Raw genomic sequence first — 144,179 nt, forward strand, 5'->3', positions numbered from 1 at the left:
TAGCTTGGGTTCCAAGCTAGCTTGGCCGGCCCCATTGGATGGGTAAGAAGGTGGGTATGCGGTGGGTATAAATCTCTATATACTAGAGGCTACGATAGGGACCGAGAGGAGGAATTGGTTTTGGTCTCCCGATGAAATTAAGCATCCCGTGTTCGCCCCGAACACACAACTTAATTTCATCAATAATAATTCATTCCACAAGAGAACTATTATTGAACAACCGCACCAATCCCAAATTACATTTTGGGCTCCTTCTTATTATGAGTGTGTTAGTCTCCCTGTGTTTAAGATAACAAATGTCCACTAATTAAGTAAGTTACTGACAACTCACTTAATTAATATCTAGCTCCAAGAGTAGTACCACTCAACTTCATCGTCATGTCGGACTAAGTCCACCTGCAGGGTTTAACATGACAATCCTTATGAGCTCCTCTTGGGGACATTCTCAACCTAGATCACTAGGACACAGTTTCCTTCTATAATCAACAACACACACTATAAGTGATATCATTTCCCAACTTATCGGGCTTATTGATTTATCGAACTAAATCTCACCCATTGATAAATTAAAGAAATAAATATCAAATATATGTGCTTGTTATTATATTAGGATTAAGAGCACACACTTCCATAATAACTGAGGTCTTTGTTCCTTTATAAAGTCAGTATAAAAGGAACGACCTCAAATGGTCCTACTCAATACACTCTAAGTATACTAGTGTAATTATATAGTTAAGATAAACTAATACCTAATTACACTACGACCTTCCAATGGTTTGTTCCTTTCCATCTTGGTCGTGAGCTACTGTTTATAATTTATAAGGAACCGATAACATGATCTTCTGTGTGTGACACCACACACCATGTTATCTACAATATAAATTAATTGAGCAACTACATTTATCATAAATGTAGACATTTGACCAATGTGATTCTTATTTCTAGATAAATGTTTATACCAAAAGCTAGGCTTTTAATATATACTCTAACAATCTCCCACTTATATTAAAAGACTATGTTGTCATACATTCGATTCCCAACCCTTCAACATGCTCATCAAAAGCTCTTGTCTTAAGGACCTTAGTGAAAGGATCTATAGGTCATCACCTGATGCAATCTAGGCGGCAACAACTTCTCGTCGTTTATACGATTTCTCGTATTGGGTGGTACTTGCGCTCTATTGTGTTTACTTGCCTTATAGACTTATGGTTTCTTCAAGTTTGCTACTGCACCAACATTATTACAATAAATTGTAACAATCTTTGGACAAACCGAAATCATATCTAAGTCTATCTTGAGGTTATTGAGTCATTCAGCTTTTATGGCTACCTTGGAGGCTGCCATATACTAAGCTTCATGGTGGAGTCCGAAAAACACCTATGCTTATCACTCTTCCATAGTTATGACTTTACCTCCTAAAGTAAACACAAAAACTCCGATGTTGACTTATTATTATCCCTATCCGATTGGAAGCCAAAATCCATGCAACCCACTAGGACCAAATTAACTGTCTTGTAAGCTAGCATATAATCTCTAGTGCCTCTAAGGTACTTCAATATATGTTTTACTGCAGTCCACTGTTCTTGTCCAGGGTTACTTTGATATCTGCTAACTATGCCCTTGGCAAAACAGATTTCTGATCTCGTGCATAGCATATATTAGGCTTCCGATAGCCGAAGCATAAAGAATTGCCTTTATTTCCTTTATCTCCTTTGATGTCTACAGAGACATATCTTTAGATAAAGTTACTCCATCCTAAAAAAGTAAGAAACCTTTCTTGGAGTTTTGCATGCTTAAAACGAGCAAGGATTTTTCCGATATATGAAGCTTAGAATAAGTAAAATATTCTTTTCTTGCGATCCCTTATTACTTTGATCTCAAGAATATATACATTCTCCCAAGTCCTTTATATCGAATTGTTTGGACAACCATACCCTTACTTCTGACAATATTTTGATATTGTTTCCAACTACCAAAAATGTTATCTACGTATTGTACAAGAAATACCACCATGCTTCCATCACACCTTTTGTATACACAAGACTTATCCAGTTACTAAATGAATCCAAAGGTCTGGATTACTTTGATAAACTGGATGTTCCAAGACCTTGAAGCTTTGTATCAGTCCATAGACTGATTGAGCTTGCACACAAGATGCTCTTAGCCCTTTGCAATGAACCCTTCTGGTTGCTTTATATGGATGCTTTCTTCAAGACTTCCATTAAGGAATGCTGTCTTGACATCCACTTACCAAATAGATAAAAGAATACGGATAGACTTAAGCATGGCTACCAGTGAAAAAGTTTCCTTTTTCATTTAGCCTTGCTTTGAAAGTTTCTACCTTTCTGTCTATCTCTCTTTTCCTATTATAGACCTTTTTACACCCAAAGGCTTTTACACCATTTGGTAGTTCTACAAGCTTCCAGATTTTATTAGAATACATATATTCTAATTCTGTTATTCATTACTCTTTGCCAAGATGTTGCATCTTTATCTTGGAGTGTTTCGTCATATGTCCGGAGATCAGGTTCATGTCCTCCAGGGATCGAGTCAAAAAACTCTCCCAAAACATGAATCTTTTTAAGTTGCCTAACAACCCTCCCACTACGACAAGGCACTTTCTTCAATTGTGTATCATTTGTGATACGTGTTGCAGTTTTCTTATGGTATCTCATCTTGTACAGTTGGTACTAGATTAGACATGTCTTTTATTATTTCCTTAAGAACAAATTTTCTTATGGGCACATGGTTTATTACATAGTCCTTTTCTAAAAATCGGTCATTGATGCTAACAATGACCTTCTGATTTTTAAGACTATAAACCTACTTTCATTTCACTAGGATAACCCACAAACAAGTGAATTCCTGTCCAACTTATCATTGTCTCTCTTCTGCATATGTGCTGGACTACCCGAATCCGAATATGCTTCGAAATAGGCTTACGCCTATTCAGCAATTCTATATGAGTAGAGAGTTCTGACTTTAGAAGGTACTATATTCACTTCCGTTTCCAGAGTATATCCTTAAAATGATTTTGATAATATTCTTAATAACTCATCAATCTACTTATTTCCATAAGAGTCCTATACCTTCCTTTTCCTACACCATTCTGTTGGGGTGTACCAGGTGCAGTTAGTTGGGATTCAATCCCTACTTCTGATAAATGACTCCTAAATTCTCCCAAGAGGTACTTGCCACTACGATCTTACCGTAGTGTGTTGATACTTTTACTTTGTTGTTTCTCCACATCAGCCTCGTACTCTTTGAACTAATCAAAGCACTTAGACTTGCGGCACATCAAGTAAATATATCCGTATCTCAAATAGTTGTCTATAAAATAGATGAAATATTTGAAACAACCTCTTGCTTTGGATCACACAAGAATGAACCAATTCCAATATATCTTTGACTCCATACCCCTTAGACTTAAAAACTTCTTGGTTATTTTTTCCTTCCAAGTAAGACTCGTAGGTTGGAAAGATTTCCACTACTAATGAATCCAACTCAAGTCAATATAACCTAGCCTTAGAAGCCAAAGATATAATTGGTTCATTTTCGAAGGTTACTTTCTCTTAAAGTTAGAAGATGTGTTACTAATTTCCATTTGTTGTATCGTGAGAGTTATTGGATTTATAAATTGCCAACCAACGTACCAGAACAGATAACTTCCCTCTTTTTCTTAATAACAACTTTGTTATTTAAAAGAGGCAGAATATCAAGTTCTTTGAATAGTTTAGAAACGGAAAACTAGTTCTTTCTAAACTTGGTGCGTAAAGACAATTACTCAAAATCCATGTTTTATTCTTATCAAAGATAAACATCTCCCACTGCAACAGCTACCATTTTACAGTAGTGCCCATGTAGACGATGTTTTAATTTTCATTTAGTTGCCGGGTTTCCTGGAACCCTGCAATGAATTGCGACATGATTAATGGCATCTGTATCTACGCTCCAGGTAGATAACACCACTAAACATGTTTCAACTAATGAATTAAATACACCTATATTGTTCTTAGTTTTAAGAAGACAGTCTACCTTAATGTCCAAGTCCTATTTCCAATCATTACAATTGGGATTACTAAGTCTTTCTTATAGTATGACTACTAGAGGATTGACAAATATTTTAAATCCTAAGAATCACAAAAATACTTGGTCAAGATCAACTCCTTAAACATCTCCATGAATTTTGTATGCCACGATAGTGTGGACGTATACAAAATCGAAGAGGAGATTTTATTCATTAATTTTATTATCTCGTCAACTTTACTTTATGACGAATAAAATTAATAGTTGATCTGTCTTTGATCAAATATTTGGTCAAAAACTTTTGAATTTAAAAAATATTGATTCCTCAAACAATATTATTTAAATTCACCAACACCTCAAACACCGTGAATTTTGCATGCCACGTTAGTGTGGACGTATACAAATTCAACATTTGTAAAAGGAGGGTTTTAACCCATTAATTTTATTATCTTGTCAACCTAACTTTTTGACAAATAAAATTAATAGTTGGTATCATTTGGTCACACAAATAATAGCAGTGACTCCGATGGGGAGGATACTATTAGATGTGTCTAAGTGTATACCATTACTTGACACTAAGTCCATTAATAAGATTATGCCCCTTCCGTTGGGGAAGATCACACGCTCTTAATTAACTTCCTATAGTCATCCAAAATGGAAGTCTGTTCTAGTGATCCACAAACAAGCTCATCCGTTATGGAGGAAGGCACTCAGAGCCAACGCGCAAGCTTGTTTGCATCACTTACAAACCAGTAATGGAGACCATGGGATTTACTTAAAAATCCCTCTCCCACTTAGTTATTTATAAATGAGGAATTTTAACTATGCTAGCCTACTAAATATGTAAACTAACATGCACACACAATATAAAAGCAATAAATAGAAAATCTAATTTTTAACTATTATGACTTTTATCTCTTGTTGTCCTCCGTGTGTTGTCATCCCAAGCTGCTGCCATATTTGGCCACCGCCAGTCGCATCCATCTTGCTCCTAGTTCCGCTGCGCCTCTGGTCCTTAGAAGGTTCCACGCTTTGCAAGATTCGATCCACGACATAAATAGAATTTTATATTTTGATCCTATATTCCTCGAAGGAATGTACATGTAAACTAGATCGAACATAAAATAAAATTTACATCCATCGATCCTATATTCCATAAAAGGAATGTTCATGTAACTAGATCAAAATAAAATCCTAATAAAACTAAATACAACTCCTGCTGTATTTTATAATACAATCATGCACACACAATAAAAGGCCCTTGACATGTCCAAGGGTCCAATCACACACATAATAACTATAAGCCATAATAGTTGGATCTTGCATCCACAAAGTTAGCACATCCTACTATTAACCTGCCTTAATTATGTATGACATGTGCATAATTAAACTAATACCAAATACACAGAGGCAAAACCCTAGCTCGATACCAATTGTTGGTTGCTACTCGGAAAATCTAGAGGTTCCACTGTATAAAAATTTTGTACAAAGATCTGAACCTTTTCCAAGCTACCATGTGTTCTTTTAAATTAAATTTTGGATCGCCTTGGAACTTAACACGCTTGATCCAAAACTTAATCTATTCGTTCTTTTAGGTTTTGACTTGGATCTCCTGCGGAACTTAACACGTTCGACCCAAATCACCTTAAGTTATTAATTCCATTAAATATTAATTTCTATAATTGGTTCCCAGTACTGACGTGGCAAGGCACATGGCCTTCTTGGATATGGGAGCAACCACCACCGACTAGACAAAACCTTTTATAGAAATCTAATATTTAATTTCCTAAAATAACTTTAGGTTAACCGAAAAGAACAATCAAATCACAAGGAAAAATAAAACAAAAGAACACAACTTGAAAAACATATTCGAAATACTAAAATCGTAAGCCTCTTGTATTTGGTATTATTTCCATAAATAACTAGCATGATGCGGAAAGAAAATTACTAGTTATACCTTCTAGAAAGACCTCTTGATCTTCTACCGTATTCCTTTTCTAACCTCGGACGTTGTGTAGGCAACAATCTTCCGAGATGAGAAACCACCAAGCACCTTCTTCTCCTCCTAGCTAGGTTCGGCTAACAGAAAGAAGCTTCACCAAGGACGAAGAACAAAACACCAACCAAGCTCCAAGGGATACAAGCTCTCTCTCCTTCTTCTTCTTCTTCTTCTTCTCCAAGTAGTATCCGGCCACCACAAGAGCTCCAAGCCAATACAGAAGGTTCGGCCACAACCAAGAGGAAGAGAGGAAGAGAGGTTGGCCGGCCACAACATCAAGGAAAAGAGGGAGAGAAATAATAGAGGTTGTTCACCATGTAGCCTTCTCTACCCCCTCTTTTATAATCCTTGGTCTTGGTAAATAAGGAAATTTAATTAAAAACTTCCTTAATTCTTTTGCCATGAAAAATAAAATTTTATTTAATTAAAAACAATTTTCCTTTTCTCAATTTACATGGCCGGCCACCATCAAGCTATAAACAAGGAGAGCTTTAATTAATTAAAACTTCCTAATTTGTCTCCAGAAATTTATAAAAAATTTCTCCAATAATTTTCCCTTCATGGTGGTTAATAAAAAGGAAATTTAATAAATTAAAATCTTTCTTTTAAACATGTGGATAAAAAGAAAGTTATCTCTAAAAATTAAAATCTCTCTTAATCTACAAATAAGGAAAGATATCAAATCTTTTCTTAATCTTTTGTAGAAACTAATAAAAGAGAATTTTTAAACTTTCTTTTAAATCATGAACATGGTTAAAAAGGAAAGTTTTCTTAAAATTTAAAATTCTCCTTTGATCAACAAATAAGGAAAGATTTCAAATTTTAAACTCTCTTTTAAACATGTAGATGATTTACAAATAAGGAAAGTTTTTACCAAAAAATTAAAACCATCCTTTTAAACTACAAATAAGGAAAGAGATTAATCTCTTCTCTTAATCTGTTGTAGAAAGCTATAAAAGGAAATTTTTAATTTTTAAACTCTCTTTTAAAATCATGATATCCACATAAGAAATAATTTTAATAAAAATCCTTTTTAATATTCTAGTGGCCGGCCACCTAAGCTTGGGACCCAAGCTTTGGCCGGCCACCTACATGGCTCATCCACTTGGTCTTGGTCGGCCCTAGCTTGGGTTCCAAGCTAGCTTGGCCGGCCCCATTGGATGGGTAAGAAGGTGGGTATGCGGTGGGTATAAATCTCTATATACTAGAGGCTACGATAGGGACCGAGAGGAGGAATTGGTTTTGGTCTCCCGATGAAATTAAGCATCCCGTGTTCGCCCCGAACACACAACTTAATTTCATCAATAATAATTCATTCCACTAAAAAACTATTATTGAACTACCGCACCAATCCCAAATTAAATTTTGGGCTCCTTCTTATTATGAGTGTGTTAGTCTCCCTATGTTTAAGATAACAAATGTCCACTAATTAAGTAAGTTACTGACAACTCGCTTAATTAATATCTAGCTCCAAGAGTAGTACCACTCAACTTCATCGTCATGTCGGACTAAGTCCACCTGTAGGGTTTAACATGACAATCCTTATGAGCTCCTCTTGGGGACATTCTCAACCTAGATCACTAGGACACAGTTTCCTTCTATAATCAACAACACACACTATAAGTGATATCATTTCCCAACTTATCGGGCTTATTGATTTATCGAACTAAATCTCACCCATTGATAAATTAAAGAAATAAATATCAAATATATGTGCTTATTATTATATTAGGATTAAGAGCACACACTTCCATAATAACTGAGGTCTTTGTTCCTTTATAAAGTCAGTATAAAAGGAACGACCTCAAATGGTCCTACTCAATACACTCTAAGTGTACTAGTGTAATTATATAGTTAAGATAAACTAATACCTAATTACAGTACGACCTTCCAATGGTTTGTTCCTTTCCATCTTGGTCGTGAGCTACTGTTTATAATTTATAAGGAACCGATAACATGATCTTCTGTATATGACACCACACACCATGTTATCTACAATATAAATTAATTGAGCAACTACATTTATCATAAATGTAGACATTTGACCAATGTGATTCTTATTTCTAGATAAATGTTTATACCAAAAGCTAGGCTTTTAGTATACACTCTAACAGTTAACTTTCTGGTGTGGGCGCTCAGAACTAAAAATTATCTGGAACTTGACGTGGTGTGTCCCATTGCGATGAGGATAAAAGTTTATCCCCTTCCAAGTGCCTGGACCCCTTCCAAGCACTCCGACCAAGACTATAAATACAGCTCTGGTTCCAGAAGATTAGACAGAACACTTATAATCATTTCTCTTTCGATTTAGCTTTTGATCTAGTGCTTTAATTACTGTAAAGAGTTTTCTCCGTCTGAAGGAGAATTTAGTGAGCTTCAACTTCTTTGGATTAACAACTTCCCCAGTTGTAACCAAGTAAATCATTTGTGCCTCTTCTTTTTAGTTTCTTATTTATTTTATGTAAGTGTTGACTCTTATTAAAGATGTAAAGTTCAAGGAAGGTTCGTTTTATTTTGTAGGGCTATTCACCCCCCTCTAGCCAACCACCAAGGGTGCAATAAGTGGTATCAGAGCAAGGTTCACTTCAGGAGGATTAACCGCTGAACGAATGACACGAGATGGTCGGATCGAGCATCAACCCACCGAAGTTCGGGGGGTAATTTATGAGCTGGAGGAAAAAGATTGAGGTATTTTTTAAACATATTTTGAATTATTAATAATTATGAAATAATATTTTGTAGCTCTGAAAGATAAAGAAGAATATCAATGAACGAAGAAGGAACAAGCCGACTTCGTGGCAAATGGTAAAGCAGAGTTTCATCTGCTTAGCATTTTACTGCCTCAAGAAGTCAACCGTATCAGAGCCTACGAGTCAACCAAGGAGTTCTGAAAGAAATTCCTGAAACTACATGAAGGGACCTTAGAGGCAAAACTAGTGAGACGGGACCTGTTCTGAAACTAGATCAGCAACCTCTGGTTAGAAAAAGGCGAAACCGTCACACACCTCCACACAAGAATAAAGGAACTCATCACCGGACTCACGAATCTCGGGAAAAAGGTAAACAACCGAGATTCACTAAGGTACACCCTTAATATTTTTCCTAGGCCTACTGAATGGGCATTATTAGTAGATGCTTATTATATATCTAAGGATCTAGAGTCAAGTACTTTAGAAGAAATATTTTCAACTTTTGAAGTCCATGAAATGAGATGTGCAGATTTGAAGAATGAGCCAAAGCACAACATTGCATTAAAGGTAAAGATGGACAAACGAGATTCTGAATCTTCTCTCGATGACAAAGAAACGACACTCATGGTAAGTAAATTTAGAAAATTATTTAAAACTAAAAAATTTAATCAAGTGCAGGGTACAAAAAGAAAAGGAAAGTAAAATCCTACCACTACAATAAAGAAGTGCATGTCAAAAGATAACTGCCCAAAATTGAGGGATAAGGGAAAAAATAAGAAACCAACCTAGCCCAAGTATAATCTAAAGGCGATGTGGGACAACACATCATTCGAATCGGAGATAAAAGCCCTCGCCGGACTTGCGCTAGTGGCAAGTCACCAAGAAAACGAAGACGAAGCAAGATCGTTCGAAATGAGCATCAAAAGCATCGATGAAGGGGGAGTGACATCGAAAGAATGCAACACTTCAGGGGGAGCTTCAAACTGCGGGATCGACAAGGTAATCCAAGTATGGTCTCTTCCTCCTGACAAGTCATTTCAGTTTATAAAAATATTATTGAAAAACTATTGTAAGTTAGAAAAAGTAAATAAAGAGTTAAAATTAACCTTAGTTGGTTCTTGTCGATTAGAAGATCTCGACAAAGTAAAAAATAGAAAATAAAAAAATAAAAAAGGAAATAGAAAATTTGAAAAGTCGTGCATGCTCAAATGTTATTCCTTCTAATTTTAGAAATTATTCAAGACTTAACTGGTATCTCAAATAACATAAGGGTTAAATTAGGAAAATATCTTAGAAATATATTCCTAAGAAATTCTTGATTAATTCTATAGGAAGGGATCTATATTGGGTTCCAAAATCATATTTAGATTGATTATTTTTTTATTAAGGGCTTTTAGAGAGAAAATTATATATTTAATTTCTTTAAAAGACTTTAACTAGAAAGTGGTTGTTGTTTCAATAACCAAGAAGGTCTAGTGCCTCGCTACAGCTTGGAAGCAATTATTGAAATAAATGATTAATTGACTTACTATGAAGCATTTAACTAATGCTTTAAATTACTTGTCAAAATTTCTGTTACAAAAAGTTTGATCATTAAAATTTATTTAAGTTATTCTTTAATCTAAACAATTTTTTAATTCTTTTCTGTTAGAAAATTTTCTATAAACTAGTTATAAGAATGCAAATTTTTAAAATTTAACTTTTTGTACAAAATTTTCTGTTCAACCCTTGTTAAATTTTTTAACAATTAAAGGAGTTTTTTTAAAAATATTTTGTTTATAAAACCAAAGTTTATTTTCCCTTAGACTTTAAATTTAGCTTTTTCAAAGTTATTTTAAAAGTACCCCATTTTTACTGTGATCAAAAGGGGGAGTAATAAAGATTAAATTTAGGGGAAGGATAGTATTTTTTTTCTTGAATTTTTTTTACTGTTATTTGTTTACGGTTTACCCTAACTTAACTTGGGTTTTCTCACATCAAAAAGGGAGAGATTATAAGTACCTTAAGGTGGTTTTGATGTGATCAACCAAGTCAAGTTAGATCATGTTGGTATTTGACCCATGTGTCTAAGTGTGTAGGAACTTAGGGGCACAGGAAGTCGAGCGAAAGACGCAGCTAGCAAGAAGGAGGACACAGAAGAGAGTTGACGGGCTCGATGCATCTGAGGGATGAGGTGTTACAAAAGAGTGCGCGGGCGGGCGAGAAGGAGGCGCACAACGTTTCCAATAGACAAGAAGATGAAGCGGAAGATTGCTCGAAGGTCAGAAGTTGGGTTCGGGGTGAGCCCTATTCCGGAAGGCAGAGATCACCCAAGTGAGCGGAGCTGGAGTAGAAGATCCGGACCAATGCAAGCGGGACCGGAGCAGAAGATTCGGACCAAAAAGTCAACTAGAAGTTAACTTTCTGGTCCGGGCGCCCAGAACTAAAAATTATCTGGAACTTGACGTGGCGTGTCCCGTTGCGATGAGAATAAAAGTTTATCCCCTTCTAAGCGCCTGGACCCCTTCCAAGCACTCCGACCAGGACTATAAATACAGCTCTGGTCCCAGAAGCTTAGATAGAACACTTATAATCATTTCTCTTTTGATTTAGCTTCATGATCTAGTGCTTTAATTGTTGTAAAGAGACTTCTCTGCCTGAAGGAGAGTTTAGTGAGCTTCAACTTCCTTGGATTAACAATCTCCCCAATTGTAACCAAGTAAATCATTTGTACCTCTTCTTTTTAGTTTCTTATTTATTTTATGCAAGTGTTGAATCTTATTACAACTGTAAAGTTCGAGGAAGGTTCATTTTATTTTACAAGGCTATTTACCCCCTCTAGCCGGGTCGCCAAGGGTTTAACAGAGAAGAGTCATATGCTAGGGTGGCATATGACTATAGCAAGGAGAGGTTTAGAAATGACAAGGGAAAGTCATTTAAGGACAAGGAGAGATCAACCAAAGACAAGGGAAAGTCTAATGTTTAGAAGAAAAAGAAGGTCAAATGGGTAGATCAATTGTCACCTGAGGTACATCATAGTGGTCTAGCCATTGTAGATGAGTCACCTAAGAAGGTGAAGGTGACTAGGGTTATGAGTTCTATGGGGAGCTTAAAGAGTCAAATTGGGGCATACGGTCAATGGATCTCAAGTAAACCTTACTTGGGATTCTAGATGGGTTATCAAATGTGTCAAAATGATTTAGAGATGGACTTAAGTCTCTAATCAAGTTGGTTGACATAATTGAGTTGAGTTTCATAAATGAAACTATGAAATGGGATTCATATTGCAAGAACATTGATTTTAGATTTATAGATATCATATAAACTAATGCTAGGGATGCATTAATACATTATGGTTTAGTAAGGGCAGATACATTAAGAGGAAGCCAAAACTAGGACTTTAGGTCAAGATTTAATTGAATTATTTAGGTAGTTTTGAGTTTTATATCAATCTTGGGATTTATATTAGATATATTTTTAAATATATTTTTCCTAAGTAGACAAGAGTAAAACAGATCTCTCAACAAAATTTAAAAATTGTTAGAGGTCTGTGAAATTTTTGATATATTTTTGAAATTGGATTCAAAATATATTTTGGGCTGAAATTTATACCAATCAATTGCTATCAGAGACCAATTAACTGGTGACACTGTTCATCGAATACAGAATGGTTCTATGAGTTTATTTCGATGAGGGTAGTCAACTGATATAGTTTGAAACTATTTTTTTGCAACAAGAAATGACCAAAAAGGCGATATACACGTATGTAATCATTTAGGAGATTAATACATGATGATTATGCTCATTAGAGGTCAAAGAGTCCAATAATTGGGATATCGTTAGAGCTCTTTTTGATATATAATAAAGGGGGAGAAATTTATGTTTAAGTGGGAAACCTAAATACTTTTGCGAGAAATCCTAACTCAAGGGGGGAGGTTAGGTGAAGGGGGGACTAAGGATTAGGTTCCATGATACATGTATGAGTATATTGCATATTCTTGTTGCATCTTATTGCTTATTTGTTTTCCTAACTTAAATGGGTTACCAAATATCAAAGATGGGGAGATTGTTGAAACAATTGGCGTGCCCCTTATATTTTGATGTTTGGGTAAAGATTTAAGTTAGGTTATTATTGTATTTGATATGTGTTTGTGAATGTGTAGGATGTAAGTACAATAAGGTGAAGTCCAAGTGTGACTTGACAAGGATGAAGTTTCGGAGCATGGCTCTTGGTGGTGTAAGTTCAAGTGTGTAACCTTATCAATGTAAGTCCAAATTTGACTTGGCAATGAAAGACCAGCTAATAAAGGACAAGGTCGAATGAAGCTCTTGAAGACAAGGCGTGAAGGATGGGGAAGCATCCGAGGGATACGAGGCTAATGGAAGAGCTTATAAGGCAAGGTCGAGGTTGCGCGGAAGAAGACGAGTGCATGAGTAATTGTACTCAGAATGAAAACTCTAGTGTTAAGGTTTACTAGTCGACTAGTCCAAGGCACAGAATGTTTTTATGTCCGACGGTGTGAGACCAGTCGACTGGTAATTAATGTTACCAATCGATTGGTAAAGTGCTATTGAATAGAATCTTGGATCCTGTGGAGGCACATTGGATGTGTTCAATGATAACACTAGTTGATTGGTAGGCAGAAAACTAGTTAGGGATTCCATCCCGTGGCCCATATAACCAAGCCTTTGGAGCTTGGTTATGGTTGACAAAGCAGGAGTGGAAAACCCTTGTTAGTGGTATACCTTGAGCTGTGATAGGAGTGTGGTGTATTGATCAACGTTGTGCAAGTTTTACTCCACTGAGATGGACCTCGACTAGCTAGAAGTTGCCAGACCTTGATCCACCGAAGGATCACAGGAATCATCCACTTTAAGGATACATTATGGAGTAGGAGCATTATCTCCGAACCACGTTAAATAAACATGTAATTGTGGTTTGCTTTCTTTCTTCATTGTTTCTAGATTAGCTTTCATATTTGTACTTGTTATTTGTATTTTTCATTGTACTAACAAGTATAGGTAGTGAACGAATTGAGTGATCAGCTATTCACCCCCTCTAGTCGGTGATCAAGGTCCCAACAGGATTATTACCTGAGACTACATCCTTTAATCTCCTTACACTATAATATTTATACACTATTTTTTTATACTCACTAAGTTGTTGTAGTCACTACCCCTTGTTTCCTTTGACCTTCCAAGTTAGCAGATAGAGGATGTGTGTGTCGCTCAGAGGTCCTGACTATCGGTCCCCCATTCATTTGGATTTCCTTGTTTAGTGCTTGGTTACTTTTTTCATTGTTTGTATTTATGATTTACCTTCCACATCAATTTTGAGTTTTGTTAGAATTGTATGACTTTTATGTCGTTCAGTTAGGTACGTTCACATGTACATGCATATATACACACATTATAAGTATTATAAAAAAATGTTAGTACGATTTGATTTTACATCGATGTTTATTTTGTTTGATCTAAGTTTGATACCGTATTTCTCATATTGTCACTAGTGGGTACCGTCTGGTTTGGCAGATAAGTATACTCTCGAGGTGTGACATCATGCCTCAATGCTAAGTGTCAGGTCACCTGTGGTCCACTTAGACCTTCCATCTAATGCCAAGTGTTTGGTCCTCCATTACCCACTGGAACTTTTCATCTTGTCCTAAGTGTCTGATTCTCCATGACCCACTTGGACTTCCCTCTTGTCAACTCCCTATTGGATTTTCGATCATCAAGCTTCTGGTCAACCATGACTCACTTGAACTTTGTTCTTGCCAACTTTTCGTTGGACTTCCGATTATCAAGTATATGGTTAATCTCATCCACTTAGACTTTTCTCTTTCCAACTTTCCATTGAACTTCCAATCACCAAGTGTCCGGTCAACCGTGACCACTTGGACTGTACTCTTCTCATGTCAACTCCCTATTGGACTTATGATCTCCTAGTGTCCTGTGAATCGTAATCCACATGGATTTCTCATCTTCATGCCAACTTCATGTTGGTCTTTTGATCATTAGGTGCCGGGTCAACTGTGACCCATCTAAACTTTCATTGCCTCATGTCAACACCACGTTAGACTTCCGACTATTGGACAGGTTGGACCAACTAAAGGAGGTGAATAGAGGACTTGAAATAAAAATTTAATTTCTCTTGCATTCTAACTTTAGCAAGGATACATAAATTAAATCAAATAAAATATAAGCATAAAAAATAGGGTAAGAAATAGAATTTACTAGATTATAATATAAATGGTTGTTAATCTAAGATAGTAAAAAGATTACTAAAAAGAACTCTTTATTTGATCAAGATCGGAGGTGGAATAGCCCCTTATAACAGTTAAATGTACAAGAAATGAATATTGAAGTCAAGAATAGGTGTGTGTTTTACAACTGGCTTCATGGCTTTATTTATAGTTCAATAATTAAAGTGATCATTTTCTGATATGACAGTTCGGGGCGCCTCCAAGTGGATAAAATTTTATCCACGCAATGATAAAAAAACTAATATTATGGCATTGGAGGTGCCTCGGTTCACTGGAGGTGCCTCATTTGTTGTTGACATAGTTTCCCGCTTCTTATCCACGTCACAATGGTTTTGAGAATCGAAGGGGCCTCCTATTAATCTGAGGCACTTCAACTACTGTCCATCCAAGGTGCCTCCAGTTAATTGAGGCGCCTCAAGTCTCTTCCATGGTAGCTACTCTGCTGGACATCCGAGGTGTCTCTAGTCTAATCTGAGGTGCCTCTAGTCTAATTTGAGATGCCTCGAGCGTTGCTCATCCTAATCATTAATCTCAACATTGACCATTCTTTTCCTCGTTCTCACTTGGGTGATGATCCGACAGTTCAAAGTTGAGCTCACCTGAACTCAACTTTAATTTTCTCCTCGAGTAAGCTTCCTCCCCGGCTTCTCGTCCCTCGAATGCTCCGTGTGCATTCTTCTAGCTCCACCGGTGTACATTTATACAACACCTCGTCCCTCGAATGCACCGAACCCGTCGACTCACTTTTTGTGCTATCCTTCTCGCTTGCTGTTTCTTCCAATCGACTTCTTATATTCTTAAGTCTCTGCACACTTAGACACAAGATATCAAATATATAGACTCTAACTTAACTTGGTTAATCATATCAAAACTATCCTGGGGTACTTGCAATCTTTTCATTTTTAATGTGCATCAATCTGAGTTAAAGTTAAGGCAAAACAAACAAGAAATATGATTTTTTTTAAGTTAAAGCATTAACTATTGCAATTAAGTTCAAGAAAGAAAATTATAAATTTATAACATTAAATTTTTTTCAATAAAAAAAAAATTCAAACTCCCCCTTAACTTAACCCCTATAATTTCTTCCCCTTTAATCACATCAAAAATAAAGGGAAAAGATTGAAAATTTTTGAAAAATCAAATTTCTAGGATTAAAAACTTTCTTACTATAAAAGTGTTGGAGTGTATACTGAAAGCCTAAGCTTTGTAAACATTCATTATGAATAAAGAATCACATTTGGTCAAATTTTCTACATTTAGTTGTAGTTGTTCAATTAATTTATATTGAAGATAATATAGTATGTGGTGTCACATACAGAAGATGATATTATCAGTACCTTATAAATTATAAACAGTAGCTCACGACCAAAATGGAAAGGAACAAACCATTAGAAGGTCGTAGTGTAATTAGGTATCAGTTTATCTTGACTGTATAATTACACTAGTACACTTAGTGTGTATTGAGTAGGACCATTTGAGGTCGTTTCTTTTATATTGACTTTATAAAGAAACAAAGACCTCGGTTATTATGGAAGTGTGTGCTCTTAATCCTGATATAATAACAAGCACATATATTTGATATTTATTTCTTTAATTTATCAATGGGTGAGGTTTAGTTCGATGAATCAATAAGCCCGATAAGTTGGGAAATGGTATCACTTATAGTGTGTGTTGTTGATTATAGAAGGAAACTGTGTCCTAGAGATACTAGGTTGATAATGTCCCCAAGAGGAGCTCATAAGGATTGTCATGTTAAACCCTGTAGGTGGACTTAGTCCGACATGACGATAAGGTTGAGTGGTACTACTCTTGGACTTAGATATTAATTAAATGAGTTGTCAGTAACTCACTTAATTAGTGGACATTCGATATCTTAAACACAGGGAGACTAACACACTCATAATAAGAAGGAGCCCAAAAATGTAATTTGGGATTGGTGCGATAGTTCAATGATAGTTCTCTAGTGGAATGAATTATCATTGATAAAATTAAGTTGTGTGTTCGGGGCGAACACGGGATGCTTAATTTTATCGGGAGACCAAAACTAATTCCTCCTCTCGGTCCCTATCGTAGCCTCTTATTTATAGAGTTCTATACCCACCTATACCCACCTTCTATACCCACCCAATAGAGCTAGCTTGGGAACAAGCTAGGGCCGGCATTGAGTGGCCGGCCCTAGCTTGAACCCAAGCTAGTGGGGGCCGGCCAAATTAAATTAAAAAAGAAATTTAATTTTAATTTTTATTATGTGGAAGATATAATTTATTAAAGAGAATTAAAATTAAAATATCTCTCTTGTAAAAGATCTACAAAAGATTAAAGAAAGAGATTAGATCTCTTTCCTTATTTGTAGATTGGTAAGATATTTTATTTTCTCTTTAAAAATTATTCACATGTTGTAAAATTAAAATTATAGAAATTTCCTTTTTATCAACCATGAAGAGAATTGAAGAGAAATTTTATTTTTAAAAATTTCCGGAAACAAATTAGGAAGTTTTAATTGTTGATTAAAACTTGTCCAATTTTGTTCTCATTGATATGGCCGGCCACTTGATTTTAATTTGGGAAATTTTATTTTATTTTTCTCAATTAAATCAAGTCAAGGAAATTAAGGAAATTTTATTGTAATTAAATTTCCTAATTTGCCTAGGCCAAGGAATATAAAAGAAGGGGTGAGGGTGCCTTCATGAGACACAACATCTATTATTTCTCTCCCTCTTTTGTTCCTTGGTGTGGCCGGCCATCCTCTCCCTCTCTTCCTCTTGTGGTGGCCGAACCTCTCTCTTCCCCTTGGAGCTCTTGTGGTGGCCGGATACTACTTGGAGAAGAAGAAGAAGAAGGAGAGAAAGCTAGCATCTCTTGGAGCTTGGTTAGTATTTTGATTTTTCTCCTTGGTGAAGTTTTTCCTTTGTGGCCGAACCTTGCTTGGAGGAGAAGAAGGTGGTTGGTGGTTTCTCATCTCGATAGATCATTGCCCACACAACGTCCGAGGTTAGAAGAGGAATACGATAGAAGATCAAGAGGTTTTTCTACAAGGTATAACTAGTAATTTTTATTTCCGCATCATACTAGTTATTTATGGAAATAATACCAAATACAAGAGGCTTACGTTCTAGAATTTCGAATATGTTTTTTCGATGCTGTGTTCTTTTGTTTTTTCTTTTCCTTGTGATTTGATTGTTCTCTTTGGTTAACCTAAAGTTATTTTAGGAAATTAAATATTAGCTTTCTATAAAAGGTTTTGTCTAGTCGGTGGTGGTTGCTCCCATATCCAAGAAGGTCATGTGCCTCGCCACGTCAGTACTGGGAACCAATTATGGAAATTAATATTTAATGGAATTAATAACTTAAGGAGACTTTGGTCGAACGTGTAAAGTTTCGCAGGAGATCCAAGTCAAAACCTAAAAGAACAGATAGATTAAGTTTTGGATCAAACGTGTTAAGTTCCACAGGCGATCCAAAATTTAATTTAAAAGAACACATGGTAGCTAGGAAAAGGTTCAGACCTTTGTACAAAATTTTTGTACAGTGGAACCTATAGGTTTTCCGAGTAGCAACCAACAAAAAGTTTCTTCATCTTTATCAAGAGAAGACTCGGAATCTGGTTTATGTTGGTGCAGAAAGTACCAGACGATCGAACCTAAGTTTTGATTATGGCAAAGAGTTCAAAGTTAAGGTTTCTTATTGTCTAACAAGGTTGACTGAGTTTGCAGGAAAGTCTTAAGTGATGTTAGGCAAAAGAAATTCGTAGTTGATACTAGGTAGATAGAAAGTCCTAGTTGTGATTAGGCAAGTGGAAAGTACTAATTGCGGTTAGGCAACGAAGTCTTGGTCCAAGGGATTGGGCAAAGTCTTGGTGGGTCGAGGACTTTGGGTGAAATCCTAGAGTCGAGGACTCTAGGTGAAAATATTGGGGGTCGTGGATACCATGTGGATGTTAGGATGTATACTAAAAGCCTAGCTTTTGTATGAACATTTATTTTGAAATGAGAATCACATTGGTCAAATATCTACATTTAGTTAAATATAGTTGCCTATTTAATTTATATTATAAATAATATGATGTGTGGTGTCACACAGAAGATAATGTTATCAGTTCCTTATAAATTATAAAAATAGTAGCTCACAACCAAGATGGATTGGGACAACCCATTGGAATGATTGTAGTGTAATTTGGTATTGGTTTATCTTGACTATAAAATTACACTAGTACACTATGTGTGTATTGAGTAGGACCATTTGAGGTTGTTTTTTTTATACTGACTGCATAAAAGAATAAAATCTCTGTTATTATGGATGTGCGTACTCTTAATCCCGATATAATTGTTGGTGCGGGAAGCATCCGACGATCGAACTCGTGTTTTGATAATGGCAAAGGATTCAAAGTTAAGGTGTTTTGTATTCTAACAAGTCTACTTGAGGATTTCAGGAAAGTCCTAGCTGCGGTTAGGCAAAGGGAAAAACCCTAGGGGGTGGTAACCCTAGGTCATAGGGGGTGGTAACCCTATGCGGAAAGTCTTGGCAGGTTGATGACTTCAGGCAAAAGTCCTAGGGGGTGGTAACCCTAGGTGGAAAGTCCTGGTGTCGTGAACCAGGTGAAAGACTGGACTAGCCGGGAAGCGGATGTCCAGCAGAAAGTCCGGAAGCGTCGAGTGCTGAGCAAAAGTCCAGTCGATCTGGAGAATCGACTGGCAACAGGTAAATCTCCTGAGTGGAGTAGGTGAGGACGCATTCCCCGTAGAGGGAACAGTAGCCGTCGGGTCGACCTAGGGTTTCCGGTTGGAAATCCGAAGTCAAACCCGGACAGTCCGGAGACTGTCATAAACATTCTTTATTATTCATACTGTTATTTTGTGCTAACTTTGTGTTACAGGATGTTGTTTGGGACTAACATGTCTTGCAGGTACAAAATAACGAAGATTTGCCTCGGATGAACAGTGTCCGAGGCGCCTCCATGGAGCTTGGAGGGGCCTCGGGTACAAAAGCTGACCTGGCTGCAAAGCTTCAATGGAGGCGCCTTCATGAGGGTATAAGGCGCCTTGGAAGGTGCCTTGAGCAGGGCATAAGGCGCCTTAAAGGGATGAAGTTCGACCAGATCAGATTTGATCCACGCGGAAGACTCGGCAGCATGGAGGCGCCTTGAACAGCCTTCAAGGCGCCTTGAACACCCTTTATAAGGGGGTTTCGACCAGCACTTCATATCATCAACTTCCAGGCTTCCTCTCTTCAACGTGCTACTAACAAGATCATTCCGAGGTGCTGTTGCGACATACCGACGACCTGGAGCATCAGTTTCGATTCTGTTATTGCCGGTATAGTTTACTTTGGTGCTTACAATTGTAAATCTTTTATTGTACTTTTAACGAACTAATAGTTGTTGCCCACCGGAAGCGATCAAGGATCGCGGGCCTTCGAGTAGGAGTCGCCTTAGGCTCCGAACGAAGTAAATTCCTCTGTGTTTGTGTGTTTGCCTTTTTATTCCGCTGCGTTTTAACTCCGATAGTTTTCCGATTCGAAAAACGAAATAGCCACGAGCGCTATTCACCCCCCCCCCCTCTAGCGCATCTCGATTCAACAATAATAACAAATACATATACTTAGTATTTATTTCTTCAATTTATCAAAGGGTAAAATGTATTCAGTTAAATCAATAGGCCGAATAAGTTGAGAAATAATATTATTTATATGGTGTTTTGTTGATTATAAAAGGAAACTATGTCCTAGTAATCTAGATTGATGATGTCCCCTTGAGGAGCTCATAAGGATTATCATGTAAACCCTACAGGTAAACTTAGTCCGACATGATAATAAGGTTGAGTGGTACTACTCTTGGAGCTAGATGTTAATTAAGTGAGTTGTCAGTAACTCATTTAATTAACGGACATACGATATCTTAAACACAGCGAGACTAACGCACTCATGATAAGTAGGAGTCCATATTGTAATATGGGATTAGTGCAGTAGTTCAATAATAACTCTTTAGTGGTATGAGTTATTATTGATGAACTTGAGTTGGGTGTTCGGGTCGAACATAGGAAGCTCAAGTCCATCAGGAGGCCAAAACCAATTCCTCCTCTTGATCCCTGTTGTAGCCTCTATAAAGTCTCGCATTCTCCCATTTTGATTTTGCTTCCTACCCAAGAAAGGGGTCGGCCAAGCCTTCCTTGGTGTCCAAGCAAGGGGTCGGTCAAACCAAAAGAAAAGAAAAAGAAAAGAAAGAAAAAAATGAGAGATTTTTTCTCAACAGAATTAGAGATTTTTCTAAAAAGAATTACGTTGATTCTTTCTTAGAAATTTTCTAAAAAGAATTATATTAATTCTTTCTTAAGAAATTTTTCTAAAAATAATTATGTTAATTCTTTCCTAGAGATTTTTCTAAAAAGAATTATGTTGATTCTTTCTTAGAAATTTTCTAAAAAGAATTATACTAATTCTTTTTTAAGAAATTTTTCTAAAAAGAATTATGTTAATTCTTTTCTAGAGATTTTTTCTAAACAAAAATTTATTACTTTTTCTCCTTTTTTATCTGGGGCAAAGGGTTATAAAAGGAGAGGAGGTTGTGCCACAATTGATAAGTTTCTCTCTTTTCCCTTAAGGTCGGCGCCCCATCCTTTTCTTCTTCCCTTTCTTCCCTCTAGGGCCAACACCCCACTTCCTTTTCTTCTTCCTTTTTCATCCCTCTAGGGTCGGCGCCCCACCTTCTTTTGGTGGCCGGAGCTTGGAGGAAAAGAAAACGAAGAGACGAAGCACCTTGGTGGCCAGCAGTTTGGAGGAGAAGAAGGAGGAGGTGTTCCTTTCTTTGCATCTTTTAGTGGTAGGCGGCTTGGAAACAAAAGGGGTTCAGGTGTTTTTGTCTTGGTAGATCGTCGCCCACACGACGTCCAAGAAGAGGAGAGGAATACGGCAGAAGATCAAGAGGTCTTTGTCTACAAAGAAAGGTACAACTAGTTATTTATTCCGCAGTACAACTAGTTTTGTTTTCTTCGTATGGATCTTGAAATACCAACACAAGAGGCTAGCGATTTCATGTTTTCATTTTTTGTGCTTCGATTTTGTGTTTCGATCTTGTGCTTTGATTGAGGTCTCTGTAGTTAAACCTAAGGTTACCGTGAGAAGTTTAAATATTCAATTTCTTTGAAAGACTTTGTCTAGAAAGTGGTGGATGATCCCATAACCAAGAAGGCCTAGTGCTTCGCCGATGACCTGGAAGTCAATCCTTGAAATAAATATTTAATCAACTTCTATAATATGGTTTAACTTCTGAAGAACACAAGGGTTGAAGTTGGAGTAAAAATGTTAAGTTTCATTTCCAATCCAAGTTTAACTTTAAAGAACGAACTTGGAGTAAAAATGTTAAGTTTCATTTCCAATCCAAGTTTAACTTCTGAAGAGCACATGGGTTGTTAGGAAAAGTTCTGTGCTTGTACAAATTTTTGTACAGGGGAAACAGAACGGTATTCTGAGTAGCACCCAACAGTGGAAGACTGGCAGGTCGAAGAGCGGACGTTCAGCATGAAGTCTTGAAGTTTCAGATGCTGAGCAAAAGTTCAGATGGTCTGGAGGACCAGTCTAGCAAAAAATAATTTCTCCTTAGCGAAGTAAGCGAGGACGCGTTCCCCAAAGAGGGAACAGTAGACGTCGGTCTGACCTAGAATTTCAGTGAAACTCAAAGTCAAGACCAGATAATCCGAAGGCTGTCAAAGTTAATTTTTATATATTGTCTTGTCTTTTATTCTAACTCTATTTTGCAAGAAGACTAACATTTTTTCAGGGGTTAGATTTTTCCTTGTTCAGTCGACCGAACGTCGTGAAAGGTCGACCGAACCCCCAAGCAAAAAGATCAGATTTCAACTCGTGATGAAGTTTTGAAATGGGGATCGGTCGACCAAACAGGGAGGTTCAGTCGACTAACGGTGGATAAACAGCGAGTAAATAAAACCATATAAGTCAGCAAGAATAGCGGGCACAGTCGATCGAATAGTGGAATCGGTCAATCGAACAAAAACTCGTCTGAAGCGACAGAATCTGGATGGAAAGTCGAGCCGATATAGAAGGATCGGTCGACTGATAAATGTCAAGTCATGAACAATGATCCCGAGATTAGTGGATCGAATCAGGTTCAACTTGGCTATAAAAGAAGGCCTCGACTAGCACTTTGATACAACGATTTCCGAACATCTATTGCTCCTGCACGCTTGCTCTAAATACAAGTCTACACAACCCCGATGACTGAAAACACGCTTCTCCGAATTCTAAAGTCGTCAGTATAAGTTTTTATAGTAATTTAATTAATTTATCATTGTACTTCATCTCTGTACTTAAAATTATAGATTAATAGTAAATTACTCAAAGTAAACACTCAACGAGTGTGACCCTTTGAGTAGGAGTCGTCACAAACTCCGAACCAAGTAAAATCAACTTGTGTCGTTGCTTTATTTGTTTCTTTATTTCTGTCGTGCATTTTGTGTTTTGCGTAGAACGTGATAGCCATGAGCGTTATTCACCTCCCCTCTAGCACGTCTTGATCATACAGTTCGTTCTTCTTGGTTTGCAATGCTAGGTTTTGGTTCGGCTCCTTTGCCTTTCTTAGTCCTGCACATTGGGATTCATGAAATTTTAATGTTGAAAACAAATATTCTAAACAACTTACTTTAAGGTCTTTGGATATGGAGTAGAAATTGAGAATTGAAGTCCATTCTTGCATCATTAGGAAAGCATTAAGTGTGTTAGTGTGGTTTGCACTAACAGTCTAACTCGAGTTTTGATGAATGACAAGTAAGTTAAGTTAAGTTTTGTTGTGATCTAACCACTTGATTAAGTGTGCAGAAAAACTAGCTAGGTCAACTGGTCGACCGAATAGCTGATACGAAATCCAGTTAGGTCAACGGGCCGACTAGATAGTTGGTACGAAATCCAGCTAGGTCAACGGGCCGACCGGATAGTTGGTACGAAATCCAGCTAGGTCGATGGGTCGACCAGATAGCTGGTACGAAGTCCGGATAGGCCGACGGACTGATCAGATATCTGGCAAGAAGTCCAGCTAGGTCAACGGGTCGATCGGATAGCTGACATGAAGTCTAGACAGGTCGATGGGCTGACCGGATGTCTAGTAAACTGGTAAGTTAAGGTAAGTCACTAGAGGAAAGTGACCAAGTGAGAACGCACCCCGATTGAAGGGACAATAGGCGTCAGCCCAGTTTAGGTCCATTTGGGATCCCTAAGCTAAGGCCTTGACTAGTTTCTGGTCCTTGAAGGACAGGAACTAATTAGTACTGCTCATTATTATTGTACTAACACTTGTCTTGCAGGTTATTATTTTATTTGGACTAACATTGTTTTGCAGGACAAAAGAAGGAAATTACCTTCGGGTGAACAGTGCCCGAAGGCGCCTTCCATGGCTATGGAAGGCACCTTCGTACTGTTCATAGAAGGTGCCTTCCATGTCCATAGGATGAAGTTTTGACTTCGCAACAGATAAGTGGTGTCAACCATTTTGCATGTCACTTGGCACATCAAATTAATAAAGATTGAAACTCATTGTAATTAAAGCAAACACGTGTAGTAAGGAGTCCCAAGTCATATTTTTCCAAGGTAACTAGCGAGTTGTGTGAGTACTCTAGAATTGAATCACATGAAATTATTATATCAACAAGGTCCGTATGACATTTCCACTTGATTCACATCATAAATTGAATTTATCTAATAAAATCAAGTTTAGAACCAGAGAAGGATTATTCTCTTCTTAACATGATCCAATATCTTCCCATTCATAATTCAATCACAGCATATACAATCACCAATCGAACTTGTAGAATCCAAATTTACATTTCATTCACACTCGTAATCAAAGTCAACAATTAAACTCAATTGCTCATTCATAATACATTGTTCAAAGATAAACAATCAAATCCTCAGGTTAAGCTTTCAACGAATAAACTAAATTACAGCAACAATTAATCTCAAGAGTTCAACCATAGTAATGTTTAACAAAGACACTACTCAAGAGCTCAAGTTTAATATCTAACATACAAGCAAGTTAACCATCATAAGATTAATTGTATTGAACAAGAAATTTCCAAACTAAGTAACCAAACCTACGAACAAACAGCAAAAGTATTAGATCTAAATCAATTCTAATGGATTAGTAAGATCGGGATTTTAAAGCATGAAATCGAAATCGGAAACACAAGATTCAAACAAAAATGAAATCACAATGTAAAGAATCAGATCTGAAGATCTGAACAGATTCAAGACAATTCAAAGATAAAAACATAGAAATCTAAACCCTAATCATTCCACATCCCAAAACCCGTTACCAAAATTCTCCACTCTGCTGTGAAAACAGAGGTGCATCAGAAACCTCCCCTCAACACCCAACGAATAATGTACAAGCTCCAACTATTACCAGGGAACGTTCACAGCTCTTGGAAACCTCCCCTCAAACTCACATCCATCTGATAATCTCACCAGCCGAAAACAGAACTGAATTATGTGAATTCACAAAACTAAGTTGGTTGATCAGATCTACTTAGCTTCGCTGAGGAATGAAGATCGGATGAAGATCAGAAACTTCAAGAAACCTCCCTCAAAGCTCTGGTGGATGCGAAGATCGCCGTTCAAGAAACCTCCCTCAAACAGGAATGTGCGGTGAAGCAGAACCCAAATCGCAGCTGAAGAAACCTCCCTTCTGCCACTTTCTGCCCTCGGAAGATGAACGTCGGCCGCTCAAAATCGCCATCGGAAAAGATGCTTGCTATCGGATCTGGAATCGTGGAACGGGACCTCGGCGTCGTGGAGAAGAAGAAGAAACAGTAGAGTGTCGCGAGGAAATGTCGAGCCCCACTTCACTGTAGCTTCTCACGAGGGTTTTAAACTCCCTCAAATCTGATCCAACGGCTCAGAATCATCGAAGCTTGATCAACAGTGTAAAATAGCCTAAAATCTGATCCAACAGTGTTGATCTTCATCTACAGTCCAGATCTACTCCTCATTAGGACGGATGGACCAGATGCTTGACGGATGGCCCAGATCTTTCCAATCTTCAATGGACGGCCCAAATCAATCCAAGGCTTGATCTCTTCGTTTAGCCCTAGATTTGAGCCCGAGTGCGGCCTGATCTGATCGGGTCTATGACCCTTTTGATGCCTACAAAATAATAATAAAATATTAGCATCAAATACCATGATAATTGGCTAATTTACAATAAAGTCCAAAATCACATACAATTATGAATTATAATGTAAATGTGGATTTAATCTATGAAAAGGATCACTAAAAACATGCATTGTGATTTAAAATAATATAGCAAAATCATGGTTATCAAATCCCCCACACTTATCACTAAAAACATGCATTGCAGATGCTGATTTCTGCAATCTATTATCTATTTAGTTAGTTTTGATGTGTGAGCTCTTCCAAGCAAACAATCTTTAATGGTTCTATGTTAGTAACTTCAGTGAATTAGTTCTTCAAAGCATACAACTTCAAAATACGCTGTATAGAATTTTCATAAACAAAAGTTAGAGTATTCTGAAGAAATAGTTGAAATTTCATATGATTTTGCTGCTGAAAGTGGAGACACAGGAACCACTGTAACACAAGGATTCGAATTAAGCTAATAGAAGCTGGAAATGAATGTATCAACTACAACATAGTGAATTTTCAGGAAAGAGCCGATTCTGAAACTGATACAGTAGTAGAAATGAATTGAAATTATGAACCTTTGTGTCAACTTTATTGTGAATTGGTTTAGGAAATTGTTTCTCCAAATTGTAATCTATGGAGTGCCACTTCTTTGTACAGATTTCAGAACATTTAGAAGCTGGAAGACAGAGCAGAGAAAGAAGATGTAAAAAAAAAAAACCCTGCAAAATGAAAATGAAAAGAAGTAGCTAGAAGAGTATCAAGTCATTGGGAATCATGGTCATGATTTATTGTCCGAGACCCAAAATTTGATGTCGGCCTTTTTGCACGTCACGAGGCGCTCCAAATTAATTATAATTAAAACTCATTAAAATTAAGACAACACGTGTAGTAAGGAGTCCCAAGTCGTATTTTTTTCAAGGATAACTAATAAATGTGTGAGTGTTTAGAATTGATTCAAATGAAGTTATTAGGTCAGCGATGTCTATTAAGCTTTTCCACTTGATTCACAACACAAATTAAATTCTTCTATAATCAAAAATAAGATCAAAGAAGATTCATTGTCATCAAACTAATTTCAGTTAAGTTTCATTGAACACAATCTCACTAAACCCAATCAATCAAACCAAAGGGTTTGTAAATCTTTGAATTGAGCCTAAGCACTAACTTATAAAAATCAAAGTATCATCCAATTCACATTTACAATGAAATGTAACATTTAAACTCAAGAAACTCAATCACAGTACCATTGAGCAGAGGTATACAACCAATAACCTCCAATTAAGCATTCACAAGTTAAACCTCATTACAACAATATTAGATTCAATACAAAGATCGCAAGATTAGCTAATTAAATGACCAAAACTAAACAACTAATGTGAGTCAGAACTCTAATTCAAAACCCAAACTGGTTGGCAAACAAATTAAGAAGTTTAACAAGATTCAACTAAACAATATCAGAATCGGGGTTTCAAGTAAGGAAAACAAAATAGAATTGCATTAGAAAAACTCAAACAAAACAAAATGGCAAAGTAATGAATCAGATCTTAGGATCTGAGCAGAAACATCAGCAATTCAGATACAAAACAAATAAATCTAAACCCTAAGCATTCCACAAACCCAAATCCTTACGCAGCTTCTTCACCCTGCTGTCACTACAGAACCACCGCAGAGAATGCCCTTCTGGTGATCAGCTTTGAATCTTGAGCTTCCAACTAATCCACCGGATGATCACAGCCTCAGAGAACGCCCATACAGCTCCCACCCGAATGGAATTCACAACGCACAATGAAACAGCGTCGTTTTCTGGAATTTGCAGACACCAATCGATTGATCAGATCGATCCCGGAGTCACTGATGGAATGAGGAAACAGGAGTGTCGTCAGAGCCTCAGAGAACGCCCATCCAGCTCCGGTGATGATGGAAATCGCAGATCGGAGAACGCCCCTGCATCTGGATTACGAAAATGGACAGAAACCAACTGCGCGGACTGGAGAACGCCCCTGCCGCTTCTGTGCCCTCGGACGATGATCGCCGGAGCTCAGGGAATCGCTGCTGGTGAAGTATGCTAACATCTGGATCTGGAATTGAGGAATGGGAAGCTCGGCGTCGCGGCGGAGAAGAAGACAGTACTGTAGCAAAAATCGCGACCCGAGACCAACTTCACTGTAGCTTCTCACGCGGGTTTTAAACTCCCTCAAATCTGATCCAACGGCTCAGAATCATCGAAGCTTGATCAACGGTGTAAAATAGCCTAAAATCCGATCCAACAGTGTTGATCTTCATCTACGGTCCAGATCTGCTCCTCATTAGGACGGATGGACCAGATGCTTGACGGATGGCCCAGATCTTTCCAATCTTCAATGGATGACTCAAATCAATCCAAGGCTTGATCGCTTCGTTTAGCCCTAGATTTGAGCCCGAGTGCGGCCCGATCTGATCGGGTCTATGACCCTTTTGATGCCTACAAAATAATAATAAAATATTAGCATCAAATAACATGATAAATAGCTAATTTGTAATAAAGTCCAAAATCACATACAATTATAAATTATGATGTAAATGTGGATTTAATCTATGAAAAGGATCACTAAAAATATGCATTGTGATTCAAAATAATATAGCAAAATCATGGTTATCAATAAGCATCAGGTTGCTTGGGATCTAACTTGTCTCATTGGAGGCGCCTTCCATGGCTATGGAAGGCGCCTTCCATGCCTTATATAAGGTAGTCTCGAGAAGCCTTCAGGAAACAACTCACATACAAGCTTATATGCATCCGATTAAGGTTCCTACTGTCCCGAGCTCCTGCTGTGACTCTGCTAGAAGCTGCTACACCCGACGACTAATCCGAGGACTTCCGATCGCGGCCGACAGACTAACATCTACACAAGCGCTGCCACTCCGATCTTTTAGTGTCGGTATTTTTTTGTAATTAAATTACTGCAAAAGGACAAGTGCAGTGTGTTGCACTTGCTCAACTTTCTTGTACTTGATTTTCTTTTCTGGAGGTACCAAAAAAGATTTTTAGTGGATTACCCATCGATAGGTTCATAGGACTTGGGTCTTGGAGTAGGAGTCGCCGAAGGCTCCGAACTAAATAAATCGACTGTGTCTATTTCTATTTCGCTTAATTGTTTTTCCACTGCATTCAAACATTGATTTGAAAACCAGAAAGAAAGTTTTTTTGAAAACCACGTGATTCGCCCCTCTCTCACATGCGTATCAATCCAACAAAGTGTATATCTTAGTGAGTGTCAATTTGTTACTGTTTCTCCGAGGTTGATGAGTTTAGTGATAAGCTCCTTGAGTTTAGCGTACAGTTGAGCAACGGTTTCTCCCTTTTCAAACTGAATTGGTTTTTGAGTAGATCTCTTTTGGCTAGTTTGCTTCAAAGGTGCTTTCATGTAATTCTAGGAATTTCTTCCAGAGATCCTTGGCGGAGTTGTAGCTACCGATTCGGTTGACTTTTTACGATGGTAGTACACTCAGAAGGTGGAACTCTGTTTTACCGTTTGTCATAAAGCTGGTATACTATTTTTTGTTCCAGAGATGCTCCTTCATTTCTTCATCATCCTTGTTCCTTGATACTTCAAACCAAGTTTTATATGAAGCATAATATTAAAATTATTTTTAAAGAATACCTTCATTTCCTTTTTTCTATATTGTGAATTTGCTCTTGAACTTTGATGGCTAGATGCTTAATTCAACCATCTTCTTGTTGCTTTAGTTGGGGGTTAATCCTTCTGAAATGGTTGGACTCTGATATCACTTATTGGATCAGTTGGATTGGCTAAGAGTGGGGTATGAATAGATGACCTATAATAAAATTTAATTTCTCTTATTTTCTAACTTTAGCAAGGACACAAATTAAATCAAATAAAATATGAGCATAAAAATAGAGTAAGAGACAGAATTTACTTAGTTACAATTTATGTAGTTGTTAATATAAGACAGTAAAAAACTTACTAAAAATAACTTTTCGATCAGATGGAGTAGGCCCTTATAGTAGTTGAGCGTACAAGAAATGAATATTGAAGTTAAGAACATGTGTGTGTTTTATAACTGGCTCTAAGGCTCTATTTATAGCTCGACAATTAAAGTAACTAATTTCCTGATGTGGCAGTTTGGGGCACCTCGAACAGTTGGAGGTGCTTCCAAGTGTATAAAATTTTATCCACACAACGATCAAAAAACTGACCTGGCGGCATTAGAGGCGCCTAGGTTCACCGGTGGTGGTTCGGCTGTTGCTGACATGGTTTCTTGCTTCTTATCCGCGTCACAATAGTTTTGAGTATCGGAGGCGCCTCGTATTGATCCGAGGTGCCTCGACTATTTTTCATCTGAGGCGCCTCTAGTCAATTGAGGAGCTTCAAGTCTCTTCTGCGGCAGCTGCTCTGTTGGACATCTGAGGCGCCTCCAGCGCTGTTCATTTGAATTGTCATCTCAGCATTGACCATTCTTTTCCTCACGTTCACTTGGGGGATGCTCTGGTCATCCAGAGTTCGGCTCTCCCAAACCCAACTCCGACCTTCTACTCGAGCAAGCTTCCTTCCCGACTTTTCATCCCTTAGACACTATACGCACATCCTTCTTACTCTACCGGTGTACTCTTATACGACACCTCGTTCATCTGATCCACCAAGTTCGGCGACTTGTTTCCCGTTCCATCCTTCTCTCTCGCTGCATCTTCCAATTGACTTTTTATATTTCTAAGTCCCTGTACACTCAAACACAAGATATCAAATACACAAGATCTAACTTAACTTAGTTAATCACATCAAAACTATCCCGAGGTATTTATACCAATATCGTCAAGTATTTGATCAATCTTAACCTCCTTGATTTCTCGTGTCAATTCTTTGTTGGACTTATGACATCTTTAAGTATTTGGTCAATTTTGACCTATCTGATATCTTACTAACATATTAATCAAATATCGAAATTCAAACTCGAATGCACAAACAGTAACTATGTCTTCTAAATTGTGGCTCTTGATAAGACCATGATTGTAAAAAAAAAAATGGAATATATCGCCCTAGCAACTCCACACGATAATAATGATGTACCATAATTCCCTCAATAATAATCTCACTCCAAGTCGATACCCTACTCGACTTCTCCCTAATGACATCATATTTTTTAAGATCCCAACCTAAATGGTAAGGGTGGACATAATTTTGTTAAAACCGGAAAAACTTACTGAATCGAAAACTTTCAACTTTTTTTGTTTGATTTTTTCGGTGTTTTGACCGGTTTCAATTTAAGTTTTTTTTTAAATTCGATTATTCAGTTCGGTTTACGATTTTAGCTCCCCAAAAAATCGAGTAAACCGAACCGATCATATTACACTTAAAATATGATTTTTATCGATATTTTGTCATACAAGTGGATTGGGCCTTTAATTATTTGTAATATAATAGCACAATTAAATTATATATTTATATATTTAATTATTAATTTATTGTTGCCCATAACAAAATTTTAATATGACTTTAAATTCATAATTATTTTAATAAATTAATACTTTTTTCTTTATCTCAAAACTAATATCTACATTCGCATAAAATTAATTTAATTCATTATATAAATCGTATATCATCGACCATACAAATTAAACCGTAATACACTAAAAATTAGATCAAACTATAATAAAATAGTTTAACTTTAGATAAAAAATTTTAAAACTGAAATTAAAAAAAAAAACTGAATCGTAATAAAATAAATCGGACCAAACCGGCCGAGGCCCGCTAAAAGATTAGTCTCCCAAGATAGTCGGTCCATATACATTTATATACAAATTTGACTTAGTTATCTTTTCAAACTCTATATTGCTCATCAAGTTCTCCCCTCTTTATATACATGAGTTCCATACTATTAGGGTATCTTCAAGGTCAAAACTTTTTAACGAAAATGTTATATGTAAAAGTACAAAAATTTATTATTCTATAAAAAATTTCTTTATAATTTCTTTATAGGTGGTATATTATTAAATTATATATTTTTATTTCAAATAGTCTCACTTACATTACTAATTAAAAAAAAAGTTTAAAATCTGTTCTTAAATTAGCACCTTCATAATAATTAGAATTTTTTATTCAACTTTTTTTAAATTTAATAAATCTCTCAAAAATGTTGAGGAGATACCTTTAGTATTCTAAATTCTAGATGACCACCCAATTATTGTCCGCCAATAGAGATAGCTCATGTTCGGCGTATGAAGATAACAACTAGGAATGATCAAGTGATTAATATTAACGGAAGTGATTGTGATTAATGAGATTAATGACTGAAATGAATAAACTATTCCTAATTTTTCAAAGTATATTACCATGATCTATATAGGCCTCTTTGAATCTAGCTAGAGGCATAATTACCCAGGTGTATCAATAGGTCATATGATATATGAATTTCTATTTAGAGATTTTCTTTTGCTTATTTCTATTCTCTATCTATCGTTCAATACACTTTAATGTTTTAAACATCCAAGAGTAGACCAAAGTGAGTCAGGTTAGAGTAGGACGATAAACAAGTCAAGCCAAGCCGTGTTAAATTTTATAGTATTCAAATTTATTTGATAAGTTAATCGAGTCAAGTCGAACTAAGTCAAAAATAAATTAAATCATTGAAATCATTGTTCAAGTTTGGTTTAATTTATTTTTTATGAGACTGAACTTTGGTTCAAGTTTGATTTGATCTTGATTCATTTAGATGTTATAACTTTCAATTCAAATTTATTTGATTATTTAAAACTTCTATTTGTTCGATTGATTATTGAGTTTGATAATTCAAATATATTTATTCATTTTTAAAATTTATTTATTTATTTATCATATTAATAAAAATTTTATTAATGAATATTATTTGTGAACGTTAATGGTTGAACATTACTCATAAATATTAACGAACTAAATATATATGTTCAAATTCAGTTATTTAGTTTAACAAATTATCAAATATATTTAGGGGATGTTTGGTTGATGAGTTTGAGAATGAAGGAATGGAATGATAGTAAAAGATAGTGTTTGAATTGTGGGTTTGGGAATGACATTTTGGGAATGATTACTAGATTTATGGGAATCAACCAAACTCATATAACTTGATGAGTTTTATTTTAATTCCTATTCTCATTCCACCCTACTATCAAACTCATACTCATAGCCATTCCCATCATTTAACCAAACATCTCCTTATTTAATTAATTTTATGTATATTAAAAAATAAATTCTTATCAAATTAAATATCCAACCTATTCATAAATATTTAATTCGACTATAACTTCCTTCAACAGTACTTGGCTCGATGGCAAATCCATAGACTTCAACACCAGCAGATTTCTATAGACATTGTACTTTTATTGCCCCTGACAAATTTTCTTCTTTGATTTATGTTAATGATCATTTTCAAAATGTTTATAGTAATTGAAGGATGTGGCATTTTTTTCTTTTTCTCTCTCTGACCTATGATTACCTTTTGATCTTATATGCATGTACTTATATTTAAAATTTTTCTTTATTATCCTTTTTACTACGTTTGCGGAATGTATGGGGATAATGATAATGCTGATGACAGCGAAGAACGACTCTTCTGTCCTTTTTCATCCTGTGTCCCCAATACAATATCCTACGATAGATTAAGTTGATTAGTATGGAATAGAATTATTATTATTTTGTTATAGAATAAGGATTTAAATTTTGATAAAAGTTGAGGGAAAAAAAACTTCTTACTAAACAATCATAATTTTACAATTTACCTTCAAATGGTCGTGAAATCGACTATACAAAATCACTAGGATGACAGATTCATCTTATTACCTTCCCACCAATGCAATGTCTCTATTTTTTGGTCTCCTTTAGATTTTGACTTGGCTTTTAATGGAGCTTCATTTGTCAATTGAGTAGTCATCCAAAGGAATTAAATCCCTTGATACTTTGTATGCTTTTAGAGTTTCTATATAGGGTGTAAACTAGTTGAACCGTGAATTATTTGGGTCTCGATTTTAAAAAAAAATTATTGATTAAGTTAATGAGTCGAGTTCGAAAATATTATCGAGCCGAATTCAAATTTTACAATATTTAACTCATAAACTCACGAATATATTTGTTTAGATGCTCATATATATATATATATATATATATATATATATATATATATATTCGTTAAAGACCACAAGGTTTATGTTTGCAAATTGAGCTTTAGCAATCTTCTTCACATGCGCAGATCCATTAATTAACTCCGCCGGTAGCTAGCAATCTCTGCATGCATTGGAAAATTAGGCCATGCTCACGCAGAGACAGCTCTGGAATTAATGTGACAGGCCTTTGATTGACTGGAAGCTGCTTACTTTTCAACTCCTCAATAATTTGTGATCATGCCACCGTAAGAGCTTTGTTAACAGGGTCGGTTGTCCCGGACGATGATCTAAATAATTATAGTTTAATTCTTAACTACTATCTAAATAAGACTTAGAATTAAAGATATTATACTTTTAAATTATTCATATATATTTCTTGATTTATTCTGATGATAAATGAATTTTTTTTATATAGAATCATATCAGACATGATTATTTTATTAACCAGTAAAAATTTTCTATAGAATTATAGAATTGGACCACCTGCGGCCAACTGAATTTTAAATTTTGATTATTTAAAAAAAATCAATTTTTTTAATAAAAAGTATTAATTATTTGGATTAATTTAATTCAGTTTTGGAGTAGAATGAATTCGTTCGATAAAACAAGTAAAAGTCATTTTACCAAAGCCTTGAGTTTTATTAACAAACTTATCTTGTCCACTGGTCTTCACTAGTTAAAACAAGTTGAACAATTTGGGAAGACTGATATGGTCGGATATGACAAAAAGAATGACCAATTCAATCAACTTGAGCAATTAAATTAGTTTAGTTTAAACATATTGATTAGATCAAGTGATTGAAGTGGACAACTGATCTAAATGATTTAGTCAGACCTCTTGACCTGATTCAATCATATCAAGCAAGCCAAAGGGTTTGAGTGAGTTAATTAGTCGATTTGGCCGAGTTAATCATGTTAGTAGACGAGTTAGCTGGAGTAATGCAATCTATTTAGGTGAGTTTATCAATCTTGGTGAGCCAGCTAGTTTTGATGACTTCGTTGATTTAGGTAGGTTAAACGTGTTGATCAATCTAACATAAGGAGGTTTGGCCATATCAAATTGCCTTATCGATCTATTAGCAATTTCAGTGAAAACCTTCAATGACAAAGTCACCTTCCGGTCACCATCTTGTGGATGGGACATGTGCAGACACTAGGCACTAGGAAACACTAACAACGTAAACTGGGTCTAATGAGCCAAGTGATCAGACTGTTGCGAGGTATTCTAAAACGGATTGTATTGCCTAAGAGTTGACTGATCATATACTTAACCTTTCAAAGTTTGAATCATCGTTCAAGAATTGCCTGCAAAAGTTAAAGCTTTCAACATGCATAGAATGATCTGCCATGTAAATATTAAGCAAATTATATATTTTTATTGTCATATATGGTTTTAGGCCATTATGATCCTCTAGACATGTGCCCTTGGTCTGCTCTTGGACAGAAGTTACTCGATTCCATGAACTCCATTTGGATAATAGGTGGAGTCTATAGCATCCCACTAATAAATAAAATAATTCATCTTTTAAATCGCATTTTAAAATCTAGAGGACCTCAAGGATATTTTTCGAAAAGAAAACTTAAATTGAAAGTAAACTAAAACTAAAGCTGTCCAACTTAGAGATTAGCCAGGAAGCTTGAACATCCGAATAAAACAAACGACAAATTACCAAATCAATAGTTTAAGTTTTTATTTACCCAAATTACATAGATAACTTTGGAAATACTTAAATCGTGTACTACTGATTATGCCTCTCGTTTGCTTTCACTTGCCAAATCAATTGCTACAATATAACAATTGATTCATTATATTTCTCTAGTAAAAAAAATAATCGATTGTTATAAAATGACAATCGAGGGTGTAACAATTAATTAAAAACTTTTATTTTTTTAAAAAAAATTAAAAATCTTTTATGAAAAAAAAAACCATTGCTCTTGATATGATGTATCAAATGTTTGAAGGTATAATTATAATCATGAGAACTAAATGAACATAAAATGTTTGATTTCGTATCATCCCGAACTCTTTAGATTCATCAATCGAGTCTGGTTGAAACCGGTTGATGAACTCAGAGAGCTCAGAAGTCTGGTCGATTTTGACCGAAATTAACTGATAGATTTAGAGAGCTCGAAATGAAAATATGGTGACAAAAGGCGAATACGCTCGCCCTCAGTGCCCGCCCAACCCGCCTCAGGGCCAACACGGAGGAGGTAAATCGTGGGCGACTACTAGCCTTTGGAATAGTAACTAGTACATAAGGGAGACATTTACCTCGGCTTTGCAAAGATTTGACCCCCAGACCTCATGGTGGCAACACCTCATGTGCTAGCCACTAGACCGTCCTGAGGGGACACTCGGAATGAAAACATGCACTATATGTTGGTGCGGGAAGCATCCGACAATCGAACTTGTGTTTTGATTATGTCAAAGGGTCCAAAGTTAAGTTGTCTTATTATCTAACAAAGTTTATTGAGCTTGTAGGATAGTCCTAAGTTGTCTTAGGCAAAAGTCCTAGTGGATTCTAGGCAGGTGGAAAATCCTAGGAGGTGGTAACTCTAGGTTCTAGGGGGTGGTAATCCTACATGGTGAAAAATCCTAGCTGCGGTTAGGCAAGTGAAAAACCTTAGAGGATGGTAACCCTAAATCCTAGGGGATGGTAACCCTAAATCCTAGGGGATGGTAACCCTACGTTGAGGAAAACCCTAGGGGATGGTAATCCTAGGTGAAAAGTTCAGTCGGTCTGGAGGACCGATTTGACAACAGGTAATCTCTCATGAGAGGAGTAGGTCAGGACGCGTACCCCAGTAAGGGAACAGTAGGCGTCGGTTCGACCTAGGATTTTCGGAGGAAATCTGAAGTCAGAATCGGACAGTCCGAAGACTGTCAACTTAATTGTTTAATATAATATTTGCTCTATTTGCCTAACTCTATTTTGCAGGAAACTAATAGTTCAGCAGGATTGAACTCAGCCTTGATTGGTCGACCGAATCCCAGTACACAAAAGATTAGAATCCAACTCTCGGTGAAGAGTTGACCGGAGGGATTGGTTGACCGAACCGAAGATAGACAAGACCTAGTCGAGAGAGTTGATCGGATTAGATGAGACAGAGAACATCGACTGATCGGTCGACCGAACAGAGGAATCGGTCGACCGAACAGAGGAATCGGTCGACCGAACAAAGGGATCGGTCGACCGAACGCAGGCACTATCCAGAGAGGCTGCATTTGGACGGAAGGTCGGGCGAGTTCAGCGGGTTCGGTCGACCGATCCGGGTCGAGTAAAGGCTTGATCCCGAAGATTAGGGGATCTGGATCAGGCTTGAAGCTGCTATAAAAAGGGGTCTCGACCAGCTACTTTGAACAATAATTCTACAAGCAATCTTCGAAGCTACGCTCTATGCTGAAACGACTCAACGACGCTCAGCTGCTGTTCCGACAATTGATGACTACTTCCATCATCATTTGTATTGTCAGTATAATCTTTTAAATTCAATATTTGTATTTACTTATTTGTAAAGATTCTCGAGCTTATAGTGATTGTCCATTGTAAGCGATCAACGATGGCGAGCCTTGAAGTAGGAGTCGACACATGCTCCGAACCAAGTAACCAAAAAGTATTAGTATTGCTTCCAAAAAATTAATTTATATTTAAAAATATATATTCTTAATATGACGTATGAAAATGATATTTGGGAGTAGAGATATAATAAGGAGAACTAAAAAAAAATGCATAAGACTTTGTTTTATGTTATTCTGAGTTCTTTGAGTCTATCAATTAGTTTCGACCAAAATCGGTTGATGAATCTCGAATATTGAAAAGAATATGAAATTGAGTGATATATATTCATCTAATTATTCTTATTGTATTCATGCTCTTAAATATTAATTTTATATCTCATATTGAAAATAATAATTTTTTTTTATAAAAAACTTTTTAATTAGTTTTTATTAATACACTAGAGTAAACAATTAAATGGGCAAACGAGCGGAGGGACAGACTAAATACCAGTAATTTACGTATTTTCAAAATTACTTACTCGATTTGAATAATAGGAAACTTAAACTCAGTAATTTGTCCCAAAAAAAACAAACGACATGCGCTATCGTATGTGTCTCGTTCGGAGACCCGACCCAACTGCAACTGATCCCGGAGCCAGTGAGTCTGCTGTTGCAGGGCAAGGCACGCGGACACACGTCCGCCTGCGTCTGGACCAATCTGCGGCGGCCAAACAGCGTAATAAAAGCTGCTGCTCCACGTGAAACCCCCGGCCCCGCGTCCCACCGCCCACCCTCGTGGCCTCAACCACGTCGCTGCTTCCTCCACCGCGGTCAAGCCACCTTCCCTTGACTCCGCTGCCCCGGCACCAAATTAACCGATTAACCCGCACAAGTTTTACCAGATTTTATCCGTCTTGGACGCGATGGCACGTCCGCCAATGTGGCCTCCACTCCGGTCCGAATCTAAATCTGATCTACAAATCTAAACCCGGAGCATAGATTTTTGTAGGATCTGGACTAGTGCAGTGCGGGCACGTTGAAAGGATAAAGGAGACGCCCACATGCCGCCCGGGGGCCCACACGGTGTGCTTCCCTCGCCCGTGGCCCGCTCGCGTCTCCGAGCTTCCAATGTTCCAAGTGGATGCGTGCGCCTCCTCGCTAATTAACGACTAAATCCCTTATCCAGCCGCTGCATTCGGTTTTTAACAGCCTAAAGCATCGGCCGAACCGATATTCCACAGGCCGAACTAAAAAGCATGGAGGAGGCGGCAGGTGGGATGACGATGCTGCAGCAGCAACAACAACACGGGGCTTCGAGTCCTCTCTTCCCCGACCACCCGCCGCTGCCGCTGCCGCTGCCAACGCCGCCGTCGCAGTTGCACTTGAAGCCCCCCGCCGCGCCTAGATCTCTCGGCGAACCCTTCCACTACCGCTCCCGCTCCCAGCCTGCGGCCTGCTTCTCCTTCGACTCCTCGCCCACCACCTCCCTCTCCGACTCCCTCTCCATGGACGACCACGACATCGCCCAGGTCGCCACCGCCGACAACGACCTTCCGCCTCGCGTGGCCCACCGGCGATCTCAGAGCGACGTGCCCTTCGCCTTTCTGCCTCCTCTGCCCCTGCCACCCGGCGCCGGAGTCAAGATGGAGGTCCAGTGGGACCGCGGGTTCGACGGCGAAGATTTGTTCAGCACCTACATGAACTTGGATGGCTTCGACATGCTCACGGACGGCAGAGAGAACGAGGCGGAGAGCAACTCGTCGGGGGCGGCGCAGCGGGGCGCCGCCGGGGACCCTGCTCTGGTTACGGCGGCTTCCCGGCATTGCAGGAGTCTCTCGATGGACAGCTTCATGAGGAAGTTCAACTTCGAGGAGGAGGAATCAGCAAAGCTGCAGCCGCCTCGCGGATCGCGAGCAAGATCGAGCGCTAAGCTGGTCAATTCTATGGGCACGGAGCCTAGCACCTTCAGCTTGGATTTTGGTAACGGCCAATTTACGCCGCCCGAGATGAAGAAAATCATGGAGAACGAAAAACTCGTGGAGCTGGCAATGGCGGATCCCAAACGTGTTAAAAGGTTAGATCATGAACATCAAAATCGAACCTTTTCGTATCAAAATTGCACGGACGATGATGATGATGAATTCAAATTTGTGTTTTAAGGATACTAGCGAATCGACAGTCAGCTGCGCGATCCAAGGAGCGAAAAATGCGATACATTGCAGAGTTAGAACACAAAGTGCAGCTGTTGCAGACAGAAACCACCGCTATGTCAGCACAGTTCACGTTGTTGCAAGTGAGTTGTTCATCTAATCATCTCTACTGCTGCTGCTACTACTATTATTATTATTTTTAATTGAGTTTCATTTATTTCACTGCAGAGAGACTCAGCTGGACTTGTAAATCAGAACAATGAGCTCAAGTTCCGACTTCAAGCGATGGAGCAACAAGCACAACTTAGAGATGGTAAATTTTATCACTAGAAATACTTTATTCTTGGTGCAGATAGATAATTTATACAATAAGGATGACAACTCAATCGAATCTAGTTGTAGATTGCTTTTTGTCATTATTGTTGTGGTTATTTCTCTTTGCGTTTGACGGAAAATATAGATAAAAGATCAAATTAGGATTAGTAGTTAATAGGAATAGTAAATCTATTCCCAATGAACTCTTGAGGAATAAAGATTCTCATGTTTAGTTGCAAAAATAAAGTTAAATAGCAATTCTCCACGGAATTGTTATTCCCAATTTCTAAGAAATTATGTATTCCTTATCTATTCCGTTGTTCAAGTGCTTGATTGGCCCGCCAATTTGGACATGATGGTCAAGCGAGAGGAACTGGACAATCAATTGGAAAAGACAGGTCGAATATTTATTTTATCTTTTAAATAACAAGTCCAGTTAATTAACTTGATAAGCTCACCATGGCTGGCAATGTGGTCAAGCTAGTCGATTTGGACAAATTGATCAAGTTGGTCAAGAAAGGGAAGCCAAGTAGGCAAATCAAGTCAAATTCGAGTCTAAGTTGGCTAATTAGACTAGGAGAATCAAGTGGACTGATGATCACATTGGCCTAGTTGGACCTAATGGGTTGGGTTAGCTAGTTGGGTCAAGTGAACCTAATAGGTTTAATAGATAAGTCTGACCAAAAACCTAATATCCATCATAACCTTCCTGAAAGAGTTAAACACTTTTGCCATATAATAAAGCCTAATATCCATCATAACCTTCTTTTCAAGTTACCTTTATACTAAAAGACTTCAGCAAAGCATTTATTCCTTCAACTACTCTATTTTTCATTACAGCTTTAAATGAGGCATTGACTGCAGAAGTTCAACGACTGAAACTTGCTGCAAGTGGGCTTGTAGATGCTCATGATTCAACCAACACCAACCAACAAACATCACTTAACGCTCGAACAATGGATTGCAGACAAGATCAATGATCCCATCAAGGTGGAAGGTTGCTATGTACAGGGCTTCATCAGTTACTTAGTTGCGCGTTTCTTCCAATCGATTATCTTGATGTGCTCATTTGTTCAATTTATCAAGATTGACATATTCTTTTAAATGTTGAAAATTTGTATTTTGGATTGTTGTTGATCATATAGACATATCAAAGTTTTCAAACTAGTATGAGATGGTTGGTTTGAGGAATGCATGTGCCATGCAAATTTGACAGTCATTAAGTTGCATTGTGTGTAATTTTTAAGCACATTATATAGTTAGCCAGCATATCAAAGATGAAACTCAGTCACACAAATTTCACAAGTAGAAGTGTTGATATATTTTCCTTTGCTCGATCATGTTCAGTATTTTAGCCGTCTCAATTCTGAATTGTAAGGCTATGAGTGGAAGATTGTTTTTAGAGCCACTTCAACATACCTGCTATAGAATATGGTTCTACGCATCAACTCTCAACTTGATAGCTATACAGAAAGAAGAAGATTCCAAAATAAAACAGGTGAGGTAATGTGTTGAATATATGAACTATATGTAAACGATATCATTGACTGCGTTCGAAGAAGCATAGCAATGGACAACCATGACGGGATTCAAAACTTGAACTATGTTGATGATTGGATCAATTCTAACTTATTTGCTAAGTGTGTGGACACTGATTTCTCAAACTCAACTGCCATTGTTGGCCTTAGATTTCAGACTCAGAGGTGGAGGTTTTCATTTTGATCAAAATTTTGAATGGTCTCCTATGCCTATTGATTCTGTCTGAAAGTGGTGGAGATGACGTGTTGAGCAGATGATTCTATTGTTGACTTGGAGAAGACATTGGGATAGAAAAGAAATGACACCTAGCACTCTTCCGGGACATTCCTTTCTGACCGCATTGCAAAGAGAGCAAAGAAAACGTTAGAGCGAGAACCAGACAAGGGGTCCGCAGACAATCTGACGCTTAAATTAGTACAGTGGTCGAGCGAAAAGTGGAGAAGAAAATAAACAGTAGATGCATGCGCACAATGTAAGGCGTGAGGATGTTTTTCTGTTCCTAGCCAACAGAGATAACCTCTTTTATGCTAATTTTCATAACCTCCGTAATAATGAGGTGACAAAGAATATTTGGTGTCAAAATATGCTTGGTGATAGAAGATGTGCAGTCATCTTCCAAGGAATCTTTCGTTACCGGTATATGAATCACTTTTTATAACTTCTGTCATCAATGAGGCAGTTGAGAGAATATGTTATCAGAATGTCGGGTGATGGAAGATGTATAACCACCCTTTGAGGAAGGTTCTATCGCACATATATGTTATAGTAGCAAAATATTCTCTGATAAGTAGCTATTATTCGTTAACAGGTTGTTGCGATTCCCTTATAATGTTGTCAACTGGAGGTAGTCCGACTGACGACCTAATAGCCAACTGGATGTATGATGGGAGACTGACAATAAAAATAGCGAACTAAGTCCCTTAAGTCCGATCAGCTCTTAGATCGACCGATCGTATGTTGAGAGCTACCTTAATGCTGAGAGATAGGGAGTTATGTCTTGTAAGCCCGATCGTTGTGGGAGATGACCAGGTTTATTCTGTGTATATTAATACTGAGGTATGGAGTGCTGAGGCTCTTAAATCTGACCGGCTATAAAGCCGACCAACTCCGTACTGAACTCCTTAGCGTTGAGGAGTGTGATGCTTAGTCTTGGTGAGAGCGACTTCGCCATCAACCTATACTCTTATCCTGATTGTCATCTCATCCTGATTTTGACTACCACTTCACCTTTACTTAACTTCCACCTCACTACTGATCCACTTATAAAATACCATATCATCTATCTTGGATGCACTTTTTATGATGTCACATTTCTACACTTAATTGATTTTCAAGGCATCCCAACCCTTTTACCCTTTCATTGATTATGCATTTTGGGTTGTTTGATCATAGTGGTTTTTGTATAGCCATAGGTTTTAAGGATGTGTCTATGTAAGCCATTTATCCCTAGGGCGGTAGACAAGTTAAGCCAAGTCAAGTTTTGTGGTGTTAAAAGTTATTTAATAAGGTAGCAAAGTCGAGCCAAGTCGAACCTAAAATGAACTAAACTATTAAAATGATTGTTGAAGCTTTGTTTGGTTTCTTTTTTATGAGCTTGACCTTGATTTAAGTTTCGTTTAGATGTTATCGAGCTCTCAATTCAAAGTTATTTGATTGTTTGAAACTTTTACATTTTAAATTTATTTGGTTGATTATTGAGTTTGATAATATAAACTTATTTGTTCATTTAAATTTTTTTATCCATTTATTTTGCATGTTAATAAAAAATTTTATTGATAAATGTGGTTCACAAATATTGTTCACAAATGCTGTTCACAAATATTGTTCACGAACAACGAGCTAAACATATATGTAGGCCTGGATCGGTACGGTATACCGTATCCAAAATCGAATACCGTATACCGTACCGAAAAAATCAGTATTCTAAGAAATGATACCGATACCGTACCGACATTTCGGTATACCGAAATGTCGGTACGGTATCGGTAAAATACCGTCATACCGAAGTTATATATATATATTACATATAATATATAAAAAATAATTCTCTTGTAATGAAGGCAGTGATCATATAAGAACAAGAGTTAGAATTTCTGACCCAAATATGCAAGATTGAAGATTAAACCAGTAGCTAGTGGTCCCAGGGTGGTGGTTCGCCGGAGATTTGTCGAAATCTTGCCAGAAATAACTAAATACTAGCTGGAAAAATAGGGGAAGCATATAGGCTTCAATCCCTATTAAAAATATCATAAATCCACCAAAGAAACAAAAGCTAAAATTCACCGAAAAATCAGACAAGAACTTGCGCAAGCATAACTCTCATAACAGAGCTCGGTGATTAGATTTCTTCAGATTCAATGAAGAGAAAAAAATATTAGGGCTGGAGAAGAAGTTTCTAAGTTGTTGTGCATCTTCTCCGGCGATTACGTGCGGTGGTCGACTGTGGAAGGAAAGAATCACGAGTCGCGACGTGTGCACCGACGGCGTAAGGAGAACATGGTTTGGGACCGTTTATGGTTTGGTATAGGCTTTAGGGGAATCTAAATTAATCATTTAATCTATAGTTACTCGGTATTTCGGTATACCGAAATATTTTAAATCGTTACCGTTATCGTTACCGACAAATTCGGTACGGTATGATGCCGTACCGAATTTTTCGGTATACCGAAAATTTCGATATATACGGTATTTTTTCGGTATTTTGATATTTTTTTCCAGCCCTACATATATGCGTTCAAATTTATTTATTTAATTTAACGAATTGATTAAATTTATTCATTTAATTGATTTTATCTGTATTGGATAATAAACATAAATAAGCTCCGCATTCAGTTCATTTACAATTTTATTTATCCCAATGTCACTTTTCTCTCCATTTGAAGCTTCCCTTTCACTTGATCTCTCTTGTTGTTTTTTGTTTGTTGAGACCACAATGCTCGATGAGGGAATTAAATTTTTCTTCTTGTTGACTAGTGGTGAATAAATTGAATTGTATAGAAAATTGGTACCGAGAATGTATGGAAATATTTCATGTTGAATTGATCTTCGTTCAACCGCCTTTATAAAAAAAGGTTTGATTCTACATTCTTCCTATTGTAGCAATGCGTTACTTAATAACTTACAGGTGTTGCAGTAATGTATTCGACTGCATGAACATAAAATGTGAAGAATACTATGAAAATTTGGATAGTTGAACCAGTGATAAAGAACATGCATGAAAGTGGAAGACTTAACTTGATTCTAGCTTCACCTTTGCAAGAACATGAACATGTAGATAATTCACCGGTTCCTTTGAAGTCTATATACTCTTGAAAATTTGTGAAGAATATCGTCCATTTCAGTTAACAAGGGTGGGGAAGGAAGATGGTCTGCCCCAATTTTTCATTCTGCGACATTAGAACGGACAGGTAGCTCAAGGATTAGCTTCATAGGAGTCAGGACCATCCCTTGTCACACTGCTTCCTAGAGGATCGAAATTAATGTGCCATTTAATAGTTAATAAATGCTTATTATTGACGGCCGCACTAGTTTAAAGCTGAGGAGGATCTGCTGAGAATGTGCCACTCAAGGCCATGGCTCTGCTTTCTGTATTCTCGCATGGGACAAAAAAGTCATGTTCTTTACATTCAGACTTCTAACATTCCAGGGCACAAAACCTTGTTGCAAGATGAATATCAAGCCAAGTCGTGCTAGTACAAATTCAGAGCCTCCTCTTTCTCCTTGCCAACTGATCTTATCTGAAAATCGATGAGATAAAAAATTAAGATGTAGAGATTTTGCTGATTATTCATAGACTCCGTTTCGTCCTGTAAAATAGATGACATCAGTGCTGAGTTAGGGAAGGGGTCCCCGACGTTAGCCCTCCGACGCTCAAGTCAGTCACCGACGATGATGCAGAAAGCGGAGCAACAAGAATGAACACTATAGCCCAAACAGTGTATATCACATACCTCCATTGATACTTGAACTCTCTTTTATATAGAGTTTCTGTAATGTGCGTGCACACTTTCCCAGACGAGTACGCTTCTCGAAGTTTCCCCTGAACAGACTTGTCAGTAAAGTGTCCCTGACACAATACTTTAACAAGCTAAGTATATCCCTGATGTACAGTGGAAGGTTCTGTTGTACGATTTTCTTGTCAACTATGCCTGGTGTCAGCAACACTAACTCCCAAAAGGATGTTGAGAGATAACACAGTGAGTCCATTGCTAGGCCGAGCAGGTTAGCCACTCGACCAGAACTTCGTTGCACCTATGCCTCATCCACTCGGTCGAAAGTCCGCTGTGTCTGTGTCGAGTCATGTTGCTAGGCCGAGCGGAGTAGCTGCTCAGCCAGGATTCTACATATTGACTCTTCCTTTTGGCATCCAACACCCTGTGCCTTGTCCGCTCGGCCGGAACTCCGCTGTGTCTGCGCTAAGTCTTGTTGCTGGGCCGAGCGAGATAGCTGCTCGACCAGAATTTTACATATCGTCTCCTCCTTTTGGCATACAATAACAACCCATTGAATGTCGACTGTTTGACACACCTCCCCGAGTCAAAGGTGGGGTTAAACCGGAATCTTCTCCTCCCGATCGGGAGGCCTGATCGTCTGACTGGCCAATATGATTATCATCCGTTTGACCATATGATACCTGAACGTTAACTACCCTAACTTTGATCTCTATCGTGACAACTAACTCTTGCAGAGTGAGTCATTCCTCATCACCACATCACCAACCAAACACAAAGATTGTGTGTGTGCCACTTTAAGTATCTGAAGAACAAAATGATGCAGTGCAAGCCTAATTTGGCGAGTTCCTTCCATCTGCTAAATCTGAATACACAACCAAGGAAGAAGAAAATGCTCTGATCAGACATTTTTCTAAAACTTTTGTTCAGTTAATACTGTACACGGGAATTTGAGGAAATACTGATCATTGGTGTTCAGGCACACCTTGACCATGTTATTTGAGCAGACTTAAACATACTTCTAAAGCCATCATAGCTCAAAGAACATACACACACACAATGGACATCTTATCAGAGCCTTTCATTCTTTTAGAATAACACTGCACTGGAAGCATATACGTTGCCTTGTAGTAACATCTACATAATTGGATGCTTCTAGCTTTTCGTTTCATATACCGAAAGAAACAGCCTTGTGCAGGAATGCGTAGTTGATTCATTAACTATGTTCTATTGTATTATCTTATATCTTAATCAACACAAAAGTGGGTCTGGCTGCATCAATAGCTGCCATCATTCATAGTTATTCTTTTCCCAACGGCATGGCCGGGGAATCATTTTGTCACACTCATATCAAGCTTATAGCAATAAAACAAACAATTTATTAAAAATAAATTCTAAAAAAATAAAAATAAAAATGTCTCTGCTCACGAAATCTCTATGTGATTGGGCCAAGTGTTCCACGTGGCCGCGCTAGAAAACAGGCACGTCTCCTCCTTCTCACCACTTTATCGGCAGCGTCAAACACGTACCCCGACCGCTGTTTTGCTAAAACCGCGCTCCTCTTCGTTTCCGGTTGCCGGGCCTTAACGTGTGTTCCAATGTTTCCCGGCTCGCCGATTGCACGGCCGCACGACCAACTCCTTAACAGCCCGCCAAAGGGAACTCCTCAGTCGACTCCGCTGCACTCCGCCTCCGCCTCCCCGCAGCACCCCATCAAGTTCCCTTCCGCGTACTCTTTCCCCTTCTGCAACCGTCCCGCCCTCGTCCTATCCCTCCTGGCTCTGCAGCTCATCCTCCTCCTCTCCGCTCGGTTACTCCCTGCGCCCCGCCTCCCCCGACCCAACCTTCACCGCTTCGGCTACGGCTCGTGCTCCTCCTCCGGATATATCTACGTCTACGATCTTCCTCCTGTGTTTAATTCGGATATCCTCGCCGAATGCCACCACCTCAATCCATGGCACTCCCGATGCGCCGCGCTTTCCAATTCCGGGTTTGGCCCTCGCGCCGACGACCTCGCCGGTGTGGTTCCGTCCACCTTGCTCCCGTCGTGGTACTCCACCGACCAATTCACCGCCGAGGTCATTTTCCACCGCCGAATCCTCGGTCACCGCTGCCGCACGACCGATCCATCCGTCGCGACTGCCTTCTACGTCCCCTTCTACGCCGGACTCGCCATCGCCAAGCACCTGTGGTCCCCCGGCTCCAGCTCGCAAGACAGAGACAACGACGGTGCCCTCCTCCTCCGGTGGATCAAGGACCAACTTCCGTGGCAGCGATCTGGCGGCTGGGATCACTTCATCGTGCTGGGACGGATCACGTGGGACTTCCGGCGGTCAAGGGAGGGCGACTGGGGCGGCAGCTTCCTCTACATGCCCGGGATGGAGAACGTCACCCGACTCCTCATCGAGCGCAACCCGTGGGACAGCAAGGACGTCGGAATCCCCTACCCCACCCGCTTCCACCCCCGGACCGCCGGCGACGTCCGCGAGTGGCAGCGGTTCGTGCTGAGCCGGAATCGGTCGACTCTGTTCGGGTTCGCGGGGGCGTTGCGGGCTGCGATCAAGGACGACTTCCGGGGTCTGCTTATGCGCGAGTGCACGCGCGCGGGAAGCGGGCAGTGCCGCCACGTGGACTGCGGGAGCGGCCGGTGCGGCAACCGCAGCGCCGAGACCATGGGCCTCTTCCTAGACTCCGTCTTCTGCCTGCAGCCACGCGGCGACAGCTTCACGCGGCGATCGATGTTCGACTGCATGTTGGCGGGCGCCGTGCCGGTGCTCTTTTGGCGGCGCAGCGCCTATGTGCAGTACGGGTGGTACCTCCCGCCGGAGGGGGAGTGGTCGGTGTTCATCGACCGGAGGGAAGTGAGGAGCGGAGCGGCGCGGGTGAGGGAGGTGTTGGAGGGGATAGGAGAGGAGCGAGCGCGCCGGATGAGGGAGAGGGTGGTGGAGATGATACCGAGGCTGGTCTATGCGGCGGCTGAGGAGGGGCTGGGGGACGGCATGCAGGACGCTTTCGACGTGGCCGTCGATGGCGTGCTCCGGGGGTTCCGGGAGCAGCGGCGCTGCCGCCGGCTGGGGAGGGAGGAGGATGGGGGAGTGTAGATACAAAATCGATAATACGAATTATTAACTACAGACGGCAACATGCTCCATTGATTGAGGTTTGGATCAAGATTTGCACCTTCAATTTTATGAGATCGACCAAGAAACCTGGGGTTCAATACCAACATCAGCGAAGAAGAACCGTTTATGGTTAATTTGTTGAATAATAATTTGTTGTAAAATGGCATACGAATTTTCAGCATATGGCTTCAGTTGCCGAGTATAGTCCTATTATCATTGTTATTATTTATTTTATTCGTCGAGTTTATTGGTTTTAAAGATAGACAATATTGTTGCACTGTTCTCACGGGCACAGTTGGTATTTCAATGGTAGATAAATGGATACACAAATTAAAAAAAAAATTAATCGGTACGAATAGTAAATACTTGAATAACATGAAATCATAAAATGCAATGAGAACATGCCTTCTGATCAACATATGGGATTGTTTTTTCACACCAGATTGACTTGTTAATAAGAAAACCAAAATACGTGATGTTCTATGCTGACTAACATGCCTTCTGATCAACAGAGTGAATCTGCCCACCCGCATTAGATATACCACCACCAACAATAATAACCAAACTTTTTCCTATTAGATGGAATCGGCTGTACCCGCATTAGATATACCAGGAAATTAAAATGCAACATCCAATCAGGAAGACGTTCTCTAAGTTTCATATGCAACCTCATGAACAAATCACTGCAAACAAAAGTCCCAACGTCAGGCAAGCAAGTAATTCATTCTACCGTATATATTATTTACATTGTAATCTCACAATCCCTGTAATATATGTAATTGAACTATGCCACGGCCAAATGCCCGGCGATTTCATGTTTTCAAGAGCCTAATTATCACACAAAATCAACAAGGGCAAAAAATTATAAAAAAAGTTTATGGGTAAATACAATGCACATAAAAATAGATCAAAATTGTTTTGCAGAACCTGCTGCAATGATACATTCTACAATTGCCATCATGGCCTACCTCAAACATTTACCAGTTTGGGACGTCCAGTTTTCTCATCTATTACCACACGCAGACCAATACCATCAATCTCAGGTGTGTTCACAGGCTGCTGTAACTGAAACTCGGATAATTCATTCTGGTTTTCCAAATTTCCTTCTAGCAAGTTCCTTATAGCCCACAATCCCCATTCTCTTACCAAGGGATTGTCCTCGTCAACAACACATTGTTGCAACAGCAAAGGAATAGCTTTAAGCTGTCTGATCTCATCTTGAACCTTTTTCCTGCCATGTAGACAATTGGCAATAACAGAAACTAGATCTCTCCGATATCCTCTATAAGGGCAGACCTTTCTAGCGGCTGCTGATGGTCCTGACTGGTCCCTAGTGTTCTTCATGGATTTTCTAATAATTGCTGGTGGCTCAAGCTCACCTAATAAACACAAAAGATGTTGTAGAAGGCCTGCAGATAACAATGAATCAACATAGGAGTCTCCAGCATGTGAAACAGAATTCTCCCAAGCACATATATGCCTCAAAATAACAAGTGAATAGCCTAGGACATCAACTGCAGAGCAACCAGTTGGAAGATCAGAATTTCCGAGAGAAGTAAATTCAACAAGTGATGATGCTTTTTTGAGGACTTCCAGAACTTCAAGTGCAAAAAGATTGGAAATTATGGAAACATCCTTAGGTCGATCTCTCAAGTATTCTATCAAAACTTCAAGAAGGAATGTCTGATCTATAGTAAAGTGCACAGACCCACACTTTATCGAGTTATCCAAAGTACCAAGTAGGTCTAATCCCATAAACACACACGGGAAGTATGGTTCTTCAATGCAAACTTTGCAAAGGAGCCAATATAGCCAATCGCCCTTGTATGCCACTGCAGTAGAAAGCAGAAACACAATCAATGAATGCCCAAGAGCAGTAATGCAATTTTGGAGAGTACATGAGATTAATAAGCCAAAGAATAAGCAAGTGAGTCAGCAAAAAAAAAAACCTAGCGCAGTGTTAAGAAACATGAGAAATCTAAAATTGAATTGAAAATGTCATGTTATTAACAAACTTCGCAAGGAAGCCAATATAAACAATTCTCTTACAACCAAATGCATAGAAAAACACAACAAATTTCTTGAAAGCATTTATGCAACCTTAGGAGTGAGTGAATAAAATAATAACCAGACAGAAAAAGGCAAGTTCTTTCGTCAACTATATGCAGTGTTAAAAAATTCAAGAAATTGAAACTAATTGAAATATGTTGTTTGTTAAATAAAATTACAATAGTGAAAACTATATAGATTATGCATCCAAGTAAATTCAATCTCGAACACATTCTTAGTGGCAAATCAATTAGTAACATCTTTTGTGTGTATGTGGTTTTAGAAGATCCAAATGTATAAAAGATAAGGCATAAAACAACCTGCACGAGCTGTGGTTATGACCTCCAAAAGAATTGGCAATCCGGTCTCAGTGTTGCAAAGCTCTGCCAGCCTCTGACGCCCTCCCCCGGAAGAACAGCACGTGTCCAAAACCATGCACAGAGGATCACAGATAGCCGGCTCATGGTACCGAGCCACCTGAAGTAACAAAGTTGGAAAGAACCTGGCCCACACGGCCGACCGATGCGCCTCCCCGGCAGCTGCAGCGTTCCCCAACGCCTGAAGCGCGGCGCGCACGACGTCGGCCGGCGCCGGCGGATCTCTCAGGAGAATGGATGCAATTTGATCGGGGCCACCGAGCTCAACGAAGGCGTCCTGGTTGGTGGCGTCCCCAGCGCAGAGATTGCGGACGAGCCGGAGGAGAGGGAGGATGGCGGGCGCAGGGTCGTGGGTGAGGCAGTGGAGGGCCGCACCAAGGGCTCCGCTGGAGGCGAGGCGAGCGCGGCCCTGGGGGGTTCTGGAAGCTTCCACGAGGCGTTCTAGGGTTTCCTCTCCTGCGCCCGCCGCGAGGGGATCGCCTTGATCGGCCATTAGGAAAATAATTGCGTCGAGGAGGGGTAAAAATTGCTCGGCAACTCACCATATCACTTAAAACACGCAAAACGCCTACAATGAACACTTATTTACTAAAATACCCTTCCGAAAATGAAATTTCCAAATTATCGTGCTCAGAAACTTGGGCAACTACTCAGCAATGCAGAAGCAGACGAGAGAGACGGTAAAGCTGAATTAAATCTACATACTATACTAGAAAGGTCTATGAGCTTAGCACACAACTTGAAGTATGTTAACCACGATCAGTGACTATTGAATTTATGCTTCAAGCTACAAATGAAAAAGAGATGGCATTAGAGGATGCTATGAATTCAGCTACCGAAGGAAAAAGGTTTTTTGAAAACTTGTCTAAGACTCAGGAGAAATAACTTCATGAATCTAAGAATCAAATTCAAATTTTGCAAAAAGAGCTCAAGTACTCAAGAGACGAAGCAAAAGTGTTCAAGAACAAATAGCAGTATGTATCGAGTGATCGAGAGAAGGAAGTACTTGAGAAGCTAAAAAATAAGCTGAAGACAAAGTGGAATAGGGTCGGCTTTGAGGCATGTCATCAGGGGCGACGGCCAAGGGCTCTTAATTTTTAGGGATCCTCAAATTTGATACGCATATATAATATATATTATATATACTTAGATTGTTTTAATAAAAACCTAAAAAATATATTTGATTGGATTATTTTAATAAAGTCCAAATATATATATTGTTGAATTGTTTTAATAAAGACCAAAAAATATATATTTTCTATTAAAATTTAAGAACAAAATCTAAACAAAGAAAATAAAGAAGAAAAGTAAATTATCTTTTTTTTCTCTTTCCAAGATTTTATTTATTGTATAATTCTTGCTTCGTTAATTTGATTACATAAGTCATAAGACTCTAAAGAGTAAAGTATGAATCTTGAACGCTAATTTTCTTCTTTCTTCTCCTTTGAATCTCTTCTAATTAAATTAAAATTTTTTATTAATTTTAGTTTCATCAACATCATCATTTATCAACATATAAACTTACAACATAAATTACATACTTATTTATATTTTTTTTCTTATTATCAATATTCAATATTGATTTTTAATATTGTATCGGAGTCAATATTTTATAATTTTTCTTATATATTTGAATAAGTTAAATAAATCATCTCAATTTTAATCATCATAGAATAAGTTATATCGATTGCTTCAAGCACAAACTAAACTTTATTGTTCTTTGACTATTATTTTCACTGTTTGTGTTTATTTTATTGTTAGCTTTGTTGATAGTTTTGTGTGTTTTATTTTTACACTTGAAATTTGTAATACAAGCATATTTAAAAAAAATATCAATCTTGGAGCTAGAAAAGAAACAAAAGAAAAATAGTGGAACAAATTATTAAAACTCATAAAGGGGTTCTTCGTAAATTTTTTAAAGCTAACTCTTTAATTGAAAATTCAGTTGATGAATTGCAAGAAGAAAGTTAAGAATAACTAAATGATCATGTAACAAATGAGCAACAATCGAGTAATCAAGAAGAATTAAATAATCATGCAATCAATAAGCGGGAAAAATTGAGAGAAAATGATGATCATAATCATGCAACGAATGAACAGGAAGAATTGAGAGAAAATGATGATAATGATTTGAATGTAAATGTCTTGACAATTTAATGTATCGAAAATGAGGTGTTGGAAAAACTTAATTTTGAAGACTTTATTGATGATTTTACTTCTCAAAATGATAAAATATATAGATTTTTTCAATGATTATTTCATACTTATTTTTTTATTTGTAGGTATTACACTTTTTGAAGAAACTTAAGGAACATATTTTGTATGATGTTGTACTTGTTGAAGAACCTTGAGAAATAAATTTTATATGGAGTTTACGATATTTTAAATGAAATATATTAATTTTTAAGTTTTTCTATTAAGCTATATTCAAATTATAAATTAGTAATTTTTTTTCTTATAGAGGTCACTTTTCTATTTTCGCTCAAGGACCCCCAAAAGTCAGGGTCAGCCCTGCATACATAAAGGCTGTGGAGAAACTTACAACAATGAATTTGTAATTGAATTCGTTAAATGAATCTTAAATGAATTGGATTCAGAGTTGAAACTCCAGAGAGAAGCAGCAAGATTCAATCAAAAGCAGTACGACGCAAGAGAATTGATTGACAAGTTGAAAGCTACTGAAGAGGAATTGGCGTTTTCTAAACAATAGTTTGCTGAAGTAACTGAATATGCCAAATCACTTAATGCAGAGTTAAGTATGAAAGCAATGTAAATCAATTCTCTTGAACACAATGTCGAGGAATTTATGCATGAAGCATCACAATCTCACATACCCCGGTTGTAGTTTCCCTCACCAAAATCTTCCACCTCGTCTTCTTCTTCTGCATCAAACCCTAAGGATGCCTTTGTTGTGGCACTGCAGTCTTGCGGATGTCTTCCTAGCGTCTCCTCTACTACTCAATATAGCCTCTCATGGATAGATTTTAATTCGGTTCTCATCATACGTCACATCTCTCTTATCAATGCTTGCAATTGAAGATTAGGAAGTGGTCTAACCTCCTCGACTGCACCATCATCCTGGATGTTGGACATTTCTAGAAAGATGAAAGAAACCTCATAAGTCATAAGCACTCAATCGCGTTTGCTCACGGTTAGACTCTAGTCAATGATATCTCTTTAGTACTTAATCAAACTCACATAACAATTCAAAGTTTACGATAGCAAAATTTAAGAAAAAATGAAAGAGTAGAAGATTGAGAGTAAGAGAAAACAAAAATGAATTGTTAAAGTTACTTTATGAAACTTTGACTTGCACAAGCAACTTCTTTTCCTTTTTTTCACTACACATTTTTTTTTTATAGATTTTTTTAGTCATGCTTTTTTTTTTTTGCAAAACAGTAATTAAAGATAGACTTAGGGGGTGTTTGATTCTCTCCTAGGAATCAGAATGGGAATGGATATCATAGTATTATGGAATGAGTATGAGCTTAGGTATCATTCTTAAAAATGATGTTTACTTAATTAAATATTTTCAATCGGAATTAACCTAAATTTCCTTTTTTACCCTTACAGGAAAATAGGAGAAAAAATTAGATGGGAGAGAAAGTTGAATGTAAGAGAAACATATGATGAGAGAAAATGATGAGAGAGAAAGTGTGAAAAAACGAAGAGAGAAAATGAGGAGAGAGTGCATGATAGGAGATATTGAGAAGAGAGAAAGTATGATGAGAGAGAAAGTGTGATGAGAGAGAAAGAGTGATGGGAAAAAATGAAGAGAGAGAAAGTATTATGAGAGAAAATGAAAGAGTGAGAAGAGAGAAAGTACGAAGAGAGAACGAGTGATGGGAAAAAATGAAGAGAGAGAAAGTGTGATGAGAGAAAATGAGAGACTGAGGAGAGAGAAAGTATGCTGAGAGAGAAAAAGTGATGAAAAAAATGAAGAGAGAGAAAGTATTATGAGAGAAAATGAAAAGTGAGGAGAGAGAAAGAGTGATGTGAAAATGAAGAGAGAGAAAGTGTGATGAGAGGAAATAAGAGACTGGGGAGAGAGAATGTATGATGAGAGAGAAAGTGTGATGAGAGAAAATGAGAGACTGGGTAGAGAGAAAGTATAATGAGAGAGAAAGTGTGCTGAGAGAGAAAGTATGATTAAAGAAAATAAAGGGAGAGAGTGTGATGAGAGAAAATGAAGAAAGAGAAAGTATGATGAAAGAAATTGAGGAGAGAGAGTATGCTAAAATAGATTGAGGAGAGAGAAAGTTCGATGAGAGAAACGTATGATGAAAAAATAAGGAGAAAATGTGTAATGGGAGAGAAAGTGTGATGGAAGAGAATGAAGAGAGAGAAAATAAGAAGAGAGAGTGTAGGATGGGAGAGAATATAGAGAGAAAATGGTAGAGAATATGTGATGAGAGAGAATGAGGAGAGAGAAAGTATGTTGAGAGAGAAGGTGAGATGATAAAATAAGGAGAGAGAAAATATGATGAGAGAGAATAAGGAAAGAGTGTGAAATTTAAAAAAAATTGAACAAATATACTAAGTGTATTTTTGTCTAAAACTTAATTCACATTCCTATTCCATTAAAACCCAAGGGAGGGGTGGGTTTCGTTCATACCCAAGTTTTTGGGTTTCATTCTAAAATCTTGATTTCATTCCCATAAACCAAACACAAGGTTTGGGAATGAATCTATTCCCTCATTCCCAAACCCATAAACCAAGCGCCACTTTAGCACTTGTCTTTGAACAAACTCTTATACCAGGCAACATGAATCCTACCAACAATCTTGATGGAACTAGGAATAAACGTTGAATAGAACCCCAAGAACTGGAAGACAAGAGTTTAAACCTTGACCTATAACCAAGAGCTAAACTAAACAAGACTAGGAAGGAAAGAAACGCCACACCGTAAAGGTGACAAGTTTCGATGACCTGAAGCTGCGAAGTTTCAATTCATTGTCGTCGGTATAGCTTTTTCAGTACAATTTTGTAATAATCTCTTGTAACCTTTTGCGCGATTATAGTTGTTACCCAAAGTAAACGTTCAACGAGCGTGGGCCTTGGAGTAGGAGTCGCCACAGGCTCTGAACCAAGTAAATCTCTATGTTTGCTTGTGTCTCTGTGTTTTAATTTTCGCTGCGTTATTCTAAGATTTCTGAAACGAAAAGTGAAAGTCACGAGCGTTATTCACCCCCCTCCCCCCTCTAGCGCTTTTCGATCCAACAATAACCTCATATCTTCAAATAAAATAAATGAGATTTTCCTAAACGTTCATTTATCAAATGGAGCAGTAAAGACTACCTTACTTGAGACTCTGTTTAGTAAGTAAACAATGGTCTCTAGTGCGTAACCCCAAAAATTTTTGGAAAGACTAGCATGATTCATCATTAACCTAACCATATCTAACAGAATTTGGTTTTACCTTTTAGACACACCATTATATTGTGGCATATAAGGTGGAGTTCATTTGGACAATATCACATTATCTCTCTACACTTAAGTATTCACCATCTTGATCCTATCAAAGTATTTTAATACCTTTACCAAAATATTTTTTCTATTTCATGTTTAAATTCTTTAAACTTTTCAAATGCCTTAGACTTGTATTTCAATAATTACACATATCCAAATTATGAGTTGTTGGATTGAGATCGCACTAGAAGGGGGGGGTGAATAACGCTCGTGGTTTCACGCATTTCGGATTCGAAAAACTCGACGAGTAAGCAACGGAATGAAATAACAACCACACACAAAGACACCAAGGGTTTACTTGGTTCGGAGCCTAGGGCGACTCATACTCCAAGGCCCGTGATCGTTGATCGCTTTTCGATGAACAACAACTATAAAATCGATAAGAGTACAACAAGTGTTTACAATTAAATGTACTGAAATGAAAACTTATACCGACAATTAGAGATGAAGAAAACGAAGCTTCGGGTTGTCGGGTACTTGCAACAGGACTTCTGGGTCGTCTTGTTAACAGCATACGAGAGAAGGTCACTTTAGAATTGATTATCTTAAGTTGCTGCTCGAACACCCCTTTTATACACTGCTGGAGGTGCCTCAAACCTCATCCAAGGCGCCTCCAAGCCTCCCGAGTCAGCTGCGTGGATCAGCGCAGAAACCTTCGTCGCTTATCATGCTTGAGGCGCCTCCATGGCCAGTCCAAGACGCCTCCAAGCCCTGCTCCAAGGCGCCTCCAGCTCCATCCGAGGCGCCTCTAGCTCCTCTTCGCAACCAACTTCTATTTTGCACCTGAGGCGCCTCCAAGCTCCATGGAGATGCCTCGGACATTGTTCAACTGAGACTTAACTTGTTCCTTTTGTACCTGCAAGACACGTTAGTCTCAAAACAACAACATACTCTGCAAGACAAAGTTAGAATAGATATAAACATGATAAATCAAGTGATCGACAATCATCGGACTGTCCGGGTCTGACTTCGGATTTCCGACCAGAAACCCTAGGTCGACCTGACGCCTACTATTCCCTCTGCGGGGAACACATCCTCACCTACTCCCCTCAGGAGAGATTACCTGATGTCAGTTCGGTCCTCCAGACTGACTAAACTTTCTGCCTAGGGTTACCACCCCCTAGGACCTAGGGTTACCACCCCTAGGATTTTTCTCCACCTAGGGTTACCTCCCCCTAGGACCTAAGGTTACCCCCCCTTAGGATTTTCACCACCTAGGGTTACCACTCCCTAAGATTTAAGGTTGCCGCCCCTTAGGGTTTTCCTCCACCTAGGGTTACCACCCCCTAGGGCCTAAAATTACCACCCCTTAGGATTTTCACCTTGCCTAACCGCAGCTAGGACTTTTGCCTAAGAACACTTAGGACTTTCCTGCAATCTCCATCAGACATGTTAGACCACAAATAAGCTTAACTTTGATTCCTTTGCCATTATCAAAATTTGAGTTCGATCGTCGGATGCTTCCCGCACCAACATGAATGATCTCAATGAAGGTAATGAAGTAGCTATAAGCTCCTTGTGCATCGGTTGACATAGGTCCACACACATCGATATGGATGAGGGTTAATACATCATTCTTTTATTCACATTCTCTTATAAAATGCAACTAAGTCATCTTGCCTTTTAAGTATGAAGTGCATGTATCAAATGAATCTAATTCAAATGATTCCAGAATTCCATACTTATGTAATTTGGGCATACATTTCTTACTTATATGGCCAAGGCGATAACGCCATGAGTAAGAGATTAATTGATAATCTATTCATCTACTATTCTTTAAATCACTTATGTCATTACATATATGTGAGACGTACCTAATATCCAATACCAAATATTTAAAGAAATAGTATTCAATTTCGAAGATATTTGAAGGAGATAGGGCATCAGATACCTCTCTTCTTCATGAACCCAAGATAAATTTTATCATTTATTCTCCAATATCCCATCTTACCACAATGATAATATGAATCCTTTGGAACTAGTTCTTATTTCTTAGTCTTGAGAATAATTCTCAAGTTGTGAAAGCAATCCAAGAAGTTCGACATGATCGGTTTGTTTGTGTCCAACAATGAGTGCAAGTTTAAAGATGTAATGTGTTATTTATTTACTTAGAAATGCACAATCGAGCAAATATGAGAGAGATGATTTTGCAATATATTTGTAAACAATTTACATAAATTTTAGAGTCTCATTCATTTATAGAATTCAAGAAGGCCCCTTACTTTAAATTCAGGAGATTGTAGGTTTTCTCCAAGTGGGTTATCCACTATAGATAAGAATAACCTTGGTGTTAGTGCAACAAGTTATTCTTAGCTCTAGTGGTAGATATGAAGTATACCAATTATGTATCACTTATACATAACTATCATATTATACTATCAACTAATTAAATATTTGTATAAACATCAGGTTGTTAACACATTAACAAATACACATTAAATGTATATCACCCAACTTCACCTCTATCCACGTTGACTTTGGTGTTGGTCTAACAAATCAACACTTTAAGTTAAAACCAAATCATTAATTATGATGTCATATCTCAATGGTTCAAACATATTAAATTTTAGGTTGAACTTGGTTAGTTCAACAACTCAAATAAAAAATCAAACTCTAGTTCTTACCATATTTGTAACGACCCACCTCCTACTAACTAAGCCGTGAGGTCGATCGTCACATTATGCTGTGCTAAACTATTCTCCACCATCATTGAATCTAATTGCGGGTTGTACTATTTAAAATTTGTTAAGCTACTATCATTCTTGGTCCTGTAGGTACCGAGGGACGTAATCTAAGGTATACATGGCATATCCTACGTCCCTGATGGTCAAAGAGCTGAACTAAAGGCTTCCCAGCAAATCTCAGGCCTCCCAATCGATCCACAGATCGATTGGAATGGTTGAATCGATCCAGTGATCGATTTTGCCGGCTACTGTATGCGGGACCTGGGTTGGATCGATCCAGTGATCGATCCAGCACGCTACTGTGCTCGGGGCAATATTCTGGATCGATCGGCTGATCGATGCAGCGATCAATCCCGGAGCTCTTTGTTCGCGACAGAAATTGCTGGATCGATCGGCTGATCGATCCAGAAGCCTACTGTTCGCGGAACAAATTGCCCAATCAATCAGCTGATCGATTGGGAACCCCCAATCGATCCACTGATCGATTGGGAACCCCCAATCGATCCACTGATCAATTGGGGTTTCTGATTTTGCAGCTAAGCTCTGATTTCAACACTGTTTCGTGCCTCAATCACATTACTGTTGGTGCAACATCCCTCAGGTCAAGGTTGACCTGGTTGACCAAGCTTGAGTCTTGGTTTGGGTTTCGATGTTTAACAATGCAAGGTTGATTGAAGAAGAGTCAAGTAGGTCAAGGATGACCGGATACTTGACTGGGAAGTCCTAGTGAGTGAAGTTAGGCAGAAGGAAAGACCTAGTGAGTGAAGCTAGGCAGGAGGAAAGTCCTGGTGAGTGAAGCCAGGTGAAAGACCTAGTGAGTGAAGATAGGCAATTGGGAAAGTCCTGGTGAGTGAAGCCAGGCAAGAGAAATCCAGATGGGTCAAGGTTGACCAGACATCTGGTGAGAGTCCAAGTAGGTCAAAGGGATTGACCGGATACTTGGCACGAGGAAGAAAAGTCCAAGTAGGTCTTAGGGAGTGACCGGATACTTGGCACAAAGAGAAAAGTCCAAGTGGGTCAAAGGGATTGACCGGATACTTGGTGGGGAGTCTTGGCAGGTCAAGGGAGTGACCAGATGCTAGGCATGATATACCAACAGGTCAAGGTTGACCGAATGTTGGTTTGAGAGGCTTGAGACTTGGTTTTGGGCAAAACTAGAGCCGGATCGATCGATGGATCGATTCAGAGAACCTCGATCGATCGCCGGATCGATCGGTGGATCGATCCAGCCTTTCCGTCGCAACCTGCCTCGATCGATGGATCGATCAGAGGTCCCAATCGATCACCGATCGATTGGGACGCCGTTCGTTGATAGCTACCGGATCGATCCGTGGATCGATCCGTGCATTTTCCCAGAGAGAGGCGCTCGATCGATCCGTGATCGATCCAGCCTCCCGATCGATGGGAGTTTTCGAATCGATCGGATCCGACCGCTGGCGCCGGAGCGTGCGATGGCTGCAGAGCTCTTCACCGATTCATCTCGGATCTTCACCAGCCTTCTCCACAACTCTTCTCAAGCTCGAGATCGCCAGTTCTTGAAGGCTCTTGGAGGTTCTTCCAAGTCAAGAGGCGGATCAAAGCAAGAAGAAGAAACTAGGGTTAGGGTTTTTGCTCTCATTGTAAGCTTGTAAGCTTGTATTTCATTACCTTTCCCTTTCTTCTTGTATTGAGTCTTGTAGGGCTTCTCCGCCCTTGGTAGTTACCATAAAGGAGAGTTTTATTAGTGGAGGGTGTGTGTGTAGGTGTGGATCCTTGGACTAGTCACCTCTTGTGAGGTGGATACCAAGTAAACCAACCTTGTTAGCGTTGTATGCTTTTGTTTCTTATATTTCCGCTGCATACTATCAAAGAAACGAGCAACGCCAACGACGAGCACGCGACGAGCTATTCACCCCCCCCCCCTCTAGCTACTTTTCGGTCCCAACAATTACAAGTTCTAAAATGACCAGAAGACATTCTAATAACAATCAACTAGCATTCTAAATAGGTTTACTAACAATCTAAGCAGAGTTTCTATTACTCCATGCATGCAACCACTTAAATGAGTAAAAGTAGCGTAATAAGAAATGCTAAGTTCATAAATGTCCAAAACAAGGTTCACTGCGATTCTCTAAGATCTTTGTTCCAAGTTCCATCCACACACATCTTCATCGCATTGTCCTCCAGCCTCCACTAGTCCATTTTTCCTTTACCTCTATCTGCAGTATAAGGAAAAAGTATCTGTAAGCTTTCGCTTAGTAAGAAACCATCTACCTCACAAAAACATGCATTCGATGCAATATGCCTTTAAAACATGCTATTTGAAATGTGTACTATTTAGACTAAAACATGGCATGCTATCATACATAGAAATCAAAGCTAGTCATGGCATACTATCATCTAAAGCATGTGTAATAAAAACTGAACATAGAGCTATCATACATAATCATAAAGAGCTGAACTGAAGCATGAACTGAGCTAATTCTAGCAAATGCTAAAGCTATACTGATTTCACCCAACTATTTTATGAGAGTTTAAAAATACATATATAATAGATGAAAATACTAATCATGCTGCTGATGGGCCCGGCATCTGTACGTGCTATGCGCGCATCCCTAACTAGACCCGGGTTTGCAAGTCCCGAATTTAGTAGGGTTACTAGGTTATCTGAACCTAGGGACGACTGTGGGAGCCCAACCCAATGGATATCTAATCCAGTACAGTTCCACTGAGAAAGTAAAATACTGAACATAAGCTAATAAGTTCTCGTCTTGCTTTTACTAGGTTGTCTAAACCTAGAACTAGGTTATCTAAACTTAGAGGCGACTGTGGGAGCCCACCCATTGGACATCTAGTCCTGTAAAAACTGGAGCAAGACTCAATAAGCTATGAAATGCTTCTATTGCATTTATCTAAGCCACTAAAATGCCTAGGTTGCATTTTTCTGTGCTAAACAATTTAAATCGAACACTTGGTATGCGCTAATTCACATCCTCTGTGTCGGTAGTCTACATATTACTAAACTAATACATGAAATTCACACGAGAGCTACTTATACTGCAGGTGAGGGGTTTCTTACCTCCTGTTCAGATTTTCTTACAGTTCTAATCGCTAGATCTCCGGAGGAGACAATCCTTTCGATGATCTTCTCGCGCCTATGCGTTCTTCTCGCGGAGAGAAGCGTCCTCGTGCTTTTGTGTTGCCGGAAGGTGCTCCTAGCCTAGGGGACGGAACCCTAGCCTTGGCTTGTGGTTGGCGCCGAGAGAAGAAGAGGAAGGGAGAGGGGTCGGCGGAAACTAGGGTGAGGAGGAGAAAAGTCACGTTAAAAGAAAATAACTCTTCACTTAATTCCTCCCTATTTATATTAAGTGGTAATCTCGGCCCAACTTGAATATAAATTTAATTATTTCCCTTTCCTTTCAGCACGGCCCTGCTGGGTTCACTTGGTTACCATGGTTCACCATAAGTCATAGGACCCAATAGGTCTCGGGTTCAATTCCCGCGTAAGCTATTTTCGTTTTCTATTTATTTTTGCTACTTCCGCTATTCTAAAAACTACATAAAAATATCCTAAAATTCCAGAAAAATCATAAAATATTTCTAAAATAGTTTTGAGAATTTTTGGGCATTACAATATTAATGGAAGTTGTAAACTTTAATATTTTACATAAGGGATTTAGGTATTATCTGTTGGTGTAGTGGGGTCGGTAAGAGAGGGTGAATTACTTGTCAAATAAAAACAACCCCTTTCTTTTTCTTTTGACTTAGATTAGTAGCACAAGTTAATTAATCAAAAAATGATTGACATAAAGAAATAACAACTTAAAAGAGTAGGTAAAATACCAAGATTTACTTGGTTACAATTTAGATGGTTGTTAATCCAAGGCAGATGAAAGTTCATTAAAATTCTCTTTCATTGAAGGTGGAGAAGCCTTTAACACACGTTGACAGCTCAGAAATGACTAGGAAAGTTAATACAGAAATTGTCGTTCAGTTTATGTTTATTTCCTAGCTCCAAGGGCCTTTTTTAGTCCCTAGAAAATCTTATCTGAGGGTAGAAGACACCTTTAAAAGGGTTCAAGGTGCCTTCAATCGGTTAAGTTTTATCGCCAAAGATAAAACTTTTTCTTCGGCTTAACGGCTAGGGAAGGCGTCTTCAAGGGATGGAAGGTGCCTTTGCACTATTCATTGAAGGTACCTTCCAAATCATGGAAGGCGTCTTCCACAAGACACAAGGCAGATTAGCTCCCATACGCTGATCTCTTCTTGCCTGGGTGATGCTCTGGCTACCTGGAGTTGAGCTTACCTGAACCTAACTCCGACCTTTTCCTCGAGTAGACTTCCTCCCCGGCTTCTCATCCCTCGGACGTCACGCACGTCCTTCTCTTCCACCGGTGTACTCTTCTGCAGCACCTCATTCTTCAGATGCACCGAGCTCGTCGACTCCCTTTTCTTGTCATCCTTCTTGCTATAGCTATGTTTTCCGCTCGACTTCTTATGTTCCTAAGCTCTTGTACACTTAGACACAAGGATCAAACACAATAGGACCTAACTAAACTTAGTTCACCACATCAAAACTACCACAGGATACTTACATTATCTACTTTTCATGCAAATGTAGTAATATATTATCTACATGACATTAGACGCATGACATAAATAATGATATATCACATCACATGCATGTATATAATGCATACATCTATGATATTACATAAATAATGTCATAGTTGTCATAATTTTATTTAAAAATAATATATGATTAAGAATCTGATTAAGATTCCTTCAATTAAATTGAAAAATAAATTTTAAAATTTTAATTACATAGAAATAATTCTCAATAAGAAAATTTAATTAATTAGGAAATGATTCTCTAATTTTAAATCTCCTAACTAATTATAATATATATATAAAATTAGAATTTCTTAATTTAATTTAGAATCTTTCAAATTTAGAATTTTTTGAAATTATTTTAAAAACTTTCTAAAATTAGAATTCCCTAACAAATTAAGAAACTTTTTAAGATAGAATTTCTTAATAAATTTAGAATCTTTCCAAATGGAAAATTTCTAAATTATTTATAGAATATTTTTAAATTGAAATTTTCTAAATTATTTGAGAAACTTTTTAAAATTAAAATTTCCAAACTAATTAGGAAACTTTCTAAAAATAGAATTTTTGAATGAAATAAGAAAATTTCCAAAATTAAATATATGACCAATTACGACTCATAAAATAATTTTACGATTACGTCGAAACACGGTCAGGCTCTGATACCATTATTGGGGAACCCGATGCGATGCGTGCTTTAGATGTTTCACAAAATGTGAACAGTAGAAGACAATAATTCTAAATTATTACATACACACATCACATGCCTCTAGGAAACACGCAGGTGTCAAACATAATCGTAATATATAATTTTATGACAACTAAATTATAGTGTGATAGAAGGAGCTATTTAAACTCTTTTCTTTATATGTCTAAACTGATATTAAGAAAGGTAAGGTAATCTCCACCAGGGCATGCGACTAGACTGACCGCCCGGTCCGCCCGACTGACCAGCCAGAACCGGTCAACGGTTTGCCCGTCACGTTCGCCGGTCGACTGAAGGCAGGGCCCAAGAAGTCGCCGCCGGCGCTCATTAGATGTAAACCGCATCCGGCTAACCGGCTGTTCATAATGAACCGCCTTTGCCAACCTATGGTCGTAGTGGAGGGTTTTTAGGTATTTTTTCAACAGTGCTCGCATTGACCGTTTTTGATCAATGGTTATGATTTAGTGTCCGTTACCATCAAAACTATAAATAGAGAGCTCATTTCATCATTTTCACACACATCTTCTACTCTTAATCTCATTTTTAATTCTTCATTTACAGCTTTCAATTACAATGGAAGGAGGCCAGGAGGTGCATCATCTCGAGCTTAAGGGAAAGCAACAATGAATCCATGGAGGAGGACCCCAACATTCAATCTACCATGATGAGATCGAGCATCTTCCGAATCCGACACCAAACACAAGGAAGTACTGCAATTACTTCTAAGGTTCGAGAACTTCCTCCTCTAAAGTCTTGTATTTTACTAAACATTTGATAATGTCACTCTTCCCGGAGAAATGCGCAAAATGTAAGCACTGCAACGCTTCTACAATTCCAAGGCGGTGGCCATGGGTCGTTGAAAGACATGTAGAAACGAAGCACCCGACGAATATGGACTCGACTGCTCTCAAACGCAATTATCAAGATTTTCTTCAACTAGCGGTGGTACTGATTCCGGTTTATTTTTATATTCGGATAATAAATTAAGAGAATCATTAGCTAAATTTGTTTCAGAACATCTTTCTTTAATTTTGATCTAAATGCACATTTGAAGATTTTGTAAAGAATCTCTTAATCCAAATTCCTAGGACTACATTTAGTAATCAAAAAATTAGTAAAACAAGGAAAAAAATTTAATTAATGAATTTAATAAATTAGATAATAATTTTTTTATGTTCCGATATTTGAGGATCATTGGCAAACACATTCATATATGGGTGTGACTTGCCATTAGATCGCCAACTCTTGAACTCCAAAAAGATTATTAGCTTATAGATTTTGATGAATCACATAATGCTCATAATATCGCATAATTATTATGTTTAATTTTAGAAGAATATGGTTTAACTCATAAAATATTTTCAATATTATTAGATAATGCTAGTTCTAATACCGCTTGTATAGATGATCTAAAATTTGTTTGTCAACCTATTATTAGAGGTTTATTTTTTCATAGTGGTTGTGTATGCCATGTTTTAAATTTATGTGTTCAAGATGGTTTAAAATTTTAGAAAGTTATACTAACCCAATTAAAATTGCAAATGCTTAATTATGGTCTCATCCATCTATAATTAAACAATGGGGTAGGTTTTGTAAAATTAATGGAACGAGACCTAAAAAAGTTCCACGTGATGTACCAACAAAATAGAATCCAACATACCAATTATTACAAGATTCATTTCAATATAAAGAATTATTATGTTCATTTTTGCACAAAACACTAATACTAATATATATTTATTTTCACAACAATGAATTTGTAGTAGTATTTCTGAAATTTAAAAGTATTAATGATCAACCTAACAACTTTCCGGTGTTTATTATCCTATTAATTAGTTTTAGAAAATTTTTCTAATATAGTATTAGTTTTGAAACCTTATCTCCTGATCTTAACACAAAACCAAACGGAAAACATTTTTATTTAATCTCCAAATTATTTAATCAGATTCGCTTTGTATCCCCATCTAAATCTCTTGAAGAGGCGCATGAGGGTGAGGGTGAAGAGGGCTGTGAATAAGGAGAGGGAGGAGATCTGACGACATTAGAGATGAGGTGGTCATGCAATGGTGACGGGATCATGCTATGCGATGTGCTAGTGGAGGTGATGAGCTTTATTGTCCCTATAAATTTCGTTGTTCTAGAAATGGAGGAAGACTCAAAGGTTCCCATTATTTTGGTAATGACTTTCCTCGCCACAGCCAGAGCTGTGTTAGATGTGAAGAATCACAAGCTCTAGCTCCTTAATAGTTGGCGAGGAGAAAATTGAATTCAATTTATCCAAGGCATTTTTGTTTCAATTTCTCCTTGGTAGTACCTAGTCCGCTAAATCAAGAATCAAAGCTCAAAGAAAAGAAAGATAGATACATCATCCTAGCACGAGTCTGGATGAGGGAAGGGCCAGAGGTAACTTGCCACATTGGAGGCGAACACCACCTGTTCAAAGTAAAGGGTCCAAGTTGATTCGGATTAGGGGTCGAGCTCATGATCTTAAACGAAGAAGAATTGGCGATACTAATTGTAAAGAATTGGTCCCTATTTTAAGGTAATATTTTAGAAATTTGATTAAAGGGATATTCTCTATTACTAAGGGTCTGTCAGTCATACAATCTAAAGCAACTCCCCTCATAATGATAATCCTATATATCCATTCAATTAAACAACACATACATGAACTCATTCACCACACACACATTTACTCGAACAAGAACAAGAAATGAACATATCATTGAATAATAGAGTGACCAAATACATAGTTCACACATCAATATCACATCACAATTACTTCTACATCCTATAATTCGAAAGTCTACTCCGTAGCAAAGGAATTATAATTAAAGGACAAAGAAAGTAGCAATCTACAACTAAATATACAAGATAAAGAGAAGAAAATGTTTATTAATGCGTTGCAGGTCTTCTTGGATGAAATCTGTTGTGACCGAAGGATGCCCACAATTCTCTACAATGACATGATATTATCCACTTTGGGATTAGACCCTCATGACTTTGCTCTTGGGCTCTACCCAAAAGACCTCATGCCAATGGAGATATCTTACATTCTTTAAAACTCATGATCTTTACCAAATCTTTCCAATGTGGGACTTTGATTGAACCCCAACAATCCTCCCCTCAAACGAAGGATCACAATTACTTTCATGATCTGGACCTCCCCAAAAGCATCCGGTCACTCTGACATGCTTTGGACCTCCCCGCGAACATCTGCATCCGGTCACCCTGACCTGCTCTGGGCCTCCCCACGAGCATCCGGTCACTCATGATTAGCTCCGGGTCTACCCTCAACTTCGTTCAAGGTCACCCCACATGATATCTAATATGGACCATACCTCTGATGCCATTTATTGTGCCCAAAGGATGCCCTCATATCTCTAAAGTGGACAATATCATACTTTTGTGGAAATATGTAGACATGATCTTCTGTGTGTGACATCACACACCATGTTATGTACAATATAAATTAATTGAACAACTATACTTGACAAATAAATGTAGGTATTTGACCATTGTGATTCTTTATTTCTAAATAAATGTTTATACAAAAGCTAGGCTTTTAGTATACACTCTAACACAATCAAAGTCCCACATTAGAAAGATTGGGAAAGATCATGGGGTTAAAAAGATGTAGGATATCTTCATTGGCATGAGGTTTTTTGGGGAGAGCCTAAGAGCAAAGTCATTAGGGCCTAGGCCCAAAGTGTATAATATCATGTCATTGTGGAGATATGTAGGCATCCTTTGGGCACAACAAATGGTATCAGAGCTATGGTCCAGACCAGATACAATGTGGGGTGACCTTGAATGAAGTTAGGGGTAGGTCTGGAGCTGGTCATGAGTGACTGAATGCTTGTAGGGAGGCTTGGAGCAGGTCAGGGTGACCATATACTTGTAGGGAGGTGAGTATGTTAGGGTGACCGGATGCTCACGGGGAGGCCCGGAGTAGGCCAAGAGTGACCGGATACGGATGCTCGCGGAGAGGCCTAGAGCAGGTCAGGGTGACTGGATGCTCGCGGGGAGGTCCAGATTATGAGAGTAATTGTGGTCCTTCGTTTGAGGGGAGGATTGTTAGGATTCAATCAAAGTCCCACATTGGAAAGATTTGGGAAAGATCATGGGGTTAAAAGGATGTAGGATATCTCTATTGGCATGAGACCCTTTGCGGAGAGTCCAAGAGCAAAGTCATGAGGGCCTAGGCCCAAAGTGGACAATATCATGTCATTGTGAAGATATGTGAGCATCCTTTGGGTACAACAAAATCTTTGCTCTGGAGGTGGACAAATCATTGGAATGAATGAAGATGATTGTTTTAAAGTTTCTCTTTTTCCAAGAGGGAAAACCCCTCTCCCTTGGAAGGGGATAGAGCCCCCGATCCAAGATCCATTAAAAGGGGATAAAACCCCCCTTTTTATAATAGAGCACACAACCCTGCCACATGCCACATGGCCATGTCAAAAAATATGGGCATGACATAAAGTGTGCTGGAAATAGGGCACGACCTTCCGCTACCTCTATCGTATTATAAGCAAGACTATTTTTTGTCATGATGAAAATGATGGTATGGTGCATAAAATAGAGTTTTACTATTGTTAGGACATGTTAAATGAGGTCGTGTTAGATTCGAGGTTAAATTTTATTCATAATCTAGTAAGATATGATAAGATCTCTTCATGTCCCATTGTGTTGTTTAACCATGAATATGATTTGTTAGGAGGAGGTACGAATTTAGGAGCACAAAACATCATGTGTTAAATTAAATTAATAGAAAATTATCTTTTTATCCATACGGTAAAAGTAGTGTTGTTTTATATAAAGTAGCTTTAAAATGATATTATTTTAGACAAAAGAATTCTAAAAGGAATGTAAAAAAAAAAGTATTTTAAAAATTAAATCGTGGAGTATTATTTTGATAATTAAAAAAAAAATCCTTACTTTTAAGGATATTTTAAAAGCAAATTTTTATGTATTCTCTTTTATTTTTTTTGCAAGGTCTATATTGCAAAAATAAGAGGGGTGTATTCAATGTTGGACTTTTAATTACTTTGAATGATTTTTGTGGATTTTAAAAGTCTAGTTGTATTCAATCTAGATTTTTATAAACTCTATAGAAATCTAATGGTATCCAAATTGGATTTTTATAGAGTTTTAAAAAATCATGTGGTATTCAAACTCGACTTTTAAAAACTCTATGAAAATCTTTTGGTATCCAAAATTTTAATAGATTTTCATGGATTCTTTTAGAATTCCTTGGATATAAATTTTAACCAATGAGAGCTCTCCAAAATACTTGGTACAAGTTTAAATATAAAATAAAAAATCTTCTCCTCACCCTTGAGATTTCTATAAACTTCAAATCATTTTAAATTTTTACGAATAAGTCCTTTCTCTTTCCGCTCCTCGATTTTGATTATTTCTTTGAGTCTCGTCCAGAGCCTACCAATACAATAGTATACAGTCCAACTTTACGCATATTCAACAAAGAATCTTCACCACCTTGATCAAATTTAACACTGTTCTCGATGTTATTCCTTCACCACCTTGATCACGTCGACGGTCTACTATAGAGATTATTTTAAGGGTGTGTTATCCTCTGTTACAAAACTTAATTATACATGTTTTTTTTACTTTATTATTATTATTTTTTTTGAATTTTATGCTTTTCTCTATTTTTTTGTTTTTAAAGTTTACGTTTTTTTTTTTGAAATTTATGTTTTTTTTTAAGTTTTGACTTTACGTCTTGTTTTTTTAAGTTTCTTTTTAAAGTTTATGTTTTTTTCTTTACAATTTTTTTTTTTTTTTTTGTAAGTTTACGATTTTTTTAGTTTACCTTTTTTTTTAGTTTATATTTTTTTATTAGTTTACCGTTTTTTATTTATTTTTTATTTTTTTAAAGTTTACGGTCTTTTTTTAAATAAAATTTTTATTATAAAAAGTTTGGTTTGTGCTGGATTGTATAATTTTCTTCGCAAGGAGTGTCGTTCTGATGAATTTCTAGTTGAACTAGATAATGAAGCTTCATCATCCGTACCAGAACAAGTTCATGGTGTCGATTGCTTTGATCAATTATCTGATACTCAAGAACAACAAGCAAATGTCAATGCATGGAGAGATACAATAGCAAATCAAATGTGGAGCGATGTTTATCATATTGGCAATAACGAAACGAATTTTTCTTTCTCATAAATCCACAAATTTCCATGAAAAGATTTATAAATATCTGTAAAAGTCTTGCAAAAAAAGTCTATAGAACTCCATAAAATTCTTTTCACAACTACGCGAGATTCTATACAAGTCAATAAAAATCAATCAACTCCATAAAAGTCTATCATTAAAAAAAATCAATGAAAGTCATTCAATCTCTTGATTGAATACACCCCCTAATACTCAATGCATAACAACGGAATTCAAGAATCTCAAAATAGAACCAAATGTATTAACGCATCCCGGTCGTGGGGAACTAGTCCAAATGAACAAATAAACGAGACGGTAAAATCTGGGTCTTAACGACAACGTAACAGAATTATTCCCCCTATTACTAGTGGCTCAGAGATTAAAAAAGGGCCACGAGTTCGCTCGTGGGCTTTAACAAGATTACGAGTTGCTGTCCACTCAACTCTATACCAATCCCTCAGAGCCAGGAAAAGCAAGCGGGACCCATTGACGTGCCCAGCAATTGACATCCGGTGGACTCCGGGAAACGCGGAGAGACGGTGTGATAAAAGACGGTGAGCACGGGCATTCGCCAGGCCCCAAATCTGTTCCGCTCGTTTTCTTCCCTCCTCCTTCGCCTCCCCTACTCCGTGCTCGAGCGGCGGTTCTCCGGAGCGGGATCTGTTGATTCGCCAGGCGCTTCGACGACGCCTAGTTATGGTTCTCGATCTCGCTCGTCGAATAGAAGTCGGTGGAATCTGCTATTAGCGTTTCGATAATGGGTCGCGCTTGGATTTTGGTGTTGTTTTCGTTCGTGTACATCTCTAGCGCTGCTAATGCCAGCGACGGCGACGGCGATCCGCTCTACAGGTGGGCTTGCTTCCTTTGGTAACTACTTTTCTTTTGTGGTCCCTCTATCTGGCCTCTCCGTTTGCAAAGTTATCATTTAATTTGTAACCGTATCTGGGATTTTGTTAAACGACTTTCTTTTTGTTCAAAGAAATTGGAGTTCCGTATTTTGTTTGGACCACTGCGGTTTATTTTTTGTTATATGTTTACTGGATGATTGGATGTTGCTGCGTTAATGATTTAGAACGACGTGTACCTTCCATTTACCAATCTTGTCGAAGAATCTTCAATTAACTAAAGATTTGGTTTAGTAGCCTTGAAAGGTGAAGGTGGTACTCAGAAAGATTTTTAAAATTGGATTTCGAAGACATAATTCTGGAGATAAGTCTTTGTTGCTAGGCCATACATTGCTCCAATCTTTACTGAATGAATTCCACAGTGTGCCCTATATTGAACACATTAACGAAGGTAATTTTTGTTCATGCGTTATTATTGATGTTCGGCATACTGCTACCTTGCTTTCTATCTTAGAGGCGACCTAGGTAGCATAGATGAATAATCTGAGGCATCCATTTACCGTAAAGAAATCAAGAATGTGCATGGACTTAGAAGGTGTTAAGTTTCTGCCCAGGTGTTCTATTCTGGAACAATGTCCCTACCTGTTGATGGCTCTCATTTGCTCACGTATTTGCTGTAAACGATGAAGAAGTGTCTAATGGACTATTGCAATACTGAATTTGAATTTTCAAATAATTTTGTTTAATTTTAGTATATTTCTTCAAATAGGCTGCTCTTTCTGATTTGTTTTTTTTAATAGCAAGAACAAGATTGGAGTCACACAAGCTTCTTTGTTTTCTGCATTTTTTAGTAATCTGCCAAAGGTTCTATGTAGTAGTACCAGACACTAATATTAGATTAAAATCTAAATCCATATTGTATGGTAGATGTTATTAGTAACATTTTATAAGAATGATTAATCTTCCAAAGGTTCTATGTATTAGTACCAGATGATATAGCAAGTTGTTAAACAAAGCCCGCATGCATTTTTTTAATCATGTCTTAACTTAATGCTCTATCCTACAGGCTTGATTGAAGCCCCAAGATGCAACAGGGAATGCTCCTCCCATTTGCACAACTAGAAAAGAATGAAAAAACTCCTCCAACATCTTGAGACTAGTAATATTAAAATACGGAGTAGATTTTGATTTAAAAAAATGAGAGTTGTTTCCTTTAACATTGAATAGAGAAGAGGATTGGACTTTTATGGCGTTGAAGCACCTCATCTAGGCACCTTAATAGTTATTTAATTAACCAATCAAAACTTCTAAAACTTTTAAAAATTAATTTAATAATCATTTTTGTTAAATATTAACCCAATTAAAAAATAAAAATGGTTTGTGTTAAATTGTGCTATATCATGTTGTACTCCCTTGAAGAGAAAACACAACTTGATGACTGACTATAGAAGTAGAAAAGGCTAACACAAGGTTCATGTATACGCCCCCTTCAAATTGCCTGATAGGCTAAGATAGGATACAATGCATATGGGATGAAAGTGTTTGCATTTTCTCCTATATGGCATGTAAATAAATAGGAGAGTTGGGTTGGCCACTTGAAATTTCAACTCATTTGTCTTACCATGGCGAGTTTTGGGACACCCTTTTGACGAGTGATATAGGGCTAAACTGAATGTATTAGTTGGCACAAGACTTTGTATTGTATTGTGCATATTGCCTCCTGATGTATAGACATGTTTCAGTACTGACCTTTCTTGTTCTCCCATTTCTGAAGTACTTCAGTACTTTTTATTCAGCTATGTAAGTTGTTTAAACACTTGTTATACATAAATACCTCTTGATTAGTATTTCCTCCCATAGAAATCTTTTCACATGTAGATGGTTAATTCATTTTTTTCGTCCATTTTTGGGAGTTTATATAATGTAATTAGTGTAGAACTGACACAAACGCGAACCTGTACGAGTAGAATCTCATGCAGAAAAAGGAAATAGACTCTTATTAATCAGAAGTTAACTTTTCCATGAGATACAGGGACACTTTTATAGATTTGATCATCATTAAAGTACCATAATCATCATTAATTGACTAGTACAAAGATGAATTACCAAATAACTTAAATTTTAAAATTCAAATATTATTTCCTGACTTCAGTAATAATTTATGGAACATTTATGAGGACAAAGAGATGTTGGCAATCTGATGTAACAGTTTACAATGCATTGGCACGAGCCATTCTATTATGATGATGTTACACACCTATAGTGTCAACTACCATTTCATCACTCATTTTGGTATAAGTAGGGGTTATCTATAAGCTATTCATACAGGCTCCTATCTAAAGGATTAGCACTTCTATACTTGAATTTTTGTCTCATGTCATTTAAATTTCAATTAATTTTGTTCTAATTTACATTTTTTTAAAAAAAAAAATTGAAACAAGTCTTCTTTAAATAAATGGGTGGAGTTCAGCTCAGTGATTGGCTCATGTGGTTTCTAAGTTTTGGTTGAAAGCGAGAAATTGCACTTGTTTAGCTTGGACTGATTTGGCAACGCATAGAGATTTAAAACTTTGTTATGTTGTTCCAACCTTTTTGTCCATTCTTCATCTCCAATAGTTGGACTCATCATCTATTCCCTTAATACTCTTGAGTCATGCCCGACATTGGCGCTTTAATATTTACAAAAATTCTAATTTCCAAAAATAAATAATAAATTAAAGGGGAAAAAAAATCAAATTGGCTATCTGGGATTTTTTTTCGCTCTCATTAAAAATAAAACATTAGACCCTTCCCTGTGACCCTGCATTGGTGAGAGCTTCATGCACTAGACTCTCATTTTTTATTAATGATGAATCTTTTCTAGAACAATGGGAAAAAAACTGACTTGTAGTTTGTTTTGATTGCACCTGTTTTCTAGATTTTTTTTTTTAGGGATTGCAAAGGTAGCCAAGTAAATTTATATAGAAACTAGAATGGTAGGAGAATAACATCCCTCCTCCTTCTTCAGGATATAAAAGTCCTTCATGCTCATGCCGCCGGCCTCCCCCTCTCCCTGTCTCTTTATTTTTGGTGTAGCTTATAGATCATAGCAATTTTGATGCTATGTGGGTTGTTGGAGTTGCTCATACTTGCTAACTGTTTATGCCCCATAGAAATTCAAAAAGCAATAATGTCCTCGGTCAGTCAGTACTTCAGTACCTTTTTGTTATCTAGAGGCTTTGAAATCTCTTGACTTTTTTTGCACAGTGACAGATATGAAAGCTCAAAATTACTAGATGGAAGAGTAAAAAAGTTTAGAAGTTGTTTATTATATCACTTTCTTATTTAAGATACTGATGATCTGCCTTCAAAGTGAAACTCTGTTTGGTTTGTAACTTTATGTTTCTTCATGTCAGGGTATGTATAGAACAATGTGGAAAGACAGGAACTGTTGGAGTCAGCTCAATCCAACACTGTCAGTTTTCAGCTGAAGGTGTACTTGCTGATGGTCCATGGTACATGCAAGAACCCTTATATGTTCAGTGGAAGCAATGGAATTGTAGGAGTGACTGTCAATACTTTTGTATGATGCAACGGGAGAAAGAAAGGGAAGAACTTGGTCTCAGACCTGTTAAGTATCATGGTAAATGGCCTTTTAAGCGATGGTCTGTGCTTCAGGTAAATCATTCCATTAAATCAGTCTCATGCTATGCATCAAAATAGAATGCATTCAGTAATTGGTAAACTACTGACTGTTTTTGTAGCTGCCTTACACTTTTTTTTATGTTCTTTTATTTCAGGAGCCTGTTTCAGCTATTCTCTCTGCATTAACTCTCATCATTCAGTTCAATGGGTGGTTATCTTTTTTTCTCTTATCATCTTATAAACTACCTCTTATGCCTGAGAGTGGGAGGACATTTTATGAATTCACTTGCTTGTGGCATTTTTTTGGGCTGTTATCACTGAATGCCTGGTTTTGGGATGCTATATTTCACACACAGTATGTGTGATATCTTTTCCTTCTCTGTCATGAATCAACCAGAAGACTAAGACACCATTTTACATTTTTTTTTTACTTTGCAATCTTGGTTTTTTCTACAGAAGTTTTGATTTGACAGAAAAGTTCGACTATTCATCATCTGTGGCTCTACTTGGGTACTCCCTCATTCTAGCTATACTGAGAACTTTTAATGTGAAGACTGAGGCTTCAAGGGTAATGGTTGCAGCCCCCTTGGTGGCTTTTCTGACGACACACATCCTGTATCTTAACTTCTATGAATTAGATTATGGTTAGTGCTCATATGCTGGCAAACTTCTTGAATAGTCATTAATTATCAATTAGAAATTGCACCTCTGGATTTTCTAAGTTATCTCGTTGAATTTTCAAAAACAACTGATGTAGGCCAAACTTCTAATTTGATAATAAATCTAACAAATCGTTTAACCTCTATTAGCCAGACTATTAGATTGCTTTGTTGGTGATGCTTTGCAGATAAATTTCACTAGTCAATAGCCTACATAGATTTTATTCCATATACTTGTTTATTGTGAGGGAAGTTGAATTTAGAAGGTGATGTTTGCAAGATAGGATTTGATAAATGTAGTCAGGAACTAATTATATGCTTACTGGCATTTGACTAAATTGTAAGTATTATTTATAAGGTGCTGTGCTAGGAAAACAAATTAAGATTGAACTGACTATTTAGTAGGCTAGCATTTCTTGAAAAATTGGAAGTTTGCTTTAGATAAGTTTTTTTTTTTAAAGTCTTGATTAACTCCTTTTGAAAAGAAATGATGATTTTACAATAACTGCTTCCTTGGAACAACTACATTAGATTGTTTTAGAACAACAGTCAAAGTGATTTGTCAGAGATCTAAGAAAGATTTCCTCTGTGGAGCTCTAAGAAAGATTTCCTCTCAATGGTGATGTAGAATCCTAAAAGGAGCTGCCACATGCATAGACGCTTTCTATTTTCATTTTCACGATTTAGTTCCCAAACTCATGAACCAGTAATAGTGGAACAAACAAGTTAGAAAAAGGAAAATTAGCTGTGCGTTTGATTTTGGTCCTAAATTGCAGGGCTTAATACGAAGGTGTGCTTGGTGATGGGCATTGCTCAGGTTCTACTTTGGGCAATCTGGGCAGGAGTAACTCGACATCCTTCACGTTGCAAGCTCTGGGTGGTGGTTGTCGGTGGTGCTATGGCTACTCTTCTTGCATTGTTGTATGACTTTCCACCTTACAAAGGTTATGTTGATTCCCATGCACTCTGGCATGCCACCAGCATCCCTCTTGCATATCTTTGGTGGAGTTTTGTTTCTGAAGATGCTGAGTTCCGAACATCAGCTATCATGAAAAAAAACAAGTAAGAAGCAGGATAGAGCGCTGAAGTTCTACTGCTCTTTATAGACTGATTGAGCTGTAATTCTGGTCCGGTGTATTTGTCCTCCTTTCTCTTCTAGTTTCTAGTTTTTTTTCCCCCACTCCACTTGGTTTCTACTGCCATTGCTCTTGTTCTTGAATTGATAGAGGAATTAGTTCACGACCCAACGTGGCATTGTACTTCATTTGCCCTTTCTCTTGTGGCACATAGTTGTGTTTTGCTTGTAAAATTGACATATCCTTTCTCTGCAAGGTCATCGGTGCTTTTTTTTCCCATGCAAGGAGTGTTGACCTTGGCTAGTTCTGATGTCTATTTTTTCAGTCTTAATGTGAATTATTTATTTTTATTGTTGTTATTCACTGAAGCTTGATAGTTTCTCATATATAAATATAAATATGAATTTTCATGGGTATTATCAAAATTATTTTCCATTAAATATGGTTATTCATGTGTTAAATTGATTGTTCATGAACAAGACATTCCTTTATTACACTAGTATAGATGTAAATGGATACAATCAATTAAAATTCCACTTTGATAGCCTTCGGTATTGTCTCAAAATCCTTCCAAACTCACAAGTACCACTATAAATCCAACTGGGAATGCTCAGCTTACAGTCCTACTTCAAGGATATGATATGATAGGTTATATTGATGAATCATATCAACCCTAGCGAAGATAGCAAAAGACAACATGCTACAAAATATCTAAGAGATAACAAGCTAAGGCATTAATATACGAGTCAAATTCACGAAGCCTATTGAAGGGAGTGCTTCATAAACGAAGGATTAATTTAGCTAAAGAAATAGATACAACATAGAGCTAGGACATGTAATCAATACTATCTATCAGCCCTGGAAGGAGAAATAAAAGTGAGGGAAGGAGTAATCATGCATGTGCTTTTTTGCAGGAATATCTCTAGCTTGTCCAGGATCGATATTATTTATCATCTTCAGTTCCACTAGAAGATGATAAAAGGGAAAAGAGATGGAGGAAGATTAATAAAGAGTAGAAGAAATTGCCACAAGTACGCAGAAGGGAAGACATAGCCGACTCTCACCATGCTATCCAAGGTTCTCAAGTAGCTAGCTAGCGTAGCAGCACCACATGATAAATTTATAGAAATAGCATAGCAGCATTACATGGAACTCGTGGATCGTTCAATGCACTTTCCCATGCATGGACGTCTATAAAAGATGCTTTCCAAGCCTCTGGAATTATGGTATAGCGGTTAAGTTTTCCAAACTGTTAATTAAACATCTAATATTCGAATTTCAACTACGACGTGTGATAAGATTTTCTTTGAATGAGACAACAAATCTAAGAACGTTGATCGTTTGGATAAACATCTGCGAGCACTTCTCAATTTTTCCTAAGAATTTACGGGAAACTTCTATGGGATCGGACTACTTATCTCGAGATTAACTTGTTCAAAGAGCTGGATATGTAAATTATCAAAAAAAAACAAAAAAAAAAACTTAATTTGATGTACTTGTTCTCATTCATATACATGTCAATATTGCCATCCGAGTACTTATTTCTAAATAAACTTTGATTGGCTTGTCTTATTTAGGTATCCTAAAATATCATACAAGTCAGATTGGGTCATGCTGGGCCAAACTTAGTGTATCGTAATGCATCCTTTGACCTCGCAACTAGCTCACACAGTCCAACACAAATGGGCTGCTAACACTTAATTAATTACAATAACATATTAATTATACACTAATCTAGCTAGTTATATTAGCAAATTAAACAAAGGGTTCCAAGAAGAAGATTTAGAGGAATAGATATATATATCCCACAATGTCACTTAATTAAAAACAATTTCTTTAATTTTTCCACAGACAAAATACAAAAACAATGTCAGCAAATATTAATTTAACGATCATAAATTATATATAGTCAAAACTCAGGAGGCGCGCCGAGCACGTTGATATTCTATATATGTGCTGGGCGGTTCTCTGCATTGTGGTGTGAGCCTGCAGATTTCCTTAACTAATTTTTACAAGTGCTGACTTTTTAAACTTATCTAATCGTTTTGACTCCTCAAGGAATGGAAAGTCCAAGGGTTGACTTGCAGCAGCCCTGGGATATCAGCACGCGTATGGATAGGGGAGTAAACTTACGTGACATAGAACATCACACTAGCTGATGCATAAAGCATTAATTGCCACCTTGCTCCTATGCAGTCTGTGATCACATTTTTTAATCGTTTCACGCTGAAGTGAAAATTACATGGGAACTAATTAAACCTCGAAAGGCAGTTTATTGACTTGATCCAAGCTTAATTAGGCAGCTAGCAACATATGATAAAGGTGTCTGCATGCACAGGGATGAGGGAACCATATCACCAACCAATATTTTTCAATTTGACTTTGTAAGTTTTAATTTATTTTTATAAAGTCAAACACAGTTTAAGGCTTTAGTTAATATCATAATTAAGCAAGAGATGAAGAGAAATTTTTTATCCTCATTGCTTCAATTCAGGAACCTGTCATATATATTTCTTTATGGAGTTTTAAATGTGAAATGTTCTAAGAACAAGTGAAGTTTATATGGATTTAGTTGGTTGCAATGTTCCATCTCTAGACTCTGATATAAAAAGCTCATCTGGAAATATTGTAATATTAAAATAAAATGAAAAACATTAAAAATGAATGATAAGTACAAAGAGAAGATTAACATATTGAAAGATTCCAAAGTATGAAATATGTGAATACTGCAAAATTAATAGCATTTATTAATTAACATGATTAATTATAATATATTAAAGTTAGAAGGAGCAAATTGCATGAAGTGTGAACAATAATATAAAATTTCATACAAGATGAATTGTAATGTCATCTTCCCTTTAATTTAGGTCCAACCAATTTCTCATCCTGTGCGAGTTACTAGGTGTCGTCAAGTCTTAAGTGATTCTCGAATGGATATGAGAGAAGCTACATGCTAACCCAATTTCTCATTTCGTATCTCAAAGTCCCATGTACTTCTGATCATATCGATATTAGAGCTACGGCTAGAGAGGGTCAGGGGTGAATAAGAGTGTATTTGAGGTTCAAACATATTTTGGATATGCAAATATAAGATCGACTTAAAATATTTGTGTTAATTAGGAATAAAAATAAGAACAGTCAAATGAGCTTAGAGGTAAAGAACTTAAGCTCTAAAATAAAAGATAACAATAAACTGGATAAGATTCTTTAAAACATATTATTTTCAAATTCAATTGAAAATCCAATCAACTCAATCCCTAATAGTCAATTGAAATTCATTTTAGCCAACCCAATTAGAAAGAGAATTTTCCTTTTTGCGGGAAAAGTGTTTCAATTCAACTGATTTCAATCAATTGAATTCATATTCAATCGATTCAACTAGCTAAAAGGTGAACAAATCTAATACTAACTCCCAGAGTCAATTGAATCATCATCTACAGATGATCCTAAAATACCTATTTCTTGATCGAATCCATGTTCTAGCTAGTCAAAATCAAAGATTACAAGCCATTTGAAATCGTGTTTCCTCTGGCAAGAACCTTCACTTCTAGATCTTTGCCTCTTCGCCTCGTTTGTCAAGAGGCTTCAACTCCAGCTCTTCCAGCTCCCAAGAAACACTAATGCAATAACAAATATTATACTTATGCTGGTCATGTTGTTAGCTATTTATCTATTCAGTAGAGGTGGTTGTCACCGACGCCAAGAGTGCATTGGAATCAATCAAAATATTTTGTTATTATCCCTCTCCATTAAGCATCAACTCTCTCTTTAACATTGACATTTTCAACCTCCAATCTCAAGTTTTAGGAATTTTCCTCTTACATATTATGGATGCTTATAGATTGTAACTATCGTTTAATTTTATGCATTTGATATATTATGCAACAATATAATTTGTCGTGATAAATATTTTTGCCACGGCACTTTATGCAACAATTTGTCGTGATGGCTTTTTTGCTCACTTCTTTAATGTGTTTTTGTTTTTGTCGCGATGAGTTACTTCTCTCAACAGTTGTCAACTTAATTAATGGCAAGAATAACATTAATTTAGCACATTAAAGATAACTTGGCCCCTTTCCTTGAGATCAAACAAGTGGCCAACTTAAACCTAATTAATAATGTCAAGTCAATATAGTAGCGAACTTGAGGCTAACCTAATTAATAACAACTCCAAGGAGTCTCAAACCAACCAAGCACATGAGCAAACAACAAAAGCTAATTCATTCAAATTTTAGGATTTAAGATTTAGGATTTTAAATGTATTCTTACTCTTGCATTGAAGACCTTTTAGGCCATCGAATTGAAAATGTACGGAAGCTTTGTTTATGTTTGTGTGGGTGTCTGTGAAGGAATAACATATAACAAAGGGGGAATTAAATTGCAATAAAAAAAAAGTCTCCATTTTTCTTTGTTACAAACATTTTTTTAAAATAAAACAAAATTATTTATATCTATATATATAAAAGTAAAATATCATAATTCATTGCTTAATCTTTACAGTGACCAACAAGCAGTTGGTCTCATCCACTTCCGTGTCGTTGACGGCTTTTGGCGCCGTCTTGTTCTCGGCCTCGTCGTCTTTGGCGGCGGAAGCTCCGGTGAGATGCTGGGATCGCTCGGCCTGCGCGGTCCAGTCTGTCCTATTGACGACGACGAGCATCAGCGCGACGCAGGTGGCCTGCGCCGCGAGCAGCCCAAGCCAGAGTCCCCTGAAATCGAGTGGCGTCCAAAGCGCGAGGCCGACGGCCACAGGCATGCCGACGGCGTAGAAGGAGCTTAGGTTTATGTTGGCCCCAAGCTTGGGCCTCGCGCTGCCCCTCAGCACCCCGCACCCGGTCGTCTGCGGGCAGTTCCCGAACTCGCAGAGGCCGAGGATCGGCAGCACCGCCGCGGTGAGCTCCAGGATGGCCGCGTCGCCGGTAAACATCCTGGCCCATACGTTCCGTACTGCGGTGGCGAAACTGAACGCGGTGAGGCCGAGCGCGGCGCTGCACCAGATCCCCACCGCCGCGGCGCGACGGGCGTGGTCGGGTCGGTTCGCGCCCAGTTCGTTGCCGACGCGCGTCGACACGCTGAAGCTGAGCGAGGAGGGGAAAATGTAGATGAGCGAGGTGGTTTGTATCAGAATTCCCATCGACGCTACGGTGGCCTGCGGGTTTAGAAGAAGACCGCTGAGGATGACCATGATCTCGTACCACCACCACTCCAAGCACACGGAGATGCAGCTGGGGAGGGCCAAGTCGAGGAGCGACCGCCAGTCCCTCAAGCATTCTTTTCCCAAGCTTAGTCCGCCGGTGTCGCGGTGGACGCCAGAGAAGTAGATATAGACTATGAGGAACAGGACGACGTTGAAGTTGAACCAAACGGAGGCCCAAGCGACCCCGCCGATGCCGAGGCGGAGGACGGAGACCAAGAGGTAGTTAATCGGGAGGTGGAGCGCGACGGCAAGCCCCGCGCACGCGGTGAGCGGGAGAGTGATGGATTGGGCGCGAAGGTAGATGCGGAGAGGATGAAGGAATGACTGGAGGACCAGGTCCGGGAGAGAGGCGTGGAGGTAAGAGGCGGCCACCGCGGCGAGGTCCGCGTCCTGCCCGAGGAGGAGGAGGAGAGGGCGGATGTAGTACCAGAGAAGCGCGATGGGGAGGGAGGAGGAAAGGAGAAGCAGGACGGTGCGGTGGAGGGAGAGCCCGAGGAGGTGGTAGCGGCGGGCGCCGAAAGCCTGGCCACAGATGGGTTCCATGCCCATGGCGAGTCCGGAAAGAACAGAGTACCCTGTGATGTTGGCGAAGCCGATGGCCAGCGAGCCGCCGGCGAGCGCCAGGTCACCGAGCCGGCCGAGGAAGAGCATGGAGACTATGGAACGGCAATACAGGAGGAGGCCGGTCAAAACCATCGGCAGCGAGAGGCCAAGTATGGCCTTCACCTCAACGAAGGCTAAGCCTTTCTCCGAGCCAAGCGGCTTTGCCGGGAGGACCGGATGCGCCCCCGGCGACGGCACCTCGACGACCACAAAAGGATGAGTTAGGAGGCCTGTGGGATCATCGTGGTGGTCGCATTTGCACGGGGAAGCCTTGCACATCTTGTTCCAATTTCCAAAGACAAGGAAGGAAGGAAGAAGAGGAGGAAAACAGGGTTTTGTGAAGGTTTCAAATAAAAAAATGACGGTCTGTGAATTGTCTGTTTCTGTTTCCCAGGCATCAAACAACAACCAACAGCACTAGAATTGAATGAGGAGAATTGAGCATGGCTATCAGGGATTTTATACATGGCCACCGAAGACTTTTTCTCTACATTAATCAATAAATCATCCATCTCTAAAGATTGCAGACGCTTAAAGTTGACATGACATAAAGTCAACTACTAAAGAACGGCAAAATTAAGGTGATGTTTGATTTTCGATTTAGAAGTTTGGAAATAAGGGAATAGATACATTTCTAATTTTTATATTTGGTTGATAAAAATGAAATTAAGATTTTAGAATAAAATTTAAAAATTTGAGTATGGATAAAATTCACCCTCTCTCTTAGGTTTTGATGGAATGGAAATTAATCATGTTCGAAATCTGAGTCGGATGAAGGCCGGATAAGATATAGCGGGTGTTGACGAGGAGGAGACTATGATACTGCGATCGCATGAGTTTCAACGAATGGACCCCCATGTGCCCCTCAAGGACTGCTGGGCCTGAGCTGGCGATACTAGAACTCTGCGCACACTCAAACAAGCACACGTAACGTTAGAGGCCGAGAACCAAGGAAAAAGTTCTCGGAACAGACTCTCCGACGCTCAAATTAGGCACTTTTTCCCTAGATGAACAGTGTACGAAAAAGGAAAGTAGAAGACAAGTGTGTGAGTGAGCGTACCTACGCAAGGGAGAAGATGACTCTTTTTATATGACAGTGAGCACCTTTTGGAGACTGACCCTTATCAGAGGGTGTCAGGTGTCAGGACTTGTCGAGTGGTGAGGGACACGTGGTCTTCTCCTATAGACTGGAGGAAGGTTCTCCTTGCAGATGACCTCAACCGCTGGAATATTCCTTGACATGCAGCAGATATTCTCTGACAGGTGGTTACGATTCCCTGACCTGTTGTCGCATAGTGCCTACTATCCTGTCCGGGTGTGATCGAGGCAACCCAGGTCGGTCTATTGAGTGTTGATCAACATACTGGATGGGTGGATGGGTGCGATCGGAGTCCCTCTCTTCCGGCTTTTATGATTTAGACTAGACCAAGAATGACAAACCTGTTTATGCAGGCTAGCTTGAGAAAATCCGACCGATAAGGCCAAGGCGAGCTTCGCCCTGATCACGCATCCTGTCGCAGACCTGGTTTCCTGACCTGCGGACCCGCCCTGGCTTTGTACGTTGGATAGCCCTGGGTGGTCCCCCTCCATGTATTGACTGTCACGCCCCTTTGACTTCTGACTGCTATGTCTCCTTGACTTCTGACTGTCATGTCCCCTTGACTTCTGACTACCATGTCTCCTTGACTTTTGACTGTCACGCCCCCTTGACTTCTGACTGTCACGTCTTCTTGACTTTTAACTGTCACGTCTCCTTGACTTCTGATTACCACATCTTCTTGACTCCTGACTGCTGGACCCTACTATTATGCACCGTATCAGGAATTAAAATTAAGTTTTGGACAAAAATACCCTTAGTATATTTGTTCAATTTTTCTTTCATTTCACTCTCTCTCTCTCATTTTTCTCTTTCATCATACTTTCTCTCCTCATTCTATCATCACACTTTCTCTCTTAACATACTTTCTCTCTCCTCATTCGCTCTCATCCCACATTTTTTACCATTTTCTCTCAATATTCTCTCTTATCGTACACCCTCTCTCCTCATTTTCTCTCTCTTTATTCTTTCATCATTTTTTTCATTATACTTTCTCTCTCCTAAATCTTTTTTTACTGTACTCTCTCTCCACATTTTCTCTTTCTTTATCAACTTCCATCATACTCTCTCTCCTCATTTTCTCTTATCACACTTTCACTCCCTTTATTTTTTCTCATCATACACTCTTTTTCATCACCATTTCTCATCATATTTTCTCTCTCTTCAATCTCTTATCTTCTCTCAATCACACTTTCTCTCTTTTCATTTTTTCCTCATCATTCTCATACTTTTTCTCTTTTCAATCTCTCCTATCACGCTCTCTCTCTTCATTTTCTCTCATCATTATTTCCCTTTCTTCATTTATTCCCATCACACTTTCTCTCTCATCATATGTTTCTCTCACATTTAACTTTCTCTCCTATATAATTTTTTCTCTTATTTTCCTCTAAGAGTAAAAAAGTAAATTTAGGTTCATTTCGATTGAAAATATTTAACTAACTAAACATTATTTTTAAGAATGATACTCAAGCTCATATTCATTCTCATTCTACAATATTATGATATCTATTTTCATTCTAATTTTTAAGAAAGAACCAAACGCCACCTAAATTAAGTGCAGCATGAATGCAACACACTAGCACTTGTTTACACATTTCCCCTTCTCCAATATGAACAGGTTTTATCTATACAACTTTCTGTTCGTGTCAAGCCATTTTTCACACGATCTTGGTAGGCGATTACATAGAACTCTCCGCATCACTATTTTTTTGACTTTTCCATTGCAATATTATTAAGCTCGATGACTTTTATTTGCCCTGGACCTTTTCTTTTTCCTAATTCTCGATCATATTAGTACACACGGCCACGTTAGATCATATCTGACAGCTTATCGAGTTCTAAAATATGTGTTTGTTTTTTCTCGTCGAGTTATGGTTTATCATTCGGTACAAAGTAATTAAGTCTAATAAAAAAACTCTGGCCCGATTAAGTTCATTGTATTAAAATTTAAAAGACAGTGTGAAGATGGCCTGAAAAATGTGTAATGGTTTGGTGGAAAGGAGAAGCAGTTTCCTGACGGATTCATGCAGTAATTTTAAAAACTAGCAAAGTCAAAATGAGCCAACTGAATTATCAAAGCCTGATTGGATACTGTAAGTTGGATCTTGGCATGCAGACAGAGGGATGCACATTATTTTTTTAACATGGAGGCGGCATGATGTTGGTCAAGCGGCTGCATTAACTGGTGTGGCAAGACTCAGGAGAAGGTCCAACAAGTTGGGAACGCATTAGTTTCTGCAACGCCTCTTCTTCATCGAAGAATTGTTTGTGGGAGGCATGCAGAGAGGCAATCACAAGTATTATTCTTGCATGTCTTGTAGCTAGCCTCTTGTGTTTGTTAGAACCAGGCATTGAGACTGCTAATCTCAAAGAATCTCATGTCCTGGGATGTTCTTGCAGACAGGCAGCCTTTTCCTTCCCCAATATGCTTTAAATTGAGGACTTAGCTTTGGGTCAGTGATTCTGAACCCGGGCCTGTTCACTGGAATAGTTATCCCGGTCAGGTTCGAAAGGCGCATAAAAAGAACTCCTACTTCAGTCTCGTCGAGTGGTTCGAGCGGAAAACCGACCGGTTGAGTCAAAAACATGGCTTTGGGGTCACTCAGTGACAAGCCATTTAACAGTTACTAATGTCTCCCTCCCCTTCCATCCCCAAAAGCAAAAGGGGAAGCTCAGATATAGAGAATTGGGTTGGCCAATTAAAACACAAAGGTTGATTGTTCTGAAAAAAAAAACTGAAGGTAGATGACTTTTGGCCGAGTTAGGTTTTTACCAATTCAATAAGTGATGATCTTGTTCATCTTCCAGCTGGTTGCTGGTTGCAAAGACCTGATTGTCTAATACAGAAAATGTTGCCTTGATCTTGAATCATTCAATGAAAAACAGCATATACAGTGTTCGATCAAAATTAATTGTCATAGGTAGTACTCAATCTAAAAGTGGTGCTCTGGTACATCCTTAGGGCATTTTCAATGCAAAGTTTTTTAAGAGGTTCAAGATTTTTATTTGAACAACCCTGGTGAAATTTCAAAACTATTTTTTTTCTCGAAATTGAGATTGTAGGCGGGGATAAAAAAAATATATTAAATGAAAATTATATATAACAATATTAAATAAAAAAATAATAAATAAAAATATATAATTTCATAATATAGGACCCATACAAAAATTATAGGGATGTTTTTATAACAAAGCGAGAAAATAATAAAATTTTGTATTTTCCATGTGACATTGGTGACCACAAAAAAAAACTTATAACTTTAAGATTGAAAATGTGTAAAAATAAAATGCATCGAGGGTCATCTGACCCATGTAAAGAGTTATTATATGTTGGATGAAATTTTCATAATTTACCTACCTTCCAAATCACATGAAACAATTTTAGAGGGGCCTCGGAGTGAATATTATCACCTACGATAAGATAACATATGTAATTGTCTTAGGTCATAGGTTGTTTTCTTCCGACTTAAAAAATGAGACAAGTCATAATTTTTAATTCAAGCGGGTCTAATTTCAAGGAGATTTAGATATTTATTTGACTAAGTAGATTATATTAGTTTATTTTGGGTAGGCGTGATGTTTTTATAGGCATTCATATTCATATGTATTTAAAGATATCGTCGACAATATTTAAATTTTTATATTATTTTAAAATTGAATGAAATAAAAATAATAGCTGTTAAATTAGAGTCTCTTAATTGGAATTAATTAAGAAGTTATTTAAATGTTAATGCATTTTAGTTAATATTACTAAAAAAATTAAATAGTTTAATTATATAAATATTCTCAATTTCAAAACTAGGAGGTCTTTTTTATATATAAAAAAAGTTTAGCATTCTATAAATAAAGAGGTAGAGTTGGAATAGTCATTACCTTATGTTTTTCCTTAAATTAATTAGTACCATCTTTAAAATTTAACAAAATTACTAACTAAGCATATTGCAAGATAATTCTTACTCGACATTCATCCACTTTGTGTTAATTTATCAGATCTACCATAGCTAGTATAAGTTCCACTAACTCTAGCTTAGCGAATATAAGTTTATAAAATCTAGCACATTGTCGAAGTTATTAAGGTGAGAAAGTGAAAATTAAGAAGAGTTATTGTTTTAGATACGCAAGTTAGTTCATAAAATCTAGTACATCCATTTATGGATAACACAAGCTTAATTTTAGATATGTGATATGGTGGAGTTGCTTTGTATTGGTGCTTTTGCCGAAGAACAAATAGATGTATAGATGTTTATTATTATACAAATGAAAATGATGAGATATAAAATTTAAATTAAAAAATGTTTATAAAGAATATCTTTATTTTAAGGGCATTTAAAAAGTGTGCCAAGATAATTCTTCACAACATTAATTGTTGATAGAAGACCTAATGCCAAAATTGTTATCAAAATTAAAAATAATAGAGATATAAATAAGTCAGTTACTATATAGAAAATGATGTAGAGACTATATATATAAAAGACATTTCTTATCAATCAAATCAGATTGTAGAAATCGACTTTTCAACCTAGCCCATCGCTCAAGTTGTTTTATAATAATCAAATATTAAAAGAATCTCAAATGAGAAATATTCTCGTTATGGTACTTGCCAATTATATTCTTATTTTAGTAATTTTAAATTTTTATATTTATGATGAATAGACACAAATTCTATTTGTATAATAATTTACATGTTATTAGTGTGTTACTGAACTTATGCCTTCTTTTGATTATGGATTTCTCAAATTACTTGTTGTTGTAGTAAAAGATTATTATGTTCATCTTAAATGTCTTTACCTCTGAGTTATATAATTGGGCTACTCATGCGGTCTCAACTAGATGCTTACCTTTATCAATGCTTATCAATATCGATACATCACTTCAAAAACATGGACAAAGTGAACATTTCTTATAGTGTTTATACATATTTAAACCTTTTCCCAATAGCAAATTAAATGTCAATAACATAAATATCCCTCTGAATAGTTAGTCTCTCGATCGATACTTCTAGTAATCATGTCCCTTTTCAATATAATGCTTTCTTACGCAACAAATTGAAGCTTCCACGATTCACCCATGAACTCAGACTATTCGAAGTTGTCTAACCTCGAGACTTTGATTCGCAAGAAAATCTACAAAAACTACTTAATTTAATTCATTAGAATTCCAAGACAAACTGTTGGTGTGCATTAATATATAGCTACCTAGCTAGCATGTCTTAAATCCTAGCTACTAAGTCTAGTTCTACATTCAACTTTGACTTGGTGCCTCTCTGTTGACCGCATTGTTTACTATCGATATAGATAGATAGATATAGATAGATCTTTCACACAAGCAAGGATCTCGAGAATGCTACAGCTTCAACAAACAATTAATGGTCTTAAATCTTTGTTAATTAATCACAACCGGCCTGGTCTACCAGAAGTCATTGAACTGTGTGAACTGTGGGCGATTGAAGGCCTGCCGTGTATGAAATTTTCAACTACTGTTCCCATGAATCTTGTTCCACATTTGAATCTCCAGAAGTTTTAATTAGTTCGGAGACCGGGTTGAAGTGGACGGGTTCAATTTAAATTTATGATGCCTTGATGAAGTCATAGTTGTTTGTTTTAGAACAAGTTTCTCTGTAGAGAACACAGCTGCAGTTTCACAGATAGATTAGATGAAATTGTTCTTTTACTTCGATCTGCTGCGAGCTAGAGACGTGTATTACTTTACTTTAGTCGTTGACATTGGCAATCGTGGAGAAACACAAACTGTACTTTAGCCAGAGAATTAGTATTTTTCATGCACGTTTGATTTATGTAATTTTTGCAGTAAACGGAGTTGAATTGGTGGATTAGTTACACTGAAAGTTAGAAGGGAAATGCGTGTGCTCACGTTTTTTATTTTCTTCGATGAAAATTATAAACTAATCGTAATGGCAATGATTGGAGGATGTACTATGGTTTAGTGGTATCATCTACAATAGTCTCGTGATAGATTTTATAACTGTTATAATGATTTCGATGTTATGGTCTTCCCTCGTAAGTTGATGTATCTAAATAGATTCCTCTCATACAAGTTGTCATTCATGATATATGTGGTTGATTATCATACTCAATGATATCATATGCTTGCAAGCCACTAATGCTTAACTGATTTGTGTTCTATGGTGTAGAAATTAATGTCACAATGAGTAGTACTGAAATTCTTAGCACAATTTTGATAAAAACTCGACTTAATTTACATAAATAATCCACTCACATAATTGTAGTTGTGTAGTTGGGACACTTGAGGTTGTTAACTTATATAAAAATAGATTTGTGATACAGGTTTAGCATTTAAACAATTGATAAAGGTCGACCCGTGCTGTGGCTTTTCCCCTCTGTTTTTGTTGTTTTTTGTTTTTTTACTTCTTTTCTGGCGGAGTTCTGCACCCCAAATTCCATCACCAGCCAGCAGCAAAGGCAATGGGTGAGGCGACAGGATGATGTTTCAGTGCACAGAGGGAGAGGGAGGTGGAAACCAACGAGAGGTCGTCACGTTGCAAGTGAAGGACTACGACGTGATCTACTAGGGATACTGACAATCAGATTAACGCGACAGTAGCATCTGGTGCGGATTGGTGATACGATTGATATGACACGAGTATGAATGATTAGGAGCAGCCTGACCATTTATTCCTTTTCAGGCTTTTGAGGGCTCCAAGATCACAAGGAAGTTTATCTCACACACTAATCCTCAATTTAGATGGGATGGAAAACAATTTATCTTTAAGCTGTGTTTGATAGGGGTGATAAAATTATGATTATATTTTTAAAAAGTTATTAATATGTCGTTTGGTATGATTGATTAGGGATAATATTAGGATTGATTAAGAGTGAGCTTCACAATCTCTAAGCATGAGGAGGGATTAATAATCCTACCCCCAATCTCATCGTAACAACCCAATTTTAATCCTATTATCCCTATCAAACGGAGCCTTATTTGAGGAGGGGATAAGGGGAGGGAGGAGAATTTTTATCATCTTTTATCCCTAAGTAAATTATTTTTTTATACACACAGAGAGATATATATGTATTTGACGATATTTGACATGGACGATTTAACGTAGTCTGATCAGACGAATAAGGTAAGACCTCTGAAGTGGAGGTTAAAATTAAGAAAATTTACTGATGTGACGGTCAAAGTTTAAAAAGGATTAATAATCAAGGCTAGCACGGGCGCAGAGCTTGACCAAGCACTTCGGTCGATCAGACCTTTTGTCCAATCAGATTCCAAGTCCTCCTTACTCAGATTGAAGCCCGAGTCCCCTCAGCTCGATTGGAACCCGAATCCTCTTGGTCCAATTGAATCTTCTAGACATACTGTCTGATTGGATGTCGAGTTCTCAAAGTACCTAACCTTCCATAGCCGATCAGACTTGTTCAAGAGCGATGTCAGATCGGACAACAAATAGGACTCAACCAGCCACCACTGAAGTGTTATAATTAATGGCCCCCTCAACCTAAGAGTTCGATGTAAGTATCCCATGGTGATTTTAATATGATCAACCAAGTCAAATTAAATCTTGTATATGTTTGATGTCTTGTGTCTAAGTGTACAGGAACTTAGGAGCACAGAAAGTCAAGCGAAAAACGCAGCTAGCGAGAAAGATGACACGGGAGAGAGTCGACGGGTTCGGTGCACCCAAAGGATGAGGTGCTGCGAAAGAGTACGTTGGCAGACGAGAAGGAAACACACAACATTTTCGAGGGATGAGAAGCTAGAGCGGAAGCTTGTTTGAGGAGAATGCCAAAAAATAGGTTCGGATGAGCCCTATTCTGGATGACTGAAATTACCCAAATGAACGGAGTTAGAATGGAGGAGAATCCGGATAGTCAACTTGCTGTTAATTGTCTGAGTGCCAGGACCAAGTCCGGGCGCCCGGACCCCCGGGGCAGTCCAGGGGCACCTCCTTGACTCGCAGATGTTCGAAGCTGCGTCAACAAGATCCGAGCACCCGGAGTGGTTCAGGCACCCAGACAAGATAAGATTTATCTTGTGCGAACCGTTGCTATGTGAATAAAGTTTTATCCACACCCAAGCGTCCATAGCTATCATGTCAGCAAACGGTCAGATTCAACCAGCAGGCTATAATAGAGTCTTGATCTCATTAGTTAAGAACAACACTTGTAAACGAATTCTGTACTTCAACTTCTAGTTCTATTCTTTCCTTTTCTAAGTTTTCAACGTTGTAAGAGGTTACTTCACCTTTGAGAGAAGGAGATTTTAGTAAGTTACATTTGCTTTGGATTAGCAATCTACTTATTGCGAACCAAGTAAATATTCTTGTCTCTTTCTTTATTTTTATGCATTTAACTTTCTGTTTTTTAACCAGTGTTTGTCTAACTTAGTCCAAAGATCGAGAAAGGGTATTTTTTTAATTTCAGGCAATTCACTCCCCTCTTGCCGGTCGCCCGGGGATCTATACTTGATATTTTTTTTGGCCATTTGCATAATTGTTGTCAGAGGATCAAGGGAATTTCAAGCAATTCTTCCACCATGCAAACTTAGAGGTGATGAGTCCAATTTATGAAAAACTACAAAGCGCCAGAATAGTTGGTCATATTTTAATAATGCATCGATATTCGTATAGAGAGTAAAAATAGCACTATATAAGGGGTCTTCTCCTAAAGGCGCAGATACGCTATGCAACGTTACACTACTCTCTTAGAATTTACAGTTCTCCATTTTCCTCACCGCTCATCTAACTTGAGTGTTGAAGTGCCTAAGTTGAGGACCCCTCCTTAGCTCGGTCACTGACGTTTCAATTCTCCTTTGTTCTTCTTTCATACGCAGACTTGCTCGTGGCACCAGGTTCCTCCTTCTCGGTGTCTTTCCGTGTGGTCAACCTCGAAGCTACCTAGCCAACATGCCAACTTCCCTAATTTCAAACAAGATCACAGTCAAAATATATATATTTTTAATCTCTCTTATCTGCATGTAACAACTCTTTTCTCTTTCATTTGATTACATGTAAGATGGTGCTGATTTCTACATTGTTGGTTTGTATAAACCAACACCAAGTGGTGGTGCTGGTTTCTACAAACCAGTGCCAAGGTATGATGTTGGTTTGTACAAACCAACACTAAGTGATGGTGCTGGTTTCTACAAACCAGCGCCAAGGTATGATGTTGGTTTATGAATCAAGTGTTGGTGTTGGTCTTTACAAATCAACACCATTTTGGTACTAATTTGTAGAAATCAATATCAAGGTAGTACTGTTTTTTATAAACTAGTACTAAGGTGAATGATGTTGGTTTTGTGGTGCCAACACCATCAACATCACCTTAGTATTGATTTATAGAAATCAACACCACCTTATATGTAATCAAAGGAGAGAGAATAAAGTTATTACATGCAAATGAGAGATTAAAAATTTTAAATTTTGTATATATATATATATATATATAAATTTTGGTTTAAAAAATTAATTAAAATATTCTTTTAACTCTTTACCCCTAGGATTTAAGCTTCCTAATTGTGTTATAGTATTCAAGTTAATTTTTTTTATATTTTACCTCTAGAGTTTGCGCTTTCCAATTGGTTTATAGTGACATAGTGTTCAGTTTAAAAAAAATAAAAACGAAAAAAATTTAAGCATTTACGGTGTATAATAATGTGGTTACGAGGTATATTAATATATTTGGGATTTATATAAGGAATTTATTATTATTTTTAATTCAAATATATATATATAATTTTTTATACTGTACACTCTTATCTTTCATACTCCTGGGTGTCCTCATTATAAATCCGAGAACCCCGATGCCGTCCCGGGCGGCCAGATGGCCACCCGAGCGACCGAATGCCCCCCCTCGACGCCCGGATGCCTACCCGAGTGCCTCGATTCTCAAAAGTGAATCGAAGTGTCCGGGTGGGCATCCGAGCATTTGGACTTGTGAGGGTCATCCAAGAATGTGCAGGATAAATATGTACATGTATCATTTCTCTCTTTATATATTATTTTTCATTTTACTGTGTATAATATCAAAATCATTATAATAATTGAGAGTAGTACATTTTTAAATATGTTAAAGTTAAGTTTTGATAAAATTTGTCATTCATTAAAGGACGGATTAATATGAAAATATTAATATTTAAGTTAGAGTTTGAAAAATATATGAGATATACAAATTCTATTTGAAGCTTGAAAAAACCAGCTAACTTTATCTGGAGCTTTGTTTGAAATAAAATTTGAACTCGAGTTTAGTTCGAAGGTTAATTCGAGCAACATTGAATTATAATTTGAAATGAATTAAATGTTGAAAATATTGATATTTAAGTTAGAGTTTGAAAAATATATGAGATATATAATTCTATTTGAAGCTTGAAAAAACCAGCTAACTTTATCTCGAGCTTTGTTTGAAATAAAATTTGAGCTCGAGTTCAGTTCGAAGGTTAATTCGAGCAAAATTGAATTATAATTTGAAATGAATTAAATGTTGAAAATATTGATATTTAAGTTAGAGTTGAAAAATATAGGAGATATCCAAATTCTATTTGAAGCTTGAAAAAATCAGCTAACTTTATCTCGAGCTTTGTTTGAAATAAAATTTGAGCTCGAGTTCGGTTCGAAGGTTAATTCAAGCAAAATTGAATTATAATTTGAAATGAATTAAATGTTAGTTTAGTAAGAATTATTCTAACCTTAATTTGTGCATACTTAAATCAAAATTACATAAAAAATAATCAAAGTTCAATTCGAGTTCCGTGCGACTAGTGAATAATTGAACAAAATATTATAAGTTCAAATTCGATTTAAAAAATTTATCAAAAATGTTCGAGTTCAGCTCCAATTTAATAATTTTGAATACGAATCAAATACTTTTATAATCGGATAAAAAAGCTCACGAACATGTTCAGTTCGTTTGCACTCTTATTATAAGGTTGATGACACTGATACTTATTAATTAATACATCAATAAGATTTTAGGACTCAAACTTTTGAATTTTGAAATTCTCTCCATCCATCAGTTAATTTCGGACGAAACTAATTGTTAAATCTAGGAAACTCTGAATCGCTTTAAACTAAATCCAATATATTCCTAAAAACTTTATTAATATACCTATACCCTTAGATTTGAATTCACCAACTCAAATTGAGAGTAAACAATTTTTAAATGGAAAAGAAGGGTGATATAATGAGAATATAAAGTATGTTTTTGGTATTATGAAAGTTAGTTAAGTAAAATGAGAAATTTCGAAATCTACCTACCTAGTTCTAAAATGCAATTTTTTTTTTCTAAAACGGGTTAGATGAGTAAGTTATTTATCTTTTTATTTTTCCTCCTTAAGAGTAAATTAAAAAATTAATTAAATAGTATGTATTTATCTATTTGTTAACCCTTGAGTTTTTTTATCTTCTCTAGTAAACTAGCCCTAATGTACAAATCACAATGAAGCCTCCTATCTTAAAAATCATCCTTTTTTATTATTAAAGAGAGCTTCAATAATTTTAATATGCTTATCTAAAGTGAACAACTTTAATCATTTCTTTGTATTTATTAATCCGAGATTTTTTTTAAAATCATCACTGAATATTCAATAGTTGTGCAGAATATTTGTATTTTTTTAAGCCAAATAATTTTAATTATAATTGACAAAAGTGAACTATTTTTTTATATATTTTTTATTATTTGAATAAGGACGAAAGTACGTAAAATAACACGTTCAGTGGAGGGGATAGTGATAGATATTAATTTCAAGTGGAACCTATCTTTTATGATAATGTAATGGTAATAGTTAATATATAAATTTACAAAACCTTTTTAAAAATCTAATATTCCCCACTACGGCATGCACAATCATATAATACTAAACTTCGAACCGTCCGTCATAAATATTTCCTTATTTATTCTAACCGATCTCATCATCCCAAATTTAATATTAGCTGGTTCTTCCTGTTTGAGAATCATGCTTATTTTTTCACTATCACTGCCACTTGGCAGCTTCCCCATGCTCCACTACTCTAGCACGCAATTGAGATAATTAATAAAACGTGTGCGATCTGGTCCAGCGAAAAGACTTCGTTGAAATTGAACAGATTACAGACAGATCGCTATGCTACCTAGCTATCCAGTTGTTCAACGTCATGTATCCGTGTCCTATATTATATATAATAGTTCACGCATCGATTGCGGTATCTTCTACGCCATGGCTTCTGGATTTGCCGTCGGCACGGAAGTTGCAGGGCTAATGGCGAATGCCGACGCTCCGAATCTATCCATGTGGTGTGGACTCTGTGCGTGCGCACCGTGCAGCGGGACGTTAATTTTGACGCTTGCTGTGTCGGCTTCTCGGCGGGCGTGTCGGCCAAGCGTCAGCAACGACCGCGGCGTGTTTCATATGGTCGCCCTCGTCGAGGAACAGGCTAGCTGATTGCTGCTGCGGCGCGTGCTGGGCACCGTGGCCGCAGCCTCACGTCACGCGCGACGAGACTTTTTCTACTTGCATCGGTCGGTCAGACTCGGTCGACAAACTCGACGGCTCTGAGTTGTTTTTTTCCCACGCACGGCTGCGCGGCAGTCGCGTGCCCCTTTGGGTTTGACAACGAAACGGGGAGGTGTCCATTTGCCGATTTTTAAGCTGGGCTTACCGAATGGGCTCGGCCCAGGCCTACCTCATCCCCATGACTCCCTTTGGACGGGAGACCTATATCCATGGAGTTGGCACTTATGTTAATAACACCCGATCCGACATAAAATGATTCTCAGACACGTGCATTGCATGCTCATTTCAGTCGGTGTGTGAGCGGCTACAGATATCTCTATCCGTCGCTTGGTTTTGTTCCCGTTCCCGTTCCCGTTCCCGTTCGATCGACGAATCACATCCCTCCTGGCACGGCGATGGGTCACGCCAACCTCCCACCGGGGCGACGGGGGCTGGCGGCGGGAGCGGGGTCGAACTGTTCCTTCTTCGACATCGTTTCCGTCGTCTTCCTCGCCTCTGTTATTGTCTTCATCGTGCTCATCTATACCGCCCTCGACACCTCCAGCCAACGCGTCATTGCCCCCTCCATCGTCGATCCTCGCCAGCGCGAACGAATTCTCTCCATCTTCGATTCCGCATCTGCGGTGTCCTCATCCTCCTCCTCGATGCTCGACGCTTGCCCGGCCAAGGAGGTCGATAATATGCCGTGCGAGGACCCACGCCGCAGCAGCCAACTCAGCAGAGAGATGAACTTCTACCGCGAGCGGCATTGCCCTCTGCCAGAGGAGATGCCTCTTTGCCTCGTTCCTCCACCAAAAGGGTACCGAGTTCCGATTCCCTGGCCCGAGAGCCTTCACAAGGTAAATAATCCAATTCCTTTTGTTTTCTTCATTTTGTTTCTTTCTCGTGTTTAGAAGTCATTCATGTATTGATTTCTTGATATGGCAAATCACAAAATCTATTGAGAATTTACTTCCAATGTAGCAATGCTAATTATCTTGAAACGATTGAATATATATTCCATTGTTTATGTGTTAATCTTTAGAAAAATCTTCTTGATAGGACAAATAATTCACAGTATTTTGCAGCTTTTGTTCATTTTCCTCTTCTTCCCTTGGCGTCCTATTCATCCACCAAGTGAACGAAATAAACATTTATAAGGGGAGAAGAGTACCCTATTGAAGGGAACTAAGTCATTTTCTTCTTCTTTTTCCTGTTCTTTGTTAATGCCTCATCCTCCAACGGCTTTCATTTTTTTCTTTGGCCCTGTTTGTGAATGCTACACTCATAGTCTCTCTGCTTGTAGTATTTATCTTCCAATAGTCACCTATTAAAACAACAGTCTTCAAACAAATCTAATTGTTGCCATGGTTTATGGTATTAAATTTTCTAGTTGCTAATGAAGGTAAGGAATCATAATTGGACTCAAATTATTGTTAGTTGCTGGATAAGTAGTTTGGTTTTGTATCATAAATATGTTTATTCAGGATGAATAAATTTTATCTTTCTACTATTCCATACAGATATGGCATGATAACATGCCATACAATAAAATCTCAGAGAGGAAAGGCCATCAAGGCTGGATGAGAGAGGAGGGTCCATACTTCATTTTTCCTGGTGGTGGCACTATGTTCCCAGATGGGGCTGTGCAGTATATTGCTAAACTTGGACAATTTATCTCCCTAAACGATGGCCATATAAGGACAGCTCTAGACATGGGATGTGGGGTAAGAATTTCATCACTCTTAAAGTTATGAATCTTCTTTTTGGTAATTTGTTCTGAAATATATGACACTCATTAAAGGTTGCAAGCTTTGGGGGTTTTCTGCTCAAGGAAAATATCATGACACTTTCATTTGCTCCAAGGGATTCACACAAGTCTCAGATACAGTTTGCATTAGAAAGGGGAATACCTGCATTTGTTGCTATGCTTGGCACTCGGAGGCTTCCATTTCCTGCATATTCATTTGATTTTGTTCATTGTTCCCGGTGTTTGATTCCCTTTACAGCCTATAGTGAGCTTTCTTTGTGTTTGTTCTGTTCATGAAATTTCTTGGATCCACATTTTGGCGATCTTCATCTTTTCTAATTCCATCAATGGGATGCAGATGGAACTTATCTCATTGAAGTGGATCGTTTGCTTCGACCAGAAGGTTATCTTGTCATATCTGGTCCACCTGTTAAATGGAATAAGATGGAAGAAGAGTGGCTCGATCTACAAGCTATGGCTGATGCTTTATGTTACAAGCTTATTGTTGTAGATGGTAATACTGCAATCTGGAAGAAACCCTCTGGTGACTCTTGTCTTCCTAACTTGCACAATTTTAGGCTCGATAAATGCAGTGACACAGATGACCCAAATGAAGCATGGTAAACTCCATAAAAAATGTTATTTCTTAATTGTAGTAAAACTATATGCAAGTAGATAACTGCTTTTGATCACTTCTCATTAACAATCGAATATTACTTGTTGACAGTTAAGCTCTTTTTATAGGTATTTCAAATTGAGGAAGTGTGTGCCTACAGTCCCCCTCTCTAAAGACTTATCTATCAGCTCTCTTCCTAAATGGCCAGAGAGGCTGTTAAAACCTCCTTCAAGGATCTCACTGATAAAAATTGGTTTTGATACATTCAAGGATGACACACAAAACTGGGCTAAACGAGTTGCATACTATAAGAACACACTTGGTTTGAAAATTGGGACTTCACATATCCGCAATGTTATGGACATGAATGCTTTTATTGGAGGTTTTGCAGCTGCACTAAGCCCTGACCCAGTCTGGGTCATGAATGTCATACCCGCTCACAAGCAATTAACTCTTAATATTATTTATGACAGAGGACTTATTGGCGTATATCATGATTGGTAAGCTTCAAGCTCTCTGAGCATTATCATGCTTGTCATGGATTCTCTAATGGACATCTTCTAAATCTAATTATTGGTATAGTCATCCTATGATAACATGCTTTTGCCCATTTGGCTCCATAAGAATTTATGTCTCAATAGTTGTCTTAAATGGATTAGTGTGGTTGGAGGAGAAGAGTGGTGCTTTTTTGAGTTTTTAATCAAGAATCTCTGCACCACTCCTAGATTTCTGTAATTTGTTTTTTCCCTTGCATATCCTCTTCTGTACTATCACAATACATAGATTAGGACAAATAACAATGTTTTATTTGTTATAATAGGTGTGAGGCTTTCTCAACTTACCCAAGAACCTATGATCTTATTCATGTGGTGGGAATTAACTCTTTGATAGAAGATGCAACTTCGACCAAGGACAGGTATGTGGTCATTATCTAATAGTTCAGTTTTATTATTTAATTGATGGACAAAAATTTATGAGAGCCACCAAAATACGAAAGTGGTGTTTGTAAGTCAAACATATCTTAGAAGTGGTGTTTGGTCACAATTCAATTAGTCCTCTTGATTTAAGTCTTCTTACCACTCAAAATTTTAGTGGTTATGTCGAAGAACAAATAAACAACATCAAGAAATTAGATAAGTTTGTGAGTGCATGATTCGCAAAATGAAAAATATAATGAAAAATATAGTTTTTTCAACAATCACCACTCGACTACTATTTTTATAAAAGGAAAGCTAATTTGGATTCATCTTTACAAAGAATTCTTTCTGCAAGTTCATTATGATAAACTCAAGCTTTGAGCATATGGACTAATTTATAAAGGCCTTTGAAGAATCAATAAAATCGGATTCAAGATTGAACTTATAGGTGAATATGGTGTTGTAACCATCTCATTGTGCCTTATTTTAGAGAAAATGGGAATACAAAGTTTATTTGACTTTTTTAAGCAGAAGGAGAACGATGCAAAGGCTAATGTGATTTCTTGATTTTTTGAAGTGCTTGATTCTTCGATCTATTTGATCATAGGAATGAACAAGATAAGTGGAGTAATCCCTTGGATAGAGTGGCCAAGCTACTTCACGAGAAAGTCATTATGGAAAATACGTTACTCTTTATATTTGAAACTGTCACCTTAGCGACATACATTACTCTTTATATCTTCTTTAGTAAGGTGGATTTAGTGTCACTCCTTGGAAGGTAGATTCTTTTATGGTTCCCTTTCTTATTAATGGTTTCCTTGTTGAAAGAAATTTTTTCCATTGGTATATTTGGGCTAGTATAGGATCGACTAGTGTCTTGCTGACTGTTTTCCTACAACTTATGGTGTCAAGAATTGGGATGCGATGAGGAATAAGATGGCTTCTGAAACAGAATTCGAGTGAAGAAATGAGCAGATCAGCTGAGAAGAAATCAAAGGAAGAACCGTTGCTCTTTGATGAGAGATTTATTGGAGGGCTGCTGAGCACAAGTTGAATGCTCCATGCATTCCTAAGTTTTTGGATAGGATGTATGCAGATGAAGAGGATCGCAAGATAAACTCAATGAAGAAATCCAGAGTGATGAAGAAATCTTGCCTCTCAAATTGTTGAAGTGCTACTCTTTTTTCCGTCAAATTAGGGAGGAAAGCAAAATCTCTTGCTTCTCATTTTTTCTCAGAATAGAAGACCAGGGAGTCTCCAGACCTGGAGCAGAACCTGTAGGAATCTCCTGCAGTACAGTGGAAGTCTTTGCAGAAAGTTGTAGAAACGAAGTCTCCCGATCTAGAAGAAGAATCTGCTGTGTCAGTAATCTTATGCAATCTTGGAAATGAACAGTGAAACTGAAAGAAACAGGCGAAAGATCTTTGGCTATGTGAGAGAACAAATCAGACATTCTGCTTGGTAAGCTAGCCAATGGAGCAGGCTAACAGTGGAGGCGACCTTTATTCCATTTCAAGATGGTGACAAACTGATTTGCAAAACTTGCTTGTAGTGTGATCCCTGCCAAAGTGGCCTGGGTTTGGGAGGAAGTTTGCACGCATAAGATGTATGCGCAAAGTTGGAAGCAGCCCTTTTGAGAAGTAGCCGTGTCAATAAGGAAGAAGACACAAGTTGCTGAGGAGGCTCGAGTTTGAAGCATGCCTTGCAACAGTGCTGCACTGGGACAACAGCAGTGCTGGACAAGAGGGATAAAACATAGATGAGTAGCCTTTGATACCAAGTTAGGTTTGGAGAAAGAGAATATTCGATCGTGTTGTCATATTTGTACAAGACATCACATGGTATTTGCAAAATCAACCTAAACACCCTAAACCTAAACATAACATGCGTGGGAGTATAGTCTGACTTTTCAATTAGCCTTCTCTTTCGGTGCTTTTCGGGCATCTCCGCACCACCCGGATGTAGATGAAGATGGAATGAGTAGGAAGCTTCATCACTCATTAGAACAGATAGGAGAGAAGTTTGTCATGGAGAAATCCAACAAGGCTAGCCTAACCTGCCATCATAACCTATAATTTTAACAGTTCCTATCCTATGGATGTCTGCACTTCAACAAGTTGAAAACACATAAAGCAATGATCCTTTGGCATTCCATTTCTATAATATTTTTCCTTTTCTTGCATAAAAGTACTAGCTAACCCATCTAGCAGGATAAGGCTTGTTGTTGTTGTTGTTGTTGTTGTTGTTGTTGTTGTTGTTGTTGTTGCATAAAACTACAGTGACATGTTAATTCAATGATTTAGATGATGATGTCAACAAGTATTATATATCTTTTATTGATGTCATGTTATTAATGCCTACATAAAATTGAAGAATAGGTCAGAGTTGATTGGCCCTTTACTGATAAGTAAATTATATATGATTTTTTTTAATTCCCTTACAAATCTATACAAAGGACATAAAACTATCTGTGATTGATTTTCTCAAATGCAAGCTAACGTAACCAACTACACTAATCTGTTTTTAAACTGACCATGGCAGGTGTAGCTTGGTTGATTTGTTGGTGGAGATGGATCGCATATTACGTCCGCAAGGAATTGTTGTGGTGCGAGACTCAGCAGAAGTCATTAACAAGGTTACACGGATAGCTCGTGCCATCCGGTGGACTGCCGAGGTGCATGATAGCGAGCCTGGATCTGATGGCAGTGAGAAAATTCTCACGGCAACAAAAAAATTTTGGAAATTAGTTGCAAACTCCCAGTGACATTGTAAATTCATCAGTTCTTTTCTCCATTTATTTACCTTAGGCATCAAGCCCAGAACTCTCCATAGCTAGCTGTTAGAAATGCCATCAAATTATTTATATGCATAGCATACTCATAGTTAACACTCCTAAAGCTCTAAATCTTGAACATTCTTGGATAAGGCATCAGAAATAGGAGTCTGTTTGTCTTTTCCATTTAGAACATGATTCGTGGTGTTACATATCATACTGAGGTACTCTGAATTAATATATATATCCTTTGCATGTTCTGAGTAAATTTATCGTGTTTTTTTGGCTGATGAAAAATCTAAAAAGTTATTGGGGAGTTCACTGCAAGCCTAGGAGTTGTCTGTTATTGAGGTTCGTTGGTTGTGTTTTTAGTTGAATCGGCCAGTTAGATTCGGTTTGATAATTATGGCTGGTGAAGGATCGAAACGGACGAGTCTCTTTGTAAATCTTTTCTTTTTGAATTTTACATCTTTTCAGAAAACTAATATGCATTGGAAAAACAAAATAATAATAATACTGTAAAAGTAAGAATACTTTTATTTCTTACCTGATTCATAGTCTCGCAATTATTATTTAAGATTTACTATCCCTTAGATTGTTTCGATTGGATAATCTATTTAATTTTTGCCTAAACAATCTTTGAAAAGAGAGGTCGGATATAAGAATGAGGTCGGATATAAGAATGAAGAAAGTGTAATACATTACATTATTATATAAGTATAATAAAAATTAAACATATTGTTATAATGACAAGAATCGTAGTTTGAATTGAAGCTTGATGTTGGTGTTGTTCTTGCTGCATAAGTTCGATTGGGCGTAAACTCGGTGTAGCACAATAGTTGCAAGATGAAAGCGCAATAGAATCGAGTAGAAACTTATATCAGAATCAGTGATAGAGTTGTGGCTGAATACTTCTTTTATAGGGCATTAGGGGCGCCTCCATACATACTGATATAATTTGAAACTTCAGCCTTTATTCTCTTCAAGGCGCCTATAATGGATATGAGATGCCTCCATTACCTCGAAGCTCCTCCTTCATGCCTATCACTTTCGGGGTACCTCTAATAATATGAGACACCTCTAGTCATCCGAGCCCCCTCCAATGAATTTTCCTTCATACGTTAGTTGAAACACAATATAAAGTAGTTTTAAAAATATATCGTTTTCGAAATCAATACGCAATGAAAGAGATAGAAATACAAATGAAAAAAGAACAAATACAATAATTTAAGGAGTTACTTGGTTCGGAGTCTTCGACGACTCCTACTCCAAGACTCATAATCCCTCGGACCGTATCGACGAGCAATCCACTATAATCCTCTTCCAAAACCACAGGAAGATCGGATCGAGCTCAGTGTTGGATAGCTTCTCAGCAGTAGTCAAGCATAGCAGCGTTGCAACACAGCAGGAGGACAAAGTCGAAGCAGCTACAAGCTCGAAAGTTTGCTTGTAGAAGATGTAATTGAGTTGTGTTGAGAGTTTAGGTGAGCCTTTCTTTTATAGGCTGTTGAGGGTGCCTCCACTCCTTGTCCGAGGCACCTCCAACAACAAATTAGATTGTCTTATCTTTACAAACAATAACCTCCCCAACCTTCGATTTTTATCCTCTAGAGGCACATTTAAACGGTCCAGGGTACCTCTACACCTTGCTCCAGGGCGCCTCTAATCGCACAATAGGTGTCTTAGTGCCTTTCTGCATAAACCTGTGATTGAAACCTTCGAGATGCCTCCGCGCCACTATCCAAGGTGCCTCCGTGCGTATTCGGGGCCTTGAGCACTATTTACCAAGGCTGAATTTGCTTTTTAACTCATGCAAAAGATACTTAAATATGACATATACTAAAATATGACAGATAAATTGCAACAAACTAAATAGAAAACCTCTCCCTAAACTTAATATCTTGTGATTCACCTTTTTTGATCATATCAAAATTTAAAATTTAAGAGAAAAATAAAAATAATAGTAGAAAAATATGAGAAAATTTTTGGGGCCTGATTGCATAATATCTAAATTTATGTATTTTTACCAAAATAATTTTTAATAAAAAATAATTTTTAAGATATATTCCTTATTTTTACCGCAAATAATTTAGAAATTATTTTTAAGTCTTGAAAATTCTTAAAAATATTTTCAATATTAAACAGAAGCGTTCAAACCAGAGCAAATATTTTCATGAAAAATATATAATTATTTGGATTAAAATAAATATTTTCCAGCAGAAACAATCATTTTTAAAATCAAAGCTCAAAATGGATTTTTTTTTATATAAAATTATTGATATTTTTTTAGCATATAAAATATAATATTTATCCAAAAAATTATTTTTATAAAAAATAAATTTTTAAGAATTTTTAATTATAAATTATTATTTTTGGAAAAAATTTATAATATTTCATATAATGGTTGAAAAATGTTGAAAATATTTCTGACGTCAGAAAACATAATGTTTTATTATAAAAAATTAAGTTTTTTTAAAAATCAATTTCCAAAATATATTTAATTTTAAAATTTATTTTTTTAATAAAAATGTATACTAATAGATAATCCATTTGTGCATCACAGACAAAAAAAATTCAATAGAAAACATAGATAGTAGATTTAAGAAATAATTAATTTTACTACCAAAATAAATTAAATTAGCATGCAAATAATATCAATTTAATAATTTATAATAGATTTAGAAACCTAAAATAAGTTTCTATATATATTAAATTTATCAAAAAATTTCATGAAATACAATTTCTAGTAATTTTTATAATTTGGCCCCTATGGTTCCCTAAATACCAATTAAATCCTTTGTAATTTCTAAAATATGAAATTGGTAAAAAAATTGGAGCATGTATATTTCTTATTCAATAAGTCTATTTGTTCTTTTAATTTTAAATTTTTAATTAAATTTTATCAAAATATTCTAATGGACATGCATTAGTTAAGTTTATTTTTAACTTATTATTTTTTTTTTTCCAGATTTATACAATTAGTTTATAGTTTATATAAAGATCTAGATAGCATTTGTACGATTTCATATAATTGATTAGAGGGGAAGTTACGTACCTTACTTACATGGGCAAATGTAAGGGGTGACAGACTTGGGTTGTAGCCATGCCTGCTTTGGTCCATTCTCTACTAAGTAGCATAGTAAAAAAAATATTATGCCCAATGTACAAATTCAATTTAGCCCAACCCAAAACCCAATTCTAATTTCCCTCATTCCTGCCAAACATTAAAAGCAATTGAATCATTTATTTCATTTCATATGAGTCACAACTCATGAGAGATACATAAGGAGCCAAAGGATTTTGAGAAGTTGGAGTCGGGAGGCAAGGACATAGCTTGAGAAAACTTTTTCTTGAGGTGATAAAATATGAATTATTGAGTTTAATTCAAATAGAACTAAAAAATGGTTTATAATTCTCGTTTTTTTTTTCAAGCATGTTAGCTTAGAGTAGGGGCTGAGGCGCAGAGCTTGAGCCTTGAGAGAACTTTATCTTAAGATAATAAAATATAGGTTTAATTCAAATAGAACTAGAAATTAGTTATAATTCTCGATTATTTTTTTCAATGATTGTTTGTGAGAAATATTTTTTTGTTCTACCTTTTGTTGGTTTACAAAGATAGAGATTATTTTGTATATATGGCTAATACAAATTTATAGATTATATTTAATTATTTATCTTAATTAGATGAATATTTATAGAATTTAGAATTAATGATGTATGACTATTATTTACAGAATTATCAAAATTTTTAGTTGAAGCTTCATTTTTCTTAAAATTATATCAGTTATTTTTAGTTTTGTTTGAGCTTATGTAACTATTAATAATATAATTATTTATTTAATAGGGATTTTTTTTGCAGATTGAAAATGAAAAATCATCAACTTGTTATTGTTGGTCCCTAGGAGGTCGGCAAGAGGGGGTGAATTTCCCTGCACAAAAAATGAACACCCTTCTCGATCTTTACAATTTGATTAAAACTAATACTTGCATAAACAGAATTTAAACAACGAATTAAAGATAAAAAAAGGCACCGAGGTTTACTTAGTTTACAATTAAGAGATTGCTAATCCAAGACATTGAAAGCTCACTGAGTCTCCTTCGGGCGGAGGAGTTTCTTATAGCAGTTGACGCACTGAATTACAAAGCTAAACTCAAATAGAATTGATTACAAGTGTTGTCTTTAGCTTATGGGATCAGACTTATATCGATAGTCCTAATCGGGGCGCCTGGAAGGGTTCCAGGTGTCCAAACATGGATAGAATTTTATTCGCGTTGCACCGGATCGTGACAGTGCGCGTTTCGATAAGTTTTATGGTCTGGGAACCTGGATCGGGCTGAACTAGCCTGTAACCTTGGGCTCACACCCTGGGTGCCCTAGCTATCTTGGGTGATCCGGGAGCCTGAACCAAGGTCAACTCAGAGTTGACTTCCTATCCGAGTCTTCCTCTCTAGCTTCGCCCTAAGTGATTTCGACCATCTGGAATAGGGCTCATCTGAACCCATTGTCTAGCCTTCTCGAGCAACCTTTCGCTCCGACTTCTCATCTCTCGGAACCGCCGCATGCTTCCTTCTCGTCCGCCAGCGTACACTTCTACAGTGCCTCGTCCCTAGGACACACCAAACCTATTGACTTTTTCTCATGCCGTTCTTCTCGCTAACTGCGTCTTTTGCTCGACTTCCTGTGCTCCTAAGCTCCTGCACACTTAGACATAATGATCAAATCACAATAGGGTCGAACTTGACTTGATTGATTATATTAAAACTACAACATGATATCTACAATCTCCTCCTTTTTGATGTGAGCAATCCCAAATTAAGTTAGGATAAATAAAAAATAAATAATAATAAAAATGGTAAGTATATATATTGCATTTAAGAAAAATATGCAAAAAAATATACTCTCCCCCTAGACTTAACCTCTAGTTCTCCCCCTTTGATCACATTAAAAATAGGGTATTCCATGAAAATAACTTGAAAAAGTGTAAAAATGAGTCTAAGAGATAAAAATAAGATGACTAATGATCCTGTCCGAACCAGGAGTCAACGGACGCTGGGGATGTGGCGCTCCCTGCTGGATCCTCGAGTGCTCCTGCGAACCTGCAACAAAACCGAGCCGGGAGGGGTGTCCCGGCGACGGCCCTCCGACGCTCAAGTCAGGCGAGGAATAACAAAGAGGTGACTTCAGAGATCCAGACCAACGTACCTCCGGTGAAGAAATGGAGACCTTATATAGACCTCTCGAAGGAGCCTGGGCGCGCCAATCAAAGCAATCACCTGCTTTCGACCATGCCCAGGTATGGGTCTGTCAGAAGGGCATCCATGCCCAGGTATGGGTCTGTCAGAAGAGCACCCATAAGGCCATACCGCTACTGTATCAACCTCTCCATAATGTGACGACAAGACCCTCTATCGTGAAATCTTGTGTACGACATAATCATCCGACATGCCTTTGCTGACATCCCATATCCCGAGCCGAACGGATAGGCCGCTCGGCTAACCTTCGTATCCTCGCCCTTATCCTGGCCGAACGGACCACCCGCTCGGCCCTTCAGTTCCAGCCAGGCAGACACCCGCTCGGCCATTCAGTCCTTCCTTTGTATCCTCGCCCTTATCCTGGCCGAACGGACCACCCGCTCGGGCAGACACCCGCTCGGCCATTCAGTCCTCCCGCCTTGGCGTCGGAAACCCAAGCCTATGGCTGGGTTATCTCTGGCTCCGCTCGGACCTGCTCAACTGCTTGACGCGGCCATTACCCGCTTAGTCAGCCCTCCATCCGTCCGGGACCCCATTGTGGGTCCCCCATTCTTACTGCCGGATCACTTGCCTCCCCTTCAAGTCTAGTCGAAGGAGGCAGTGAGTCCGACTGACTGGACTATGTGTCCGAGCGGGCGGTCGTCGCCTTACCGTCGCTTATAATATTCCTTGAGCCGTTCGGCCTTTATGTCAAATTCAGCCGCTCGGCTCTTCGTTTTGGATGTCTTGGCGCTCAACGTGGATGTTTGCTTGTCTAAATCTTCTCGAAAATCACGCAAATCCTTTTCATTAAGTCGAAGCATGCGCGGTATGGGCGCATTAATTGCGCCTGGTGACAGAGTGCCACGTGGCTCTTCTCGCGTGGCGGTGATGATCCGTACGATGAGACGCCGATTGTTTTGAAATGGACGGTTAGATGATGACCTCGTCTCTCGTGACCTGCATCCGACGGACGAGGCCGACCAGCCTCGTTCGCATAAAGCCTTCGTCTTCGCCCTTACGCCGCATTCCCTGTCTCATTACGCGTTCTCCGTCGAAGGTGCCCGCGGCTGCATCGTTCCGGCTGTCCTAGTTCTTGCCTCTTGGTGGTTTTCGGCTTTCTGGTGATCCTTTCCGTTCATCTTCCCTCAGTAAGCTTCTCCCTTCCTTTCGTTCGGCCTTTCCCTTTCGCGGGGAACTCCTTTCGTCCCCTTGCTTGCGAACTTTTATCTGTCCTCTATTTTCGAGTTTCTTTCGGCTTCCTTCTTTCTTTTTCTTGGTACTTTAGTCATGGCGAGCACTTCCGTACCTGCTGTTGATGTTCATGGTCCCTGGTATATGACCATGGAGAGTAAATTTGACGAGGAGGGCGCTCGGCGTCTTGTTCGGACGTACGGGATCCCGGATGACCATGAAATAGTCGTAGCCGACCCGACCGACCGGCCCCATAACCCGCCGATCGGTACTATTTGTTTTTTTCTGGACCAATTTCAGGGCGGCCTTAGATTTCCTACCCATCCATTTATTTTGGAAGTTTGTAATTATTTTCACATTCCGCTCGGCCAACTTGTGCCGAATTCCTTTAGGCTGCTGAGCGGGGTGGTCGTCCTCTTTAAGCTGCACAGTATCCCACTCGACCCCAAAATATTCCACTACTTCTTCTACCCCAAACAATCCGAGTTGGGTACTTTTATTTTCCAAAGTAGAATAGGCTTCAAATTTTTTGAGAATATGCCAACCTCAACAAGCCTTGGAAGGAGTTCTTTTCTATATCGACTTCCGACATTCGAACCAAATGGCGGACATTTGCCACCAGTAGGAGCTCGGCAAATTGAAGCAATCCGACCTACCTTCATGCGGCGAACTGGTGGTACAAAATCGACCAGTTGCTTCTCAAGGGGTGTTGTACATTTTGGATTATCTCCCGTTCGGGCCAATCTTCCCTACCGCATGAGTAAGGACTCTTTACTCACTTCGCCTTTTGTCTAAGCGATTTTAATTTTTTCTACTATAGCTGAAGTCATGTGGCGCTCCAAGGCTGCGAAATTGAAAGCCGTGGAAATTGAGGTGGCTACCAAAAAGAACTCGCCGAGCGGGTCTAATCCCTAGCCGCGGCTACGGAGAGGGGCGCATCACAAGCAGTTACCCACATCGCCACGGAGGTTGAGGCGGATCTGTTCCTCTGCTCCAGTGAGAGTCCCAGGCAGGGATCCACCATTGAAGTTCGGCGGAAGCGTCGAAGGACTCGGCCTTCCCAGGAGCGAACCACGGCGCCGTCGAGATCGCTTCTCCGGATCGCACGCCGTCGCAGATCAGGACCCCGTGGCCTCGCCCACCGCACAGCCCTCTGGCTCTCCTCCACGGACTCATCGTCGCTTACGACGGATGGGCGAGACTTCAACCATAGGAGAGTCCTCGGGCCAGGCGACTGGGCTCACCCGACCATCAAGACTACCCTTGATTCCCATCGGAGGAATATTTATTGTCTGCCGATCGGCCATCAAGCCCGTTCATGAAATAACCTTGACGGGTCCGCTGAAACTTTTCGAGGGCGCTTGATTGGGTGGCCTAATGGCCTAAGCACTCGGCGATAACCATATCGACAAGCCACTGGGTAGGTTCGTTTTCTTCTGCCATACTCTGTTCAGTTCGATTTTGTTATTTCCCTTACAGATTGGGCAGAGCAAATCGCCACTAGCCATCGGTGGCCGGAGGATCTCATGGAAAAACTCCAAGTCTCGGGGTCCATCGGCCGGCGGGAGAAACAAGCCCGCGGGGCCGACCTGGCTACAGAGGTGGCTCGACTTGAAGGCCTGGTGAAGAAACGCGACGAAGACGTGAAGCGCGCCAGTAGCCGGAAGAAGCGGGCGATCGCTGATCTGGACAAGATGAAAGTCAAAGTCCGAGCCCTAGATCAGCAATCTAAGAACCTGGAAGCCCAATTAACCGCCGAACGGGATGGGCGCTCAGCTGAACGCACTAAAGCGGAGGTGGACCAAAAAGTTCTCCAGGATTCACTAATTTCCTCCCGAGCGGCGCTCAGAAAGTACAAGGAGGGAGAGCTGAGTTGCCTAGCAGCAGCGCGCCAAGAATACCTCCGCTCGGAGCGGTTTGGTGCAAAATTTGGTGGTAACATCTCCTCAACTTTCGCCGAGGCGGTCAAGGTCACCACGGCATACTGGAAGAAGGGAGGGCACCTTCCTGCTGACCTGAGCATTCCCTCTTCAGATCTGGCGGCTATGATTGACGAAATCCCGGACGCCTTTTTTAATTTTGAGGACCCGGAGTGAGGCGAGTTCTTCCAAGTACTTTCTGTATTTCTTCAGCTTTGCGGATGTAAAATTTTTGTACGTGCCACTCGGCCTAGTTGTGTTCCTTTGCTTGTATTTTTGTTTGCCCTTCATTGCCCTTCTTTTGTCTGTTTGGTGCTTATCCGTAGAGTCAGTTAAGCTCCACGTGTTCCCCACTAGACGACCGATCAGGTTAATCAGTTGACTTGTTTTCCTCGAAATCGTTTAGCGCTTGGCTATGCTGTTTGCGTTCAGTGAATGCTCGTCGGCCTTCTGCTGGGGGATTTATAGATGCCGGCTCGTCTCCCGGTTTCCCGGCCGGAGGGTTTATAGACGCCGGACCGTCTCGATCTTTAACGACGGAGCTCGTCGGCGCGGATATTTATAGCCGGTCGGCGCGGCTCTCGATCTTTAACGACGGAGCTCGTCGGCGCGGATATTTATAGCCGGTCGGCGCGGCTCTCGATCTTTAACGACGGAGCTCGTCGGTGCGGATATTTATAGGCGGTCGGCGCGGCTCTCGATCTTTAACGACGGTGCTCGTCGGCGCGGATATTTATAGCCGGTCGGCGCGGCTCTCGATCTTTAACGACGGAGCTCGTCGGCGCAGATATTTATAGCCGGTCGGCGCGGCTCTCGATCTTTAACGACGGAGCTCGTCGGCGCGGGGATATTTATAGTCGGTCGGCGCGGCTCTCGATCTTTAACAACGAGCTCGTCGGCGCGGATATTTATAGCCGGTCGGCGCGGCTCTCAATCTTTAACGACGGAGCTCGTCGGCGCGCGGATATTTATAGCCGGTCGGCGCGGCTCTCGATCTTTAACGACGGAGCTCGTCGGCGCGGATATTTATAGCCGGTCGGCGCGGCTCTCGATCTTTAACGACGGAGTTCGTCGGCGCGGGGATATTTATAGCCAGTCGGCGCGGCTCTCGATCTTTAACGACGGAGCTCGCCGGCGTGGATATTTATAGTCGGTCGGCGCGGCTCTCGATCTTTAACGACGGTGCTCGTCGGCATGGATATTTATAGCCGGTCGGCGCGGCTCTCGATCTTTAACGACGGAGCTCGTCGGCGCGGATATTTATAGCCGGTCGGTAGCCTCGATCTTCAACGACGGTGCTCGTCGGCGCGGATATTTATAGCCGGTCGGCGCGGCTCTCGATCTTTAACGGCGGAGCTCGTCGGCGCGGATATTTATAGCCGGTCGGCGCGGCTCTCGATCTTTAACGACGGAGCTCGTCGGCGCGGATATTTATAGCCGGTCGGCGCGGCTCTCGATCTTTAACGACGGAGCTCGTCGGCGCGGATATTTATAGCCGGTCGGCGCGGCTCTCGATCTTTAACGACGGAGCTCGTCGGTCTTCCGCTCGGAGGGTTTATAGACGCCTGCTCGTCTCTCGATCTTTAACGACGGAGCTCGTCGGCGCGGATATTTATAGTCGGTCGGCGCGGCTCTCGATCTTTAACGACGGAGCTCGTCGGCGCGGATATTTATAGCCGGTCGGCGCGGCTCTCGATCTTTAACGACGGAGCTCGTCGGCGCGGATATTTATACGCGGTCGGCGCGGCTCTCGATCTTTAACGACGGAGCTCGTCGGGCTTTTAAGCCTAATTTGGATAACGTTTACCCGGCCGAACGGCACAGGGTTTTCGGAATCGAGCCTTTGGCTCGTACAATATACCTCCGGCTGAGCAGCTCGGGGCTTTCGGAATCGAGCCTTTGGCTCGTACAATATACATCCGGCTGAGCAGCTCGGGGCCTTCATCGTCGAGCGCTCGGCTCCAATAATTTACCTCCGGCCGAGCGGCACGGGGCCTTCGGAATCGAGCCTTTGGCTCGTACAATATACCTCCGGCTGAGCAGCTCGGGGCCTTCGTCGTCGAGCGCTTGGCTCCGATAATTTACCTCCCAGCCGGTCGGCTTGGGGGCCTTCGCTCTCGAGCTCCCAGCTCGGATATAAACCTCTCAGCCGGTCGGCTCGGGGGCCTTTGCTCTCGAGCTCCCAGCTCGGATATAAACCTCTCAGCCGATCGGCTCAGGGGCCTTCGCTCTTCGAGCGCCTGGCTCGGCTAATTTATATGCCCCTGCCAAATCGGCAAGGGGTCTTCACGTAGTAAGCCGTTCGGCGGAGAATGCTCAATGTGTTTTCATCTTTTTGCTTCCTGCATTACAAGTATATAGGCGACCGAAATGTATATAAATTTACATTTAGCGCACCTTTCACCCAGCTCGGATAACGTACTCCCGGCCGAACGGCTCGGGGTCTGCTTCGTCGAGCACTTGGCTCGGATATTATACCTTTGGCCGAACGGCTCGGGGCCTTCTTTATTGAGTCGGTGGCTCGGATCTTCATCCACTCGACGGCCCGTCCACCCATCTTCCTCCTATGTAGTCAATTCATCGCTGGACATCAAACTCCCGCTCTTGAGGTTCCAGAAGAGGGGCTTGCTATAAGTTGAATTCGGGAGACGAAGCATCTGCTTTTGAGGGAAATGTCTGGGGCAGTCGATGCTTCCGCTCGGCCGCTACCTCTTGGACGGCATGGGTTCCCTTCCGTCGGGCAGCCTCCGCCTCTTCCACGTTTATATACTCATTCGCCCCGTGTAGCATGTGGTCGTAATCTCTGGGCGGTTTGCGAATGAGCGCGCGGAAGAAGTCCCCTTCCGCGAGGCCTTGCGTGAATGCGTTTACCATTGTCTCCGAGGTGGCTGTGGGGACATCCACCGCTACCTGATTAAATCTCTGTATATACGCCCGGAGAGATTCTCTTGGTTCTTGTTTGATGGTGAACAGGCTGACGCTTGTCCTTTGATAACGTCGGCTGCTCGCAAAGTGATGAAGAAATGCCGTTCGGAACTCCTGGAAACTAGTGATAGAGCCGTCCGGCAACCTCCGAAACCACCTATGTGCAGATTCCGATAGAGTGGTGAGAAATACCCGGCACTTTACGCCATCGGAGTACTGATGCAAGGTGGCGATGCTGTCGAACTTCCCCAAATGATCGTCGGGGTCGGTCGTCCCATTGTAAGCTCCGATCGGCGGTGGTGTGTAGTATTTTGGTAACGGATCCCGATGTATGGCTTCAGAGAACTGTCGGTGAACCTGCTCGGGCGGTGCATTCGCTTGGGGAGCTTTGCCCTTCCTATGATCCCGAACGGGAGGCTCATCAGATGAAGATCCTTGTTCCCCGTGAGCGGGCGCGATTTCTGGGGGAGTACGGAAGAGTGCCTGAACCCTCTGCTTGCGCCGCCCGGCCTGCTGAAGCCGAGGTTTGCTGTTGCGCTCGCTCAGCCTGTGCTTTCTCCTTTTGCTGCGCCACTATCTTGGCTGCCCTCGCCTCGACTATAGCGTCCAACTCTTCTTGTGAGAGTGCCACGGTATGTATTCTTCCAGCCTCGTCCATTGCCTCTGCTCGGATGCAGGTGCGTTCCCACAGACGGCGCCAAATTGATCCTGTCCGAACCAGGAGTCAACGGACGATGGGGATGTGGCGCTCCCTGCTGGATCCTCGAGTGCTCCGGCGAACCTGCAACAAAACCGAGCCGGGAGGGGTGTCCCGGCGACGGCCCTCTGACGCTCAAGTCAGGCGAGGAATAACAAAGAGGTGGCTTCAGAGATCCAGACCAACGTACCTCCGGTGAAGAAATGGAGACCTTATATAGACCTCTCGAAGGAGCCTGGGCGCGCCAATCAAAACAATCACCTGCTTTCGACCATGCCCAGGTATGAGTCTGTCAGAAGGGCATCCATGCCCAGGTATGGGTCTGTCAGAAGAGCACCCATAAGGCCATACCGATACTGTATCAACCTCTCCATGATGTGACGACAAGACCCTCTATCGTGAAATCTTGTGTACGGCATAATCATCCGACATGCCTTTGCTGACATCCCATATCCCGAGCCGAACGGATAGGCCGCTCGGCTAACCTTCGTATCCTCGCCCTTATCCTGGCCGAACGGACCACCCGCTCGGCCCTTCGGTTCCAGCCAGGCAGACACCCGCTCGGCCATTCAGTCCTTCCTTTGTATCCTCGCCCTTATCCTGGCCGAACGGACCACCCGCTCGGGCAGACACCCGCTCGGCCATTCAGTCCTCTCGCCTTGGCGTCGGAAACCCAAGCCTATGGCTGGGTTATCTCTGGCTCCGCTCGGACCTGCTCAACTGCTTGACGCGGCCATTACCCGCTTAGTCAGCCCTCCATCCGTCCTCAGGCTGGGACCCTTCAGGAAGTGGGTCCCCCATTCTTACTGCCGGATCAACTAACATAAAAAAAAAAAAGGCTGTAATAAAATCTTCATGAAACTATGAATTTGATTTAAGCAGTAATAAATTTTCTTCTACACAAGTTAAATTTTTAGAAGAAATTCTTAAAAATAGTTTTAAGTTTGAAATATTTTCTAATTATGTATTATAGCAAGTAGCTTTGCAAAGAAAATAACTTTTCAAGCTTTTTTAATGCTAAAAATTTATATTTGGATAAACAATTCATAGAAAATTCACCAATGGTTAAATTTTTTTTAAAAAATTTCATAGATAGAGAAAATGATAATGTTTTACAGAAAGATAAATTTTACAGAAATTAACTAGATAAAATATTTTTAAATAAAAAATAGGAATTTTGTTGAAAAATTCATAGAGAAATAATACATCTGTTAAAAAATTTAAAAAATTTTCTATAAATGAGTAATAAAATCTTATATCTTAGAAAAATTTGGATCAAATTAATTTTAAACAGAAATTATACAAAAAAAATTATTTAGTCAATTCTAAGCAAGAAAAAAAATATTCAATCAATTTAAATGTAAGACATGCATAAAAATTTAATCCAAGCATGATTTTGAAACTTAAAATAGGTTTTTTCCTACTAGATTAATTAAAAGTTTTTAGGGATCTATTTTGGTAACAACTTTCTAACTTGGCCCTTATGATATCTAAAATACCAATTAGTCTTGAATTATTTCTAAAATTTGAAGGAATAAAAGTTGAACATGCAAAATTTTATAAATTTTGTATTTGTTCTTTTAAATTTTTATTTCTATTTTAGTTTGTTGAAATCCTCCAATTAGTAAGATGTTGCTATGGTTCCTTTTAAATCATTATTTTCTTTTAATAATTTTTTATTCTTTATTTCTAATTTGCAAAAACTTTTTGACCCCATTTTTATAAATTCAAACAATTTATCTAGAGGTAGAGATCATACCTACCTTACCTTGTCAATCTCAGAATCTAATGCTCCCCCTGAGAAGCTGGTTTCCTCTGACGTTGCTCTCCCTTCATCGATACTCTCGATGCTCATTTCTGATGAGCTTGCTTCATCATCTTCTTCGTGACTTGCCAGTCCGGTGTAGGCTTCGATTTCTAATGTTGATGAAGTTTCGTCCCATGTCGCCTTTTTATCTTTTTCCTTATCCTTGTTCTTGTTCTTCAATTTTGGGTAGTTGTCCTTGACGTGCCCTTGTTCATTGCAGTAGTAGCATCTTACCTTTATTTTCCTTCTATTACCTTACATTTGATTAAACTTATTAGTTTTAATAATTTTTTAAATTTTCTTACCATAAAGACTGTTTCATCATCATCAAGAGTCATTTCGGATTCTGATTCAACCATTTTTACCTTTAAAACAATGTTGTGTTTGGGCTCCTTCTTCAGATTTGCACATCTAGTTTCATGCACTTCAAGTGTAGAAAATAATTCTTCTAATGTACTTATTTCTAGATCCTTAGAGATGTAATAAGCATCTACTAAGGTTAACCATTTAGGATTCCTAGGAAATACGTTAACCGCATACCTTAGCGAATTTGGGTTGTTTACTTTTTCTCCAAGATTTGTGAGTCCAGTGATGAGTTCCTTGATCCTTGAATAAAGGTGTGTGATGGTTTCGCCTTCTTCTAGCCGAAGGTTGCTGATCTGGTTCTGAAGTAGGTCCCGTCTCGTGACTTTGGCTTCGGACATGCCTTCATGTAGCTCCAGGAATTTCTCCCAAAGCTCCTTTGCTGATTCATAGGCACCAGTTCTATTGACTTCTTGCGGAAGTAGCACGCTCAGTAAATGGAATTTGGCTCATTCATTTACTACGAAATCTGCTTGCTCCTTCTTGGTCCATTGATATTCTTCTTTGTCTTTTGGAGCTACAAAACTATATTTTAATATTAGTAATAAATCAAAATCTATTTTGAATAATACCTCCATATTTCTTTTCCAAATCGTGAACTTCTGTGGGTAGATACTTAGTTCGGTCATCTCTTATGCTTCGGTAGGCGGTTAGTCCTTCTGAAGTGCCCTCGCTCTGATACCACTTGTTGGTCCCTTGGAGGTCGGAAAGAGGGGGTGAATTACCCTGTACAAAAAATGAACACCCTTCTCGTTCTTTATAGCTTGATTAAAACTAACGCTTGCATAAATAGAATTTAAATAACTAATTAAAGAGAGAAAGAGACACTGAGGTTACTTGGTTTGCAATCAGGAGATTGCTATCCAAGACATTGAAAGTTCACTAAAGTCTCCTTCAGATAGAGGAGCCTCTTATAGCAGTTAACCCACTGAATTACAAAGCCAAACTCAAATAGAATTGATTTTAAGTGTTGTCTTTAGTTTTTGGGATCAATGTTATATTTATAGCCCTTATTGGGGTGCTTGGAAGGGTTCCAGATGCCAAGATGTGGATAGAATTTTATCCACATTGCACCAGATCGTGACAATATGCGTTTCGATAAGTTTTCTGGTCTGGGCGACCGGACCGGGCTAAACCGGCCCGCGACCATGGGCTCACACCTGGGGCGCCTTGACTGCCTCGGGTGATCCGGGCGCTCGAACTAGGTTCAACTTGGAGTTGACTTCCTATTCAGGTCTTCCGTTCTAGCTTTGCTTTAGGTGATTTCAGCCATCCAGAATAGGGCTCATCCGAACCTATTTTCTGTCCTTCTCAAACAACCTTCCGCTCCGACTTCTCGTTCCTCAGAATCGCCGCATGCTTCCTTCTTGTCCGCTAGCATACTCTTCCGTAGCGCCTCATCCCTCGGACGCACTGAGCCCATCGACTCTCTCTCATGCCGTCTTTCTCTCTAGCTGTGTCTTTTGCTTGAATTCCTGTGCTCCTAAGCTCCTGCACACTTAGACATAAGGATCAAACCACAACAGGACCTAACTTGACTTGGTTGATCACATTAAAATTACCACGGGGTACTTATAACTATAAAAAGGGAGAAAACTATATATATATTTTTAAAAAGTCCAATCTGAAGGTCCATCAATTCCTAATGATGCCCCCCCTTCGGCAGACACATCTTCTAAATTCATAGTCTTCACCTTCTAATCTTATCATAGAACTATCTGATTCTATTGAACTTGATATGGGAAAGAGGAAACAAATATGTGAATATCCAGTAAATGAACGAGACCAAGTTCGACGAGCTTACCTAAATGCTAGACCATATCAACCGAAACTTTTAACATATCAACGAACACAATTTGGTAAGCAAACACGTATATTTCAAGAATATTGGTATAATAAGTTTTGGTGGTTGGAATACTCTTCTTCAACAGATAAGGCATATTACTTTTATTACTTTTTCTTATCGATCCTACTCAACTAAATCTTTCATCATTGGTTGTCGATGGATTTAACAATTGGAAGAGGGTATGTAATGAGATAAATGTGCATTTCTCACTCATGTTGGTACCTCATCTTTGTCACATCATAATACATATTTGAAAAAGGTTAAAGGTTTAATGAAACCATCTCAGCATATTGACAAAGTAATGCTTGTTGTATCAAGTGAGGAAGTTTAGAAAAATTATCTGTCTTAAAACCACAATTACAAGTGTTCAATGGCCTGCACTTCAAGGTTGTTCTTTCAGGAGGCATAATGAATCATCTAAGTCATTGAATTGAGGGAATTTTCTTGAATTATTGGATGCTTTTGGATGGCTTAATAAAGAAGTTTGGGATGTATTGAGTAGTGTTGTGAGAAATAATACATAAACTTGTCCAAAAGTACAAAAAGAGGTTTTGAATATTATAACCAATAGAGTACGACGGAGAATTCGAAGTAAATTAGGGATGCAAGCTTTTGAATTCTTGTTGATGAAGCACAGATGAATTTAAATGTGAGCAAATGGCTCTTATCTTGAGGTTCATGAATAGCAACAGTATTATGATAGAATGAATTTTTGCAATCAAAAGTGTTAGTGATACTACCTCATTGACTCTCAAAAACATTGTCAATGATATTCTTGTTCATTACAACCTTCAAGCTCAGAACATGAGATGCTAAGGGTACGATGGGGCCAGTAATATGCGAGGTGCTTGGAATGGACTACAGGCTTCATTTTGCAAAGATTATCCATATGCATATTACGTATATTATTTTGCACACAGATTATGTTGGTGCAGGTTACACCAGAATTAAACCTAAGTTTTGATGTTGTCAAAGGTTCAAGTTAAGTCAGACAGTTTACTCAACCGGGAAAGACCTAGTTGGAGGCTAGGCAGAAGAAGTCTTAGCAGATCGTTGAACCCAGGTGAAAAGAGCAAGTGGGTCGAGAGTGTTAGGACCTTTGGATGCGGCTAGAGAGGGGGGTGTGAATAGCCGACCCCAAATTCACGTTTCTTCCTACAATTTAAGTTAGCGCAGCGGAAATAAAAGATAGAAACGAAACAGGAGAAAATCAAACCTCAAACGCGATGATATAACGAGGTTCGGAGATGATACTCCTACTTCTCGGCGTGTCCGTAAGGTGGACGAATCCTATCAATCCGTCGGTGGATGAGACCCCGGAAAATCGGCTAATAAAAACTCCTCTTCTGGGTGGAGAAACCTCGCCACAATCTCTCTTGCAACAGCAAGATCAGAGTACAAGAAATACAGCAAGAAGTTAAGAACAATATGAATGTAAAACACTAGTTTGCTTGCCTTCTCGTCGACTGTTGATGAAGCAGCAACTTCACGGATGCCAACCACAACAGCTATTGTTCAGTTGGAAACCCAGCCGAGGGAAGCTCACACGAAGCTTCAGCAGTGAAGAGCTCAACAAAGCTCAGATCGCAGGAGCAAGAAGAGTAGTATTAAGCAGCACTGTTGATGTAGAGGCCCTTTATATCCTGAACCTGTGAAGAAGACAAAGAAGAAGCAGAAATCTAGCCGTTGTGACTCAACGGCTAGGCCTGGACCGATCAGGCCCTAGGCTGATCGATCCCCAGACCGATCCCAACTCTCACAGAGAGTTGGTTTAGGGCCCTGATCGGTCTGTGGACTGATCAGGCAGAGCCCTGATCGGTCTGTGGACCGATCAGGCCATAGGTGGATCAGTCCACAGACCGATCCCCCTATTGTTTTCTGAATTCCATCGCTTCTTACTGATCGGTCACCAGACCGATCAGATAACCCACAGAAAGCTACTGTGTGGTTACTGATCGGTCACGAGACCGATCAGATAACTAAGGTATCACTGGATCGGTCGACAGACCGATCCAGACAGCCAAAGTATCACTGGATCGGTCAACAGACCGATCCAATGCCTCTGTTGGTTTTAGAGCTTCCCAGCCCTAAACCTTAGAGCCTTTCTAGTCTAGAGAACGAGCTACCGAGCCCTCTCCGACTTCGTCCGGTCCAGAGAACGAGCTACCGAGCCCTCTCTGACCTAGTCCGGAGAACGAGCTACCGAGCCCTCTCCGACTTCGTCCGGTCCAGAGAACGAGCTACCGAGCCCTCTCTGACCTAGTCCGGAGAACGAGCTACCGAGCCCTCTCTGACTTCGTTCGGTCCAGAGAACGAGCTACCGAGCCCTCTCTGACCTAGTCCGGAGAACGAGCTGCCGAGCCCTCTCTGACTTTGTTCGGTCCAGAGAACGAACTACCGAGCCCTCTCTGACCTAGTCAGGAGAACGAGCTACCGAGCCCTCTCCGACCTCCCATGGCAAGCTTCCATACTTGGACTTTTCCCCGTGCCAAGCTCCCTGCTTGGACTTTTCCCGTGCCAATCTCCCTGCTTGGACTTTTCCGTGCCAAGTCTCCATACTTGGACTTTTCCCGTGCCAAGCTCCCTGCTTGGACCTTTCCGTGCCAAGTCTCCATACTTGGACTTTTCCCGAATCAGGTCAACTCAAGTCGGGTCAACCAGGTCAACCTTGACCAAAGATTGCACCTACAATCCCCCAAGTTCATATTCTTGTCAAACATCAAAATACAACTTCTCTATTCTTGTCAAACATCAAAATATACCTCGAGTCAGGTCAACTCGAGTCGGGTCACCCAGGTCAACCTTGACCTAAGGTTGCACCAACAATCTCCCCCTTTTTGATGTTTGACAAAAACCATAATCAAGTTAGGTTAACCCGATAACCTAACTTAGGTTTTCCAATAGTTCTCCAATGTTCTTCCTTGAACATTCTCTGAACATTCTCCCCAAACTCCAATGTTCTTCCTTGAACATTCTCTGGGCATTCTCCCCATTTTTGACACACATCAAAAAGAGTGAATCAAGGTTAAGAGTTTCTTCCTAATGAAAGTCTCATACCTTTCATTGAAACCCTTAATTTCCCCCTTGATACTAAAATCAACAATCAACTTAGTGATAATCACTTAAAAAAAATTGACGAGCAAAAATTCCCCCTAAAAGTCAACTCCCCCTTGACCATTAGGTAAAACTCCCCCTAAAGGTCAACTCCTCCTTGACCATTGCACCAACAATGTCTTGGAGAGTTTCAACCCTTTAGAAATCTAAAACACCACTTCCATAGCTGAAATTTCAGACAACAGTCGAAAATCAGCATTTTGGCACGCTCTGATCGGTCACTAGACCGATCAGGATTCCACTGGATCGGTCACTAGACCGATCCACACTGCCCTGGATCGGTCTAGTGACCGATCCAGACTTCCCTGGACCGATCAGGGTCTTCTCTGATCGGTCCACAACTCTCTGATAAGAATTTCTGATTTTTCTTCTGAAATTCAGAAACCCCTAAAAAATTACAGAAAATTCCAAAAATTATAAAATTTTGAGGATACATTCCTCATGACATATATTATGAAAAATAGTTTTCTATGAAAATAACTCCCATTTTTAAATCTTGATACAAAGTTCGAAAAACTTTGAAATAGCTCAAGGTTAATCCATCTTTGTATCAACTTGCTCAATGATGAATGCTATCACTAAAAAAGCTTCATCAAGGTTTTTCAAATCAATTTTGAAATGATTTTAAACCATTCAATTTAGGACCACAATCTTAGGGCTAAATGTACATGACTTGTACACAAGTTTTCCCTATGATCCTCAAAATCGAATTAGGCTCATCTAGGTACAAGAACTATGCACCTTGATCCTAACTCATAATCCTAATATCTCACACACATCTAAGGTGTATCAAACACATTCAAGTCAATTTTGATGTGAGATATGGGTTTAGGTCATCTTAAGCTAAGTTCTCATACATTTTCTAAACAACAATTTGATCTCCATATCAAATTGTGTTTTTATCCTTAAATCAATTTAATTGATCATAAATGCAAGAGATGATGACATGACATACAATAATATCATAAGTGAATGATGTCATGGCATAAAGTACGAAACTTAAATAAGACATGACATATAACTAACCTAAGCATTATCATGACATTTCAAATGATAATAAAATAAATATGATGTCATGACATGACATATGACAAACAATGTATGACAAATAACATATAAAGGTATAGAAAATACCTAATTCTAGCCTTAGTTGCCATTTTTGATAATTTTGATCATTTTACCATAAATTCTATATTCCTAAGTGTAATAGACCTAAAATCATATACTAAAGATTTTTAGATCACTATGTGCCAATTAGATTGACCCTAGAAAACTCCTCAAATGTGGTTGGCACACCCTAATCACCTTAGGAATAATTTTTAATTTGATTTTCAAGGCTTGATTACACCTTGAAAATTCCTAAAATGTCACCTTTTACCATGAGTAGGTTAACTACCTATCCAATTAAGGTTGGCACACCCTAAACCATCTAGCGTGAAGGAATCACGCTCCTAGGAACCCAATACCTATTTGAGCTCATTGGGTTCACTAAATATTCACTAGGGATGACTTCCCTAGCAACCCTCCTAATGACCCTCCTAGGCTTTAAAGCCTTGGTCATTTGGGACTCATCAAGATCAACTCTAGGGGTGACTTCCCTTGTGACCTTGGTGATTGTCTTCTTAGCCCTAGGTCTTGTTCCATAATCGAAAGGAACATTATGATAAGCGGGCTTGACCACTTGAGACTTAGGTTTGTGACCCAAACCTCTCATGTCCTTGGGCTTTGATTTTTGACCCTTAGACCCTAGAGTTGACTTCTCCAAATTCTTAAGAGCATTTTCTAAAGTGTCAAGTCTTGACCTCAAGACTTGATTTTCCTTCTTTAATACCTCAAGCTTTAATTTTCCATTTTTCTTTGAGGTATTCATAGGCATATGTCTAGTTGTTTTGGGATTCCTATCTAGGTTTTCCTTAACCTTAGATGAGTTAACTCTAGGGTTGGCATTTCTAGCATTGTCCTTATCTAGGCTAACATGTTTGGCACCTAAGCACATGTATCGGTTTCTATGGTTATCATGCTTATCATTATTGACAATTGCAATAAAATTACTAGCATGTGTCTTATTAGAATTGCAAGAATGTGCCTTAAAGGATACCTTAGGGTTTGCATTAGCTCCCCCTATAGATGTGCTTGGTCTCTTGTCCTTGTGAGGTTGCCTCCCCCTTGGACATTGACTCCTATAATGTCCCCTTTGCTTGCATTGGAAGCACACCACGTGCTCCTTGCCCTTGCGTATCGGGACTCCGGCTTCCTTAACTTTTGGTGCCGGTGGAGTCTTCCTAATCCTCTTTGGACATTTACTTTTGTAATGCCCATATTCCCTACACTCAAAAGCACATTATATATAATTTACTTGAAATTAAGTTGCTTGAGTTACCTAGGGTTGAGAATGGATATAAGCTCTCTCCTTCATCCCTTCCGGAGGTAGAGGCTTCTTCTTCTTGCTCCAGTCTTGAAGAAGAACTCTCCTCCTCTTCTTCCTTAGATGTTGAGTAGCCCTCAACTTCTAATTTCATACCTCCATGATGTGAGCTACTTAGCTCACTTGACTCCTCTTCATGACTTGAATTGGAGCTCTCCTCATGGAACTTAGCCAAGTTGTTCCACAACTCCTTAGCATTGTTGTATCCACCTATCTTACACAAGATATCATTAGGTAATGAAAATTCAAATATTTTTGTTACCTCGTCGTTGATTATGGATTGGTGGATTTGTTCCTTCGTCCACTTCTTCTTCTTGAGAGGTTCTCCTTCTTTATCCACCGGAGGAATAAAACCTACTTGTACACAATTTCAATTTACTAGGTTAGTCATAAGAAAATACTTCATTCTTACCTTCCAAAACGTGAAGTCGTCGCGATCGTAGAAGGGTGGAATCGTGACATCTTCTCCAAGTTGATCCATTCTCTAGCTCGTGCTCCCCCGGGTGTTAATCCGACGAAGAGCGACCTCGCTCTGATACCACTTGTTAGGACCTTCGGATGCGGCTAGAGAGGGGGGGGTGTGAATAGCCGACCCCAAATTCACGTTTCTTCCTACAATTTAAGTTAGCGCAGCGGAAATAAAAGATAGAAACGAAACAGGAGAATATCAAACCTCAAACGCGATGATATAATGAGGTTCGGAGATGATACTCCTACTCCTCGGCGTGTCCGTAAGGTGGACGAATCCTATCAATCCGTCGGTGGATGAGACCCCGGAAAACCGGCTAATAAAATCTCCTTCTGGGTGGAGAAACCTCGCCACATCTCTCTTGCAACAGCAAGATCAGAGTACAAGAAATACAGCAAGAAGTCAAGAACAATATGAATGTAAAACACTAGTTTGCTTGCCTTCTCGTTGACTGTTGATGAAGCAGCAACTTCAGGGATGCCAACCACAGCAGCTATTGTTCAGTTGGAAACCCAGCCGAGGGAAGCTCACACGAAGCTTCAGCAGTGAAGAGCTCAACAAAGCTCAGATCGCAGGAGCAAGAAGAGTAGTATTAAGAAGCACTGTTGATGTAGAGGCCCTTTATATCCTGAACCTGTGAAGAAGACAAAGAAGAAGCAGAAATCTAGCCGTTGTGACTCACGACTAGGCCTGGACCGATCAGGCTATGGCCTGATCGGTCCAGGAAATCCCTGATCGGTCTGGGGACCGATCAGGCCCTAGGCTGATCGGTCCCTAGACCGATCCCAACTCTCACAGAGAGTTGGTTTAGGGCCCTGATCGGTCTGTGGACCGATCAGGCCATAGGTGGATCGGTCCACAGACCGATCCCCCTATTGTTTCCTATCCCATCGCTTCTTACTGATCGGTCACCAGACCGATCAGATAACCACTGTTTGGTTACCGATCGGTCACGAGACCGATCGGATAACACAGATGTATCTGGATGGTCACTGATCGGTCACAACAACTGTGGATCGGTCAGCGGACCGATCAATGCCTGTTGGTTTTAGAGCTTCCACCCTAAACCTTAGAGCCTTTCTAGTCTAGAGCGAGCTACCAAGCCCTCTCGACTTCGCGAGCCAAGTCTCCAACTTCGACTTTCGTCCGGAGAGCGAGCTACCGAGCCCTCTCGGCCACCGTCCGGAGAGCGAGCCACCGAGCCCTCTCCGACTTCGTCCGAGAGCGAGCTCAGAGCTCTCTCCGACTCCCACGTCCGGTCGGAGAACGAGCTCTGAGCCCTCTCGGACCTAGTCCGGAGAACGAGCTACCGAGCCCTCTCCGACTTCCATGTCCGGTCGGAGAGCGAGCTCACAGGCCCTCTCGGCCTGAGTCCAGGAGAGCAGTGCGAGCCCTCTCGACTTCGTCGGTCCGAGCGAGCTCAGAGCCCTCTCTAACCTAGTCCGGAGAACGAGCTACCGAGCTCTCTCCGACCTCCCATGCCAAGCTTCCATACTTGGACTTTTTCCCGTGCCAAGCTCCCTGCTTGGACTTTTCCAGTGCCAATCTCCCTGCTTGGACTTTTCCGTGCCAAGTCTCCATACTTGGACTTTTCCCGTGCCAAGCTCCCTGCTTGGACCTTTCCGTGCCAAGTCTCCATACTTGGACTTTTCCCGAATCAGGTCAACTCAAGTCGGGTCAACCAGGTCAACCTTGGCCAAAGGTTGCACCTACAATCCCCCAAGTTCCTATTCTTGTCAAACATCAAAATACAACTTCTCTATTCTTGTCAAACATCAAAATATACCTCGAGTCAAGTCAACTCGAGTCGGGTCACCCAGGTCAACCTTGACCTAAGGTTGCACCAACAGAGAGGACCCGATACTTGGCAGTGAGATCGAGAGGTCTGGAGGACCGAAAATCGAGAGAAAGTCCTGGCGAGCCGATCAAGGCTAAGTGAAAAGTCCAAACAGATCCAGAGGATCAAAGTTTGACAGGTAGATTGAGGTAAACAACTGGAGGAACGATAGTGAGGACATGTTCCTAAAAGGAACAACCTAAGGTCGCTGATCTAACTGAAGAAATCGGAAAGGTTTCTAAGTTGAGATTAAGACAGTTGAACTGTCTATTATTATTACTCATGTATTTTATATATTACTGTGCTAATCTTTATTTTGCAGGAATGTACTGTTTAACTCTGTTTTGCAAGTTCGGCCTGATTGGTCGACCGAACAGGAGGATCGATTGACCGAACAAGGCTAACTCAGAACAGTCACCAGTTCAAATCAAAGCAGAGCGAAATCCGATCAAAGCATGATCAATCGACCGAACCCTGATGATGAGGCATAGATCAATTCGGTCAGAAGCAGAGAAGGAAACTAAGCTGATCGTGTTGGTTGGTCCTAGGAAGATCGTGCCGGTTCCACTGTACAAAAATTTTGTACAAGTGTCGAACCTTTCATAAACAACCTATTGTGTTCTTTAAAAATTAAATTAGGAATCGCAAACAGAACTTAACATTATTGATTCCAAATTTAACTTATCTATTCTTAATGGTTTAGATTTGGATCGCAAACGATGCTTAACATTATTGATCCAAATCCACCTATGTTATAAATTCAATTAAATATTAATTTTCAAAATTGACTTCCAGGATTGCATGGCGAGGCACTAGTCCTTCTTGAGTATGGGATCATCCACCACTGCCTAGACAAAGCCTTTTAAGAAAAGCTAATATTTAATTTCCTTATATAACTCTAGGTTTAACCAAAAAGAACAATCGAATTACAAATTCGAAAAATAAAAAAAAACAAACTTGAATCACAAATTCGAAACTCTAGAATCATATGCCTCTTGTGTTTGGAATTCATACAAAGAAAAACTAGCATGATGTGGAAAACAATTACTAGTTATACCTTTTCTTTGTATGCTAATAACCTCGAGATCTTCTGCCGTATTCCTCGCCTCCTCTTGGACGTCGTGTGGGTGACGATCCTCCAAGATGAACACCACCCAAAAGCTCCTTCCTCCTTCTCTAAAATCCGGCCACCACATCCACAAAGAAATAAAAGAGAGCAAGGGGAAAGGCAAGGGGAGAGGGTCGGCCACAAGAGGGAGCACAAGCAAGAGAATAAGAATTGATACATCATGAGGCCTCTCTTCCCCTTCTTTTATAATACTTGCCAAAGACATGCAAGGAAAGATTTTTACAAAAAATTAAAATCTTCCTTTTGTTTTTCCTTTCCTCCTTTTTAATTTCTTTTTCTCCTCTTTGATTGATTCAATTGATTGACCGGCCCCTTGCTTGGGCACCAAGCAAGGGTGGCCGGCCCTAAGAGGAAGGGAATAAAAATCTTGTAAAAATTTTATAGGCAAAGAAGAAAATCTCTTATAAAATTTTACAAGCTCTCTTTTAATCTCCTAATGTAGATGTTTAAAAAAGAAAAGTTTTCTTTATTTTAAAACAAGTTTTAAAATTTTTCATTTTTCATTTAAAATTTTCTTTTTTAACATGGTGACAAAAAAGAAAAGTTTCAAATTTAAAACTCCCTTTTTAAAAACCATGAGGATGATTAAAAAAGAAAAGTTTTAAAACTTTTAAACTTTCTTTTAAAGCATGTGACCTAATTCAAATAAGGAAAGTTTTATAATTTAAAATCTCTCTTTTAAAACTTGTAGATATCTACAAAGAGAAGATTTTAAAAATTCAAAACACCCCTCATAATTTGAATTATGTGGTCGGCCCCCTTTGCAAAACTTATAGCCAGCCCCTTTAGAGAAGATAGTGGCCAGCCTTGGCTTAGTCACCAAGCCTTGGGCCGGCCCCCTCTTGGACACCAAGATGGGCTTTTCATGGGTGGATATGAGCTATTAATGAGGCTACGATAGGGACCTAGAGGAGAAATTGGTTTTGGCCTCTCGACGAGCTTGAGTATCCCGTGTTCGCCCCGAACACACAACTCAAGTTCATCAATAACAACTCATTCCACTAGAGAGTTATTATTGCACTACCGCACCAATTCCAAATTACATTATGGGCTCCTTCTTATCATGAGTGTGTTAATCTCCCTGTGTTTAAGATATCGAATGACCACTAATTAATTGAGTTACTGATAACTCATTTTAATTAATATCTTAGTCAAAGAGTAGTACCACTCAACCTCATCGTCATGTCGGACTAAGTCCACCTGCAGAGTTTAAAATGACAATCTTTATGAGCTTCTCTTGGGGACATTCTTAACCTAGATTACTAAGACACAGTTTCCTCCTATAATCAACAATACACACTATAAGTAATATCATTTCCCAACTTATCGAGCCTTTTGATTTATCGAGCTAAATCTCACCTTTTGATAAGTTAAAGAAATAAATACTAAATATATGTGCTTGTTATTATATTAGGATTAAGAGCACACACTTCTATAATAACTAAGGTGTTGTTCTTTTATTAAGTCAGTATAAAAGGAACTTACCTTAAATGGTCATACTCAATACACTTAGAGTGTACTAATTAATTTATTAGTCAAGATAAACTAATACCTAATTACACAACGACTATTTCAACGGTTTGTTCCTTTCCATCTTAGTCGTGAGCATCTGTTTATAATTTATAAAGAACTGATAACATGATCTTCTGTGTGTGACACCACACACCATGTTATCTATAATATAAATTAATTGAACAACTACAAATGTAGATATTTTTGACCAATGTGATTCTTTATTTCAAAATAAATGTTTACAAAAGCTAAGCTTTTAGTATACACACTAACAATCTCCCACTTATACTAAAAGACTAAGTTGGCATATCTGCTGCCATACATCTGATTTCCATCCCCTCCACATGCCGATCAAAAGCTTTCGCCAGAAGGGCCTTAGTGAAAGGATCTGTCAGGTTATCTGCTGATGCAATCTTGGCGACGACAACTTCTCCTCTCTTCACGATGTCTCGTATCAGGTGGTACTTGTGCTCTATATGTTTACTCGCCTTATGGGGCCGTGGTTCCTTCGAGTTTGCAACTGCACCGCTATTATCACAATAAATTGTGATGATTTTGGGTAAACCAGGAATCACATCTAAGTCAATTAGGAAGTTTCAAAGCTATACAACTTCTTTGGCTGCCTTAGAGGCTGCCACATACTCAGCTTCCATGGTTGAGTCTGAAACTCATTTCTGCTTAACACTTATCCATGCAATGACTCCACCTCCTAAAGTAAACACATAGTCTGATGTAGACTTACTATTGTCCCTGTCTGATTGGAAGTCTAAATCCGTGTAATCCACAGGGAGCAAATCATCTGCTTGGTAAACTAACATATAATCTCTAGTCCTTCTCAGGTACTTCAATATATGCTTTATAACAGTCCAATATCCTTGTCCAGGGTTACTTTGATATCTGCTAACCATGCCCACGGTAAAATAGATATCCGGTCTCGTACACAGCATTGCATACATTACGCTTCCCACAACCAAAGCATAAGGAACCGCCTTCATGTCCTTTATCTCCTTTGATGTCTTCTGAGACATCTCTTTAGATAAAGCTACTCCATGCCGAAAAGGTAAGAAACCTTTCTTGGAGTTGTGCATGCTAAAACGAGCAAGGATTGTATCTATATATGAAGCTTGAGATAAGCACAACATCCTTTTCTTACGATCCCTTATGACTTTGATCCCAAGAATGTGTGCACATTCTCCTAAGTCCTTCATATCGAATTGTTTAGACAACCATACTCTTACGTCTGATAATACTTTGACATTGTTGTCAATTAACAAAATGTCATCTACGTATAGTACAAGAAATACCACCACATTTCTGTTACACTTCTTGTATACACAAGACTCATCCGGACACTGAATAAATCTATATGACTGGATTACTTTATTAAACTAGATGTTCCAAGATCTTGAAGCTTGCTTCAGTCCATAAATGGACCGATTGAGCTTGCACACTAAATGCTCTTTGCCTTTTTCAATGAACCCCTCTGGTTGCTTCATATGGATGTTTTATTCAAGACTTCCATTAAGGAAAGCTGTCTTGACATCTATTTGCCAAATCTCATAATCCATATGAGCAGCAATGTATAAGAGTATCCGGATAGACTTAAGCATAGCTACCGGTGAAAAGGTCTCCTCATAATCGATTCCCTCTTTCTAAGTGTACCCTTTCGCAACAAGCCTTGCTTTGAAGGTTTCTACCTTCCCATCTGTCCCTCTTTTCCTTTTGTAGATCCACTTGCACCCAACAGCTTTTACACCATTTGGTGGTTCTACAAGCTCCCAAACCTTATTAGAATACATAGATTCTATTTCAGAATTCATTGCGATTTGCTAAGATACTGCATCTTTATCTTGGAGTGCTTCGTCATATGTCCGGGGATCAGGTTCATGTTTTCCCGGGATCAATTCCGAAGACTCTCCTAAAAACATGAATATCTTAGGTTGCCTTACAACCCTCCCACTACGACGAGGCACTATCTGTAACTGTGCATCATTTGTAACACGTGTTGCAGTTTCTTGTGCTACTTCATCTTGTACTGTTGGTACTGAAGTAGACGTGCCCTCTCTCATTTCTTCTAGAACAATTTTACTTCTGGGCTTGTGGTATATTATATAGTCTTCTTCTAAAAACTGGGCATTGGTGCTAACAATGACCTTCTGGTCTTTAGGACTATAAAATAAACCACCTTTCGTTCCTCTAGGATAACCCACAAACACACGAACTTCTGTATGAGATTCTAACTTATCAGCATGTTCCTGTCTGGAAGCTGAGAAAACGAACCTGCCGGTGTGACGTGTCTGGAAGGTTGACCGCATCCCCATGACCCGGTTGATGATCTGTCCGCTGCGTTGACCAAGTCGTCTGGAGTCCTCCTCCGGTCAACGGTACCTGTATCCAGCGACCGGGTTGCCCCGGCCTCTGGTACCTCGGTGCTCGAGGCAAATTCCACAGATATATGAGTATCCAGATAATAATAGAAGAGTGCAACAAATGCAAGAAGAACGAGCAGGATGACGTACCCTGGCCCAGGGGGGCGCCCTCGGATGGATGAGTGAGCTGGTCGTGTCGATAATCAAGTCGCAGCGGTCCGGAACAATACAGCGGCTCACAGGCCGGCACACGACACGCCGGCCGGATAATGCGAATGACTAACAAGCATAATAATGGTACGAACAATGAAATACACCGGCACGATGGCCGGATCCACATCGGCGGGCTGCCAAAGGCAGCTATGGCTGTGGTTTGGAGGTGGTATTCGCCGTGATCGCCGGCACCCATCACGGGAAGTGCAGGCAGCAATGGCGGAGGTGTCGGCGGCTGCTGGAGACGTCGGCGACGACTGTGGCAATCGCCGGAGGCGGCCGTGGCGGCTGGAGACGCCGGCTGCTGCTGGAGGAGGCGACACCGGAGGGGGAGGCGTTGACGGCCGCTGGAAGTCAGGGCCGGCGGAGGCACTCACTGCCGGCAGTATAGGAGAGGTGTCAATGGTCGCCGGTGGCAACGCCATCAGCTGGCGCCTGCTGGAGGCGGTAGCGATTGCGGGAGAAGGCGGCAGCGGGTACGCCTGCTAGAGACGACAGATCCTCCATGGCATCGGCGTCGACGAGTGGAGAGGAGGGAGGAAGAGGTGGCTCGTCAACAGCCATCCTCGAAGGAGGCGGCCATGGATGATGAAGGACCGGCTGCTCCTCTCCATGGCGGTGGAGGCCACCCTGCTACCGCAGGTGATGGCGGCGGACCCCCGCGAAGAAAAACCCTCCTCTCCCTTTTACACGAACCGGCTCCCAAAATCCCCAAAACCCTCCCTCTCCGAAATGACGCCTCTGCCCCCTCTCTTCTCCCTAATCCCTTCTATGCCATCACCTATCATCCAGATCACAAGCCTCCCCTTCAAGTCTAGTCGAAGGAGGCGTGAGTCCGACTGACTGGATAGTCTATTGCAAGGAATTGAACCACTCTCGATGTCAAAGCCAAATCGCTGAACCAATAATATAATGTCGCTCGAGCGGTTGCTATAATAATGGTGTCGTAGGAGATGGAAACGATACAGAGCGGACCAAGTCTGTAATCGGTCCAATGCCAAGTGCGCAGCCACGAAGATACCGACCGGACGATCGAAGTGCTGTCGATCGGATGGATAGATGCTAGGCGAACGCTGTCGTGTGAGCGATCGAAATGATGCCGATCGGATGGATAGATGCTAGACGGACGCTGTCGTGCGAGCGATCGAAATGACGTCGATCGGATGGATAGATGTCGGGCGGACGATACCGCGCGTGCGACCGGAATGATGGCGATCGGTCGGATAAATGCCGGGCGGACGATACCGCGCGTGCGACCGGAATGATGTCGATCGGTCGGATAAATGCCGAGCGGACGATACTGCGCGTGCGACCGGAATGATGGCGATCGGTCGGATAAATGCTGGGCGGACGATACCGCGCGTGCGACCGGAATGATGTCGATCGGTCGGATAAATGCCGGGCGGACGATTCCGCGCGTGCGACCGGAATGATGTCGATCGGAAGAATAGATACCTGGCCGCGACGACTGCTCGACCCCGAACGGGGGAGATAGATGATCATGAATCTTGTCCGTGACCAGTGAAGGCCGCTCAACCCCGAACGGGGGATATAGACATATGATGTGCTGGTCCGCTGAACGGGTCCGAAACCGATGATGATCGCTTGAATATAATCCTCCCGGCCGATCGGCTCGGGGATCTTCGCCATCGAGCCCCTGGCTCGTATATAATCCTCCCGGCCGATCGGCTCGGGGGTCTTCGCCATCGAGCCCCTGGCTCGTATATAATCCTCCCGGCCGAACGGCTCGGGGGTCTTCACCATCGAGCCCCTGGCTCGTATATAATCCTCCCGGCCGAACGGCTCGGGGGTCTTCACCATCGAGCCCGTAGCAGCTACGGGCTCGTATATTATCCTCCCGGCTGCTCGGCTCGGGGGTCTTCGCCACCGAGCCCCTGGCTCGTATATAATCCTCCCGGCTGCTCGGCTCGGGGGTCTTCGCCACCGAGCCCCTGGCTCGTATATAATCCTCCCGGCTGAACGGCTCGGGGGTCTTCACCATCGAGCCCGTGCGACTCTGGCTCGTATATTATCCTCCGCTCGGCTCGGGGTCTCGCCACCGAGCCCCGGCTCAGATATAATCCTCCCGGCGATCGGCTCGGGTGTCTTCGCCGAGCCCCGCTCAGATATAATCCTCCTACCGGCCGGGGTCGCCACCGAGCCCCGGCTCATATATAATCCTCATTTGCTCGGCTCGGGATCTCCATCGAGCCCGTGCGCCTACGGGCTCAGTATATAATCCTCCTACCGAACGGCTCGGGGTCTTCGCCATCGAGCCCCTGGCTCGTATATAATCCTCCCGGCCGAACGGCTCGGGGGTCTTCGCCATCGAGCCTGTGGCTCGGATATAAACCTCCCGGCCGAACGGCTCGGGGGCCTTCGTCTTCGAGCCTGTGGCTCGGATATAAACCTCCCGGCCGAACGGCTCGGGGGCCTTCAGTGATAACTCGACCCCGAACAGGGGAGAGAATATATGATATGCTGGTCCGTGCAGAGGTCTTCAGCCCGGGAGGTTTATAGTCGCCGGCCCGACTGCGTCCCGACTCTTGGTCGGTCGCCCGGGAGGTTTATAGTCGCCGGCCCGACTGCGTCCCGACTCTTGGTCGGTCGCCCGGGAGGTTTATAGTCGCCGGCCCGACTCTCGATTTTTAACGACGGTGCTCGTCGGTCTCCTAGTGAGACTACACACCCGGCCGAACGGCTCGGGCCTTCGTCGTCGAGCGCTTGGCTCGGAAAACCATATACCCGGCCGACCGGCTCGGGCCTTCACATCGAGCGCTTGGCTCGTATATAATCCACCCCGAGGTAGTCTCGGCTAAAATGTACCTGGCCGAGCGGCTCAGGCCTTCGCTCCCTGAGGTAGAGTACTCAGCTATAATGTACCTGGCCGAGCGGCTCAGGCCTTCGCTCCCTGAGGTAGAGTACTCAGCTATAATGTACCTAACCGAGCAGCTCAGGCCTTCGCTCCCTGAGGTAGTACTCAGCTATAATGTACCTGGCCGAGCGGCTCAGACCTTCGCTCCCTGAGGTAGTACTCAGCTATAATGTACCTGGCCGAGCGGCTCAGGCCTTCGGGTTCGAGCCCCTGGCTCGGATATAAACCTCCCGGCCGAACGGCTCGGGGGCCTTCGGCTTCGAGCCTGTAGCTCGGATATAAACCTCCCGGCCGAACGGCTCGGGGGCCTTCGTCTTCGAGCCCATGGCTCGGATATAAACCTCCCGGCCGAACGGCTCGGGGGCCTTCGGCTTCGAGCCTGTAGCTCGGATATAAACCTCCCGGCCGAACGGCTCGGGGGCCTTGGCTCGAAGAAATAATACAGATCATATAACTAACCGAGAACAGATAACAGAAAAACTGACCGTGGTCATGAGGATGGCAGAACTATCCGGCGCCGTTCATCTTCATGTTCCAGATCAGGCGCGTTCCCACAGACGGCGCCAATTTGTTCCTGTCTGGAAGCTGAGAAAACGAACCTGCCGGTGTGACGTGTCTGGAAGGTTGACCGCATCCCCATGACCCGGGTTGACCAAGTCGTCTGGAGTCCTCCTCCGGTCAACGGTACCTGTATCCAGCGACCGGGTTGCCCCGGCCTCTGGTACCTCGGTGCTTGAGGCAAATTCCATAGATATATGAGTATCCAGATAATAATAGAAGAGTGCAACAAATGCAAGAAGAATGAGCAGGATGACGTACCCTGGCCCAGGGGGGCGCCCTCGGATGGATGAGTGAGCTGGTCGTGTCGATAATCAAGTCGCAGCGGTCCGGAACAATACAGCGGCTCACAGGCAGGCACACGACACGCCGGCCGGATAATGCGAATGACTAACAAGCATAATAATGGTACGAACAATGAAATACACCGGCACGATGGCCGGATCCACATCGGCGGGCTGCCAAAGGCAACTATGGCTGTGGTTTGGAGGTGGTATTCGCCGTGATCGCCGGCACCCATCACGGGAAGTGCAGGCAGCAATGGCGGAGGTGTCGGCGGCTGCTGGAGACGCCGGCGATGACTGTGGCAATCGCCGGAGGCGGCCGTGGCGGCTGGAGACGCCGGCTGCTGCTGGAGGAGGCGACACCGGAGGGGGAGGCGTTGACGGCCGCTGGAAGTCAGGGCCGGCGGAGGCACTCACTGCCGGCAGTATAGGAGAGGTGTCAATGGTCGCCGGTGGCAACGCCATCAGCTGGCGCCTGCTGGAGGCGGTAGCGATTGCGGGAGAAGGCGGCAGCGGGTACGCCCGCTAGAGATGACAGATCCTCCATGGCATCGGCGTCGACGAGTGGAGAGGAGGGAGGAAGAGGTGGCTCGTCAACAGCCATCCTCGAAGGAGGCGGCCATGGATGATGAAGGACCGGCTGCTCCTCTCCATGGCGGTGGAGGCCACCCTGCTACCGCAGGTGATGGCGGCGGACCCCCGCGAAGAAAAACCCTCCTCTCCCTTTTACACGAACCGGCTCCCAAAATCCCCAAAACCCTCCCTCTCCGAAATGACGCCTCTGCCCCCTCTCTTCTCCCTAATCCCTTCTATGCCATCACCTATCATCCGGATCACAGCATATGCTTTTAGCACATGTGATGGACTACCCCAAATATGAATATGTCTTAGACTGGATTTTCGCTCATTCCATAATTCTGTGAGAGTAGAGATTACTGATTTAAAAGGTACCAAGTTCAGAATGTGCGCTGCTGTTTCCAGAGCGTATCCCCAAAATGAATTTGGTAATTCTGAATAACTCATCATCGATCTAACTATCTCCATAAGAGTCCTATTCCTTCGTTCTGTCACACTATTCTGTTGGGGTGTACCAGGTGCGGACAATTGAGATTGAATCCCAGCTTCTGATAAGTAATTCCTAAACTCTCCTAAGAGGTATTCGCCACCACGATCAGACCGTAGTGTCTTGATACTTTTACCAAAACATTTTCCACATCAGCCTTGTACTCTTTGAACTTATCAAAGCACTCAGACTTGCGGCACATTAAGTAAATGTATCTGTATCTCGAATAATCGCCTATAAAAGAGACAAAGTATTCGAAACCACCTCTTGCCTGGATAGACATAGGACCACACAAATCAGAATGAACCAGTTCTAACACATCTTTGGCTCTATACCCCTTGGCCTTAAAAGATCTCTTGGTCATTTTATCTTCCAAGCAAGATTCACAGGTTGAAAAATTTTCCAACTCTAATGTACCCAAGAGTCCATCGGCTATAAGCATTTGAATCCTACTTAAGTTAATATGACCAAGTCTTAAATGCTAAAGATATGTTTGGTTCATCTCCGAAGGTTCCTTTCTCTTATTGGAATTAGAAGATGTGCTATTAATTTCATAAACTCTAGTACTTAAGCCCGAAGGTCTAGAGTTCGAATCCTGAGGGAGGCAAAACTCCACTGACCAGGGGTGGGAAGTTCTAATGAGTAACGGCACGACCAGTCGATGGTCGACGACCCAAGGGTCGCCAAATGGGTCGGGTCGTTACAATAAAAAAGCGCCTTTTTATTGTAACGACCCGGCCCATTTGGTGGCCCATTTGGCGACCCATTTGGCGACCCTCGGGTCGTCGACTGTCGACCGTCGGTCGTGCCGTTACTCATTAGGACTTCCCACCCTTGGCCAGTGGATTTTTGCCTCCCCCAGGATTTGAACTCTAGACCTCCAGGCTTAAGTACGACGCTCACTTGGCTACCAGGATTCATAAACCCTAGTACTTAAGCCTGGAGGTCTAGAGTTCGAATCCTGGGGGAGGCAAAAATCCACTGTCCAGGGGTGGGAAGTCCTAATGAGTAACGGCACGACCGACGGTCGACGGTTGACGACCCGAGGGTCGCCAAATGGGCTGGGTCGTTACACCCCGTGTCGACGAAGGTTCGGTGAATGGTGTAGTTGCGATCACTGCTCGGATGATCAAAGTATCATCATGAGGGATTTTGACCCCTTCTAAATCACCGGGGTCAAAACTGATCTGAGGCCCTTCGGCCTTCTCCTTGTTGTATCCTACGACATGGATCTCGAACCACCGAGCGTACGACTTTCTGGCCCAGTTGGAGTCACCGCCGGTTGGCCCTCCTACAATCATGCCTATCTCTTCCCGGGAAGTGTTGCTCTTGTTTTCCTCTTCCCGGGTGGACAGCCTATTTCGCTTGGCTGGGATCTTGAAGGGATCGGTTTCCTCCCTCTGCTGATGGTGGTGGCGCTCGGGCTCCCTTCTCTCTTCTCATCACTCGATCGAGCGGTGGTGATCCCGTCGATCAGCTGACGATGACGATATCCCTTAGGGGTCAGTCGGCTGACGATTGGCACCGACTGGTGGAATGAACAAAATATGGGCGTCCATACCTTGCCCTTTGGCGCCTTGGGCCGACCGGATGACACATGCTGTACGACGTGCGCCCTGGTCTCTTGGTGCATCCGTGTTCCTTCAGCCCTAGGTCCCTTGTGCAGCAAATGGCTGCTAGCCAATCGACGCTCGGTAGGCGCCAAATGCTCGGTCGATGCCTCTTTTCTTCTGTCCGCCTAGGCTTCTTTCATGTTGATGTATTCGTTAGTCTTTTTCAGCATGTGGTCGAAGTCCCAGGGTGGCTTTCTGATGAGCGACTGAAAGAAGTCCCCTTCGGCGAGCCCTTGGGTAAAGGCATTCATCATAGTCTCGAAGGAGACCGAGGGGATATCCATGATCACTTGGTTGAAGCACTGGATGTACGCTCAGAGTGCTTTCTTGGGCCCTTGTTTCAGGGCGAAGAGGCTGACACTTGTCTTCTGGTAGCGTCGGCTGCTGGCGAAGTGGTGCTGGAAGGCAGCTCGGAAATCTTTGAAAGTTTGTATCGAGCCGTCCGACAGTCTTCTAAACCAGCGCTGCGTCGATCTGAAGAGAGTAGTGAGAAAAACTTTGCACTTTACTCCGTCCATATACTGGTGCAGTGTAGCCTCATTGTCGAACCGATCCAGATGATCATCTGGGTTGGTCGTCTCGTTGTATGTCTCGATCGCCAACGGGGTGTAGTGTCGGGGAGAGGGTCTTGTAGGATCTTCTCTTAGAATTACTTGTTGATCCGTTCGGGGGGCGTGGTGCTTCAGGGCGCTTTTCCTTTCCACGCGTCCTGAACAGACGCCTCGTCAGAAGATGATCCCCGCTCTTGATGCGCTTGGGATATCTTCGAGGGGGTTTGAAACAGAGCCCGATGGAAGAGGATCAACACGGGTGGCACTTCCCCTTGGCTGCCAGTCGGCCTTCGGTTCTGTCCCCATATGGAGAGTTGCTTCGCTCAGTCCTCTTACCCCGCTCGTCTATCGGCCGCCGAGGTTGTAGGTTGCGGTGCTAGCCGATCGGCTATCGCCTATTGTTGTTGTTGCTCCATAATTTTTGATGCTCGTGCCTGCACGAGCATCTCCAACTCCTCTTGAGTGAGTATCACGGTGGTTAGCCGTCCAACGTCTTCCATTTCCTTGGCTTAGATTCAGGTGACGTTCCCACAAACGGCGCCAAATATGATTATGTCCGAAAGTCGAAGGGACGGATGCTGGGGACGTAGCGCTCTCGCTGACCTCTGGTGGACTTCGCTCCCGCTTGCAACACAAGCAACGTCAGTGCCGAGCCAGGGAAGGGGTCCCCAGCGATGACCCTCCGACGCTCAAGTTAGTCTCCGGCGAAGCAAGAAGCAAAGAGAACTGTAGCACAATAGTAGAAATCACGAGAAAAGCATATCTCCGCCGATGCTTGGACCCCCTTGCTCCTGTAGCGTGTGTGCACGCTTCTTAAAGCGGGCACACTATCTCAAGCTTTCCCTGAAGAGACATGTCAGTAAAGTATCCCTGACATAGTACCTTAACGGATCGAGCATGTATCTGAAGTGACAGTGGAAGCTTCTGCGGTACGATCCTCCATCTGACCATGCCGCCTGTTAGCGACACTAGCTCCCAAAAGGATGTCGGAGGACATCTCACCTGTCTGTTGTTTGGGTCGAGCGACATGACCGCTCGACCAGGACTGATATCCCTGCCACACTGAGCGAGATAGCCGCTCGGTCTAAGTGTTATTCATGTAAAGTGTCATCCATTTGCTAGGCCGAGCGGGATGACTGCTCGACCGGAAGTCCACTGTCGAGCCGAGCGGGAGAGCTACTCGGCTGAAAGTCCTCGGTCCGTGTCATCCACTGTTGTGCTGAGCGGTTCTCCCGCTCGGCTCGGCTAGCCACTCGGCTCAATTTCTACGTGTCCCTTAAGCGTCAGTTTGATTACTCATTGCCAGAGACGGTGGGTCTGTGTTTAACCCTCGGTCGGGATATGTCCCATTCGATCAGCCAAGACCATTCGGCCGTTGACCGTCCTGACTCTGACCTTCATTGACCTACATCGTGACGACGAGACGGGGCCCCTCATCATCACCGCATCAATATCTAACTTAACTTATTTATCATTTATCAAAACCTAAATTAGATTGTTAGTGCAAACTGCACCAACATCTACTTCTCAAATTGCCAATTGCACATTAATTTTCTAAAATATCCCTTTGGTCTCTCTACCCCATTATGATGACCAAGACTCACACAAGGTGGAAATCATTGACTATTCCATGAGACATGGAGATAACCTACATTAAGGATGCATCGACTGTTGTCATTAAAAAGTTAATTATGAGTTTAGTGATTCGTGAAAGAAGGAAAGATAGATTATGCATTAAAAAATTGGATGGATTAGTGGAATATGTCCAATTTGGAACCCTTTAGGTGCATGCATTCTGCACAAAATAATTAATCAATCAACTAATAATGAATAAACTAAGCAGAAGATGCCTAAAGTCAGGTATTTTCCTTTAGATCTTTGTTTTGGTGGCTAATGACGTCTCCTAATTTGAAGCTAGTGAATTTATAACAATTTGAGTGACTTCTATGTGCTGTGGCAAGATGTAAGAAGATTCTCCACTAATTGGAGAGCAATGTTTTCTTTTTTAAATCGCTGTAATAAGAAATTCAGTAACATGTTCCTCGTGTGTAGTTAATTACAGAGACTCCATTATTTAATCTCTTGAAATTTAATGCAGTCTCCTTAATTTATATACATTTTTTCCCATTTCCATTCAGTCCTAAAACAATTTTTAATTCTAATAGGATTAAATTAGTATGGGTTGTTAACTCAGGATTAAATTTATAAACCCTTCTAATTTGTGATGTATGGTGTTTTGTTAATCAACCCACTTCGTCGATCATATATCGGACACGAAGCAGCAGTAGGTTAGATAGCAATTTGTCCCACATCGAATAAAATAAAAATACTCAAATAAAATACTGACTATAAATTTGAACGGACGGACAATTCAAAGTATGCAGCGTTAGCGTGTAGTGGGCAATGATTGATCAACCCAAGTGCCATGTGGACGAATTCAGTTGTTGCTTTGGGGCTCAATAACGCAAAATGGGGTCGAGCAATCATTGCCCACCACGACCATATCGTTTGATCGAAGCCCAACTTTGGCCATTTACTAAAGGCCGAACTCGTGGATTCGGTACGATCTTTAAAGCGAAAAGAAATGGTAAAATAAGTTAGGTTTAAGAGTGAGGCTTCCGCAATTATTGGCAGGATTAAGCAGATGATTTTTTGGTGGTCGTCGCTTTAGGGAATCTCCATGAAATGACAAACATGGGGCACGTAAGAAAAGATGCTCGGCACTATTGTTTGGGGAGATGTTTCTACGGCTCAGCACTGTGCTCGGGGAGGAGCAGACGTTGGAGTGAGGAGAATGAAGGGGGCTCTAACACGTCTCGGCTGGAGAGTGCAGCGCTGAGGCGCATGAACCACACCTTCACTTTGCTTCGCGGCACTCGTGCCACAGTGCCAGCGCGGGGGGCCCGGCCAGCCCCGATATCCGTGTCGATGCCACAGCAACCACCTTCGCCTTTACTCCACGCCATTTAATTGTGCCTTCATTGAAGAAAAAACAAAGTTGGGGGAAAACGCCTCCGCCATTTACCATCCCCTTCTTTATTGGCCTCCACGTCGTTTTCGCTGCGATAGCAACTGGAACGCGCTGCTCTGCGGTGCTCCCCTTTTTAGGCTATAAAAGTGGCGCCGCGCCTGCGCCTTTCCCCTTCGTCTGTGATTAGAAGAAGAAGAAGAAGGTGGAGCAGTTACTTCCCAAAACCATCCTTTCCCCCACTCTCTCTCTTGTCTGTCTTTATCTCTTTGTTCAATTTGATTCCAAGTTTTTGTTTGTAAAATTAAACTAGGGGAATCGGAGGAGGATCGAGTCGAATATTAAGCAAATAATAATGCTGGAGACAGTGAAATACCTGATCGGCTCCGCCGGCACGAGCGGCTTCGGTTCCAAGTCCACCGGCGAGGAGGTCACCGCCGCCGCCGCCTCTCGCCTCCGCTCGATCACGGCGATCGTTACCGGTGAGTCGTTTAGTGATCCCTAGGACAAGCAGGGAGATGAACGATCGGGACGAGTTCTCGGTATTTGATTTCGATTTAGGTTGTTTCTCACCGTCGGGGCGCAGGGGCGACGTCGGGGATTGGGGCGGAGACGGCTCGAGTGCTGGCGATGCGGGGGGCGAGGCTGGTGCTGCCGGCTAGGAATCTGAAGGCGGCGGAGGAGACGAAGATGCGGATTGCAACGGAGTTTCCCGGCGCTGAGATCGTCGTGCTCCCGCTCGATCTCAGCTCCTTCGCCTCTGTACGATGCTTTGTCTCTCGCTTCCTCGCTCTGCGCCTCCCTCTCAATCTTCTCATGTACGCCTTCCCTCGATATTTCTTCATAATAAATTCCTATGCTCTGTCCCGTTACTCGCTTTTAAACCGTGGCTCCGTGTCTAACAGAAACAACGCCGGCAAGTTCTCCCACGACTACGCCGTCACCGAGGACGGAGTCGAGATGACCTTCGCCACCAACTATTTAGGTCGAAGAAACTCATCCCTCCAGCCGTACATTAATTAATCGGCATCATATTAATTCATTTTATTATTGGAATTTTGATTCTTTCAGGCCATTTCTTGCTCACCAAGTTGCTGCTGAATAAGATGGCGGAAACGGCGAGAGAGACGGGGATCCAAGGCCGCATCGTCAACGTCACCTCCGCCATCCACACCTGGTTCTCCGGCGACTCCCTCCATTATCTCGATCTCATCACCGGCCAGAAAGTGTAAAACCATTTAATTTCTTGTGTTAATATTAATAATAATGAATGAAATATTTTTGTTCCTCTTCAGCCCGTACGATGGCACGCGCGTCTACGCACTGTCCAAGCTCGCAAACGTCCTGCACGCGATGGAGTTGACTCTGCGACTCCAGGTTTGAGAACTCCGCCGTTGATTATAACCCTCCCTTCATCATCACATCACATGCTTGCCCTTTCTTGGGATTCCTCTCTCTCTCTCAGCAAATGGAAGCGAATGTGACGGCCAACTGCGTCCACCCCGGCATCGTACGCACCGGGCTCACACGCGACCGGGAAGGACTCGTCACAGGTGTCAGCTCCTCCTATTTATCTTCCCCATGATTGATAAAGTTTGATTATCTAAATTCTTCGACTTGTACTACAATATCATGGCAGATTTGGCCTTTTCCCTCATGTCTAAGCTGCTCAAAACCATCCCCCAGGTGAGTCGCTCATTTACGAATGCTAATTGCATCAGATTGAGATTAAGGAATAAGGAGTGTTGCTCCGGCAGGCGGCAGCGACGACCTGCTACGTGGCGGCGCACCCCGGGCTGGAGGGCGTATCGGGGAAGTACTACGCGGACTGTAACGAGGCCTCGCCGTCGACGTCGGCGTGCAGCCGGGAAGAGGCCACGCGGATGTGGCTCGCGTCGGAGGTCATGACGGCTCGGTTCCGGCTGGAGGCGTTGCCTCCTTCGGAGGAAGCGGAGATGTGACCTGTCGGAGGAACGATTGGGTTAATATGACCTGCAAAAGAGAAGGATAGTGAAGTACAGGACAAAGTAGCCGCTCCGTGTAAATGTGATGTGAGAGGACGGGATAAGGCGTAGGATACGGAAGGACGTTACCAGTGCAGCAGCAGTAGTAAGGTTGGTGAATTAATCGCATGGTTAATTCATGTCATAGAATCAACAAGCGACCGTACTGCGATGCCATTTTTGATAGATTTAGTTAATACTTCGTCTACTTTGTTAATCTAGCTAATAGAAAAATGTGGAAACTTGGATCTGTTCTAATCCAGGAGATGATATATCGTATAGGATTCTATCTTGATATTTTTGTTTATTCTCATGCAAACACGACAGTCTGCAGCAGATTCAGTGTTCGCCCCCCTCTCTCTCTCTCTTCCTTGTTAATGAAATTATTATTTACTAATTACTCCTATTCTTCAATGGGCAAGGTTGGAGTCTTTACCTTCATCTCACCGGAGATGTGGGGGGCGTTATCACGTTTTTTACATCAATTATTTACTGCTATTCCTAGCCAAAGGTTTACAAAATACACAAGCAACATGAATGTGTTTTAACATACTTGTGAAGACATTGTTATAGTAATGGTGAAACATGAATGAATAGGCGTTATCCAAAAAGTTACTCCTGCAATTTGTAGCATAAGCTCTATGAAACTGTATATATTCATGCATTTTATTCTACAAAGTTAATCTTATCAGTTGTAACATAATTCTTTTTTTTTTTTTTAATTTCTTTTAGTTGCCACTATCCATC

General features: G+C 40.1%; 7 protein-coding genes across 11 annotated transcripts; 5 read left to right on the forward strand and 2 right to left on the reverse strand.

Moving 5' to 3' along the window:
* Window positions 1-38,896: 38,896 nt before the first annotated feature.
* On the forward strand, window positions 38,897-41,420 carry LOC122007971 (bZIP transcription factor 29-like). The gene is made up of 4 exons (XM_042563517.1): window positions 38,897-39,806; window positions 39,893-40,025; window positions 40,111-40,195; window positions 41,038-41,420. The coding sequence occupies exons 1-4, from the start codon at window positions 38,989-38,991 to the stop codon at window positions 41,175-41,177; spliced, it is 1,176 nt and encodes a 391-aa protein (XP_042419451.1). The 5' UTR covers window positions 38,897-38,988; the 3' UTR covers window positions 41,178-41,420.
* A 5,697-nt stretch (window positions 41,421-47,117) lies between these two features.
* LOC122011403 (xyloglucan galactosyltransferase XLT2-like) lies at window positions 47,118-49,042 on the forward strand. Its single transcript, XM_042567792.1, has one exon. It carries the CDS (start codon window positions 47,285-47,287, stop codon window positions 48,785-48,787), a length of 1,503 nt encoding a protein of 500 aa, XP_042423726.1. The 5' UTR covers window positions 47,118-47,284; the 3' UTR covers window positions 48,788-49,042.
* Window positions 49,043-49,234: 192 nt separating this feature from the next.
* LOC122007972 lies at window positions 49,235-51,755 on the reverse strand. Of its 2 annotated transcripts, XM_042563519.1 has the most exons (3): window positions 51,178-51,755; window positions 49,777-50,640; window positions 49,235-49,491 (listed from the first exon to the last, which is right to left on the reverse strand). In XM_042563519.1, exons 1-2 carry the CDS (start codon window positions 51,725-51,727, stop codon window positions 49,778-49,780), a joined length of 1,413 nt encoding a protein of 470 aa, XP_042419453.1. In that variant the 5' UTR covers window positions 51,728-51,755; the 3' UTR covers window positions 49,235-49,491; window position 49,777. The 2 variants fall into 2 exon arrangements, with proteins under 2 accessions (XP_042419453.1, XP_042419452.1); XM_042563518.1 differs by lacking the exon at window positions 49,235-49,491 and having other exon boundaries at window positions 49,641-50,640.
* A 19,618-nt stretch (window positions 51,756-71,373) lies between these two features.
* Window positions 71,374-77,417, forward strand: LOC122007973 (post-GPI attachment to proteins factor 3-like). The gene is made up of 5 exons (XM_042563520.1): window positions 71,374-71,712; window positions 75,104-75,365; window positions 75,488-75,687; window positions 75,789-75,976; window positions 76,768-77,417. Exons 1-5 carry the CDS (start codon window positions 71,621-71,623, stop codon window positions 77,055-77,057), a joined length of 1,032 nt encoding a protein of 343 aa, XP_042419454.1. The 5' UTR covers window positions 71,374-71,620; the 3' UTR covers window positions 77,058-77,417.
* Window positions 77,418-81,461: 4,044 nt separating this feature from the next.
* Window positions 81,462-83,310, reverse strand: LOC122011389 (protein DETOXIFICATION 49-like). Its single transcript, XM_042567776.1, has one exon. It carries the CDS (start codon window positions 83,144-83,146, stop codon window positions 81,548-81,550), a length of 1,599 nt encoding a protein of 532 aa, XP_042423710.1. The 5' UTR covers window positions 83,147-83,310; the 3' UTR covers window positions 81,462-81,547.
* Window positions 83,311-96,151: 12,841 nt separating this feature from the next.
* On the forward strand, window positions 96,152-102,734 carry LOC122007974 (probable pectin methyltransferase QUA3). Of its 2 annotated transcripts, none has more exons than XM_042563522.1 (7): window positions 96,152-97,270; window positions 97,934-98,137; window positions 98,215-98,425; window positions 98,519-98,780; window positions 98,905-99,276; window positions 99,597-99,692; window positions 100,606-102,228. In XM_042563522.1, exons 1-7 carry the CDS (start codon window positions 96,827-96,829, stop codon window positions 100,619-100,621), a joined length of 1,605 nt encoding a protein of 534 aa, XP_042419456.1. In that variant the 5' UTR covers window positions 96,152-96,826; the 3' UTR covers window positions 100,622-102,228. The 2 variants fall into 2 exon arrangements, with proteins under 2 accessions (XP_042419456.1, XP_042419455.1); XM_042563521.1 differs by lacking the exon at window positions 100,606-102,228 and adding an exon at window positions 102,235-102,734 and having other exon boundaries at window positions 96,153-97,270.
* A 38,774-nt stretch (window positions 102,735-141,508) lies between these two features.
* On the forward strand, window positions 141,509-143,832 carry LOC122007975 (short-chain dehydrogenase TIC 32 B, chloroplastic-like). Of its 3 annotated transcripts, none has more exons than XM_042563524.1 (9): window positions 141,509-141,634; window positions 141,743-141,911; window positions 142,016-142,247; window positions 142,335-142,414; window positions 142,501-142,657; window positions 142,725-142,806; window positions 142,895-142,982; window positions 143,069-143,115; window positions 143,187-143,832. In XM_042563524.1, exons 2-9 carry the CDS (start codon window positions 141,785-141,787, stop codon window positions 143,388-143,390), a joined length of 1,017 nt encoding a protein of 338 aa, XP_042419458.1. In that variant the 5' UTR covers window positions 141,509-141,634; window positions 141,743-141,784; the 3' UTR covers window positions 143,391-143,832. The 3 variants fall into 3 exon arrangements, with proteins under 3 accessions (XP_042419458.1, XP_042419457.1, XP_042419459.1); XM_042563525.1 differs by having other exon boundaries at window positions 141,597-141,642; XM_042563523.1 differs by having other exon boundaries at window positions 141,592-141,911.
* The last annotated feature ends 347 nt before the right edge of the window (window positions 143,833-144,179 follow it).

Source organism: Zingiber officinale, chromosome 8A (genome assembly GCF_018446385.1).
Source record: "Zingiber officinale cultivar Zhangliang chromosome 8A, Zo_v1.1, whole genome shotgun sequence".
Taxonomy (NCBI): Eukaryota; Viridiplantae; Streptophyta; class Magnoliopsida; order Zingiberales; family Zingiberaceae; genus Zingiber; species Zingiber officinale.

Coding starts and splice junctions, on each gene's coding strand:
- LOC122007971 (XM_042563517.1), top strand. CDS start 38,989: ATGGAGGAGGCGGCAGGTGGGATGACGATGCTGCAGCAGCAACAACAA. Junction 39,807..39,892: donor GATCCCAAACGTGTTAAAAG/GTTAGATCATGA, acceptor TTGTGTTTTAAG/GATACTAGCGAATCGACAGT. Junction 40,196..41,037: donor ACAAGCACAACTTAGAGATG/GTAAATTTTATC, acceptor TTTTCATTACAG/CTTTAAATGAGGCATTGACT.
- LOC122011403 (XM_042567792.1), top strand. CDS start 47,285: ATGTTTCCCGGCTCGCCGATTGCACGGCCGCACGACCAACTCCTTAAC.
- LOC122007972 (XM_042563519.1), bottom strand. CDS start 51,727: ATGGCCGATCAAGGCGATCCCCTCGCGGCGGGCGCAGGAGAGGAAACC. Junction 50,641..51,177: donor CATAACCACAGCTCGTGCAG/GTTGTTTTATGC, acceptor TTTCTACTGCAG/TGGCATACAAGGGCGATTGG.
- LOC122007973 (XM_042563520.1), top strand. CDS start 71,621: ATGGGTCGCGCTTGGATTTTGGTGTTGTTTTCGTTCGTGTACATCTCT. Junction 75,366..75,487: donor AGCGATGGTCTGTGCTTCAG/GTAAATCATTCC, acceptor CTTTTATTTCAG/GAGCCTGTTTCAGCTATTCT. Junction 75,977..76,767: donor CTTCTATGAATTAGATTATG/GTTAGTGCTCAT, acceptor CCTAAATTGCAG/GGCTTAATACGAAGGTGTGC.
- LOC122011389 (XM_042567776.1), bottom strand. CDS start 83,146: ATGTGCAAGGCTTCCCCGTGCAAATGCGACCACCACGATGATCCCACA.
- LOC122007974 (XM_042563521.1), top strand. CDS start 96,827: ATGGGTCACGCCAACCTCCCACCGGGGCGACGGGGGCTGGCGGCGGGA. Junction 99,277..99,596: donor ATTGGCGTATATCATGATTG/GTAAGCTTCAAG, acceptor TTGTTATAATAG/GTGTGAGGCTTTCTCAACTT. Junction 99,693..102,234: donor GCAACTTCGACCAAGGACAG/GTATGTGGTCAT, acceptor TGACCATGGCAG/GTGTAGCTTGGTTGATTTGT.
- LOC122007975 (XM_042563524.1), top strand. CDS start 141,785: ATGCTGGAGACAGTGAAATACCTGATCGGCTCCGCCGGCACGAGCGGC. Junction 141,912..142,015: donor GATCACGGCGATCGTTACCG/GTGAGTCGTTTA, acceptor GTCGGGGCGCAG/GGGCGACGTCGGGGATTGGG. Junction 142,983..143,068: donor CCGGGAAGGACTCGTCACAG/GTGTCAGCTCCT, acceptor ATATCATGGCAG/ATTTGGCCTTTTCCCTCATG.